Below are 118,044 nucleotides of genomic sequence, written 5' to 3'. Positions count from 1 at the left end.
AGGACTAGGAGAGGTGGCCGGCCCCCTCCTCCTCTTTTCCCCTCCGAGGAATCCTAGTTGGACTAGGATTGGAGGGGGAATCCTACTCCCAGAGGGAGTAGGACTCTCCTGCGCCTCCCCCCCTTGGCCAGCCAGCCTCCCCTCCTCTCCTCCTTTATATACGTAGGCAGGGGCACCTCTAAACACACAAGTTGACACAAGTTGATCCACGTGATCTATTCCTTAGCCGTGTGCGGTGCCCCCTGCCACCATATTCCTCGATTATACTGTAGCGGAGTTTAGGCGAAGCCCTGCTTCTGTAGTTCATCAAGATCGTCACCACGCCGTCGTGCTGACGAAACTCTTCCCCGACACTTTGCTGGATCGGAGTACGGGGATCGTCATCAAGCTGAACGTGTGCTCGAACTCGGAGGTGCCGTAGTTTCGGTACTTGATCGGTTGGATCGTGAAGACGTACGACTACTTCCTCTACGTCGTGTCATCGCTTCCGCAGTCGGTCTGCGTTGGGTACGTAGACAATACTCTCCCCTCGTTGCTATGCATCACATGATCCTGTGTGTGCGTAGGAAAATTTTTGAAATTACTACGAAACCCATCAGTGGCATCCGAGCCTAGGTTATTTATGTTGATGCTATATGCACGAGTAGAACACAAGTGAGTTGTGGACGATACAAGTCATACTGCCTACCAGCATGTCATACTTTGGTTCGGCGGTATTGTTGGACGAGACGACCCGGACCAACCTTACGCGTACGCTTACGCGAGACCGGTTCCCTCGACGTGCTTTGCACAGAGATGGCTTGCGGGCGACTGTCTCTCCAACTTTAGTTGAACCAAGTATGGCTACGCCCGGTCCTTGCGAAGGTTAAAACGGAGTCTATTTGACAAACTATCGTTGTGGTTTTGATGCGTAGGTGAGATTGGTTCTTACTTAAGCCCGTAGCAGCCACGTAAAACATGCAACAACAAAGTAGAGGACGTCTAACTTGTTTTTGCAGGGCATGTTGTGATGTGATATGGTCAAGGCATGATGCTGAATTTTATTGTATGAGATGATCATGTTTTGTAACCGAGTTATCGGCAACTGGCTGGAGCCATATGGTTGTCGCTTTATTGTATGCAATGCAATCGCGATGTAATGCTTTACTTTATTACTAAACGGTAGTGATAGTCGTGGAAGCATAAGATTGGCGAGACGACAATGATGCTACGATGGAGATCAAGGTGTCGCGCCGGTGACGATGGTGATCATGACGGTGCTTCGGAGATGGAGATCACAAGCACAAGATGATGATGGCCATATCATATCACTTATATTGATTGCATGTGATGTTTATCTTTTTATGCATCTTATCTTGCTTTGATTGACGGTAGCATTATAAGATGATCTCTCACTAAATTATCAAGAAGTGTTATCCCTGAGTATGCACCGTTGCCAAAGTTCGTCGTGCCCAGACACCACGTGATGATCGGGTGTGATAAGCTCTACGTCCATCTACAACGGGTGCAAGCCAGTTTTTGCACACGCAGAATACTCAGGTTAAACTTGACGAGCCTAGCATATGCAGATATGGCCTCGGAACACGGAGACCGAAAGGTCGAGCGTGAATCATATAGTAGATATGATCAACATAACGATGTTCACCATTGAAAACTACTCCATCTCACGTGATGATCGGTCATGGTTTAGTTGATTTGGATCACGTAATCACTTAGAGGATTAGAGGGATGTCTATCTAAGTGGGAGTTCTTAAGTAATATGATTAATTGAACTTAAATTTATCATGAACTTAGTACCTGATAGTATCTTGCTTGTTTATGTTGATTGTAGATAGATGGCTCGTGCTGTTGTTCCGTTGAATTTTAATGCGTTCCTTGAGAAAGCAAAATTGAAAGATGATGGTAGCAATTACACGGACTGGGTCCGTAACTTGAGGATTATCCTCATTGCTGCACAGAAGAATTACGTCCTGGAAGCACCGCTGGGTGCCAGGCCTGCTGCTGGAGCAACGCCAGATGTTATGAACGTCTGGCAGAGCAAAGCTGATGACTACTCGATAGTTCAGTGTGCCATGCTTTACGGCTTAGAATCGGGACTTCAACGACGTTTTGAACGTCATGGAGCATATGAGATGTTCCAGGAGTTGAAGTTAATATTTCAAGCAAATGCCCGGATTGAGAGATATGAAGTCTCCAATAAGTTCTATAGCTGCAAGATGGAAGAGAACAGTTCTGTCAGTGAGCATATACTCAAAATGTCTGGGTATAATAATCACTTGATTCAATTGGGAGTTAATCTTCCAGATGATTGCGTCATTGACAGAATTCTCCAATCACTGCCACAGGAGTCTCGAAATGGTCGAGACGTAAAGATTGATATATTGGAAGCCTATGTTTGGAAATCGGAAGTGTTCCGGGTGAAATCGGGATTTTACCGGGTTACCGGGAGGTTACCGGAACCCCCCGGGAGCCATATGGGCCATCATGGGCCTTAGTGGAAAGGAGAAAGGGGCAGCCCAAGGTGGCTGCGCCTCTTTCCCCTCCCCTAGTCCTATTAGGACTAGGAGAAGGTGGCCGGCCCCCCTCTCTCCCTTCCCCTCCGAGGAATCCTAGTTGGACTAGGATTGGGGGGAGGAATCCTACTCCCAGAGGGAGTAGGACTCTCCTGCGCCTCCCTCTTTGGCCGGCCAGCCTCCCCTCCTCTCCTCCTTTATATACGGAGGCAGGGGCACCTCTAAACACACAAGTTGACACAAGTTGATCCACGTGATCGATTCCTTAGCCATGTGCGGTGCCCCCTGCCACCATATTCCTCGATAATACTGTAGCGGAGTTTAGGCGAAGCCCTGCTGCTGTAGTTCATCAAGATCGTCACCACGCCGTCGTGCTGACGAAACTCTTCCCCGACACTTTGCTGGATCGGAGTCCGGGGATCGTCATCGAGCTGAACGTGTGCTCGAACTCGGAGGTGCCGTAGTTTCGGTGCTTGATCGGTTGGATCGTGAAGACGTACGACTACTTCCTCTACGTCGTGTCATTGCTTCCGCAGTCGGTCTGCGTTGGGTACGTAGACAACACTCTCCTCTCGTTGCTATGCATCACATGATCCTGTGTGCGCGTAGGAAAATTTTTGAAATTACTACGAAACCCAACAGTGGCATCCGAGCCTAGGTTAATGATGTTGATGTTATATGCACGAGTAGAACACAAGTAAGTTGTGGACGATACAAGTCATACTGCCTACCAGCATGTCATATTTTGGTTCAGCGGTATTGTTGGACGAGACGACCCGGACCAACCTTACGCGTACGCTTACGCGAGACCGGTTCCCTCGACGTGCTTTGCACAGAGATGGCTTGCGGGCGACTGCCTCTCCAACTTTAGTTGAACCAAGTATGGCTACGCCCGGTCCTTGCGAAGGTTAAAACGGAGTCTATTTGACAAACTATCGTTGTGGTTTTGATGCGTAGGTGAGATTGGTTCTTACTTAAGCCCGTAGCAGCCACGTAAAACATGCAACAACAAAGTAGAGGACGTCTAACTTGTTTTTGCAGGGCATGTTGTGATGTGATATGGTCAAGGCATGATGCTGAATTTTATTGTATGAGATGATCATGTTTTGTAACCAAGTTATCGGCAACTGGCAGGAGCCATATGGTTGTCGCTTTATTGTATGCAATGCAATCGCGATGTAATGCTTTACTTTATTACTAAACGGTAGTGATAGTCGTGAAAGCATAAGATTGGCGAGACGACAACGATGCTATGATGGAGATCAAGGTGTCGCGCCGGTGACGATGGTGATCATGATGGTGCTTCGGAGATGGAGATCACAAGCACGAGATGATGATGGCCATATCATATCACTTATATAGATTGCATGTGATGTTTATCTTTTTATGCATCTTATCTTGCTTTGATTGACGGTAGCATTATAAGATGATCTCTCACTAAATTATCAAGAAGTGTTCTCCCTGAGTATGCACCGTTGCCAAAGTTCGTCGTGCCCAGACACCACGTGATGATCGGGTGTGATAAGCTCTACGTCCATCTACAACGGGTGCAAGCCAGTTTTGCACACGCAGAATACTCAGGTTAAACTTGACGAGCCTAGCATATGCAGATATGGCCTCGGAACACGGAGACCGAAAGGTCGAGCGTGAATCATATAGTAGATATGATCAACATAACGATGTTCACCATTGAAAACTACTCCATCTCACGTGATGATCGGTCATGGTTTAGTTGATTTGGATCACGTAATCACTTAGAGGATTAGAGGGATGTCTATCTAAGTGGGAGTTCTTATATAATATGATTAATTGAACTTAAATTTATCATGAACTTAGTACCTGATAGTATCTTGCTTGTTTATGTTGATTGTAGATAGATGGCTCGTGCTGTTGTTCCGTTGAATTTTAATGCGTTCCTTGAGAAAGCAAAGTTGAAAGATGATGGTAGCAATTACACGGACTGGGTCCGTAACTTGAGGATTATCCTCATTGCTGCACAGAAAAATTACGTCCTGGAAGCACCGCTGGGTGCCAGGCCTGCTGCTGGAGCAACACCAGATGTTATGAACGTCTGGCAGAGCAAAGCTGATGACTACTCGATAGCTCAGTGTGCCATGCTTTACGGCTTAGAATCGGGACTTCAACGACGTTTTGAACGTCATGGAGCATATGAGATGTTCCAGGAGTTGAAGTTAATATTTCAAGCAAATGCCCGAATTGAGAGATATGAAGTCTCCAATAAGTTCTATAGCTGCAAGATGGAGGAGAACAGTTCTGTCAGTGAGCATATACTCAAAATGTCTGGGTATAATAATCACTTGATTCAATTGGGAGTTAATCTTCCGGATGATTGCGTCATTGACAGAATTCTCCAATCACTGCCACCAAGCTACAAGAGCTTCGTGATGAACTATAATATGCAAGGGATGAACAAGACTATTCCCGAGCTCTTCGCAATGCTGAAAGCTGCGGAGGTAGAAATCAAGAAGGAGCATCAAGTGTTGATGGTTAACAAGACCACTAGTTTCAAGAAAAAGGGCAAAGGGAAGAAAAAGGGGAACTTCAAGAAGAACGGCAAGCAAGTTGCTGCTCAAGAGAAGAAACCCAAGTCTGGACCTAAGCCTGAAACTGAGTGCTTCTACTGCAAGCAAACTGGTCACTGGAAGTGGAACTGCCCCAAGTATTTGGCGGATAAGAAGGATGGCAAGGTGAACAAAGGTATATGTGATATACATGTTATTGATGTGTACCTTACTAGAGCTCGCAGTAGCACCTGGGTATTTGATACTGGTTCTGTTGCTAATATTTGCAACTCGAAACAGGGACTACAGAATAAGCGGGCACTGGCAAAGGACGAGGTGACGATGCGCGTGGGAAACGGTTCCAAAGTCGATGTGATCGCGGTCGGCACGCTACCTCTACATCTACCTTCGGGATTAATATTAGACCTAAGTAATTGTTATTTGGTGCCAGCGTTGAGCATGAACATTATATCTGGATCTTGTTTAATGCGAGACGGTTATTCATTTAAATCAGAGAATAATGGTTGTTCTATTTATATGAGTAATATCTTTTATGGTCATGCACCCTTGAAGAGTGGTCTATTCTTATTGAATCTCGATAGTAGTAATACACATATTCATAATGTTGAAGCCAAAAGATGCAGAGTTGATAATGAAAGTGCAACTTATTTGTGGCACTGTCGTTTAGGTCATATCGGTATAAAGCGCATGAAGAAACTCCATGCCGATGGACTTTTGGAACCACTTGATTATGAATCACTTGGTACTTGCGAACCGTGCCTCATGGGCAAAATGACTAAAACACCGTTCTCCGGTACTATGGAGAGAGCAACAGATTTGTTGGAAATCATACATACCGATGTATGTGGCCCGATGAATATTGAGGCTCGTGGCGGATATCGTTATTTTCTCACCTTCACAGATGATTTAAGCAGATATGGGTATATCTACTTAATGAAACATAAGTCTGAAACATTTGAAAAGTTCAAAGAATTTCAGAGTGAAGTTGAAAATCATTGTAACAAGAAAATAAAGTTTCTACGATCTGATCGTGGAGGAGAATATTTGAGTTACGGGTTTGGTGTACATTTGAAAAACTATGGAATAGTTTCACAACTCACGCCACCCGGAACACCACAGCGTAATGGTGTGTCCGAACGTCGTAATCGTACTTTACTAGATATGGTGCGATCTATGATGTCTCTTACTGATTTACCGCTATCATTTTGGGGATATGCTTTAGAGACGGCCGCATTCACGTTAAATAGGGCACCATCAAAATCCGTTGAGACGACGCCTTATGAACTGTGGTTTGGCAAGAAACCAAAGTTGTCGTTTCTTAAAGTTTGGGGCTGCGATGCTTATGTGAAAAAGCTTCAACCTGATAAGCTCGAACCCAAATCGGAGAAATGTGTCTTCATAGGATACCCAAAGGAAACTGTTGGGTACACCTTCTATCACAGATCCGAAGGCAAGACATTCGTTGCTAAGAATGGATCATTTCTAGAGAAGGAGTTTCTCTCGAAAGAAGTGAGTGGGAGGAAAGTAGAACTTGACGAGGTAACTGTACCTGCTCCCTTACTGGAAAGTAGTTCATCACAGAAAACTGTTTCAGTGACACCTACACCAGTTAGTGAGGAAGCCAATGATAATGATCATGAAACTTCAGATCAAGATACTACTGAACCTCGTAGATCAACCAGAGTAAGATCCGCGCCAGAGTGGTACGGTAATCCTTTTCTGGAAGTCATGCTACTAGATCATGATGAACCTACGAACTATGAAGAAGCAATGGTGAGCCCAGATTCCGCAAAGTGGCTTGAAGCCATGAAATCTGAGATGGGATCCATGTATGAGAACAAAGTATGGACTTTGGTTGACTTGCCCGATGATCGGCAAGCAATTGAGAATAAATGGATCTTTAAGAAGAAGACCGACGCTGATGGTAATGTTACTGTCTACAAAGCTCGACTTGTCGCAAAAGGTTTTCGGCAAGTTCAAGGGATTGACTACGATGAGACCTTCTCACCCGTAGCGATGCTTAAGTCCGTCCGAATCATGTTAGCGATTGCTGCATTTTATGATTATGAAATTTGGCAGATGGATGTCAAAACTGCATTCCTGAATGGATTTCTGGAAGAAGAGTTGTATATGATGCAACCGGAAGGTTTTGTCGATCCAAAGGGAGCTAACAAAGTGTGCAAGCTCCAGCGATCCATTTATGGACTGGTGCAAGCCTCTCGGAGTTGGAATAGACGTTTTGATAGTGTGATCAAAGCATTTGGTTTTATACAGACTTTCGGAGAAGCCTGTATTTACAAGAAAGTGAGTGGGAGCTCTGTAGCATTTCTGATATTATATGTGGATGACATATTACTGATTGGAAATGATATAGAATTTCTGGATAGCATAAAGGGATACTTGAATAAAAGTTTTTCAATGAAAGACCTCGGTGAAGCTGCTTACATATTAGGCATTAAGATCTATAGAGATAGATCAAAACGCTTAATTGGACTTTCACAAAGCACATACCTTGACAAAATTTTGAAGAAGTTCAAAATGGATCAAGCAAAGAAATGGTTCTTGCCTGTGTTACAAGGTGTGAAATTGAGTAAGACTCAATGCCCGACCACTGCAGAAAATAGAGAGAATATGAAAGATGTTCCCTATGCATCAGCCATAGGATCTATCATGTATGCAATGCTGTGTACCAGACCTGATGTATGCCTTGCTATAAGTTTAGCAGGGAGGTACCAAAGTAATCCAGGAGTGGATCACTGGACAGCGGTCAAGAACATCCTGAAATACCTGAAAAGGACTAAGGATATGTTTCTCATATATGGAGGTGACAAAGAGCTCATCGTAAAAGGTTACGTTGATGCAAGCTTTGACACTGATCCGGACGATTCTAAATCGCAAACCGGATACGTGTTTACATTAAACGGTGGAGCTGTCAGTTGGTGCAGTTCTAAACAAAGCGTCGTAGCGGGATCTACATGTGAAGCGGAATACATAGCTGCTTCGGAAGCAGCAAATGAAGGAGTCTGGATGAAGGAATTCATATCCGATCTAGGTGTCATACCTAGTGCATCGGGTCCAATGAAAATCTTTTGTGACAATACTGGTGCAATTGCCTTGGCAAAGGAATCCAGATTTCACAAAAGGACCAAACACATCAAGAGACGCTTCAACTCCATCCGGGATCTAGTCCAGGTGGGAGACATAGAGATTTGCAAGATACATACGGATCTGAATGTTGCAGACCCATTGACTAAGCCTCTTCCACGAGCAAAACATGATCAGCACCAAGGCTCCATGGGTGTTAGAATCATTACAGTGTAATCTAGATTATTGACTCTAGTGCAAGTGGGAGACTGAAGGAAATATGCCCTAGAGGCAATAATAAAGTTATTATTTATTTCCTTATAATCATGATAAATGTTTATTATTCATGCTAGAAGTGTATTTACCGGAAACATAATACATGTGTGAATATATAGACAAACAAAGTGTCACTAGTATGCCTCTACTTGACTAGCTCGTTGATCAAAGATGGTTATGTTTCCTAACCATGAACAATGAGTTGTTATTTGATTAACGAGGACACATCATTAGCAGAATGATCTGATTGACATGACCCATTCCATTAGCTTAGCACCCGATCGTTTAGTATGTTGCTATTGCTTTCTTCATGACTTATACATGTTCCTATGACTATGAGATTATGCAACTCCCGTTTACCGGAGGAACACTTTGGGTACTACCAAACGTCACAACGTAAATGGGTGACTATAAAGGAGTACTACAGGTGTCTCCAATGGTCGATGTTGGGTTGGCGTATTTCGACATTAGGATTTGTCACTCCGATTGTCGGAGAGGTATCTCTGGGCCCTCTCGGTAATACACATCACATAAGCCTTGCAAGCATTACAACTAATATGTTAGTTGTGAGATGATGTATTACGGAACGAGTAAAGAGACTTGCCGGTAACGAGATTGAACTAGGTATTGGATACCGACGATCGAATCTCGGGCAAGTAACATACCGGTGACAAAGGGAATAACGTATGTTGTTATGCGGTCTGACCGATAAAGATCTTCGTAGAATATGTAGGAGCCAATATGGGCATCCAGGTCCCGCTATTGGTTATTGACCGGAGACGTGTCTCGGTCATGTCTACATTGTTCTCGAACCCGTAGGGTCCGCACGCTTAAGGTTACGATGACAGTTATATTATGAGTTTATGCATTTTGATGTACCGAAGGTTGTTCGGAGTCCTGGATGTGATCACGGACATGACGAGGAGTCTCGAAATGGTCGAGACGTAAAGATTGATATATTGGAAGCCTATGTTTGGACATCGGAAGTGTTCCGGGTGAAATCGGGATTTTACCGGAATACCGAGAGGGTTACCGGAACCCCCCGGGAGCTATTTGGGCCATAGTGGGCCTTAGTGGAAAAGAGAAGGGGCTGCCCTAGATGGGCTGCGTGCCCCCCCCCCTTCCCCTAGTCCTATTAGGACTAGGAGAGGTGGCCGGCCCCCTCCTCCTCTTTTCCCCTCCGAGGAATCCTAGTTGGACTAGGATTGGAGGGGGAATCCTACTCCCAGAGGGAGTAGGACTCTCCTGCGCCTCCCCCCTTGGCCGGCCAGCCTCCCCTCCTCTCCTCCTTTATATACGGAGGCAGGGGCACCTCTAAACACACAAGTTGACACAAGTTGATCCACGTGATCTATTCCTTAGCCGTGTGCGGTGCCCCCTGCCACCATATTCCTCGATTATACTGTAGCGGAGTTTAGGCGAAGCCCTGCTGCTGTAGTTCATCAAGATCCTCACCACGCCGTCATGCTGACGAAACTCTTCCCCGACACTTTGCTGGATCGGAGTCCGGGGATCGTCATCGAGCTGAACGTGTGCTCGAACTCGGAGGTGCCGTAGTTTCGGTACTTGATCGGTTGGATCGTGAAGACGTACGACTACTTCCTCTACGTCGTGTCATCGCTTCCGCAGTCGGTCTGCGTTGGGTACGTAGACAATACTCTCCCCTCGTTGCTATGCATCACATGATCCTGTGTGTGCGTAGGAAATTTTTTGAAATTACTACGAAACCCATCAGTACATCCACATCAATCAGTTTCCACGTGCTTTTGTTACCATGCATTTTCAAGCATTTCAACGGGATGCAATTCCAATCTGTGCACTCTTGTACGGAAAAAATTACTTAAGCACTCTCAAGCTCCATATTTAGCTTATATTAGGTGGGAAAGAAGTTGATCTATACTTTTTTTCTTATTTCAACTCTGTTCAAGCCGTCCACTTGCACTGTTCACCATCTTCTTTCTTGGTTTCAGTACTATTCCACTCTAAGTGAGGTTTCAACACTCTTTGATTGTCTTGTTTCTCTATCCGATTTCCTTGTGTGCAATTAATTTCTTTTACCTGATGTGAACTCATCAATTCATCTTGTTATGTCGCTTTGCAAGTTCATGTCATCGTTTTCCCATTAAAAATTGCTACACTCTTTGTGCCAATTTTTTATGTTCCTAAGATACATGATGTCGTGTCTCAAATATCCACTCTTTGATTCAACAATTCCATCCTTGTACAACCAAACCTCAATTTCTAGACTGAAAGTGCTAGTTATCGACTAGAGGGGGGGTGAATAGACGATTTTTATGAAAGTCTTCAAAACACGGGGGCTTTGAAGATAGGCAGTAGAAATGAACCTATTGATATGCAGCGGAAGGTAGACTACACTAGACAAGCCATAGTCAAATAAGCAATGAAGTGAAAGCACGAGGACTATCAGCAGCTAGGCAGTATGGATCAGGATGGAAGATAGTATAAAGTCAAACAACAACAGTCTTCACACAGTGAAGTCAATTAGATCATGCAAGCAGGCAATGACTTCACGAAGACAAACTGTATGTAAAGAGAGGTAAAGGATGGAACCAGTTGCTTGGTGAGGACAAGGATTTCTTGGACCAGTTCCAGCTACTGTGAAAACTGTACGTCTGGTTAGGGAGGCTGAAATTCAACTCGGAAGACCGCGTCTTCACCTTATTCCCCTTGAGCTAAGGACACACAGTCCTCGCCCAATCACTCTGGTAAGTCTTCAAGGTAGACTTCCAAACCTTCACAGACTTCGTTCACCGGCAATCCACAATGACTGTTGGATGCTCAGAACACAATGCCTAACCGGCTGGAGGATTCACAGTCCTCAAGTGTAATAAGTCTTCAGATCACGCAGACAGAAAGACTTCAGTGATGCCTAACACTCTTTGGCTCTGGGTGTTTAGGGCTTTGTCCTCGCAAGGATCTCTCTCTCAAATGCTTCGGAGGTGGGTTGCTCTCAAACGACAAAATCCGTGCACTAACTCTGAGCAGCCACCAATTTATGGTGTAGGGGGTTGGATATTTATAGCCAGGAGACAACCCGACCTAATTTGTCTAAATGACCCTGGGTCACTAAGGAACTGACACGTGTCCAACAGTCAGATTTCAAACACACGCGGCAGCTTGACTTGGGCTACAAGTAAAGCTGGCTCATCCAGCTCTGGATAAGTTTTGCTCTCATTGTCTTCGCTCGAAGATATAGGATTTGGTTGAGCATCACTTCAGTCACTCTGACTTTGTTCACTTGGACCCCACTTAACAGTACGGTGGTTCCTATGACTCAACAAAGAAGAAAAGGAAACTACGAAACAACTATGTCTTCACAATCCATAGTCTTCATGCGATGTCTTCTCATGTCATAGTCTTCAATGTGAATATCTTCACAAACCACCATTGTCTTCAATGTCTTCACACATTTTTAGGGGTCATCTCTGGTAGGTAAACCGAATCAATGAGTGACTACTACCTGCGTTATCCTACAATTATCACAAACACATTAGTCCCTCAACCAAGTTTGTCGTCAATACTCCAAAACCAACTAGGGGTGGCACTAGATGCACTTACATGGACGGATTTGGATGGTTTCCTTCTGATTTTTTTCATACCAGCTATCATTACGATTTTGTGCTTCCAACCGCAATGATTTTCGTACCACTTGATTTAATTTTCACTTCTAAGATTTTAGTTCTTATTCTAATAAGTTACATACTATGAAACTTAGTTTTTGTTTCCTCGTGATCTTATCTCGTCACTTAAGTTCTATCCCTCGGAACTTGCATCCGCCCGGTTCTCTAGAACTTATCAAGGCATGACTGTCTTCGTCAATTTCGTAAATCTCCTTAAATTTCTAATATTTTACTCCTGCGTGCATCCAAGAGGTGGTCACCCGAGTTACTACCTAACATTTATTTTCGCGGTGCGTAGTCCGCAGACACATCAACTTCTTTCTCCCCGTTCTTTCCCCTCGTCTTCTTCCTTTCTATTATCATCTTGTAGATCTGCTCTCTTCTGACACCTACCGGACATTGCTATCATAGGTTGTTGGAAGTTTACGGTCCCAACCATCGATACTGACTACAGGTACTCCTAGTGATCGTCTGCATTGCCCTTCCAACTTGCCCCACGCAAGATCTCAACAATCCTCAATGCAGTTCATGAAATGGAGGTAAATTACCATGTATCCCTTAATATCGTCCAAATCATGTCCAAATGCTTATTTTCCACTAAATTGACTATTGGTACTTTTCCAGTGCTCAATTTGTTATGACTCTAGAGGATTGTGTGGCGGTGACAATTTTGTGAAGACAAGTGCTTCTTGCTCTTTTTTCCACAAGACTGCAAAGAAAGAACGCCAAGTTTGAAATAATTATTGATATCTTGTTCATGAGATATTTGATTAACTTGTTAGTTCGCTATAGATTATTCACAACTATGTGGGCCCTTGTTGACTGAACAAGATGTGGATCCAACTTATGTCCAATTCATTTCATATGAAACATTCAATCAAGTGCTTTTCATTAGTTGCTCAAGATTGCAGAATTATCCCAATTAGTCCAACACACATTTCCTTTAACATATACTCATCTCATATATATTTGAAGCTACCACTCGTACCAGTATTTTACTATTGTCGCATCAGTACCTAACGATGCATAAATTTTGTTCTGCATACCAATTTCATTATCATATCTACCTATATGTAATTTTCACCTTTTGTAACATCACACTTCTTCCATTTCAAAATTAAGGCTACATATGCTTATCGCAAATACACTCTCTAAGCAAAATAATCACACCAAAATATTAAGTCAATGCTATCTCATTGAGAAAGTTCATTAGCAAGTCTTCGAAAGAGTGAGATTATCCAGCTTAAAGAGTGACATTATGTTTCACTGAAATATTAAGTCATTGACTTAATATTTCAAAACGTGTTATAAGAACATTGACTTAATATTTCTTTGTGAGAACACTTCTTTATTTGCTTTCATTTTTTCAGGTCATCCCTTATTTTGCAAGAAATGATTTCTTAAGATGATCAACACTACAAAGTGAGACATAACTCAAGTTACAATTGTGCTTGAGACAAAAGAAGGGTTCACTTTCGTTGTGAAAGTCGGCAATAAACAAGAAAAAACCTATTTCACTAGCAAGTCTTGGAAAAAGTTCTTGAAACTGTATCACGTGTGAGTAGATAAGGAAACACACCTCTCTTTAGCTGTTGATCCTGATCGCTCCATATCTTTCCAGCTACCCAATGTTCTACCTTTTTAACCATAATTTTATCTAATTTTCGTCCCTATTACATCCATCTTTGTATGTGTAACCGTTACTTACTATTTGTATTGATTCAACATTCATTATTACTTGACCTGAACTTGCACCTTACCATGTGACTAACTTTCCTTATGTACATGTCATAGCTAATTTCAAACTAGATAAAACACACTAGGAAATTGCGAGGAGGATTGATACTATATGGGACAACTAAAAATTCGGAAGACATTGTTGTGCAATTAAGTTTATTAAGCGTATTTAATGGTTTCTAAAAAACACAAACTAGATACCCTGATCATCCGTAGGTTCTATTGAAGGAAATATGCCCTAGAGGCAATAATAAAGTTGTTACTTATATTTCCTTATATCATGCTAAATGTTTATTATTCATGCTAGAATTGTATTAACCAGAAAACTTAGTACATGTGTGAATACATAGACAAACAGAATGTCACTATTATGCCTCTACTTGACTAGCTCGTTAATCAAAGATGGTTAAGTTTCCTAGCCATAGACATGAGTTGTCATTTGATGAACGGGATCACATCATTAGAGAATGATGTGATTGACATGACCCATCCATTGGCTTAGCACTTTGATCATTTAGTTTATTGCTATTGCTTTCTTCATGACTTATACATGTTCCTATGACCATGAGATTATGCAACTCCCGAATACCGGAAGAACACTTAGTGTGCTATCAAAAGTCACAACGTAACTAGGTGATTATAAAGATGCTCTACAGGTGTCTCCGATGGTGTTTATTGAGTTGGCATAGATCGAGATTAGGATTTGTCACTCCGATTGTCGGAGAGGTGTCTCTAGGCCCTTTGAGTAATGCACATCACTATAAGCCTTGCAACCAATGTGACTAATGAGTTAGTTGCAGGATGATACATTACAGAACGAGTAAAGAGACTTGCCGGTAACCAGATTGAACTAGGTATGATGATACCGACGATCGAATCTCGGGCAAGTAACATATCGATGACAAAGGGAACAATGTATGTTGTTATGCAGTTTGACCGATAAAGGTCTTCGTAGAATATGTAGGAACCAATATGAGCATCTAGGTTCCGCTATTGGTTATTGACCGGAGATGAGTCTCAGTCATGTCTACATAGTTTGAGAACCCGTAGGGTCCGCATGCATAACGTCTGATGACAATATGTATTGTGAGTTATGTGATTTGATGTACCGAAGGTTGTTCGGAGTCCCGGATGTGATCAGGGACATGACGAGGAGTCTCAAAATGGTCGAGACATAAAGATTGATATATTGGAAGGTTATGTTTGGACACCGGAAAGGTTTTGGATAGGTTCGGGCATTTTCCGGAGTACCGGGGGGTTACCGGAACCCCTCAGGGGGTTAATGGGCCTTCATGGGCCTTAGTGGAAGAGAAGAGGAGGCGTCCAGGTGGAGGCGCCCCCCCCCCCCCAATCCCAATCCGAATTGGGGGGGCTTTCCTTCTCTCCCTCTTCCTCTTTCCTTCCCCTCCTAGTTAGACTAGGAAAGGGGGAACCTACTCCTAGTAGGAGTAGGATTCCCCCCCTTAAGGCGCGCCCCATGAGGCCGGCCGGCCCCCTTCTCCCATCCTTTATATATGGGTGAGGGGTGTAGGATCGAAAGTATGCCTAGAGGGGGGGTGATTAGACTACTTGACCAAATAAAAGCTTATCCTTTTCCCAATTTTAGTCTTTGGCAGATTTTAAGCTATCTTAGCACAAGTCAAGCAATCTTAACACAATTCAAGCAAGCATGCAAAGAGTATATGAGCAGCGAAAAGTAAAGCATGCAACTTGCAGGAATGTAAAGGGAAGGGTTTGGAGGATTCAAACGCAATTGGAGACACAGATGTTTTTGTGTGGTTCCGATAGGTGGTGCTATCGTACATCCACGTTGATGGAGACTTCAACCCACGAAGGGTAACGGTTGCGCGAGTCCACGGAGGGCTCCACCCACGAAGGGTCCACGAAGAAGCAACCTTGTCTATCCCACCATGGCCATCGCCCATGAAGGACTTGCCTCACTAGCGATAGATCTTCAGGAAGTAGGCGATCTCCTTGCCCTTACAAACTCCTTGGTTCAACTCCACAATCTTGTCGGAGGCTCCCAAGTGACACCTAGCCAATCTAGGAGACACCACTCTCCAAGAAGTAACAAATGGTGTGTTGATGATGAACTCCTTGCTCTTGTGCTTCAAATGATAGTCTCCCCAACACGCAACTCTCTCTCACAGGATTTGGATTTGGTGGAAAGAGGATTTGAGTGGAAAGCAGCTTGGGGAAGGCTAGAGATCAAGATTCATATGGTAGGAATGGAATATCTTGGCATCAACACATGAGTAGGTGGTTCTCTCTCAGAAACAGCAAGTTGGAATTGTAGGTTTGTTCTGATGGCTCTCTCCACGAATGAAGAGGAGGTGGAGGGGTATATATAGCCTCCACACAAAATCTAACCGTTACACACAACTTGCCTAACTCGGTGGGACCGAATTTGTAAACTCGGTCGGACTGATTTAGCAAATCTAGTGACCGTTAGGATTTTCGGTGGGACCGACATGCAACTCGGTAGGACCGATATGGTTAGGGTTAGGGCATAACGTAATCTCGGTGAGAACGATTACACAAACTCAGTGAGACCGATTTTGGTAATAAGCTAACCAGAGACTTGGTCAGGTAAACTCGGTGGGACCAGTTCGCTCATTTCGGTGGGACCGAAATATTACGAAAAGGAAACAGGGAGTTTACATTGCAATCTCGGTGGGACTGATCGCTCATCTCGGTAGTACCGAAACGTTATGCAGGGCAACAGAGAGATTACAATCTCATCTCGGTGAGACCGAGATCCCTATCGGTGAGACCAATTTGCCTAGGGTTTGTGGCAGTGGCTATGACATCTGAACTCGGTGGCGCCGGGTAGAAAGAATCGGTAGGGCCGAGTTTGACTTTTGGTTTGGGTCATATGTGGATGTGAGAAAGTAGTTGAGGGTTTTGGAGCATATCACTAAGCACTGTGGAGCAAGAAACTCATTAAGCAACACCTCATCCCTCCTTGATAGTATTGGCTTTTCCTATAGATTCAATGTGATCTTGGATCACTAAAATATAAAATGTAGAGTCTTGAGCTTTTGAGCTTGAGCCAATCCTTTTATCCTTAGCATTTTGAGGGATCCACTTTTCTCATCCATGCCATGCCATTCATTGAGCTTTTCTTGAAATGTTCATCTTGGAATGATGTTAGCTCAATGAGCTATATGTTGTTAGGAATTACCAAAACCACCTAGGGATAGTTGCACTTTCAATCTCCCCCTTTTTGGTAATTGATGATAACATATAGATCAAAGCTTCGACAAATGATAATAAGAGTGAAAAACATTGTCGCTTTGAGAAGTATGTGATAAGCAAGAGCTCCCCTTAAATTTGTGCATAGTTTAAGATTTGCTTTGGACTGCAAATGCACAAAGAGTTAGGCTCATGGGTTACTCTTCCATGTCACATACATCTTGGTGGAGCGCTCAAAATAATAATTGAATACATGCACTCATCACCAAGCAAAGTGAATGATCATATAGAGATAAAAGGATAATGTCATCCAACAAGCATAAATGTAGCATATGATTAAACACATGATCATCCAGGTATCACACAGACATAAAGTATTTCGAACAAGCAAATAAAGTTTAAACACCAAAGCAAGAGAGAACAAAAAGCAACACTCTCTCTCGAAGCCTATGATCTATACATTTTTCTCCCCCTTTGGCAACAAGTTACCAAAAAGTTTATAGAAAATGCATAGCACTAGATCAACTCTCAGGCTTGATCTTCATGTGGCGGTGTAGAGATGGCTCCTTGGACGAAGACTTCAGTTGATGTGGATGGAGCTGGAGGTGTAGGTGCTGGAGCTGGTTGCACTAGAGCTGTAGGAGATGTAGCTGGTGCAAATGAAGTGGCTCTGGTGTCTGTCACTGGCATTGCAGCTGATCTCTGAGCTCTAGGCATTCTGGCAAATGCATCAGTGGTTGTCTTGCCCTTCCTCTCCTGCATATCATCTTGAAGCATCTCAGTTACCTTCACATCCAAGTCATAGAACTTCTGCTCCATGATCCTCTCCAGACTCTCCTGGTTTTGAGTCAAGGTGGCCAGCCCCTTCTCAATCCTCAGAGTGGATGCAATCAAGTAGCCTAGATGATCTTGTTTGCTCTTCAGAAAGTACTGAGATGCCTCTTCCATTGTTGGCATCTTGGTAGCCTTCTCTGTCCTTGCCTTCTCCTTCTTTGCTTGAGCATGCACAGAAGATGGTTCATCTTCATCCATAACCACTTGGTTATCCTCAAAGTCTAGATAGATAGGCGTGTGGTCCTTGTCCAACAAGTATGTGCATGTGCCTATCTTGGAGTTAATCAGCTCCTGGATCTGTAGGGCATACCCACAACTTCTCTTCTGGTTAGCTGATGTCCTCTTGAAAGTCTCAACTATGAGGCTCATGACCTTGAACTTCTGTGGCACATCAAATAAGTGTAGCAAGTTTATTGCATGGCCTCTGATCATATTGTGGTCACCTGACTTGGGCAAGAGAGTATGCCTGAGGATCCAGTTGATGGTTGGCAGTCCTGACAGAAGATAATGTACAGATCCAAACTTATGTGTCTCAACTGTAGCATCTGGGATCTCCTTGTACATATGTGCCATAGTGTTCTGATCCATCTTCTTCTTGGCATAGACATGCAAGTCATCTTCTTTCTCCTTAGGTGCATTGATCAGATTTTCCCATTCTTCAATTGTTGATTGGTACCTTGTACCTTCAGACATCCATACTATCCTGCCATCTGGATAGAAGTGTGTTGTGGAGTAGAATTGCATTATGAGCTCATCAATTCACTTTGTGAGCTTCTGCCCAACAAAGTCTGCAACTCCACAAGCACTAAAACTGTCATACACACCAGGATAGTGTTCCTCATTCTCCTTCATGTAGGTCCAGTCCACCCACCTCATGTCACAAACTATAGGCTTCTTGTCCAGCAGCACTGTCTCATAGAAATCCTGTTGTTCCTTAGTATGGAACATGTAGTCAACAGCAGTCCTTCTCCTAATAGCATAAGGATCAGACAACCTCCACTGTCTGAGGCCTGCATCCTTTCTCAGCTTTATGTTCTCAGCCACAGGATGAGCATCATTGTGGTCTGGAATCTTTGGCTTCAACTTTCTCAAGACATGGTCTTCATCTTCTTCTTTTTCGGCAGCAGTTTCAGGCACTGGGGCCTTGTTCTTCTCAGCAGCAGATATGTTTCTGGTATTCCTCTTTGGTGCAATCTTGGGCTTGGAGGCAGCTTTGGGTGCTTCTTTGGGCTTTGATGATGCAGCCCCTGACCTAATAGCATCACCCATAAGCTTCTGAGCCTTGGGTGTTGGTGCAGCAACCTCTTCTTCCTCTTCCTCTTCCATCATGGAAGGCTTTCCAACAACTCTGGCCATGGTCTTCTTGACCCTTTCCTTCCTCTTCTTCCCTTCTGCAGCAGCCTCTTTGGGTTGAGATTCCAAAGGTACTTGAGTAGAGGCTCTGGCTTTAGACATGGGAGTTCTCTTTGTAGGTACTTTGGTCTTCATACCAGGCTTAATGGCAGCAGTTGTGCCATACTCCTTTTTGAGCACTTTCTTCTTGGAAGTGGCCTCATCCTCAACTGCCACATAGTCTTCATCCTCAGATTCTGAGGTTTTCTTCTTTCTGGCCCTGGTGGCAGCTTTGGGCAAGTTGCTTGGGGTGCTCCTGCTACCATCATCAGAGGTGCTTGAGGGACTAGTGCCCTCACTCATCTGAATCTGCTCCTCTTCCCTGTTCTGGCTGTCACTTTGATCAGACATGTTGCAAACACTGATGCAGACCCTGTGAATAGATATAGATGAGATAGAGTGGATGAGCATCACAAAATACAGAGGTTTTTGCAAAAGAATGAGTTAAAAACTTTGTTTTAGTTTTCCACAGAAAGCAATTCGGATCAACCGATTTGCAAACTCGGTGATACCGAAGCAGCTTTTGGAACCTAAAGTAGTGAACTGGTCAGACCGAGTCACAGTTCGGTGGCACCAAGACTGCTAGGGTTTCACAAAGTCCTGAACTCGGTCACACCGATTTGCAATTCTCGGTCAGACCGAGAATCACTTGTGCAATGGCCTTAGCCGAATCGGTGGAACCGAGTTCTACAACTCGGTGGGTCCGAGATGGTTTCGGCGGAAACCTAACCCTAAATTTTAAATTCACCTCTAATCTATGGATTGTTTTGACTGGATAGAATAGTTTCATCGTGGCAAGAATCATGATGAACACAATGTGCTAGGAATCGGACGGGGATAGCACTATGATCGAGTCCATACCCTAGTTCGATGATGACTCGCTACGGCGGCAACGGCGGGGATGATTTCTGTTGACGGCGGCGGAGACCAGCGACTGGAGGCGGCTGGCGACGAGGAGGACGATCTGGAGACCCTGGAGGCGGAGCGAGCTATGCGTGGGCGAAAGAGTTCGGAGAAAGTTTCCAAATTTTTGCTCGTGTGTATATATAGCCCGACCCTGTCGGTGTGACCGAGTGGAACAACTCGGTGGCACCGAGATGCATAACTGTTGACAGTTACAGCAACTCGGTGTGACCGAAAAGTTCAAATCGGTTGCACCGAGATTGAAAACCCAGATCGACTTAGTGATCTCGGTATGACCGAAATGGAAGAATCGGTCAGACCAAAACGCACAAAGAAGTTTTGGAAGTTTAAGTCTATGACGAATCGGGGACTTCGAGTGCTCCTCACATAGAGTGGTTCGAATCTGACTTGATCAAATTTTGTGATGTAGCATGAATAGAGTTTGAGACAAGAAAAGCATAGATAGCTAGAGAAGGTTCTTAGGCATTCTTGTCCATCCACTTGGCAAAAGAAAAAGAAACCAATCAATCAAAACAATAAGTGGATGTCCTCGAATGAGTAAAATATGCAACCAACATGCTCACGCAATAAAATGGCAAATGAAATATGTGGCAAAGCATGCACAACCAATTCTAGCACCTATCTAACAATTGGCGATGACTAGGTCATCTATATATGAGTATATTGACTTAGGAGTCAAATGAGAACATTTGATCATAGGTCATACTCATCTTTTAAGCTCAAGTGGGGTTACCACTTTTACATAATGCATTGATGTGTTCACACCAGAGTTGCTTTGACTCAATTCTTAGAGTTAAGATCCCCCTGGATGTGAGATCCCCCCTTAGAGGGATGAACTAACCTTGGGTTTTGTCGATGATGACTTCATGTAGGTGTTGGAGATGTGGATGCTCAATGTTGATGTACATCATTTGGAGCAATCCTTTGGAGTGAGTTGCACTTTCAGTACCTACACGGGTTAGTCCCACAAGGAACAAGCAAGGATATCCATAGACATAGAGTGATGCACACACAAGATGATGTCTATGAAAGCATTAGGTTACCTTGTCCCTTGTCTTACCAACAAGAGGGTTTGTGATTCCTTAAACTAGTGTAAGATGTGGAAGTTGATTGCACTTATTTTTGCCAAAATGATATGAGTGAAATATGTTGGCAGAGTCACCCTCAAGAACTATCTAGTTCTTCTTCTTTGGGATCCACATCATCTTGATGGGAATCCTTGGAGTTGTAGTCGTACTTGATGAAGTAGAACTTGACGTAGTCTTGGAAACCCACTTGACCAAGGCCTTAGGAGCTTCTTCAAATGCATCAATCTCCTCTTGAAGCTTGTCCTTGCCTTTTTGCTTGTGGTCTTGTGGTGGAAGATCATCTTGAGCTTGTGTTCCCTTAAAGGAAGTAGGATCATACTTCTCTTGTTGAGGAACAAACTTCGTCTTGGGGTATTGATCTTCTTCCCACTCAACTCCATTGGCATTGAACTTTCGTTCAAAACCAACACCTTGGTTCTTCCGGTGCCTTCCTTGCTTGCGTACAATTTCCTCAAATTGCTTACTCCCGGCAAGGCTCTTGTAAACACCTTTCTCTATAATTCCCTTCAATAAGCTATTTTCTTGCTCAAGTGTAACTTGGCTAAGAGAATCATTAGTGGAATCAAGAGAACTACTAGAAGCAACAATGTTGGATTTAGCATGATTATTGTTACTACTAGAGGAAGAATCCTTCTTGTTCTTGTTAATGGACTTGACTTGAGGCATGTAAGTAGATAAGAGTAAACGCTTGGCAATGTAAGAAGAACTTTTCTTACGGAGATCATCATTGATTGCCTTTAAGAACTCATGCTCTTGCTCAAGGTTAAGCTTTTCAAAGCGTAACTTCTCATGAGTCCTTAAAAGTTCTCGATGATCTTCTAAGATAGTTTCATGAGCTAACTTAAGAGTGTTTAGTTCTTTAGTTAGAAGCCCAATCTTCTCCTTATCATTGTCATTCGTTTTATCTTGATTAGCATGATTAATTGACGTTTCATCATAGTATTCATCACTAGAGTTGTCAACAAGTAAATCATCATCACCTATCAAGTCATCTTCATCACTATTGAAATCAACATACTCGGCGTGTGTTACCTTTGGGCCTTTGGCCATGAAGCATCTTCCAAGTCCTTCATTTAGTGAATCAAATATGTCGTAGGAGTTGGTTGACACAAGTGCTAGACTGGAAACACCTTCATCTTGAGTATATTCGGAGTCGGAGTGATAGCTTCTCTCGGAGTGATTGTCAGGACCCCGACTCGATGTCACATCGATCTAGCTGGTAACACTTCATATCACTTTGCGGCCTCACGCACGGTATCCCCACGGGTGTCGTCTTACCTTTTCCCGGGACCGTTTGCGCCTTTTGGCTCACGTATATGATAGTGTCGCTAGCATCCATATGATAAAGAGCCCGGGCTGACATGACTAGTCGTAAACCCAAAGTGGCACAGACTTACAGGGACAGGCATCCATGACCCAGCTTCGAACGTGTCGGTCATCAGCAAGTGGGTCCGGGCTGTAGCACTGGGCTAGCAGGACTCCGGTAAACCGGGCTGTAGCGGGCTAACAGGACTCCGGTACTCAAAGCGTGACATTTCCCCGAAGGGACAGACACAGGAACGAAGAAGGACACATGCCGGCCAGCCTAAGTGTTCCAGAGCAGTAGCAAGCTACCATGGCTCAGCGGTAGCACTAGGAGACATTTCCCGGTAAGAGAGGCTACTAAAGATAAACAACTAGATAGTCAGATCCCACAGATACCAAGCATTTCAATCATACACACAATATGCTCGATATGTGCAAATACAACGAAGCATCACAACATGACTCTATGACACAAGTACTTTATTTAAGGCTCAGTGAGCCATACATAACATACACAAAGGTACGGGTCTCACGACCCCACATACAAGTCATACAGTCATACAAACCAGCAGCGGAAGTAACTTGTCTGAGTACAGACAACTAGTAAAACAAAAGAGGCTTGGAAAGCCTCTATACTACGTGGTCCTTTACAAGCTCAGGGTCACCACCTGGGTCCTTAGCCTACTCGTTGATGTCAACGTCTACATAGAACCCATCAGAAGGGGTTGCAGCGTCTTCTGTAAAAATGTAGATTATAGCAACATGAGTACAAAGGTACTCAGCAAGACTTACATCAGATCCTACATACATGCATAGTATCAAGAAGGGTTGGTGGAGTTATTGCAGCAAGCCAGCTTTGACTCTTGGCTAGGCTATCCTACGATACTCCAACTGAAATGATTTTGCGCACACGAGTCCACTACTCACCAATTCAATACACTACCGAGGATCCGCCTCCGTCTTCCTACGGAAGAGCCATCCTCGGCACTCACACTTATCTTGAGGCTTTTAGTAGTTTCCATTTACTTGTCTATGAACTGTATAAGCAACCAAGTAGTCCTTTACCGCGGACGCGGCTATTCGAATAGATCATGTTAACCCTGCAGGGGTGTACTTCTTCATACACGCTCTCACCACTTACCGTCGTTTACACGACATGTACTCGGCAACCTTCAAGCGGAAGCCCAACGTGGGTGTCGGCCACGACCTACCTAATCACCTAAGCCTCCAGTCCAGGTTTATCGCCTATCCAGGTTCCATCCGCAGGGAGTCCGGCCGAGGTTTCCCATACGGCCCCGAACGATGTGAACAGGGTTCCCGAGATACCTAACGGGTATTCGGTACACCGTGCCACGTACCTACCGCATCACAGCCCACCCCTACGGTCAGCGCTGTCCACGGCCTCCAGTAGGCTACAAACACCAGAAACTACTTGCAACTCCTGAACGGAGAACTAGGGTGAATAAGAAGCCGAGAGGGTCCATTGGTTTCAGGCCCAATGCATGGTAGTAGCTGATTCTTAAATCACACATACAGATCTCAGTGCTTAAGGTCGGCTTCAATGAAACAACCCACCATGTACTCCTACATGGCCTCTCATCGATACCTTTACCAAATCGTGTTCACCACACCACTCTCATTACTGACATAAACATTTCACTCTAGCCCATCACCCAGATGAACCAGACCTGACACGACTCTAAGCATAGCAGGCATAGCAAGGTAGGAACAACACATACATATGGCTCAATCAACTCCTACACATGCTAGTGGGTTTCATCTAGTTACTGTGGCAATGACAGGTTATGCAGAGGAAATGGGTTCAACTACCGTAGCACACAGCAGTTTGAAACGTGTTGTCTTAATGCAGTAAAAGAGAGCAGGAGCGAGAACATGGGATTGTATCGATATGATCAAATGGTTGGTTGCTTGCCTGAGGGTTCGATGCACTGATACGGTTCTTCGTTAGGGTAATCACGGTACTCCTCGGAGGCAGAACCTGTCGCAAGGACACCGATACACAACCATCACCAAACAATGTGCAACAATATGATGCATGCATGAAACATGGCAATATGAGTGTGTTGGGCTAATGCAACTAAAACCAGAGGGGTTTGAGCAAATTTGAATCAAAGATTCAAATTTTCAAACTCAAACATGGCCCTTTAAGGTGCTTTTCCTTGTTCTGTTTAAAACATCAATTTAACTTGTTTGATCATGCATGAGAATAGTACAGATGGATAGATTGGATTTTTCTGATCATTTTTCATATATAATTTGTCCAATTTGGAGTTACAGAATAAAAGTTATGAATTTTTGAAGTTTAAATAATATTCTGGAATTTCCTGATTTAAATTAAATCCAGAAAATCAATTACTGCGTCAGCCTGACGTCAGTGTGACGTCAGCAGGTCAACGGAACTGGTCCAGGTCAAACCTGACAGTGGGTCCCGCATGTCAGGGTGATTATTTTAATTAAAACTTAATTAAAACTAATCCTGTTTAATTAACAGGGCTGGGCCCCACCTGTCATTGACTCAGGGGAGTCAACCAGGGCCCACCCGTGGTCAAACCCGAGTCGGCTGCACCGGCGTTTAGCCGCCGGCGAGCCCGACGCGGCGGCGGAAGTGGTTTTGGTCATTTCGGCCACCAAACGGACTGCGGAGACCACTGGAGTGGAGCTGAGGCCAACCCGCAGCTCTTGGCGGAGCCCGTTGGGGTCGGGGTGGCCGGAGTCGACGGCGGCGAGCTCGGCTGCGGCCGCCGGGGTTCGGTCGTGCACGGGAACGGTGCTGGAGCTCGAAGTCGAGCAAAGCGAGGCGCTAGGGATGCTCTACGGGGTCTTGCGAACTTGTTGGACTCGCCGGGGTGACCAAATGGTCACCGGAGCTGCGTCGACGGCGAGCTCGGCGACGGTGGAGGTTCGGCCGTGGTGGGGAGGTGGCTACGGTGAGGGAACGAGGGGAAGGAGAGGGGGAAACGGTGGCGTAGCTCACCGCGGTTGCAGTGGGCGTCGAAGCGGGCTCGGGGACGCGCTGGAGACGGCGAATTCGACGGCGACGGTGGTCGGAGCCCGAAGAGGGGAACGGCGACGTGGCGGCGATGCAGGGCTTCCGGGGAGCTGTGGAGCGGTGGGGAGGAAGAGGGAGTCGAGGCGGAGCTCCTGAGCTAGTCGGGGGAGCGAGGGGTGGTCGGAGACGGTGGCTATGGCGAACGGCGGCGACGGTGGTGTTCGGCCGTGTGAGAGGGGGAGCGAGAGAGAGGAGAGGAGAGCCGGGGGAGAGTGAGAGAGAGCAGGGGGGAGGGCGTGGCGTCGTCCAGGGCGTCGAGCGAGGAGGGGAGGCCAGGCAAGCAGGCGAGCAGGTGGCGTGGCGCGGTGGCGCGCGCGCGCCGGCCACACTCCCCTCCCTCTGTCTGGACGAAGACGACAGAGGAGGGAGGTGGGCTGGGCCGGCTGCCGGCTGGGCCAGCCAGCTGGCTGGGCCGCACAGTGGAGGAGCCCAGGTAAGCTCCTCCTGTTATATATTTTTCTGTTTTTTAATTTCTGACATTTGTTTTGATTTAAATAATATATTAAATCATTTATTTAACTTATGCCAATTTTTGCAGGAGCTATTTATATTATTCCAGAGCTCTTTTATAATTGGCATAATATTTGGGCATATATTAATATATATAATTAATATATTTCCAATGCAAATATTTATGCATTAATTCCAAATGCCCAAAATAAATGTCCATGAGCCACTAAAAATATTGGTTTGATTTTTATCTCTGTCCAATATTTTCAGAGAGCAACATGAGCATTTTCTTGGACCCTTTTGGAGAAATTTTTTATTTGGGTCATTTTCAAAATGGTTCTGAGGGTTTCACAGATCCCCATTTCAAGTTTCTGATGAAAGAGTAAACATGATGCAACACTCTAATGCATGACTAGCTAGGGTGTGACAACTCACCCCCACTCAAAAGAATCTCGTCCCGAGATTTGGGTTCCTCCGGGAAGAAGGCGGATACTCGAGTCGAAGACGATCCTCCCTTTCCCAGGTTGCTTCATCCTCAGAATGGTGCGACCATTGAACCTTGAGAAACTTGATATTATGACATCGAGTGGTACGCTCGGCCTGATCGAGGATACGAACGGGGTACTCTCGATATGTAAGATTATCTTGGAGATCAAGCGTTTCGTGGTCCACTCCACGGATAGGATCCGAGAAGCAACGCCTGAGTTGAGAAATGTGGAAGACGTCGTGAACTCTGGAGAGGTGCGGAGGTAGTTCCAACTGGTAGGCAACTTCTCCTCGTTTGGCAAGAATGCGAAAAGGTCCAATGTAACGAGGAGCCAATTTGCCTTTGATACCGAAACGATGGGTTCCCTTCAGAGGGGTGACCCGAAGATAAGCCTTCTCGTCAACCTCGAAAGTCATAGCCTTATGTTTTCGGTCATATTGACTCTTTTGACGAGATTGGGCTGTTTTCAACTTTTCACGAACGATACGAACTTGCTCTTCTGCTTCCTGAATCATATCCGGGCCAAAGAATTGTCTTTCCCCGGTCTCTGACCAGTTAAGGGGTGTTCGACATCGTCGTCCATAGAGAACTTCAAAAGGGGCTTTACCCAAGCTAGATTGATAGCTGTTGTTGTAAGCGAATTCGGCAAATGGAAGGCACTTCTCCCAGTCCATTCCGAATGAGATAACAGAGGCTCGAAGCATGTCTTCTAGAATTTGGTTGACGCGTTCCACTTGACCACTTGACTGAGGGTGGAAAGCGGTGCTAAAGGAGAGACGGGTTCCCATAGCATTTTGGAAACTTTCCCAAAATCGAGAGGTGAAAAGACTTCCTCGATCCGAGTTAATTTCCAAAGGGACACCATGGAGGGACACTATTCGGGAGATATATAAGTCTGCCAGTTGACTAGCGGTTATACTCTCTCGAACAGGTAGGAAATGGGCTACTTTGGAAAGACGATCGACCACGACGAAAATAGCATTATTCCCTCTCTTGGTCCTGGGAAAACCGGTAATGAAATCCATACCAATTTTATCCCATTTCCATTCAGGAATAGCTAAGGGTTGAAGGGTGCCAGCAGGCCGTTGGTGCTCTGCTTTTACACGACGACAGACGTCGCAGTTAGCAATATACTGAGCAATTTCTCTCTTCATCCTAGTCCACCAGAACCTCTGGCGTAGGTCCTGATACATCTTAGTACTACCGGGATGAATAGTGAGAGGAGATTCATGAGCTTCCTTAAGGATTAATCGCCTTAGGTTGCGCACTTTGGGAACTACTAGTCGATTCCCGAAGTATACGACTCCTTGATCATTAATGGAGAAACAATTCGCAATTCCTTTCTGAATGTTCCTCTTGATGCGGGAGATTCCCGGATCTACCTTCTGTGCTTTGATAATTTGATCCGTAAGGGTAGGTTTTGCCAAAAAGGTGGAGAGAAAACCTTGAGGAACAATGTGAAGGTTAAGCTTCCGAAATTCCTCATGGAGAAGCGGTTGACTTTGTTGTAATATCAGGTTGTTACAATAAGATTTACGACTTAGCGCATCAGCCATGACGTTGGCTTTCCCTGGGGTGTAGGTTATTCCTAAGTCGAAGTCGGTGATCAATTCAACCCAACGTCTCTGCCTGAGATTCAAATCCGGTTGGGTGAAAATATACTTCAGACTTTGGTGATCAGTGAATATTTCGCAACGATTACTGAGGAGGTAATGTCGCCAGGTCTTAAGTGCATAGACTACGGCTGCAAGCTCTAGATCATGAGTAGGATAATTCTCCTCATGTGGGTGCAATTGCCGTGAAGCGTAGGCAATTACGTGTCGATCTTGCATGAGAATGCAACCTAGTCCTTGTCGCGAGGCGTCGCAGTAGATAACAAAGTCCTTGGAGAAGTCTGGCGGTACCAGCACGGGAGCAGAAGTCAGGCGTCTTTTCAGTTCCTGAAAGCTGTGCTCACATTGTGGAGTCCATTCGAACTTCTTATCTTTCTTGAGGAGTTCGGTTAAAGGTTTAGCAACTTTGGAGAAGTTTTCGACAAAGCGACGGCAATAGCTCGCTAAGCCTAGAAAACTCCGGACTTGCTTGACCGATTCAGGTGGAGTCCAGTTAAGGACGGCTTGAACTCGCTCAGGGTTAACAGCAATACCTTTACCAGATATTACATGACCCAGATAGGTCACTTCTGATAACCAGAATTCACATTTAGAAAATTTGGCATAAAGGCGATGCTCTCGAAGTTTCTGCAACACTAGCCTTAGATGTTCGGCATGTTCTTCCTCATTCTTGGAGTAGATGAGTATATCATCGAGGTAAACCACGACGAATTTATCCAAATACTCCATGAAGATCGAGTTCATTAACCGAGAAAAGGTGGCTGGAGCGTTGGTTAATCCGAAGGACATGACGGTGTACTCGTATTGGCCGTAACGAGTAACAAAGGCCGTTTTAGGAATGTCCCCGTTTCTGATTTTGATTTGATGGTAGCCCAACCTCAAATCCATTTTGGAGAAGACTGAGGATCCAGCGAGCTGATCATACAGGTCGTTGATCCTGGGAAGCGGGTATTTGTTCTTGATTCTGACCAAATTGACAGGTCGGTAATCTACAACCATCCGGTCCGTACCATCCTTCTTCTTGACGAATAGGACGGGGCAAGCCCACGGAGATGAACTAGGGCGGATGAAACCCTTTTTCAAGGACTCATCGAGTTGTTTCTTAAGCTCGGCTAGTTCTAGGGGTGCCATCTTATAAGGTCTTCTAGCGATCGGAACGGTTCCTGGAATGAGGTCTATTACGAACTCAACATCCCTGTCAGGTGGAACACCTGGCAATTCCTCTGGAAAGACATCCGGGAAGTCACGGACTACCGGAACGTCCTCAAGGTCTGGCAAAGGGCTGGCGTTAAGAGAATATAATTGTCGCTTGGCTATTCGGGTCAAGACATTGACTATCTCTCCCGAAGGATGGGTGAGTTGAACAGTCCTAGAGAAGCAATCGATTTGGGCATGATGAGCCGACATCCAGTCCATACCCAGAATGATATTAATATCTGAAGATTTAAGGGCTATCAAAGATGCAAGGAAAACAAGTCTGTCGACTTGGATTTCATTTCCATAGCTTACCCTAGAGGTCTGCCATCTAGAACCAGGGGTAGAGATTTCCATAGTGGATGGCATGTCACAGAATGCAACGTTATGCAATCGAGCATAACTTTCGGATATAAAAGAATGAGAGGCTCCTGTATCGAAAAGAACAGATGCCAGGTGGCAGTTAACAAGAAGCGTACCGAGAACGACGTTGGGATCCTCTTGAGCTTCTTCGGCAGAGACACAGTTGACATGGCCACGTGAAGCGGTGACCGGCTTGGCGTGGAATACTTTTCCTGTCGGCTTGCCACGGCCAACAGCTTTAGCAGATTGATTGGGGTTGGTCTGGGGGCATTCACGCATATAGTGACCAGATTCCCCGCACTTGAAACAAGTCACGGAACTGGTACGTGGAGGAGCATTGTTAGTTGGACCCCCATAGGGCTTGGCTGGAGCAGACTGTTGAACGGGGCGAGGCGCCTGGAAGGATGGCCTCGATGTAAACCTGGGTGGCAGGGCGGTGTTGGGTACCCACACGCGGCGCTTCTGAGGACCAGCACCGGATGAGGAACCCATGTCACGGCCATGCTTGCGTGTTGCGTCATAGTCAGTCTGACCAGTTTCGGCACTGATGGCTTTGTTGACAAGTTTCGAAAAAGATGTGCACTCATGCAGACGGAGGTCGCGGCGAAGCTCAGGACTAAGGCCCTTACGGAACCTTGCTTGCTTCTTGGCGTCAGTAGACACTTCCTCAGTTGCATATCGGGCGAGATTACCAAACTCTCTGCTGTAAGCATCCACAGAAAGTCGGCCTTGGGTGAAACTGCAAAATTCTTCACGTTTACGGTCCATGAGACCCTCCGGAATGTGATGTTCACGGAAAGCCTCACTGAACTCAACCCAAGTAGTGACATGGCCCGCTGGGCGCATAGCTCCATAATTCTCCCACCACAGACTGGCGGGGCCTTCAAGATGATATGCAGCAAAGGTGACCTTGTCAGCCTCCGCTACCAGCGCGGAACGCAGTTTGTGAGAGATACTGCGAAGCCAGTCATCAGCGTCGAGGGGCTCGACGGAGTGGTGGAACGTGGGTGGATGCAATTTGATAAAATCACTGAGTGACACCACGTTAGCCCTCTGATGGTGTGTTGTATTCTGTTCAATACGCTCCAACAAACAGTTTGTCTCCCGCTTGTTTCTCTCAGCTTCCATCATCACCTCGGCTAGTGAAGGAGGATGAGGCAGATTCTCATTCCTGGCTTCACTGCCTTCGGCCTGCTCTTGGGAAGCAGGGTTAGCGCGCGTGTTGACCATCCTAGGTAAACCAGACAATGATTTAATCAGGATGGTAAAATTCCGACATAGGATTCATAATGTAAGAAATAACTCGAAATGCAAGATGATCATCCGTATGACATGGTAGATACAGAAACTGCTTCTTTTATTCCATCGTCATACACACCATACAGGGTTTAGTACAAGACCAAACAAAGTACTATTACGGTGAAAGAGGATTACATCTCATCGGAGGCATTCCAAGCTCCTATACATTATTTCTCTACACCTCCGGAAAGAGTACAAACTAGGTCATAACCCACGAGTCACGCGGGACGATAGAAGACACAGCTAGTGCGAACTAGGGATACTACTGCTAACTCAGACCGATCCGTAGTAGTCCTCGTAGAAGTCGCCTCCATAGCCTGGAAGTTCAACATGATCATCCGGAAACAGACGGTCTCGCGGAGCTTGTGGACCATAGGGGCTAGGATGAGGCCTTGGACCAACAAACGGTGGCCTGCGGGGACCGCGAGGTGGGGTGATGCCTCCTACATCACGCCAAACCATCACGTCTGGCAGAGCAGATCTCACAGGATAGAGATCGCGCATATCTGAATATCCAGCTTGCACCGCCGGTGCGAACCGAGTCAAAGTGGCCCAGTGGTCAGCACGGGTGTTGAAGAGCTCTAGCCTTAAGGCCCGATTTTCACGGTCCTTATCCTCGAGCATCTCAGCAGTGGTGCGAGTCCGTGAATCCTCCTGAGTGGAGTCAGCATAGATAGCCTGGAGATACCCTTGTGCTCCCGGAAGTGATCCTGGCATATACCGGAAATCAGAGTCCCGAAATAACCCAGATCTGACTCGCATAATGGTCATCATAGAGTAGGCGGCGTCCTGCACAGCCATCTCAATAGTAACCCCGAGTCCATAGGAGCAGTGAAGAGGCTCGGTGGATCCAGGATAAGATGGAAATATCCTGATAGTGCAGAGATACTGGCTTTGATTAAAATCTCGGAATTGCTCTTCGACCGTGTACTCGGGATACCAGCGGTATCCAGCCTCAGTCATTACCCTGACCAACTTAGCAGTATGGCCGGGTACATCTAGGCATCGAGTCAGGCAAACCACTTGATTGAGGTCGCGAGTGGCCATCTGAAAGCACAATCATAATGCAAGGGCATTAGAATTTCTAGCAAAATTTCGGCAGCATGACAGCTGTAAATGCTCAAAAAGGATTTGAGACATTTGACAAAGGATTTCGTACACACTCATCATCATCATCAAAGTTCTGAAACCATTCTGGCAACATAATGTGGTAGTAGAACTGAACTAGGCTGGTAACCATCAAACTTATAAGGTACTACTGATTAGTAACTCGTGATCCTGATAGAGAGAACATATCCTAATTCCTTAACCCCCGGTGGAAGAATGGACTGACTCAGATCAGAAAGTCATAAGGTATAAGAAGTAAAAGAGCCTTACGTTCCAACCCACAAACAATTCCCCTACATATAACTAAAGAATTTCTAGACTCAACATCGACCAGTTTGGCTTGGAGAACCTACAGGCAGTCCGGCTCTGATGCCAACGCTGTCAGGACCCCGACTCGATGTCACATCGATCTAGCTGGTAACACCTCATATCACTTTGCGGCCTCACGCACGGTATTCCCACGGGTGTCGCCTTACCTTTTCCCGGGACCGTTTGCGCCTTTTGGCTCACGTATATGATAGTGTCGCTAGCATCCATATGATAAAGAGCCCGGGCTGACATGACTAGTCGTAAACCCAAAGTGGCACAGACTTACAGGGACAGGCATCCATGACCCAGCTTCGAACGTGTCGGTCATCAGCAAGTGGGTCCGGGCTGTAGCACTGGGGTAGCAGGACTCCGGTAAACCGGGCTGTAGCGGGCTAACAGGACTCCGGTACTCAAAGCGTGACATTTCCCCGAAGGGACAGACACAGGAACGAAGAAGGACACATGCCGGCCAGCCTAAGTGTTCCAGAGCAGTAGCAAGCTACCATGGCTCAGCGGTAACACTAGGAGACATTTCCCGGTAAGAGAGGCTACTAAAGATAAACAACTAGATAGTCAGAACCCACACATACCAAGCATTTCAATCATACACACAATATGCTCGATATGTGCAAATACAACGAAGCATCACAACATGACTCTATGACACAAGTACTTTATTTAAGGCTCAGTGAGCCATACATAACATACACAAAGGTACGGGTCTCACGACCCCACATACAAGTCATACAGTCATACAAACCAGCAGCGGAAGTAACTTGTCTGAGTACAGACAACTAGTAAAACAAAAGAGGCTTGGAAAGCCTCTATACTACGTGGTCCTTTACAAGCTCAGGGTCACCACCTGGGTCCTTAGCCTACTCGTTGATGTCAACGTCTACATAGAACCCATCAGAAGGGGTTGCAGCGTCTTCTGTAAAAATGTAGATTATAGCAACATGAGTACAAAGGTACTCAGCAAGACTTACATCAGATCCTACATACATGCATAGTATCAAGAAGGGTTGGTGGAGTTATTGCAGCAAGCCAGCTTTGACTCTTGGCTAGGCTATCCTACGATACTCCAACTTGAAATGGTTTTGCGCACACGAGTCCACTACTCACCAATTCAATACACTACCGAGGATCCGCCTCCGTCTTCCTACGGAAGAGCCATCCTCGGCACTCACACTTATCTTGAGGCTTTTAATAGTTTCCATTTACTTGTCTATGAACTGTATAGGCAACCAAGTAGTCCTTTACCGCGGACGCGGCTATTCGAATAGATCATGTTAACCCTGCAGGGGGTACTTCTTCATACACGCTCTCACCACTTACCGTCGTTTACACGACATGTACTCGGCAACCTTCAAGCGAAAGCCCAACGTGGGTGTCGGCCACGACCTACCTAATCACCTAAGCCTCCAGTCCAGGTTTATCGCCTATTCAGGTTCCATCCGCAGGGAGTCCGGCCGAGGTTTCCCATACGGCCCCGAACGATGTGAACAGGGTTCCCGAGATACCTAACGGGTATTCGGTACACCCGGCCACGTACCTACCGCATCACAGCCCACCCCTACGGTCAGCGCTGTCCACGGCCTCCAGTAGGCTACAAACACCAGAAACTACTTGCAACTCCTGGACGGAGAACTAGGGTGAATAAGAAGCCGAGAGGGTCCATTGGTTTCGGGCCCAATGCATGGTAGTAGCTGATTCTTAAATCACACATACAGATCTCAGTGCTTAAGGTCGGCTTCAATGAAACAACCCACCATGTACTCCTACATGGCCTCTCATCGATACCTTTACCAAATCGTGTTCACCACACCACTCTCATTACCGGCATAAACATTTCACTCCAGCCCATCACCCAGATGAACCAGACCTGACACGACTCTAAGCATAGCAGGCATAGCAAGGTAGGAACAACACATACATATGGCTCAAGCAACTCCTACACATGCTAGTGGGTTTCATCTAGTTACTGTGGCAATGACAGGTCATGCAGAGGAAATGGGTTCAACTACCATAGCACACAGCAGTTTGAATCGCGTTGTCTTAATGCAGTAAAAGAGAGCAGGAGCGAGAACATGGGATTGTATCGATATGATCAAATGGTTGGTTGCTTGCCTGATGGTTCGATGCACTGATACGGTTCTTCGTTAGGGTAATCACGGTACTCCTCGGGGACAGAACCTGCCGCAGAGAGCACCGATACACAAACATCACCAAACAATGTGCAACAATATGATGCATGCATGAAACATGGCAATATGAGTGTATTGGGCTAATGCAACTAAAACCAGAAGGGTTTGAACAAATTTGAATCAAGGATTCAAATTTTAAATTCAAATATGGCCTTTTAAAGTGCTTTTCCTTGTTCTGCTTAAAACATCAATTTAACTTGTTTGATCATGCATGAAAATAGTACAGATGGATAGATTGGATTTTTCTGATCATTTTTCATATATAATTTGTCCAATTTGGAGTTACAGAATAAAAGTTATGAATTTTTGAAGTTTAAATAATATTCTGGAATTTCCTGATTTAATTTAAATTCAGAAAACCAATTACTGCGTCAGCCTGACGTCAGTGTGACGTCAGCAGGTCAACGGAACTGGTCCAGGTCAAACCTGACAGTGGGTCCCGCATGTCAGGGTGATTATTTTAATTAAAATTTAATTAAAACTAATCCTGTTTAATTAACAGGGCTGGGCCCCACCTGTCACTGACTCAGGGGAGTCAACCAGGGCCCACCCGTGGTCAAAGTCAAAGTCGGCTGCCGGCGTTTAGCCGCCGGCGAGCCCGACGCGGCGGCGGGAGTGGTTTTGGCCATTTCGGCCACCAGAGGGGCCGCGGAGACCACCGGAGTGGAGCTGAGGACAAACCGCAGCTCTTGGCGGAGTCCGTTGGGGTCGGGGTGGCCGGAGTCGACGGCGGCGAGCTCGGCTGCGGCCGCCGGGGTTCGGTCGTGCACGGGAACGGGGTTGGAGCTCGAAGTCGAGCGAGGCGAGGCGCTAGGGATGCTCTACGGGGTCTTGCGAACTCGTTGGACTCGCCGGGGTGACCAAATGGTCACCGGAGCTGCGTCGACGACGAGCTCGGCGACGGTGGAGGTTCGGCCGTGGTGGGGAGGAGGCTATGGTGGGAAAACGAGGGGGGAGAGGGGGAAACGGTGGCGTAGCTCACCGCGGTTGCAGTGGGCGTCGAAGTGGGCTCGGGGACGCGCTGGAGACGGCGAATCGACGGCGACGGTGGTCGGAGCCCGAAGAGGGGAACGGCGACGTGGCGGCGATGCAGGCTTCCGAGGAGCTGTGGAGCGGTAGGGAGGAAGAGGGAGTCGAGGCGGAGCTCCTGAGCTAGTCGGGGGAGCGAGGGGTGGTCGGAGATGGCTGCTATGGCGAACGGCGGCGAGTGTGGTGTTCGGCCGTGTGAGAGAGAGAGCGAGGGAGAGGAGAGGAGAGCCGGGGGAGAGTGAGAGAGAGCAGGGGGAGAGGCGTGGCGTCGTCCAGGGCATCGAGCGAGGAGGGAAGGGCAGGCAAGCAGGCGAGCAGGTGGCGTGGCGCGGTGGCGCGCGCGCGCGCCGGCCACACTCCCCTCCCTCTGTCGGGACGAAGACGACAGAGGAGGGAGGTGGGCTGGGCCGGCTGCCGGCTGGGCCAGCCAGCTGGCTGGGCCGCACAGTGGAGGAGCCCAGGTAAGCTCCTCCTGTTATATATTTTCTGTTTTTTAATTTCTGACATTTGTTTTGATTTAAAAAATATATTAAATCATTTATTTAACTTATGCCAATTTTTGCAGGAGCTATTTATATTATTCCAGAGCTCTTTTATAATTGGCATAATATTTGGGCATATATTAATATATATAATTAATATATTTCCAATGCAAATATTTATGCATTAATTCCAAATGCCCAAAATAAATGTCCATGAGCCACTAAAAATATTGGTTTGATTTTTATCTCTGTCCAATATTTTCAGAGAGCAACATGAGCATTTTCTTGGACCCTTTTGGAGAAATTTTTTATTTGGGTCATTTTCAAAATGGTTCTGAGGGTTTCACAGATCCCCATTTCAAGTTTCTGATGAAAGAGTAAACATGATGCAACACTCTAATGCATGACTAGCTAGGGTGTGACAGTGATTGTCGGAGTCGGAGCCGGATACCCATTCTTTTTACTTTTTTTTCACCAACATGAGCTTGATGTCTTCGTTTTGTGTAGCTCCTTGATGACTTGTCCTTCCTTTCTGAATCCTTGCTTTTCCGGGGTGTTCTTCGTTCATAATGATCATCTTTACTCTTCCTCTTTCTTGGTGGTGATTCTTCTCTTCCACTTCTCCTCTTGGGTGATTCTTCTCTTCTTTTGTGGGGTGTCATACACTCATTGAAATAGTGTCCGGGTCTCCCACAATTGTAGCAATTGCGCTCTCGACTAGAAGATCTTTTGTTATTGTAGGACCTTGACTTGGAGCTTCTCTCTTTGTTTCTACTCTTGTAGAATTTGTTGAAGTTCTTCACCATTAGGCTCAATTCTTCATTGAAGGTTTGTTTCTCACTTGATGATGTGGGGGCTTCACATGAGGCTTTGTAAGCACCACTTGACTTGTTGTGAAGTTCCTCCTTATCCTTGAGTGGCATCTCATGAGCAACAATTCTTCCAATGACTTCCGTTGGCTTGAGATCTTTGTAATTGGGCATCATTTGGATCAATGTGCACACAGTATCATATTTTCCGTCCAACGCTCTTAGGATATTCTTGATGATGAATTTGTCGGTCATCTCTTCACTTCCTAAGCCGACAATCTCATTTGTGATAAGAGCAAGCCTAGAGTACATTTCAGCGACATCTTCACCATCCTTCATTTTGAACTTGTCAAGTTGACATTAGAGCACATCCAACTTGGATTCCTTGACGGAGTCGGTACCTTCATGCATATCAATCAAAGTATCCCAAATTTCCTTTGTATTCTCAAGATGGCTGATTTTGTTGAATTCTTCGGGGCACAATCTGTTGAAGAGGATATCACAAGCTTGAGCATTGTATTGCAGCATCTTCAACTCTTCTGCGCTAGCTTCACGATTCGGTTCTCTCCCATCAAAGAATTCACCTTGCAAGCCAATACACACAATAGCCCAAACGACGGGGTTATGTCCAAGAATATGCATTTTCATCTTATGCTTCCAACTAGCAAAATTAGTACCATCAAAGTAAGGACCTCTACGATGATAATTTCCCTCACTAGACGCCATACTCTTCTAGGTTGTGAAACCAAGGTTATGACCACCAAAAGCTATGGGAATCAAAGCAAATGGAGACCAAAGCTCTGATACCACTTATAGGATCGAAAGTATGTCTAGAGGGGGGGTGATTAGACTACTTGTCCAAACAAAAGCTTATCATTTTCCCAATTTTAGTCTTTGGTAGATTTTAAGCTATCTTAGCACAAGTCAAGCAATCTTAACACAATTCAAGCAAGCATGCAAAGAGTATATGAGCAGCGAAAAGTAAAGCATGCAACTTGCAAGAATATAAAGGGAAGGGTTTGGAGGATTCAAACGCAATTGGAGACATGGATGTTTTTGTCGTGGTTCCGATAGGTGGTGCTAGCGTACATCCACGTTGATGGAGACTTCAACCCATGAAGGGTAACGGTTGCGCGAGTCCATGAAGGGCTCCACCCATGAAGGGTCCACGAAGAAGCAACCTTGTCTATCCCACCATGGCCGTCGCCCACGAAGGACTTGCCTCACTAGCGGTAGATCTTCACGAAGTAGGCGATCTCCTTGCCCTTACAAACTCCTTGGTTCAACTCCACAATCTTGTCGGAGGCTCCCAAGTGACACCTAGCCAATCTAGGAGACACCATTCTCCAAGAAGTAACAAATGGTGTGTTGATGGTGAACTCCTTGCTCTTGTGCTTCAAATGATAGTCTCCCCAACACTAAACTCTCTCTCACAGGATTTGGATTTGGTGGAAAGAGGATTTGAGTGGAAAGCAGCTTGGGGAAGGCTAGAGATCAAGATTCATATGGTAGGAATGGAATATCTTGGCCTCAACACATGAGTAGGTGGTTCTCTCTCAGAAACCGCAAGTTGGAAGTGTAGGTTTGTTCTGATGGCTCTCTCCACGAATGAAAAGGAGGTGGAGGGGTATATATAGCCTCCACACAAAATCTAACCGTTACACACAACTTACCAAACTCGGTGGGACCGAATTGGTAAACTCGGTCGGACTGATTTAGCAAATCTAGTGACGTTAGGATTTTCGATGGGACCGACATGCAACTCGGTAGGACCGATATGGTTAGGGTTAGGGCATAACGTAATCTCGGTGACACCGATTACACAAACTCGGTGAGACCGATTTTGGTAATAAGCTAACCAAAGAGTTGGTTAGGTAAACTCGGTGGGACCGGTTCACTCATTTCGGTGGGACCGAAATGTTATGAAAAGGAAACAGGGAGTTTACATTGCAATCTCGGTGGGACCGATCTCTCATCTCGGTAGTACCGAAACGTTACGAAGGAAAACAAAGAGATTACAATCCCATCTCAGTGAGACCGAGATCCCTATCGGTGAGACCGATTTGCCTAGGGTTTGTGGCAGTGTCTATGACATCTGAACTCGGTGGCGCCGGGTAGAAAGAATCGTAGGGCCGAGTTTGACTTTTGGTTTAGGTCATATGTGGATGTGAGAAAGTAGTTGAGGGTTTTGGAGCATATCACTAAGAACTGTGGAGCAAGAAACTCATTAAGCAACACCTCATCCCTCCTTGATAGTATTGGCTTTTCTTATAGACTCAATGTGATCTTGGATCACTAAAATATAAAATGTAGAGTCTTGAGCTTTTGAGCTTGAGCCAATCCTTTTATCCTTAGCATTTTGAGGGATCCACTTTTCTCATCCATGCCATGCCATTCATTGAGCTTTTCCTGAAATGTTCATCTTGGAATGATGTTAGCTCAATGAGCTATATGTTATTAGGAATTACCAAAACCACCTAGGGATAGTTGCAATTTCAAGGGGCATCCCATAGACACACAAGTTGATTTCTTAGCCGTGTGTGGTGCCCCCCCCCCTCCACAGATTTCCACCCCGGTCATATTGTCGTAGTGCTTTGGCGAAGCCCTGCGTCGTTAACTTCATCATCACCGTCACCACGCCGTCGTGCTGACGAAACTCTCCCTCGGCCCCAGCTGGATCTAGAGTTCGAGGGACGTCACTGAGCTGAGCGTGTGCAGATCGCGGAGGTGACGTGCGTTTGGTACTTGATCGGTTGGATCGCGGAGACGTTCGACTACATCAACCGCGTTACTAAACGCTTCCGCTTTCAGTCTATGAGGGTACGTGGACACACTCTCACTGCTCATTGTTATGCTTCTCCTAGATAGATCTTGCGTGATCGTAGGTTTTTTTTTGAAAATACTACGTTCCCCAACATCTACTCCTTCATAGCTTGACGAAGTCTAACATTAAGAACAAACTTCTTGCAAGATTTCTATTTAATATTATGTTTTTATCACATTTGCCTTACAATATATATGATTGTTGCTTTCTTACACTACTTTAATTGTAACAGAAACTGCCGAAACATGCCATGCCTAACCTGATAGATGAAGTAGGTTTGGTCGGGATAATTCTGCATCCCACTACCAGCTTCCTATGTACATGCATGTCTTCTGTAGATGATCACATAATCATCAATGTCGGGCCACAAGTACTGAATAAGACCAAATTTAATTACAAATTACAAATACATCAATTACGAATCCTCAAATCCATACAAGTATAGGCAATGTGAACCTAATCTTGAACAAAGCTCGCCCGGCTCTGCCGTGTCCATGTACGGTAGTCGGTTGCGCCCCTCTGAGTATTGGTGTTGTCACCGGCGAGCTAGAGTAGGACATGGGACACACATTGGCTCACGGGACTCGAGGCGTCGTCGTCCCGCCTTCTCCCATGCCCTACTCTTTCTCATTGGAGCCGGTGGCCTGCACATCGTCGGTCGATGTGAGGTTGACAATGGATCCATCATGGTTGGAGCCCGGCACGTCCACCATGACATGGTTGCGGCGCAAGAGGATAGCGGCCACCTGTACCGGTGCTAGGGAATGCAGTTCTGCCTCGCCGACGTCTACCGCGAGGGTTGTCGCGGCCTCCCGCCCCTCTTCCTCGCACGGCGGGCATGCCGCGTCATAGCCTCAGCGAACGGGTCAGTGAGGGCCTCTAAGTCGGCGTGCCAACGAAGGGGCTTCGTGTTCGCCACATCGTTCTGACGCCAGACGAACCACATCACCCATGCGAGGCAGCGGTGATGCGCCTCACGCCATTTCCAAGTGCCATTTGAGCGGATGCTATGGATTCCCGTCGGATTGAGTTCGGCCGCTGTTGGGCATTTTCCTCGATGGCGCGGCGGATCGCAATGCAGATGGCCACCTCGGCACCTCCGGCCAGGGATGAGGTCCCAATTACTAAATCAGGTAACAGAGAACTCGGATCCACTGCTCGTGATGCCGAAGAGGCCCAGAGATCGCCGAAAGGGAGCTTGGGGGCGGAGCGAAGTGGAGTGGAATGGTTAGGGTTTGATCCGGGGTGTGAACAGGAACAAATATATGTGGGATCAGGATGAATCAGCATGGGCTGGATCCGATGTGGCGGACGCGCCCGACCTCCCCTTATTTGCCCTGGATTTGAGCTGCATATAAGGGCCGCCATTGATGATTATGAGCCTGTCTGGGTCACAACTTTTTAATCGGGCCGTACCTTGGAGCGTATAGAAAACGTTTGAGGAGTCGGACTATAAATATTCTTACGAAAACACTAACGCCCACACGTGTGGGCGTCTGGCAACTCGCCCACATGCATGGATTCTCGTTCAACCAATTCTGCACGAATCTTGGGGCGTTATAGCAGTTTTTGTGTGCCACGTAGGACTAAGCTGGTGTGTGGGCATTCATCCGGTCGTCCACACGTCCTTTTTCACCACACGGGGGGCTGGTGTGTGGGAATTTAGCAATTCGCCCACACACCAGTTTTCACGCACGCAGAGGGGGCTAGTGTGTGGGTGTTTATCACTTCGCCCACACGCCCGTCTCCTCGCGCACACCCAAAGCGGCAGTTGCCATGTGTTTCTGCAGGGTACATGGCAACTGCCCTAGCTTTGCTTGTAAGCAGATGGCAACTCTCTTTTACCCGAGTTGCCATGTGTTTTTGCATGGTACATGGCAACTGCCCTAGCGTGCACGTAAGCAGATGGCAACACTTTCTTTTTACATGGCAACGGCCCTAGCGTGCTTGTGAGCACATGGCAACTATCTCTTTTACCCGAACATGTATTTTTGCCATGCCTTTTTGTAGTGCTATATGGCAACTGCCTAGTGTTAGTGGGTGGCAACTCCTAAAGTTTTGAAATCATGGCAACTGCAGTAGACCAGACCATACATGGCAACTGCAGTTGAGTAACCATGGCAACTGTAGTTGTCCGACATAGCAATCGAAGTTCAGCGACATGGCAACTACAGTTAAATGAACATGGACGAGGGTCTGAACCATGGCAACTGCGGGATGCGCGGTGACTGTCACGCGGGACATGCGGACGCATGAGGTACGAGGCCTGACATACGGGGCGTGTGGGCGTTATCTATTTCGCTCACACACGCGTGTGAGAGGGATCGAGAGGGAAAAAAAGAAGTGTGTGGGCATTACTTGTTTTGCCCACACGTAGATGTGTGGGTTGTTCCTCTTATACACCACACAAAATGTGTGGACAGATCCCCTAACTCCCACACGTGTGGCACTTATCGACGTCCATATTCTTAAATTTAGAGAAAGCAGCAACACTGCAGGGCTCGTGTGTCCAGCTATCGTCATAGGCAAAGGAGCGAGATTAGGGATTCCGGAGTACTGAAACGATTAACGATTCAGCTCGTGGCTCATGTGTGCATGCATATGCCTTAGCTAAGCCAAAAAGGGCATGCACTTTAATTATCATAGTGATCGTTGCCACACACGTCCATATATGCGTTCACAAATACTAGATCAGACTAGTGCTCCATCGTTGGATTGATGTCTGAACGTTTGATTGGAGACGTGGCCATGTGGGCCTAGGTAGGAGAAGGGCGGTTGGTCGGTCGGTCGAGGAAGGAAGGAGGAGCCAAAACGGTCTCCAGACACCGACTCGTTTACTGCCAAGAAAAGAAAGAGGCAGGGCCACGGGGAAAAGGAGGCCGAGTCAAGGAGGCAAGTCGCGACCAAAAGACGAACTCATCCCACTCCATATATATATCTCCCCACCCTATCGACCGACTCGATCGATCTGCTCTTCTCCCCGCAAGACGGTCGACGACGCCCAGAGAAAAACGCCAGCTCCGTCCGCCGTCTCTGCTCGCAGATGGCGTCTGGATCCGCTTCTTCCGGCGGCTCCGTTCCACTTGGGTCCTTGTCTGGATCCACTTCTTCCGGCGACTCTAGCTCTCGGAGGGGGCTCATCTCGTGCTTGCACAGCCTCAACTGCCGCCACGAGTATGCGCCTCTTCCCCACGACAACGATTTGTGCCAAGCCACGCGCAAGCTCATCGTCGGTCACTACGACGAGGCGTTCCGCCGGCTCCGGCTGCCCTGCAAGGCCATGCCCGACCTTTACGGCCTCCTCAGCACCGACAGCCTCTGCATCGGCCCCCTCGACCCCGTCTCCAACATCATCCTCAACACCCTCGCCCTCCTCCCCACCACCCTCGTCGAAGTCGAGGCCAAGACAGAGTCCGATGAGGCGGAGTCCGACGATGAGAGCATGAGGTCCAAGAGAAAGAGACACGGACCCGGTTTCGACCCCTGGCACGAGGTTGCATGCAGGTCCGCCCAGAGTCTCATGGCTTTCCTTGTGGCATACTTCGGATGCATCAACGAGGCACAGGCCTTCCGCTACCTCTACAGGGCCGGCGCCAATCTCCTCCTCGCCGTCATGCTCGTCCAGCACGACCTCTACCATACCAAGGAGGAGGCACTGGACCCTGAATCCGACAGGACCAAGGCCGCCCTCAAGTTGGCGGCCACCAGCGCAGGCCACTGTTCGCCCGCCATCTTTGCTCAGGTCATGGCAATCCGGCTCAAACAGGGCGACCTCGACCTCTTCAACCAGCATCTGTTTTCGGCCAATGACCCTCTCACGGCTGAGGATGCCCAGGAAATCCACCGTGGGTTGCACATGATGATGACCCCGATGTGTGTTGCCAACATTAGCAACAGCAAAGATGGGCTGGTTGTCCATGCCCGTCACAACCTCGACGACGGCGCTATCTGGTCCGAGACAAAGCCCCTTGTCTCTTCTAGTGCAGCAGCTCACACCAGGATCACCTCCACCACCTTCCGCTGCGATGGGACCGCCATCTCGTCTCTGCAGTCCGGACTGCCTAGCAAGCTGCAAGATTGCCTGACGATAGCAGATTTCCAGAAACACATTCTCATCGCCTCGTGCGGTGGCGACAACTGCGATTACCTGCGGTCTCTCAAGATGTACCTCTATGGCATGATTCACAACCTGTACGTCCAGGCCTTCAAGATGTTGCGCGCACCCTCGGGCTCCACCATGCGCAGCATCCTCATGGCCGGCCATTGCTATGGCCCCTGTGACCCTCTCTCCAACATCATCATTAACTCAGTCTGGCATGAGACGTGTGGCTCCGTTCTCCCGGCTTCTGACCGCATGATGTTGAAAGAGTACAATGACATCCTGGACCCCCTATCTCTGCTCCGCCTAGTTGTCCGTTCCCTCGAGGGGCTTGCAAACCTTGCCTTGTCCGTCGACCCCCAATCCTCAATTGCTCGTGCTCTGGAGAAACTCTGCAGTGCAAGATGCGACCTTGTTGACATGTTATCGTCTGCACCAAAGATTGATGAAATCCCCTTCCACGAGGCGGCCATGGCTGCTAGACAGCCGCTGCCCCTTCAGCTAGGTGAATTTCACCGGATGCTGCTGCTCAATCCTGAAGCCCGAAAACTCCTGGTCTCACATATAACCAAGGCGCAAACCAGCGGTGTTGTGTTGTTCTATGATAAAATCAGAGAAGATGTTGTTGCGCTGTGGCGTGTTTACAAAGCAGCACCCTGGTATCAACCCCCCGTGCAAGCTCCTGCTCCTGAACTTAGTGTAGAGGCCTTGAGGCGGGTATCAGACATGAGATCACAGTATGAGTATTGGAGGAGCTGGCTGCGTTCGAAGATTGAACAGGTGCTCAAGGATTACACGGACCATCATTTTTGGGTAGGCATTGGACTTCCTCTGTTTTCAATCATTAGCTGCTACTTACGTACGTATATATTAGCTTTAACTTGATTTGACCAACAAACACTCTTGCTTCTTAATTTCTTGCTTGCTGTAGGGACCAAAGTATGAACTTGATTTTATAATTGGTGCGGATCAAAGACAGGAAGGCTATGCCCCTTCACTGATACGTGCTACCTAGTGAACTTCATGGCAACTTGTGATGAGAATGTTCCGAGGACCCTATTTTACGCCGAGTTGTGGTGCGTAACACTCAAGCCAAGGACAGCAGCATTCTGCTGCCCTCTGCCCTATGCATATGCGGGTAAGTCATCTACTTCTCTGCCGTGGCACGGCTGATTAGCAAGTGATAGCATTTGATTAGTACTTTGAGTCACGGCGATCTGCTTCTCACGATGCTTGAATGCACTACTCATCATAAATCTGAATTGGCTTATTATCATCTTACTGATCCGGGTTTTACTTTGTTAATAGGACGTTGCTACTACGACATGATTTGCGCAAGGAAGATTGTGTATCCAGATGACGCCAAGTACATTGACGATGATATCACCCATAAGGGAACCCGCAGCGTGGATTTCATGCTAGAGATGGACCTCGTGCACTTCAGTTCCGAGTTGGACGTGGAGCTCGCGCGGAATTTGAACATGCCGGATTCACAGGATGAGCCGAATGAGCCCAGTTCAGATTCTTCATGGGCGCCGGATGAGAGCAGTCCAGATTCAGATTCAGAGGATGAGTCTGTGCCTCTGGATGAGTGAGTCTTCTCTCCTCCGTGGCCACTGCTAGATACGAGTGTGTGATGCTATCAGCTGTGAAGTGAGACCATATATGATGCTTCCTGCTGTGTGTGTTATGATGTCCTAATTAAGTAGCGAGCATTCTGCCATCAGCAAGTGGATGACACTGCGCTGTGACATTCTGTGTACTGAAGCACGTTTGGTTTCCATAAACTAGCTAGCTGCTACTACTGTTATGCGTCGCTGCCTTAATTTGTTCACTGCTTGGCCTTGTTAAATGCGCTATTCTTCAGTCGTTGGATTCACATTTCCCCCTTCTGTTGACATATTTCCCCCTTGGTGCTGGGATTTTGTTGGGCTGGGGGCTTTTTAGAGTGGGTGGCCAGCTGCAGCGCCGCGTCCACCGCCGGGATCAGGTGGCCGTGGTGCATCAGCGGGACGAACACGAAGTGCGGCGTCGTGGTGGCCTTGGCGGCAACGTCGTTAGAGCTTGCTCCCTGGCGTGGCACGCCATCCTACTACTAGAGCGTGACATCCTACTCCTAGAGCGCGACGGTGTGCCCTCGTGCTAAAAGATGGCCGGGTCTGGGGTTGGGTTGCCACAGATGCAGATACCTGCAGGCGGCAGCCATACTATGATCCTAACCTTCCTGGCATGGTATGGCAAGTGTGTTCCCTCTAGTGTTATATGGCCCTGAAATGTACTAAGACTGACCAGGTCTTGCCTTTGGATGATAGTATATGCTTGTCCACTGTCCAGGCCAGGCTATCAACGATGATGAGGAGTACCTCCATTTCAGTCAGATTCGTTGCTGCATCATTGTCCACCACTGTCTCGGTCTCAGATGAGCCGTATGCATCTTTCTGATGCAGAGGCTGGGGTACACCCCCTTTTCGAGAAAAAAAGATGTCCTGCACACCAGAACAAGTTACAGAACTTATGAACAAGCTCAATAATCAATCAGTCAGTCAGTTCTAAAATACAAATAAATAAACAGAGAACACAAAGGCATGCAGATCCAACAATTCCATTGCATCAGAGAACCATACACACCATCTCCAGCCTTCCTTGGTGATGCAGTGCCTCGGACATCCCGAGGAGGTTCAGGTCCTAAATTGCACTTCTCCCTGTATCTCTGGCACACAAGAGCAAGCCAAGTGCGTTGAGACCCCGCACCGCAGAACGAAAACCCTCAAAGTATCTATGAAGAGCTGCAAGAGGGCAGGAGGTACCTGGAGGTGGCTTTTTATGTTCCAGATTGTGAGGCCTGTGACTCCCATAGCTTCCATTTTCTCCTTCACCGCAGTTGGCTTCACCTCTAAGGAGTTGCGACGGTTGAGTAGCACAGCATCAGTTCCATCGAGAAGTTTCAGATCCAAGTAACAGAGAATGAATTGTTTGACATCGTATGCTCAAAGTTCAAGAAACCAAACCATAGGGGCCTCCTTGATACTCTACAGCTTCCAGGAAGATCTTATGGAGATCACCGGTCCAGCGAAGTAAACTACTTGTCGGCTGCATTGCCCTGAGAAAGCAACAGACCGGTATGCTCGACATGTAAGAAGAGTCACTGTTATATGTCGGCTTGCCGTTGGACATCAGTCAGCAAATCAAGCTCACACCTGTCAAAGATCAAGGAAATCAGAAAGCTTGAGACACCTTTTAAAACCAAGGCAATGCAAACCAGCAAAACGACAATACAGCAGCTCGTGTGTACTACAAGAGACAGAATCCATCAAAATTTGTTTATTTTTTAAACGTGCACATATGCCCATATAGATACAGAAAAATATTTTCAAATACAAATTGGAGATCAAGCAGGCAAATCAATGCTCTGGCCATCCTACATTAGAAAAAAGAATGCACAAAAATACCAAAAAAGAAACTAAAATCATTAACATGCGCATACCGGTATGTGCGAGGAAGCAAAAGGAACTGGGAATGTATGTCATATCTTTTAGCGAGAAGAGAGAGTGATAGTCTCCTTCTCTATCAAGCCAGTCCCTTTATACAGTTCTTGTAAGAGACTAGAGATACTGCACTATCTTTGTGTAGCCAGCCATATTCTATCACACTAACATAACACGTCACAACTCACAGTTGGTTTGTATGGGTGGAATGGTTTGCAGAGAAATAAAGCCTTCTGAATGGCAACAAAGCAACAAGAGTTGATGTTGCGATAGCACGAGCAGACTCTGCCAAATCCACGAATGGTGCACATCACATTAACTTATCAGGAATGTGACAGAGAAGTAAATAACCAGAATGATAATTTAGGTGCAGTAGTAAGTGTTGAGGTTGACTTATCAGGCAATCTGGATGTGTGAGATGTGATCAAAGTCCTACCCTATGCTGCCAAACACCAAGCAGCAAGGTAGCAGCATGAGTGCATGACCATGTCTTGTCATTGCAATGCCATCTGCATGCCTTTCAATGAAGAGGAAAAAAAAGTTGTACAAACACAATAAATCTATCATAGGAGCTTAATTGCACGACGAACTTGTCCCAACAGATAAGTTAGGCAAGACTACACAAGTTATAGGAAGTAACAAGGAAAAATGGTTTTCAGCCTTAATGTGTAGGTGCATAGATGTATCATGGGCTCCTCTTGCATTGAAAATGCAACATGCAACTAGATCATAAGGTCCATAAATAATCCAGATGAACTGTAATTTGATGAGGTGTAATCAAATTACATGTATTGTATATATGAGGGGTACATTGCTGTGTTCTCAAGATGCCCTCAGTGATACATCCTATTTTTACAGGAAAAGAATGGGCTTCTAAAATATGATAACAAGAATATCCCTAGGTTTCTTCTGGGTTGGAAGATGGCAGTAAGAAAACTAATCCTCGGCAACATACTTGTTCCTACGAGCACCAAAAGCAATTCTCTGCAAATAAAATCAGGAAGAATGATCATTACAGTAAATTTGACATTGGTTGGGGATGTCCAAGATTAATAAAAGACCCTCCCCAGGTTTCAGAGAGTTCTTACTGAAAATATTCTGGAGTAGGCTTTCAAGCCTGTGAGAAAGCGAATGTAAGTCGGCTTCATGGATTGCTTGGTAGGGATTTCTCTGATGTTTGGAACAAGGTAATCCGCAACCTGTTTTAATAGTCAACATTGATTATTATATTACCATATTACCAAACAGATAATATGATTAAAAAGTGTACTGTACAAAGAAAACGTGCCTGTCTGTAAGATTTTTAAGCAAAGTTATAAGCTTCGAAAGCCAACTTTGTCAGTTTATATTAGATCAACTATTTATTTTTTGTTCAGGACTTCAGATCGACACATTTGATAACACATGTCTGCCTTGCGACATCATATGAAGAACTTCAAGTTGCCATTTTTTTTAACTTTGTTAAAGCAAGCACAAAAGGTTAACAGCCCTTCGACAATGACCAAATCACAAATTTTAGGAACGTATAAACAAGTCTGGAGACCACGTTCAAGCTAAGTGGTCGGACGGTTCTACACGCCAAATGGACACAGGCCTAAAGCAGCTAAAAATTATTACTACTGCTGCCAAACATAAGCTTTAGAGTTTAGAAGAAGAGTCAACATTGTTCTGGAGGAAAAGGACCAATGGCCCTGTAAAAAAAAGGAACAATGGCGTAGCTCTCACCACATCAGGAGTTTCAGCTAATATATTGATGAAAAACTTTGCCTGCCATCAGTAAAATTTACAATTTAGTAACCATGAATTATCTTATCAACAATGGCAAAAAGAAAAAGAATGTCAGAAAGAGATTGTGCTTATCCCTTACTTGCTTTGCGGTAGCACCAGACATAAGAAGATCAGTCGTAACCATGCCAGGCTGCACAAATTAGTTATGTACTTACTGTTAGTGTGTGACTATCCTTTTCAGAGTTATAAACAGAACTTAGAAACAAAAGGCGATCATTTACTTATACGGATATTCCATGGACCAATGCTTAGAACCTTACACAAACTAGTTAGTTAAACCACACCAACTTCTAATTATCTTTATGCGAGAGAATAGTTAGGAACTCTAGAATATAAAAGATAACTAAAGAAAGGGTGGAGCTGTGATAGCTAAGCGCCCCTCCTCTCGGGCTCTCGCGACTGCGTCGCCCCCGCGGGCGACCGGCCGCGCCCCGATCTCCTTCTCCAGCGACCCACCCTCCTCCTTCCCTCCCTGCCGCCGTCGTCGGCGCTCGCCGCCGGGCCTGGCCCGGGCGACGCTGGCGGCGGCGGCCCCCGCGCTTTTCCCCTCTCAGCTTCCTCTGGCGCGGGACGGAGCGGGCTGGGGGGTGTCCCTAGGCGGCGGCGGTCCGGTGTGGCGGCGGGGTCCTAGCACTGCACGGGCGGACGGCTGGACGGCGGCGTCGCCGTTGGTGGCGGGGTAGCGCGGCGGCGCGTCCTGGCGGCGCCCGCTCGGCCCAGATCTGGGCCCTTCGAGCCCCATCTGGGCCCGGGCGGGCCGGCGGCGGGGTGAGCCTGCGGCGCGACCTCCAGGAGGCCGGGGCGTGGCGGCGAGCGGCGGCGGGCTGGCGACGCGGATCCGAATTGCTGCAGCGTGGACGGCGGGGCTTTGCGGGCCCGTTTGGGTCCGGCCGGGCCAGGGGTGGCCTGGTGTGCCCTGCTGCCGCGTCCGGCCGGCGACCGCGACGGTGATGGGGTGCACGTTGGCGGGGGAGGTGGGTCCCTCCTGCTCGGTTGCGGTGCCGCTGCTTCCGTCGTTTGGCGTTTCTCTTCGGGTCTCTTGGCCTCGTGGTGGCGTTCGCAGTGAGGCGGCATGGGTGGTGGCGCAACCGTGGTGGCGCAAGGTGGTGGACGGCGAACTGGTTGGTTGGCTTCGATCCGGTTGGGCGGTGGGGTTTGGAGTTGGGAGAAATCCTTGCCGGATCTTCCGGCTCCGGTGCGGTGACGCCTGCGGGTGCCACCATTCCTCCCTGGAGGGTGCCGGTGGTCTTCATTCCCCTCTACCCTCCGTGTGCCGGGGGAAACCCTAGGATACGTCCAGGCAGCAGCGTCGTCGGCGTCGTTTCCTTCCTGGAGGTGCTGCTTGGTACTCGGAGGATCGGAACCTAGGGTAGATTTCGGAGGGCGCAGCGGTTGTAGGTCATCCGCGTCTGTCGAGCTGCCGGTGTTGGCATTGTTTCCTTTTCTTTGTCTTTGGCTTGTTGTGCTGCTCGCCCCAGCGTCTGCTCTGTATCGGTGTTGGTGCTTTGGAATACAAAGCGGGGGGAAACCCTTTTTCGGTAAAGGGTGGAGCTGTATACCGATTAATTATGCACCACGACATTATTCACTTCATTCATCTGCAACTCAGCCTGCAATAAGAATCATGTTATCTTCTCCACATAGTTTCTAATAAAGCTGCAAAGCTGTGACCTGCACCAGTATACTTTACTGCCTTGATTTATTTTGCTTGTTTGCACTTTCTGTCTTCTCTTTTGGGTTCTCACAGTTTTTGTGGGGTTTCATCTCTAGCCTGCCCCAATGTGCTTGGGACAAAAGGCTCTGTTGTTTTTCTGGAAATAAATGTAAACTTAATAAAAATTTGTGCCAGTGAACCAAGTTCAAGCACATAGCAATAAATCGCCTATTATTTTCTCTATGGATGATTACAGCTTTACGATGTCCTAAATATGAGTTTGTGGGAGCAACTACTTGGGAATTTAACATGACTCTAAATATTGATAAAACAGTAGTTATCTCATTGTACTGTTGAATGTTTGTGCTTCGGGTCTATCGACAATTTCATGAGGTTACAATACAGCAAAGAGTTCGTTATTTCAAAATGCTTCATTGGAACTGCTCAAACAGAAACTAATCATTTCAGGTTAAATCGTCACACATGTTACCTTTACCTGTAGAGACTTTGTAAGGTGCACCACACTTCTCTTCGTTGCACCATAAGCTGCAAACCTGGTGATTATAATAATGATTACCTAGAATTCAAGACTAATACTCCCTCCATAAACAAATATAAGAGCATTTATATCACTAGTTTAGTCATCTAAACGCTCTTATATTTCTTTACAGAGGGAGTAGTTACCAAAAGATGATTGAGTTTGTCTCCTTAGTATTTCGTTTTGTGCACAACTTTCATTTAATACAAATAATTGCCATATGGCCATGCAAATTCAGTATGCCAAGTACAATGCACACATGTGGAGAAGAACGAAAGAAGATACTTATATCAGCGTCAAAAGAACAGGATATATCAAACTATGTTCAATTCCACAGATTCAAACTATATGAGCAGTTAAACGAAATCATGTGACAGCACACTCAGCTGAGTATCCAGAATTACTACATATGAGAACAAATGGAAATGGTACCTTGGGGTTGGCCTTCCATCATCAATGTTAAATATGTGACGACCTCGAGGTTGGTTCCACATCATATTTATTGCCTAAGATAGCAAGACGATGAGTGTTGGAATTCTTCAGCAGTCACCATGCTATACGACAAATATCTAATATTGAGTGGAAAGCAATACCTCACGACAACATAGCATCAATCCAAGAGTGTTAGTGGTGATCACCTCACTGTTAAATCAAAGAAAAAAGTCAATGAACTATTGGCACTCGAAAGTACGACTCAATGAAGGTGTGCATGTTCAAGCCTTGCCAATATAGAGATAGAGAATTACATTAGAGCCTCATCAGAGGTTTCCACCAATGGTTTGTAACTATAATACTATATGCATTTGATCCGGCATTGTTGATCTGCATCAATAGAAATAACTCAGAAGAAATTCCAATTTCATTTTTATGACATAACAGAGCCCATCAATTTAATGCATGAACTTTAAACAGTTAAGGTAAGCTAACTATCAATTTCCAAGCACAACAATGTGGATTGCACAGCACAATTCATACATCAAACACCGAACTATCAAATATTTCATAGCGAGTGGTTGTCATAGTTGTACATAAAAAAGGAAGGAACAGGAATAAAAGTGCATGTGCAATGCAAGTGCTTGGTGAGGGAGGGGTGACTATGTACCCAAATATCAATATACTCCAGCTTGTCTCGCGCAAAATCCACAAGCGCCTTCTCTAACATCACAGACAGTCCCATGGGCTCCCTCCGCGGCGGTCCGCCGGCACCGCCGGGAAGAGCCTCCGCCCGGAACCACCCCACCGATCCCCAGGGCCGGCCCCTCGCCGCCAGCCCGCGCTGCCACGGGCGGCCGGGGAAGAAGGCTGCGTCGGAGGGTGGTGCGCGGGACGGCGGCGGCCCGGAGCGGGAGAGAGGCGGCGACGGTGGCCATCCGGGATTCCGGAGGAGACGGAGGAGGCGCCCGGACGAGCGAGCGGGCGGGCGGGCGACGCGTGTGCGCGCTGCGGTGCTCTGCTCGCCGAGATAACGAGCCGGGGAGAGAGTGGCGTGCCCGACGGCGCGATGGCCCGCACGTCAGCGTCGGCGAGCGGTCCGTCTAAACCTGTGAATAGTTTGCTAATTTTTTTAAAATAATACATTTTTTATTAATTTTCATAATTATTACGCCGGATAAAAAAAATTCAAAAATAATACACCGTCGGCACGCTGCAGGCCGACTGGGCCTAGTCGGCCCACAACAGGACGATTGGATTCCAGTCGGCCTACAGCTGGCCGACTGGCCCCTGTCGGCCCACTGTGGGCTGACTGCGTCCTGTCGGCCCTCTGTCGGCCGACTGGAGCTAATTAGCATAAAAAATATATGTTTAAAAAAAAGTTAATCATGTAATTAAAAAATGTTAAACGTGTATAGAAAATGTTCCTGATGTATATAAAAAATGTACAATATATATGCAAAAATGTTGACATAAAAAATATGTTTTCAAAAGTGTTAAGCATGTATTTAAAAATTGTTAAATGTGTGTATAAAATATGTTCCTTATTTATACAAAAAATCTAGAATGTGTATGAAAAAAAGTTGATACCAAAAAATTATGTTTGAAAAATATGTTTGAAAAGTTGACATTTTTTCAAATGCATGATTAAAAATTATTAAATGTATGTATAAAAAATGTTCCTTATCTACAAAAACAATATAGAATGTGTATGAAAAAAATTTGACACCAAAAAAATATGTTTGAAAAAATGTTCCAGTTCCATACAAAAAGAGCAACCAATCATATTTTTTTTCACAACCTTGATTTATTTTTTGTCACCAACTCACCAACATAATTTTTTGGTGTCAACTTTTTTTCATACACATTCTATATTTTTTGTATAAACAGGAACATTTTTTATACACATATTTAACAATTTTTAAATACATGATTAACACTTTTTAAAACATACATTTTATGTCAATATTTTTGCATATATATTGTACATTTTTTTATACATCAAGAACATTTTTTTATACACGATTAACATTTTTAATTACATGATTAACATTTTTTAAACATATATTTTTAATGCCTATTTTTTTGCAACAACAATTAGCCCACAGCGGGCCAATTAGCTTCAGTCAGCCCACAGTGGGCCGACAGGACCCAATCAGCCCACAGTGGGCCGACAGGGGCCAGTCGGCCAGCTGTAGGCCGACTGGAATCCAATCGGCCTGCTGTGGGCCGACTAGGCCCAGTCGGCCTGCAGCGGAACGACGGTGTATTATTTTTGAAATTTTTTTACCCAGCGTAATATTTATGAAAATTAATAAACAAAATGTATTATTTACAAAAATTAGCTAATTTTTTTAATAATACATTTTATTTATTAATTTTCATAAATATTACGCTGGGAAATTTTTTTCAAAAATAATACACCGTCGGCCCTCTGCAGGCCGACTGGGCCTAGTCGGCCCACAGCAAGCCAATTGGATTCCAGTCGGCCTACAGCTGGCCGACTGGCCCCTGTCAGCCCACTGTGGGCTGATTGGGTCCTGTCGGCCCACTGTGGGCCGACTGAAGCTAATTGCCCCGCTATGGGCTAATTGTTTTGCAAAAAAATAGGCATAAAAATATATATTTAAAAAAATGTTATCATGTAATTAAAAAATGTTAAAGATGTATAAAAAATGTTCCTGATGTACACAAAAATGTACAATATATATGCAAAAATGTTGACATAAAATGTATGTTTTAAAAAGTGTCAATCATGTATTTAAAAATTGTTAAATGTGTGTATAAAAAATGTTCCTTATTTATACAAAAATATAGAATGTGTATGAAAAAAAGTTGACACCAAAAAATTATGTTGGTGAGTTGGTGACAAAAAATAAATCAAGGTTGTGAAAAAAATATGGTTGGTTGCTCTTTTTGTATGGAACTGGAACATTTTTTTCAAACATATTTTTTTGGTGTCAACTTTTTTTCATACACATCCTATATTTTTTTTAATAGATAAGGAACATTTTTTATACACACATTTAACAATTTTTAATCATGTATTTGAAAAAATGTCAACTTTTCAAACATAATTTTTTGGTGCCAACTTTTTTTCATACACATTCTATATTTTTTGTATAAATAAGGAACATTTTATACACATATTTAACAATTTTTAAATACATGCTTAACACTTTTGAAAACATATTTTTTACGTCAACATTTTGGCATATATATTGTACATTTTTTGTATACATCAGAAACATTTTTTTATACACGTTTAACATTTTTTAATTACATGATTAACATTTTTTAAACATATAATTTTTATGCCTAGTTTTTTTGCAAAAAAAATTAGCCTACAGCGAGCCAATTAGCTCCAGTTGGCCCACAGTGGGCCGATAGGATGCAATCAGCCCACGGTGGGCCGACAGGGGCCAGTCGGCCAGCTGTAGGCTGACTGGAATTCAATCGGCCTGCTGTGGGCCGATTAGGCCCAGTCGGCCTGCAGCGGGCCGACGGTGTATTATTTTAAAAAAAAATTATTCAGCGTAATATTTATGAAAATTAATTAAAAAAATGTATTATTTAAAAAAAATTAGCGATATTTTTCATCTACTCCCTCCGTCCGAAAATACTTGTTCTAAAAATGGATGAAAATGAATGCGTTTAGAACAAAAATACGTCTAGATACATCTATCTCTTCGATGAGTATTTCCGAACGGATGAAGTAGAATCTAAATCAAACCAAACTATACATGCTTTCCGTCCAACATAGTCTAAACCATTTCCAACTTTTGGATTGAACACACAGGTTCAAACCATGGACAGATTCATGACAGGGCACACCATGATAACCTAGTCAAACTATAGTTAAAGCTCGTGACAGCAGACGGGCTCCGGCCGGCAAAAATTGACAAATTTGACCTATGAACAAAATCAAATCACAGAATGAACTGCCCGTGAAACTATTTCATGTGACTGATCTTTTTGTGTGACGCCCGACACGAAGGCGTCACACTACACTGTGCAACGCCTCACAGATAGACGCTACACGCCTGGCCAGTGTCGCACACGTGTGATCCGAAAATTACTAAGTCAGTGTGCAGCGCCTGAGAGCTAGGCGCCACACTATACAGTCTAGCGTCTAGCTTCTAGGCATTGCACTAGTGGTTGCTTCATTTTGTAGTGCAACCACTAGTGCAGCGCTTGAGAGCTAGGCGCCACACTATACAGTGCAGCGCCTAGCTCTTAGGCTCTGCACACTGACTTAGAAATTTTTAGACAGTCTGGAATGCAACGTTGGCCAGGCGTGTAGCGCCTATCTGTAAGGCGTTGCACAGTGTAGTGTGACGCCTTCGTGTCGGGCGTTACACAAAAAGGTCAGCCGTGTAAAATAGTTTCACGGACAGTTCATTTTGTGATTTGATTTCATCCACATGTCAAATTTATCAAATTTGCCGCTCCGGCCAGTAGCGGCGGCTGTTGGATTTGAAACACTAGTAGCTTGGATCCTAGAGAGAGCAAACACGTACGAGTGCAAAGCTAGCCCAAGGAGACTAGCACACAGGCAGGTTGATCGATTTTGTCGCCACACTGCACGCCCTCGCCGCGTAGAATACATACATACGTGAACTGTCTTGCAGTGCGTGTGGCCGTGTGGGCAGCAGCAGCAAAGTTCGATCGCGTCTCGAAAGTTTGGCTGGAGGTGGATGCGGCGCGCGGCTCAGACTAATCGCTTGATTTGGTCTCAAACCATGGTTTGCACTTGTTTTGGACTAAAAAATCTGAATCCAAGCCAAACCTATCCAGTCCGTTTTCAAGCACAACCCAAACCAAACCGAACTGGTTTCCATCTCAATCCAATAGAGACCAAACATATAGAAACCAAATCAAAAGCCAATCCAGAAACTAAGTTTCAGTCCAAACTATTCCCAAGCTTACCCGCAGGCTCCAAATGGACCATCTTCATGTCCTTGCACGTATGCAGGCTTCGATCCCTGTCTCTGGTCGCGTCGTTTGAATCAGTGCTCAACTGAAAATTGTTTATCTTCGCCATTACTTTTTTTTTGAAACAATCTTCGCCATTACTTGTTGCAGGGAGGACGATGTAGTCTCTACCTAATAATAAAGCATGTAGGGTTTCTGTCTTTCCGTCGCACCGTTTTGTAAAAAAGCTCCTGCGTTTTCATGAAATCAATCCGCAGTCTGGATTTAAGTCACACCGAACCGTTATTTTTACAGTTTTTCGAAAACCCCCTTGACTTTTTAGGTATTCCAGCCGTGGATCATATTTAAGTCAAACAAATGCTTTTCTAAACCATCCATATCTTTTAAACCGTAGCTCCGATTTAAACATGTTATATATGAAATTTGATTAAAAAATATGTAGAATATGAATATAAGATTATTTTAACCTGTTAAGTACTTATAAATATTATTTTGGAAGATATTTAAATCAAACAAATGGTTTTCTAAATTATACGTATCTTTTAAACCGTAACTCCGATTTTAACATGTTATATATGAAATTTGATTAGAAAAATGTGTGAAATCTGAATATAATGTTTATTTTACCAGTTAAATATTTTTTAGATATTGTTTTGGAAGCAAACTTATAACTATAGCGCACGATCCATTTTTCATTCGTACAGGCGACGATCCGGTTTGCAAATAAACAACCACTATAGTCATATAGGAAAAAGAAAACATCGCGAACTACACATGCATACCTCTGAATACATTGCAGGGGAAAATAACAGATTTCTCATCGCGAGTGTGGGAGAAAGCGAGAGAGAGGGGGGAGAGGGAGGAGAGAGAGAGAGAGAGACGTCTTAGGATTAACCACATTCAAACACGTTTTGGTTTGTGTGAACACTAAGACCGTCGCCGGCGAGGGTGAGAAGAAGGATAAGCGACAACACAAATATGATGCGCCGCTAAAATAAAGGAGATGGACCTATTATGGTCTTGAGTGATGGTTGTTTGATCAAGAGTGTGTGTTGTGTTTTTTCTCCCGTTGCAACGCACTGACTCTTTTACTAGTTACATATACCGAGTTACCTACGCGCTGCGCGCCCCAATTGACTGTACAGCTAGCTAGCTCAGCGTCGATCGATGGCAACGGCTCCACGGCGCCTTCCCATGCTTCTCCTCGCCGTTGTCTTGTCCTCCTCTTACGTCGACGTCTCTGTAGCACAGGGGCTGATAACCTCGCAGTTTAGTTCTTACTGCTCGACCACGGGCAACTACACATGGGATAGCCAGTACGGGCGGAATCTTCGTGCCCTCGTGATCGACCTCCCGGCACGTGCCCTCGACAACCGTGGCTACTACAATGGCACGGCCGGCGAATTGCCGGACCAGGTGTTCGGCCTTATCTCGTACTATGCCGGCAGCAGGCCGAGCGAGTGTTACAACTGCCTCTACGCCGCAGTCGCCGGGATAGAGGACACGTGCCCATTCAGCCGGCAGATGAAGGGCGCCTACTTCTCGTGCGTCGTCCACTACTCTAACGAGTCCTTCGTCTCTGTCGCCGACCTCAGGCCAACTCCATCGCGCGACCCCAAACGGACGTCCGTTTTGTCCGGATTCTGTCCGTTTGGATAGGGGATGGGGTCGTGGCCGGGTAGTTTTCGGGATGCGGTGGTCATGCGCCCAGCGCGCGGACGCATCCCGGCCGCATCTTGTCCATGTGCACTTTTCTTTGCAAATCCTTAAACCTTTTTTCATCATTCATTTTTGATACATGACAATACATCATCACATTTTGACTAGTAAAGCAAGGCCAAAGAAAACAAAAACCACAAAAATACATTTGTGAAGATACCCAACTTTCATAACTGCTTTCTTGAATTGGGTTATGGCCTTCTCGATGCACTCATTGTTGATCTATGGAGGAGGCTCGACGTTGCATCCTCCTTTCTTCTTCAGGCAAAAAGTCGACGTTGCTTCCTCACACGTAGTATCGTGCCTAGCCTCTAATCTAGCAACAAGTGCACTTGTCTCATCTACAGCCTCTAGGCTAGCTAAAAGTGCACGAACATGTACTAGATTTTGCTCTATCAATATATCGATGTACTCTTCTTCCCAATACCAAAATTTGCATCCATTCTACACAATAAAACTTAAAATTAGCACAACTAATCTAATCCAAGAGCACGAACCGAAGCTAAAAAGAGCACGTACCCCATCGTTTAAGCACTTGATGAACATCCATCCGGGATGCTCCGGTGTTGTAGACACGCGGCGCACGACCATCCTTGGGCAGTGGTCCCACTTGATGAGGGGCAACGGTGCGCCGACGAGCTTTTGGGCAAGCACCGAGCCCGCCCGGCCGCCATTCGCGTATCAGCCGGCGGACCACCGACGGTGCAGATCCGAGCGGCTAGAGGACGAGCCACTGCCTGCATGTGGCCTTGCGGCCCTGCCAGGGCCTTCCCGTGAGGTGCCCAGCAAGTCCATGGCGCGGCCCAGCCTCCCATAGCCGGGCGAGCTCAAGACCGACCGGATCCGCCCCAAATCCGGCCGGCAGGCATGCAAACCAGGTGGTCGTGGTTGGGTAGCTCGACGGCGACGAGGGGAAGGGGTTGGGCGAGCGCGCGTCTGTGTTGCACGGCCGCAATGGTAGCGGCGGCGGGCGGCGGGCGGCGAGGGGAAGGTATGGAAGAGTGAAGAAGAGTGGAGTGGGATGCGGTCGGGGGGAGGAAGGGGGCGGATAGAAAAAGGCCCGTCCTGTGCCACCGACGGACAGGCCAGGGGAGGGTCAGGAGAGGACACGCGCAGACGGCCGGTGCGTCCGCATGGTGTCCGTTTCACCCGAAAAGCTGCGCAAACTTGGGCCGCGGATGGGTCAAAAGCGGACAGAAAACGGACAAAAATCCGTTTGCTCCCACGTGCTGGGCCACCCGGTTTGTCCGTTTTACCCCAAACGGACAGGCCCGGACAGGATGGGGTCGCGCGGTGGAGTTGGCCTCAGTGTCGGCTTCTACACGTGGTACAACACCCAGGTGGACGATCCGGACAACATGAACAACACGAGGTGGGATCTGCTCACCAGGCTAGTGGCGGAGGCCGCGCGTTTGCCGCTGCCCGCTGCGGCTGGCGAACGGGAGCGTGCTGTACAGGGCCAGCTTGCGGTGGCCGTTGACCATGCACGGTCTGGTGCAGTGCACGAGGGACCTGAACGCGAGCGAGTGCAGCAGGTGCCTTACCAAGTTCGTGGCCAACCTCTCGAGCAAGTTCCCTAACAACACCTTTGCTGGCATCAAGGGCTATAGCTGCTACGCCATATACTGCATCGGCGACTGCGAGGAGCTCCAGCTTCGTATCACCGCTCATCCACCGCCGTCCAATCTCCCGCCAGGTGCACAGCCACCCCGGTCCAATCTCCCACCAGGAGCCGGAGGTTAGTAACTTCATAGTATTTGCTTCCTCCTCCGAATTATTTTACTGGCTCTCTCACCCCAATTGCGAAAGATATGTCGTTGATCGTAATGTGGTGTTTTTTCATTCAGAAGCTCCGCCACTTGCCGACGTCAGGACTAGCAGCAGGAGGCCCCTGGTGGCCGGGGTGTCAGGCGGTGTCATTGTCATGTTTGTTATCTCATCAAGTCTCTTGGTTTGTTTCCTTTTGTGTCGTCGGAGGCGAAATCGCATGGCGAGACAAGTGGATACTTTTGACAATGATCCATTGGAAGAGGACTTCGAAAAAGGGACCGGGCCCAAGCGGTTTCGTTATAGCAATCTTGTCGTCGCCACGAGCAACTTCTCCGACTAGATGAAGCTGGGTGAAGGTGGTCTCGGTTCCGTGTACAAAGGATTATTGCAAGAGCTTAAAGTTGAGGTGGCTATAAAAAGAGTGTCCAAGACCTCCAAGCAGGTGAGGAAGGAGTACATCTCAGAGGTGAAGATCATAAGTCGGTTGAGACATCGAAACATCGTACAACTAATAGGCTGGTGCCATGGTGGCGGCGAGCTCTTGCTTGTGTATGGTCTTATGCCCCATGGCAGCCTAGATACTCATCTTTACAGTCCAAAGGCCACATTATTGTGGCCATTCAGGTGCGTATGTTATTGACTATCTCCGGCCTCTAGCTTGTCCTTTTGGACTAATATGTTTTAGGTTATTTTGTTTGGTGCTGCTTCTAGGTATGAGATTGTGTTGGGGCTAGGGTCGGCACTTTCGTACCTGCATCAAGACTGGGAGCAATGTGTTCTGCATCGTGACATCAAGCCAAGCAACATCATGTTAGACGCGTCCTTCTGTGCCAAACTTGGTGATTTTGGGCTCGCCCGGCTTGTCGACCACGGCCGAGGACCATACACAACAGGTCTTGTAGGAACTATGGCTACATGGATCCTGAGTGCGTGGTCACTGGAAGGACCAACGTCGAGTCTGATGTCTACAGCTTTGGCGTCGTAATGCTCGAGATCGCCTGTGGCAAGGGGCCCGCGGTTGCTCGGGGGCAAGAAGACATCATTCATCTGGTGCAATGGGTCTGGGATTCATGGGAAAGTAGAAGCACCCTTGAAGCGGCCGATGCACAGCTCAACCTGGAGTTTGACGAATGGGAGGTGGAGTGTGTGATGGTGGTCGGGCTCTGGTGCGCGCACCCTGACAGGACCCTAAGGCTGTTGGAGAACGTTGCAGAAAATAAAAAATTTCTACGTTTCACCAAGATCAGTCTATGAGTTCATCTAGCAACGAGAGAGAGGAGTGCATCTACATACCCTTGTAGATCGTGAGCGGAAGCGTTCAAGAGAACGGGGTTGAGGGAGTCGTACTCGTCGTGATCCAAATCACCGATGATCCTAGTGCTAAACGGACAGCACCTCCGTGTTCAACACACGTACGGTTGGGGAAGACGTCTCCTCCTTCTTGATCCAGCAAGGGGAAGGAGAGGTTGATGGAGATCCAGCAGCACGACGGTGTGGTGGTGGATGCAGCAGCGATCTCGGCAGGGCTTCGCCGAGCTTCTACGAGAGGGAGAGGTGTAGCCAGGGGAGAGGGAGGCGCCAAGAGCATGGGTGCGGCTGCCCTTCCTTACCCCCTCTTTATATAGGCCCCCTGGGGGCGCCGGCCCTAGGAGATGGGATCTCCAAGGGGGGGCGGCGGCCAAGGGGGTGGCTTGCCCCCCAAGGCAAGTGGAGGCGCCCCCACCCCTAGGGTTTCCAACCCTAGTGTAGGACCTTGAACTATGTCTAGAGGGGGGGGGTGATTAGACTACTTGACCAATTAAAACTTAACTTTTTCCCAATTTTAGAGTTTGGCAGATTTTAGCTATTCTAGGACAAGTCAAGCAATCATCACACAATACAAGCAAGCATGCAAAGAGTGTATAGGCAGCGGAAATTAAAGCATGCAACTTGCAAAGAAAGTAAAGGAAAGAGTTTGGAGGATTCAAACGCAATTGGAGACACAAATGTTTTTGGCGTGGTTCCGATAGGTGGTGCTATCGTACATCCACGTTGATGGAGACTTCAACCCACGAAGGGTAACGGCTGCGCGAGTCCACGGAGGGATCCACCCACGAAGGGTCCACGAAGTAGCAACCTTGTCTATCCCACCATGGCCGTCGCCCACGAAGGACTTGCCTCACTAGCTGTAGATCTTCACGAAGTAGGCGATCTCCTTGCCCTTACAAACTCCTTGGTTCAACTCCACAATCTTGTCGGAGGCTCCCAAGTGACACCTAGACAATCTAGGAGACACCACTCTCCAAGAAGTAACAAATGGTGCGTTGATGATGAACTCCTTGCTCTTGTGCTTCAAATGATAGTCTCCCCAACACTCAACTCTCTCTCATAGGATTTGGATCTGGTGGAAAGAGGTTTTAAGTGGAAAGCAACTTAGGGAAGGCTAGAGATCAAGATTCATATGGTAGGAATGGAATATCTTGGCCTCAACACATGAGTAGGTGGTTCTCTCTCAGAATGGTAAGTTGGAAGTGTAGGTTTAGTCTGATGGCTCTCTCCACGAATGAAGAGGAGGTGGAGGGGTATATATAGCCTCCACACCAAATCTAACCGTTACACACAATTTACCAAACTCGGTGGGACCGAATAGTTAAACTCGGTCGGACCGATTTAGTAAACCTAGTGACCGTTAGTGATTTTCAGTGGGACCGACATGCATTTCGGTGAGACCGATTTGGTTAGGGTTAGGGCATAATGTAATCTCGGTAAGACCGATTACACAAACTCGGTAAGACCGATTTTGGTAATAAGCTTTTCAGAGAGTTGGTCAGGCAAACTCGGTGGGACCGATTTGCTCTTTTCGGTGAGACCGAAATGTTACAAAAAGGAAACATAGAGTTTACATTGCAATCTCGGTGGGACCGATCGCTCACTTCGGTTAGACCGAAACGTTACGAAGGGAAACAGAGAGATTACGATCCCATCTCGGTGAGACCGAGATCCCTATCGGTAAGACCGATTTGCTTAGGGTTTGTGGCAGTGGCTATGACTTTTGGAATCGGTGGCGCCGGATTGAAAGAATCGGTGTGACCGATTTTGGCTTAAGGTTTAGGTCATTTGTGGATGTGGGAAAGTAGTTGAGGGTTTTGGAGCATATCACTAAGCACATGAAGCAAGAGGCTCATTAAGCAACACCTCATCCCTTCTTGATAGTATTGGCTTTCCCTATAGACTCAATGTGATCTTGGATCACTAAAATGTAAAATGAAGAGTCTTGAGCTTTAGAGATTGAGCCAATCCTTTGTCCTTAGTATTTTGAGGGATCCACTTTCATCATCCATGCCATGCCATTCATTGAGCTTTCCTGAAATAATAGTCTTGGAATAGCATTAGCTCAATGAGCTATATGTTGTTATGAATTACCAAAACCACCTAGGGATAGTTGCACTTTCAGTCTCCCCCTTTTTGGTAATTGATGACAACATATAGATCAAAGCTTCACAAATGATAATAAAATTTAAATAACATCGTCGCTTTGAGAAGTATGTGATAAGCAAGAGCTCCCCCTAAATTTGTGCATAATTTTAGATTTGCTTTGGACTGCAAATGCACAATGAATTAGGCTCATGGGTTACTCTCCCATGTCATATACATCTTGGTGGAGCGCTCAAAATAATAAACAATGAATACATGCACTCATCACCAAGCATAGTGAGTGATCACATATGATAGATAAGATAATATCAAGCATGCATAAGTGTAGCTTATGATCAAACACATGATCATCAATGTCTCACAAGCATAGTATCTCAACCAAAAAGCAAACAAAGATAAACACACCAAAAGCAAGAGAGAACAAAAGCAACACTCTCTCTCTCTCGAAGCCTATGATCTATACATTTTTCTCCCCCTTTGGCAACAAGTTACCAAAAAGTTCATAGAAAATGCATAGTGCTAGATCGACTCTCAGGCTTGATCTTCTGGTGGTGGTGTCCTGATGACTCCTTGGACGAAGGCTTCAGTTGATGTAGAGGGTGCTGGAGTTGATGCTGAAGCTGGTTGCAATGGAGCTGAAGGGGCAGTAGCTGGTGCTGAAGTTGTTGCTCTAGTGTCTGTCACTGGCACTGCAACTGACCTCTGGGCTCTGGGCACTCTAGCAAACACATTGGTGGTTGTCTTGCCCTTCCTCTCCTGCATGTCATCCTGCAGCTGCTCCACAACTGACAGAATCTCAGTTACCTTGACATCTAGATTATAGAATTTTTGTTCCATGATTCTTTCCAGGCTCTCCTGGTTTTGAGTTAGGGTGGCCAACCCCTTCTCAATCCTCAGAGATGATGCTATTAAGTAACCAAGCTGCTCCTGTTTGGTTTTCAAGAAATATTCAGATGCCTCCTCTTGAGTTGGCATCTTGGCAGCCTTCTCCTTCCTTGCCTTTTCTTTCTTCTCCCGAGCTTGAACTGATGATGGATCATCTTCATTCATGACAACCTCATTGTCCTCAAAGTCTGGATAAAGTGGAAAGTGTTCCTTATCCAACTGATATTTGCCAATTCCCATCTTTGAGTTGATCAATTCCTGAATCTGAGGTGCATATCCACAGCTCCTCTTCTGATCTGCTGCAGTCCTCTTGATAGTTTCAACTATAAGGCTCATGACTTTGAATTTTTGTGGCACATCAAATAAATGTATCATGTTGATGGCATGCCCTCTGATCATGTTATGGTCACCTGACTTGGGCAACAAAGTGTGCCTCAGAATCCAATTGATAGTAGCCAGCCCTGACAGCAGAAATTGGACTGATCCAAAAGAGAAAGTCTCTAGGGCTTTGTCTGGGATCTCCTTGTACATGTGAGCCATGGAATTGTGTCCCATCTTCTTCTTTGCATAAATGTCCAGATCATCATCATTTTCCTTTGGGGCATTGATCAGACTTGCCCATTCTTCAACAGTGGATTGGTACCTTGTACCTTCAGACATCCAAACAATTCTCCCATCTGGGTAAAAATGTGTTGTGGAGTAGAATTGCATGATAAGTTCATCATTTTAATTTGTGAGCTTTTGCCCAACAAAATCTGCAACTCCACAACCAATAAAGCTGTCTTGCACTCCAGGATAGTGCTGTTCATTCTCCTTGATGTATTTCCAGTCAACCCACCTCATGTCACAAACTATGGGCTTCTTGTCCAACAAGATTGTCTCATAGAAGTCCTGTTGTTTCTTTGTATGGAACCTGTAATCAACAACAGTTCTTCTCCTTGTGGCATATGGATCTGCCATTCTCCACAGTCTCAGCCCTGAATCCTTCCTGATTTTCATGTCCTCAGCCACATGATGGGCATCATTGTGGTCTGGTATCTTGGGCTTGAGTTTTCTTAGAACCTGTCCTTCTTCATCTTCCTCCTCAGCAACATTGGGCACTGGGGCCTTGTTCTTCTCAGCAGCTAGAATACTCCTGGTATTCCTCTTTGGTGCAGACTTGGCCTTGGGGGCAGCTTTGGGTGCTTCCTTGGGCTTAGATGTTGCAGCCCCTGATCTGATTGCATCACCCATAAGCTTAGGTGCCTTTGGTGCTGGTGCAGTAAACTCTTCCTATTCCATCATGGAAGGTTGCCCAACAACTCTGGCCATGATCTTCTTGATCCTTTCCTTCCTCTTCTTGCTTTCTTCAGCTGGCTCTTTGGGATCAGGATTTTTAGGCAGTTGAGTTGATGCTCTGGCCTTGGGCATAGGTTGCCTTCTTGCAGGCCTTTTAATCTTCATGCCTGGCTTTATATCCTTTGTTGAGCCATATTCCTTCTTGAGCACCACTTTCTTGGAGGTAGCCTCATCTTCCTCAGCCTTGTAGTCTTCATCCTCTGAATCTGAAGTTCTTTTCCTCCTTTGCCTAGTTGCAGCCTTAGGCAAATTGCTTGGAGTACTTCTGCTCCCTTCATCTGAAGTACTAGAGGGACTAGTGCCCTCACTCAAGTCCATCTGCTCTTCTAGCCTGTTCTGGCTGTCACTTTGATCAGACATACTGCAAAAGCTGACTGCTGACCCTGTGAAGAGTTATAGATGAGATAGAAAAGATGAGCATCACAAAATGCAGAGGTTTTTGCAAAAGAATGACTCAAAAGTTCAGTTTTAGTTTTCCACAGAAAGCATTTCGGATCCACCTATTTTCAAACTCGGTGATACCGAAGCAGTTTTGAAACCTAAACTGATGATCTCGGTTGGACCAAGTTTCAGTTCGGTGGTACCGAGACTGCTAGGGTTTCACAGAATTCTCAAATCGGTTGCACCGATTAGTAATTCTCAGTCAAACCGAGAGTCACTAGTGCAATGGCATAAGCCAAATCGGTGAGACCGAGTTTTTCAACTCGGTGGGTCCGAGATGGTTTCGGCGGAAACCTAAACCTAAAAATTTGAATCACATCTAATCTATGAACTACTTTACCTGGATAGAAGAGTTTCAATCGTGGCAAGAATCAATATGAAAGCAATGTGCTAGGAATCAGACGTGGATAGCATAAAGATCAAGTCCATACCCTAACTTGGCGGTGGACTTGCTATGGCGGCAACGGCGGGGACGAAATCCATTGACGGCGGTGAAGACCAGCGACAGGAGGCTGCTGGCAACGAGGAGACGATCCGGAGACCACGATGGCAGAGCGAGCTGTTGCGCGGGTGAAGGGTTTCGGAGAAATTTCCAAAATTTTCCCCGTGGCTATATATAGCCCGACCCTGTCAGTGTGACCGAGTGGAACAACTCGGTGGCACCGAGATGCATAACTGTGTTCAGTTACAGCAAATCGGTGAGACCGAAAAGTTCAAATCGGTTGCACCGAGATTGAAAACTCGGATCAACTTGATGATCTCGGTAGGACCGAAGTGGAAGGATCGATCAGACCGAGAATCACTAAGAGGTTTTGGAAGTTTAAGTCTATGACGAATCAAAGACTCCGAGTGCTCCTCACGCAGACTGGTTCGAATCTAACTTGATCAAATTTTGTGATGTAGCATGAATAGAGTTTGAGACGAGAAAAGCATAGATAGCTAAAGAAGGTTCTTAGGCATTCTTGTCCATCCACTTGGCACAAAGAAAGGAACCAAACAATCAAAACAACAAGTGGATGTCCTTGAATGAGTAAAATATGCACCAACATGCTCACACAATAAGATGGCAATTGAAATATGTGGCAAAGCATGCACAACCAATTCTAGCATCTATCAAACAATTGGCGATGACTAGGTCATCTATATATGAGTATATTGACTTAGAAGTCAAATGAGAACATTTGGTCATAGGTCATACTCATCGTTTAAGCTCAAGTGGGGTTACCACTTTTACATAATGCATTAATGTGTTCACACCATTAGAGTTGCTTTGACTCAGTTCTTTGAGTTAAGCTCCCCCTAGATGTGAGATCCCCCCTTAGAGGGATGAACTAACCTTGGGTTTTGTCGATGATGACTTCATGTAGGTGTTGAAGATGTAGATGCTCAGTGTTGATGTAGATCATTTGGAGCAATCCTTTGGAGTGAGTTGCACTTTCAACTTACCTACATGGGTTAGTCCCACAAGGAAAAAACAAGAATATCCATAGACATAGAGTGATGCACACACAATATGATGTCCATGAAAACATTAGGTTACCTTGTCCCTTGCCTTACCAACATGAGGGTTTGTGACTCCTTGAACTAGTGCAAGATGTGAAGGTTGATTGCACTTGTTCTTGCCAAAATGATATGAGTGAAGAATGTTGGCGGAGTCACCCTCAAGAACTCTCTAGTTCTTCTTCTTCGGGATCCACATCATATTGATGGGAATCCTTGGAGTTGTAGTTGTACTTGATGAAGTAGAACTTGACGTAGTCTTGGGGACCCACTTGAACGAGGCTTTAGGTGCTTCTTCAAATGCATCAATCTCCTCTTGAAGCTTGTCCTTGCCTTTGTTCTTGTGGTCTTGTGGTGGAAGATCATCTTGAGCTTGTGTCCCCTTGAAGGAAGTAGGATCATACTTCTCTTATTGTGGAACAAACCTTGTCTTGGGGTATTGATCTTCTTCCCACTCAACTCCATTGGCGTTGAACTTTCGTTCAAAACCAACACCTTGATTCTTCCGGTGCCTTCCTTGCTTGCGTACAATTTCCTCGAATTTCTTACTCCCGGCAAGGCTCTTGTAAACACCTTTCTCTATAATGTTGGAAATATGCCCTAGAGGCAATAATAAAAGGATTATAATTATATTTCTTTGTTCATGATAGTTGTCTTTTATTCATGCTATAATTGTATTATCCGGAAATCGTAATACACATGTGCATACTTAGACCACAACATGTCCCTAGTGAGCCTCTAGTTGACTAACTCGTTGATCAACAGATAGTCATGGTTTCCTGACTATGGACATTGGATGTCGTTGATAACGGGATCACATCATTAGGAGAATGATGTGATGGACAAGACCCAATCTTAAGCATAGCATAAGATCGTGTAGTTCGTTTTTCTAGAGCTTTTTCTATGTCAAGTATCTCTTCCTTAAACCATGAGATCGTGTAACTCCCGGATACCGTAGGAGTGCTTTGGGTGTACCAAACGTCACAACGTAACTGGGTGACTATAAAGGTGCACTACAGGTATCTCCGAAAGTGTCTGTTGGGTTGACACGGATCGAGACTGGGATTTGTAACTCCGTATAACGGAGAGGTATCACTGGGCCCACTCGGTAGTGCATTATCATAATGAGCTCAAAGTGACCAAGTGTCTGGTCACGGGATCATGCATTACGGTATGAGTAAAGTGACTTGCCGGCAACGAGATTGAACGAGGTATTGGGATACCGACGATCGAATCTCGGGCAAGTAACATACCGTCTGACAAAGGGAATAGTATACGGGGTTGCTTGAATCCTCGACATCGTGGTTCATCCAATGAGATCATCGAGGAGTATGTGGGAGCCAACATGGGTATCCAGATCCCGCTGTTGGTTATTGACCGGAGAGCCGTCTCGGTCATGTCTGCATGTCTCCTGAACCCGTAGGGTCTACACACTTAAGGTTCGGTGACGCTAGGGTTGTATAAATATGAGTATGCAGCAAACCGAATGTTGTTCGGAGTCCCGGATGAGATCCCGGACGTCACGAGGAGTTCCGGAATGGTCCGGAGGTAAAGAATTATATATAGGAAGTGTTGTTTCGGCCATCGGGAAAGTTTCGGGGTCACCCAGTATTGTACCGGGACCACCGGAAGGGTCCCGGGGGTCCATCGGGTGGGGCCACCTATCCCGGAGGGCCCCGTGGGCTGAAGTGGGAGGGGAACCAGCCCCTAGTGGGCTGGTGCGCCCCCTCCCTTGGGCCCCCCTGTGCCTAGGGTTGGAAACCCTAGGGTAGGGGGGGGCGCACCACTTGCCTTGGGGGGCACTCCACCCCCCTGGCCGCCGCCCCCCTTGGGAGATTGCATCTCCAGGGCTGGCGCCCCCCCTGGGGGCCTATATAAAGGAGGGGGAGGGAGGGTAGCCGCACCCTGAGTCTTGGCGCCTCCCTCCCCCTGCTAGACCTCTTCCTCCTCCTCTAGTTGCTTGGCGAAGCCCTGCCGGAGTCGTGCTGCATCCACCACCACGCCGTTGTGCTGCTGGATCTTCATCAACCTATCCTTCCCCCTTGCTGGATCAAGACGGAGGAGACATCATGCTGACCGTACGTGTGTTGAACACGGAGGTGCCGTCCATTCGGCGCTAGGATCTCTGGTGATAGGATCACGACGAGAACGACTACCTCAACCCCGTTCTCTTGAACGCTTCCGCACGCGATCTACAAGTGGTATGTAGATGCATCTCTCTCCTATCACTCGTTTCTTAGATGAACTCATAGATGGATCTTGGTGAAACCGTAGGAAAAATTTTATTTTCTGCAACGTTCCCCAACAGTGGCATCATGAGCTAGGTCTATGCGTAGTTCTCTATTGCACGAGTAGAACACAAATCTGTTGTGGGCGTAGATCTTGTCAACTTGCTTGCCACTGCTAGTCTTTTCTTGCTTCAGCGGTATTGTGGGATGAAGCGGCCCGGACCGACCTTACACGTACGCTTACGTGAGACAGGTTCCACCGACTGACATGCACTAGTTGCATAAGGTGGCTAGCGGGCGTCTGTCTCTCCTACTTTAGTTGGAGCGGATTTGATGAAAAGGGTCCTTATGAAGGGTAAATAGAAGTTGACAAAAATCACGTTGTGGTTATTCGTAGGTAAGAAAACGTTCTTGCTAGAACCCAATTGCAGCCACGTAAAAGATGCAACAACAATTAGAGGACGTCTAACTTGTTTTTGCAGCAATTGTCATGTGATGTGATATGGCCAGAAGTTGTGATGAATGATGAATGATATTGTGATGTATGAGATCATGTTCATGTAATAGGAATCACGACTTTCATGTGATGAGTATGACAACCGGCAGGAGCCATAGGAGTTGTCTTAATTATTGTATGACCTGCGTGTCAATGAATTAACGCCATGTAATTACTTTACTTTATTGCTAAACCTTTAGCTATAGTAGTAGAAGTAATAGTTGGCGAGCAACTTCATGGAGGCACGATGATGGAGATCATGATGATGGAGATCATGGTGTCATGCCGGTGACGAAGATGATCATGGAGCCCCGAAGATGGAGATCGAAGGAGCTATATGATATTGGCCATATCATGTCACTACTTTATATAATTGCATGTGATGTTTATTATGTTTTATGCATCTTGTTTACTTAGAACAGCGGTAGTAAATAAGATGATCCCTTATAATAATTTCAAGAAAGTATTCCCCCTAACTGTGCACCGTTGCTAAAGTTCGTCATTTCGAAGCACCACGTGATGGTCGGGTGTGATAGATCCTTATGTTTACATACAACGGGTGTAAGACAGTTTTACACATGCATAAACACTTAGGGTTAAGTTGACGAGCCTAGCATGTACAGACATGGCCTCGGAACACAAGAGACCGAAAGGTCGAACATGAGTCGTATGGAAGATACGATCAACATGGAGATGTTCACCGATGATGACTAGTCCGTCTCACGTGATGATCGGACATGGCCTAGTCGACTCGGATCATGTAACACTTAGATGACTAGAGGGATGTCAATCTGAGTGGGAGTTCATTAAATAATTTGATTAGATGAACTTAATTATCATGAACTTAGTCTAAAATCTTTGCAAAATATGTCTTGTAGATCAAATGGCCAACGCTCATGTCAACATGAACTTCAACGCGTTCCTAGAGAAAACCGAGCTGAAAGATGATGGCAGCAACTATTTGGACTCGGTCCGGAACCTGAGGATCATCCTCATAGCAGCCAAGAAAGCATATGTCCTAGAAGGACCGCTAGGTGAAGCACCCATCCCAGAGAACCAAGACGTTATGAACGGTTGGCAGTCACGTGCTGATGATTACTCCCTCGTTCAGTGCGACATGCTTTACAACTTAGAACCGGGGCTCCAAAAGCGTTTTGAGCGACATGGAGCATATGAGATGTTCGAGGAGCTGAAATTGGTTTTCCAAGCTCATGCCCGGGTCGAGAGATATGAAGTCTCCGACAAGTTCTATAGTTGTAAAATGGAGGAAAATAGTTCTGTCAGTGAGCACATACTCAAAATGTCTGGGTTGCACAACCGCCTGTCCCAGCTGGAGATCAACCTCCCGGACGAGGCGGTCATTGACAGAATCCTTCAGTCGCTCCCACCGAGCTACAAGAGCTTTGTGCTGAACTACAATATGCAGGGGATGGTGAAGACCATTCCTGAAGTATTTTCAATGCTGAAGTCAGCAGAGGTTTAAATCAAGAAAGAACATCAAGTGTTGATGGTCAATAAGACCACTAAGTTCAAGAAGGGCAAGGGTAAGAAGAACTTCAAGAAGGACGGCAAAGATGTTGCCGCGCCCGGTAAGCCAGTTGCCGGGAAGAAGTCAAAGAATGGACCCAAGCCTGAGACTGAGTGCTTTTATTGCAAAGGGAAGGGTCACTGGAAGCAGAACTGCCCCAAATACTTAGCGGACAAGAAGGCCGGCAACACTAAAGGTATATGTGATATACATGCATTTGATGTGTACCTTACCAGTACTCGTAGTAACTCCTGGGTATTTGATACCGGTGCCGTTGCTCATATTTGTAACTCACAGCAGGAGCTGCGGAATAAGCGGAGACTGGCAAAGGACGAGGTGACGATGCGCGTCGGGAATGGTTCCAAGGTCGATGTGATCGCCGTCGGCACGCTACCTCTACATTTACCCACGGGATTAGTTATGAACCTCAATAATTGTTATTTAGTGCCAAGTTTGAGCATGAACATTGTATCTGGATCTCGTTTAATACGAGATGGCTACTCATTTAAATCCGAGAATAATGGTTGTTCTATTTATATGAGAGATATGTTTTATGGTCATGCCCCGATGGTCAATGGTTTGTTCTTAATGAATCTCGAACATAATGTTACACATATTCATAGTGTGAATACCAAAAGATGTAAAGTTGATAACGATAGTCCCACATACTTGTGGCACTGCCGCCTGGGTCACATTGGTGTCAAGCGCATGAAGAAGCTCCATGCTGATGGACTTTTAGAGTCTCTAGATTATGAATCATTTGACACATGCGAACCATGCCTCATGGGCAAAATGACGAAGACTCCGTTCTCCGGAACAATGGAGCGAGCAACCAACTTATTGGAAATCATACATACTGATGTGTGCGGTCCAATGAGTGTTGAGGCTCGCGGAGGATATCGTTATGTTCTCACTCTCACTGACGACTTGAGTAGATATGTGTATGTCTACTTGATGAAACACAAGTCTGAGACCTTTGAAAAGTTCAAGGAATTTCAGAATGAGGTAGAGAATCAACGTGACCGAAAGATAAAGTTCTTACGATCAGATCATGGAGGAGAATATTTAAGTCATGAATTTGGTACGCACTTAAGGAAATGTGGAATCGTTTCACAACTCACGCCGCCTGGAACACCTCAGCGTAATGGTGTGTCCGAACGTCGTAATCGCACTTTATTGGATATGGTGCGATCTATGATGTCTCTTACCGATTTACCGCTATCATTTTGGGGATACGCTCTAGAGACATCTACATTCACTTTAAATAGGGCACCGTCTAAATCCGTTGAGACGACACCGTATGAATTATGGTTTGGGAAGAAACCTAAGCTGTCGTTTCTAAAAGTTTGGGGATGCGATGCTTATGTCAAGAAACTTCAACCTGAAAAGCTCGAACCCAAGTCGGAAAAATGCGTCTTCATAGGATACCCTAAGGAAACCATTGGGTATACCTTCTACCTTAGATCCGAAGGCAAGATCTTTGTTGCCAAGAACGGATCCTTTCTGGAAAAAGAGTTTCTCTCGAAAGGAGTAAGTGGGAGGAAAGTAGAACTCGATGAAGTACTACCTCTTGAACCGGAAAGTAGTGCAGCTCAGGAAAATGTTCCTGTGGTGCCTACACCGACTGGAGAGGAAATTAATGATGATGATCAAGGTACTTCGGATCAAGTTGCTACTGAACTTCGTAGGTCCACAAGGACACGTTCCACACCAGAGTGGTATGGCAACCCTGTCCTGGAAATCATGTTGTTAGACAATGGTGAACCTTCGAACTATGAAGAAGCGATGGCGGGCCCAGATTCCAACAAATGGCTAGAAGCCATGCAATCCGAGATAGAATCCATGTATGAAAACAAAGTATGGACTTTGACTGACTTGCCCGATGATTGGCGAGCGATAGAAAACAAATGGATCTTTAAGAAGAAGACGGACGCGGATGGTAATGTCACCATCTATAAAGCTCGACTTGTTGCTAAGGGTTATCGACAAGTTCAAGGGGTTGACTATGATGAGACCTTCTCTCCCGTAGCGAAGCTTAAGTCCGTCCGAATCATGTTAGCAATTGCCGCATACTATGATTATGAGATATGGCAGATGGACGTCAAAACGGCATTCCTTAACGGTTATCTTAAGGAAGAGCTGTATATGATGCAACCGGAAGGTTTTGTCAATCTTAAGAATGCTAACAAAGTATGCAAGCTCCAGCGATCCATTTATGGGCTGGTCCAAGCATCTCGGAGTTGGAACATTCGCTTTGATGAAATGATCAAAGCGTTTGGGTTTATGCAGACTTATGGAGAAGCCTGCGTTTACAAGAAAGTGAGTGGGAGCTCTGTAGCATTTCTCATATTATATGTAGATGACATACTTTTGATGGGAAATGATATAGAATTCTTGGACAACATTAAGGCCTACTTGAATAAGTGTTTTTCAATGAAGGACCTTGGAGAAGCTGCTTACATATTAGGCATCAAAATCTATAGGGATAGATCGAGACGCCTCATAGGTCTTTCACAAAAGCACATACCTTGATAAGATTTTGAAGAAGTTCAAAATGGATCAGTCCAAGAAAGGGTTCTTGCCTGTATTGCAAGGTGTGAGATTGAGCTCGGCTCAATGCCCGACCACAGCAAAAGATAAAGAAGAGATGAGTGTCATCCCCTATGCCTCATCCATAGGATTTATTATGTATGCCATGCTGTGTACCAGACCTGATGTAAACCTTGCCGTAAGTTTGGTAGGAAGGTACCAAAGTAATCCCGGAAAGGAACACTGGACAGCGGTCAAGAATATCCTGAAGTACCTGAAAAGGACAAAGGACATGTTTCTCGTTTATGGAGGTGACGAAGAGCTCGTCGTAAAGGGTTACATCGACGCTAGCTTTGACACAGATCTGGATGACTCTAAGTCACAAACCGGATATGTGTATATGTTGAATGATGGGGCAGTAAGCTGGTGCAGCTGCAAGCAGAGCGTCGTGGCGGGATCTACATGTGAAGCGGAATACATGGCAGCCTCGGAGGCAGCGCATGAAGCAATTTGGGTGAAGGAGTTCATCACCGACCTAGGAGTCATACCCAATGCATCGGGGCCGATCAAACTCTTCTGTGACAACACTGGAGCTATTGCACTTGCCAAGGAGCCCAGGTTTCACAAAAGGACCAGGCACATCAAGCGTCGCTTCAACTCCATTCGTGAAAATGTTCAAGATGGAGATATAGAAATTTGCAAAGTACACAAGGATCTGAATGTCGCAGATCCGTTGACTAAACCTCTTCCGCGAGCAAAACATGATCAACACCAGAACTCTATGGGTGTTCGATTCATCACAATGTAACTAGATTATTGACTCTAGTGCAAGTGGGAGACTGTTGGAAATATGCCCTAGAGGCAATAATAAAAGGATTATTATTATATTTCTTTGTTCATGATAGTTGTCTTTTATTCATGCTATAATTGTATTATCTGGAAATCGTAATACACGTGTGAATACTTAGACCACAACATGTCCCTAGTGAGCCTCTAGTTGACTAGCTCGTTGATCAACAGATAGTCATGATTTCCTGACTATGGACATTGGATGTCTTTGATAACGGGATCACATCATTAGGAGAATGATGTGATGGACAAGACCCAATCCTAAGCATAGCACAAGATCGTGTAGTTCGTTTTGCTAGAGCTTTTTCTATGTCAAGTATCTTTTCCTTAGACCATGAGATCGTGTAACTCCCGGATACCGTAGGAGTGCTTTGGGTGTACCAAACGTCACAACGTAACTGGGTGACTATAAAGGTGCACTACAGGTATCTCCGAAAGTGTCTGTTGGGTTGACACGGATCGAGACTGGGATTTGTCACTCCGTATAACGGAGAGGTATCACTGGGCCCACTCGGTAGTGCATCATCATAATGAGCTCAAAGTGACCAAGTGTCTGGTCACGGGATCATGCATTACGGTATGAGTAAAGTAACTTGCCGGCAACGAGATTGAACGAGGTATTGGGATACCGACGATCGAATCTCGGCAAGTAACATATCGTCTGACAAAGGGAATAGTATATGGGGTTGCTTGAATCCTCGACATCGTGGTTCATCCGATGAGATCATCGAGGAGTATGTGGGAGCCAACATGGGTATCCAGATCCCGCTGTTGGTTATTGACCGGAGAGCCGTCTCGGTCATGTCTGCATGTCTCCCGAACCCGTAGGGTCTACACACTTAAGGTTCGGTGACGCTAGGGTTGTATGAATATGAGTATGCAGCAAACCGAATGTTGTTCGGAGACCCGGATGAGATCCCGGATGTCACGAGGAGTTCCAGAATGGTCCGGAGGTAAAGAATTATATATAGGAAGTGCTGTTTCGGCCATCGGGAAAGTTTCGGGGTCACCCGGTATTGTACCGGGACCACCGAAAGGGTCCCGGGGGTCCACCGGGTGGGGCCACCTATCCCGGAGGGCCCCATGGGCTGAAGTGGGAGGGGAACCAGCCCCTAGTGGGCTGGTGCGCCCCCCCCCCTTGGGCCCCCCTAAGCCTAGGGTTGGAAACCCTAGGGTGGGGGGCGCACCACTTACCTTGGGGGGCACTCCACCCCCCTGGCCGCCGCCCCTGTCGGTGTCAAAACCGGCGGATCTCGGGTAGGGGGTCCCGAACTGTGCGTCTAGGCGGATGGTAACAGGAGACAAGGGACACGATGTTTTACCCAGGTTCGGGCCCTCTTGGTGGAGGTAAAACCCTACGTCCTGCTTGATTAATATTGATGATGTGTGTTACAAGAGTGGATCTACCACGAGATCAAGGAGGCTAGACCCTAGAAGCTAGCCTATGGTATGATTGTTGTTCGTCCTATGGACTAAAGCCATCCGGTTTATATAGACACCGGAGAGGGCTAGGGTTACACGAAGTCGGTTACAATGGTAGGAGATCTACATATCCGTATCGCCAAGCTTGCCTTCCATGCCAAGGAAAGTCCCATCCGGACACGGGACAAAGTCTTCAATCTTCTATCTTCATAGTCTTGGAGTCCGGCCCATGATGATAGTTCGGCTATCCGGACACCCCCTAGTCCGGAACTCCCTCAGTAGCCCCCGAACCAGGCTTCAGCGACGACGAGTCCGGCGCGTATATTGTCTTCGGCGTTGCAAGGCGGGTTCTCCTTCAAACTTCATGTTCCTGTCGAATAGTGCCCGGCTTCCTTATAAATGTTGCGCTCCTTGGCTTCTACGCCCAATAATGGCCTTCTTCCACGTGTCATATGAATGCGAAAAGCTAGGGTATTTTTACATTTTACCCCCTAGCCGTGCGAACGAGCCGCCTATAAGAGAGGCGAGGATCTAGATCCAGCTCACACCATCCTCCATCCGCAAGTTCTCATCAAAGCGCTTCTGACAAAAATCCATTCTATCATGGATAGTCGACGCGGCTCCTCCTCTCGCGCTCCCAGTCCTAAGCCAGGAGATTGGGGGAGATGCTCAGTTCCCCACAGCGAGCTAGTGGCGCTCCAAACCGAGGGATATCTTCCCCCAGCTTTCATGGTTCCGGTTCGAGCCGGACTGGCCACCTTCAGGGATGGAAAGCAGGCGGAGAGCGTCCCCAACCCTTCCAAAGGAGAGCGGGTATGCTTCGTCCCTTATCTAATAAGGGGACTCGGATTTCCCATACATCTGTTTCTCCGGGGGCTCCTGGAGTTCTACGGACTCCAGCTTCACCACCTCACACCTGCCTCCATTTTGCACATCGCGGGCTTTGTAGCTCTTTGCGAGATGTTCCTGGGCATCGAGCCCCATTTTGCGCTGTGGAAGAGATTGTTTTGCCTCGTACCCCGTTCTTACGAGGGGTCGATATATCAAGTGGGCGGAGCCAAAATATGGTGCATCGCCGGGACCGGATATCTATCCGGCACCCCGAAGAAGGCGTCCAAAGACTGGCCTTCGGAATGGTTCTACATGGAGGACGCCCCTCTGCCGGACCCAGTTCGGATCGGCCTCCCAGAGTTCAGCAATGCTCCCTTGAAGAAACGCCTGAGTTGGCGCCCGCGGAGCCCTCAACGGGAGGATGATGGGAGCGTCCATTATCTGATGGGCCGGATTAGGTTACTGGCCCATTCCGGATTGACCATGATTGGAATCATGGCCACCTGCATTATGCGAGGGGTGCAGCCACTCCAATATAGGGGCCACCCTATGTGGGATTTCAACGGGGAAGATGACACCACCCGTCATGGCCGCAGAGGGCCGGGCTCGGCAGCCGATCTGGCAAAGATCCTGTCCGTCTTATACAAGGGGGAGGAGGAGGACTTCCTCCGCACGAATCCATTGAAGGGATTCTCCATGAATAACCCTCGGAGCTGGGTAAGCGAACGTTTATCTACCCGATCCATACTTCCAAAGTCAAGTATCCTACTTCGTGATTTCGATGCAGGAGCTGCGCCGGGACGTGGAGGGCATACAAAGCCTAACTCCACAGCCCGAGGATCCAGAACGATCCCTTGATCCGGCCTCCAAAGAGGATCCGGACATAAAGGTGGAGCTGATCGACGGGGTGTTCCACCAACTTAGCGTGGACAATGCCCTAGTCGCCATTACGGCTGACTACCCCGGTTTGTTTCCGGCCTCCCAGGTGACTACGACCGAGGTCTTGACACCATCATTTGATCCATGCTCAATTCTGACCATCCTATACTGATGGTGCATCACAGGAGGTGCCTTTGAGGCGGGAAGCCGAACCTGCGGCGGCTGACCAGCAAGGGTCAGTTCGGCCCAGCAGGCGGAAGAGGAGTGCGACGCAAATAGAAACGTCGCCGCAACGGTACGGCGCACCGCTGTTTTTAAGGGAAGGATCCCTAGGAGGTATATTAATGCTCATAACTTTTTCCAGGAGAAAGAGCGCTCGCCGGACAATGTCCGGAGAGGTTGCCAATCAAGCCTCCGCCAGCCATGCTCCATCGCGTGGTCCGGAAGTGGAGGCGAACTCAAGGCAAGAGCCGGATGCTCCTCCGACGGAGGATGCCGACAGGCTGTCCGCCACCCGGTCTGAGGTGGAGAGCGCCATGAATCACAGGCGTCGCCGTACAGTTCTTCGTGACGCGTGTTTCTCCCCGGAGGCGTTGAATGCCTTTGATGCGGGAAACGCGCACCTCCGTGCTGCTCAAGATGGTTTAACCAGAGCCACGGAGCAGTATGTGAAGGACATACGGGTAAGTAATTTTAATAGTTATATATGCTAGTAGCCCCCGAGACTTAAAATAGTTAAAATAACTGATTTAAGGATCATTTATTATGCAGGATCTTACGGAGAAGAATACCCACCTGTCCCAGGAGCTCCAAGAGTGCAAGGCCCAACTTGAGGCCGCACTGGCCGCCACAGGGGGAGCCACAGAGACCCCCGTTGTTAATACGTACTTCGAAAAGATAAGTAGTTAGCAAAGTGCGGCGTGTGCATAAATCTGACAATAATATTGCAGAGGGCGCCGGACTAGATCCGGACAAGCAACAGCTACTGCGTCAGCTAAAGGCCGGCGAGAGGGTGCTTATGAAGGTGCAGCAGGAGAGGAACAAGCTCCAAGATGCCCACACCCAGCTAGGAGAAGAGCTGAAAGGTGTTCGGGCCCAGCTGTCCGGCTCCGTGAAGGAGAATCAGCGGCTTCATCGCGGCATTTATAGTAAGTGCTTGAGCAAATTCCTTTGAAAAGAAGAATTCAGCGAGGAAGTCGATTGACAGAAATGTGTCTTTAGGTGTGCTCACAGGTCGCCCTACGGAGGAAATGCCCGGTTCAACGGGTGACCAACTTCCCGAGCTGGTGCAACTGCTCGAACGTGTTCGGCAGGCGATGAGTGGCGTCGTTCAGGCCTTATGGCCTTCCGTCTCCCTACCTGAGGGCCTTGGGGGGCTTGCTGAGAAGCTTCAGGGAGTACGGCGACGTCTCCGTCTGTGGAAGGTATCGGCCTGCTGTCAAGGCACCGGGGAGGCCTGGGCCATGGTGAAGACGCGTTACCCGAAGGCTGACCCAAACCACATGGCCGAGGTCGGACCTGTGGGGCCTGATGGGAAGGAGATCCCTGTGAGCTTGATGTACGACCAAGTAGAGCTGGCCGCGAAATATTCCCAACAGGACTGTAAATTAGATAGCCTGTTAGATGGGATTGAAGAGGAGTACAATCAGTCAGTTTGACGATGTAATTTAAAATGACATGTAAAATGCCTTCTAGCCGGATTGTAGATCGTTTGTCTTTGCGGACCTTTTTGCTTCAACCTCGGGACCCAACAGCCCGGAGTGTGTCCGAATACCCTTACGGTTATAAAAGAACCGGGGCATGCATGGAGACAAGGCGTCGGGGTCATAATTGCTTTATCATACAAGTGCCCAACTAGCTATGTTATATTACATGGTTAGTAAGAAACATCTTCCGGGGAGAATAGTTCCGTTAAGGGTTCCTTTCCCTGGGAGGCATGACCTAAAGTGCATGTCCAGACTGCGAAAATAGCAGAAAAAGCATCTGGGGGCAGATAAATAATTAAGTAATAAATCATCTTTCCAGTCACTCACCGAATATTCTCTTAAGAACGCTAGCTTTCGGCTTCACCCAGTCTGAGGTACACATCCGGCTGACCCGGTAGTAACAATCGCAGAGGTGCTCCCTTTACCTCCTAGCTGAACAATCGGGAACGTAGGGGTAAGCACAGGAGCCAGGCAATCCAACTTGGCCAAAACTTAAGTCATATCGATGCATATAATGGTGAATAAAAGGTACATGCGGAAGTATGAAACATGTGTTGGGCATGAAGCCCGTATAAATAAGCTTCTGTTAAAGAAGCCCCCAGGTATAATGAGTGCTAGGAGCACATCAAGTGTGTGCGAACCATGCACAAATTAGCCTATCAAAGGTATTGAAAAAAAGTGGGAAGAAGGAGGGGGACAAGAGACAGTGAAAATGTAAAAAGGTGGACGGAGGAGTGAGACGAACTCTGAGTCCGGTGTTAGGCGTAGAATCTTCGGAGACGGGCTGCGTTCCATGGGTTCGGCTCGAGTCGGTTGTCAGATGCATTGCGTAGACGGTATGCTCCACCGGTCAGGACTTGGTCGATGATGAAGGGACCTTCCCACTTGGGCTTAAGTTTGTCATTTTTCTTGTTCGGCAGGCGTAGAACAAGTTCGCCAGCGTTGTAAGTTTTGGCCCGTACTTCTCTGCTTTGATATCTTCGAGCCTGCTGCTGATAAAATGCGAAACGAGCTTTTGCCACATCCCGCTCCTCCTGTAAGGCGTCCAAACTGTCCTGCCGATCCAACTCAGCTTCTCTTTCTTTGTACATGCACACGCGAGGTGAGTCATGAATTATATCGCAGGGCAGAACTGCCTCTACGCCGTACACCATGAAAAATGGTGTGAATCCGGTAGTTCGGTTTGGCGTGGTCCACAGCCCCTAGAGTACGGAGTCGAGCTCCTCTACCCAGTGCGTGTTAGATTCCTTGAGGGACCGCACTAGTCTGGGTTTGATGCCGCTCATGATTAGACCATTTGCTCGCTCGACTTGACCGTTAGTTTGGGGGTGATAGACTGAAGCGTAATCGAGCTTGATGCCCATGTTTTTGCACCAGAGTTTAACCTCATCGGCCGTGAAATTCGTGCCGTTATCGGTGATGATGCTGTGGGGGACGCCAAAACGGTGTACTACCCCGGATATGAAGTCTATCACAGGTCCGGATTCTGCCGTTTTAACCGGCTTGGCCTCAATCCATTTGGTGAATGTGTCCACCATGACCAATAAGTATTTGTGCTTGTGGGTTCCCCCTTTAAGGGGTCCAACCATGTCAAGCCCCCAGACCGTGAACGGCCAGGTGATGGGTATAGTTTTGAGGGCGGTGGGTGGCATGTGGCTCTGATTGGCAAAGAGCTGGCAACCAACGCATCGTTAAACTAAGTCCTGAGCATCTGCCCGGGCTGTCGGCCAATAAAATCTTGTACGGAAGGCCTTGCCTACAAGGGCCCGGGCTGCAGCGTGGTGCCCGCCGAGTCCAGCGTGAATTTCAGCCAGGAGATTTCGCCCTTCCTCTTCGGAGATACACCTTTGAAGGACTCCGGTTGTGCTTTTTTTATAAAGTTCTCCCTCATGGACCTTGTAGGCTTTAGATCGCCGAACTATGCAGCGAGCATCATTTTGGTCTTCGGGAAGTTCATGCCTGATTAAGTAGGCTAGGAATGGTTCCGTCCACGGGGCAATTACTGCCATTATTTTGTGGGCTGAAGGTGTTATTTCATTGTCTGAGCCGTCGATTGTGTCAGAGTGGTCTGAGTTGGGTGAGACAGCTGGCTCCGGATTGTTATTTCCGGACTCCTCTTCCCATAATAAGGATGGCTTAAAGAGTCGTTCCAGGAAGATGTTTGGAGGGACGGCGTCTCGTTTTGCGCCGTTGCGTGCCAACACGTCTGCTGCCTGGTTATTATCCCGGGCTACATGGTGGAATTTGAGTCCTTCGAACCGAGCTGACATTTTTAGGACGGCGTTGCGGTAAGCTGCCATTTTCGGATCTTTGGCGTCAAAGTCTCCATTTACTTGGGATATTGCAAGGTTTGAATCCCCGCGCACCTCTAGGCGTTGAATGCCCATGGAGATTGCCATCCGGAGGCCGTGTAGAAGGGCCTCATATTCGGCTGCGTTGTTGGAGTCCATGTACATTATTTGAAGTACGTACTGGACTGTGTCTCCAGTTGGGGACGTCAAGACGACGCCAGCCCCCAAGCCAGCCAACATTTTGGATCCATCGAAATGCATGATCCAATTGGAGTACGCGCCATACTCTTTAGGGAGTTCGGCTTCGGTCCATTCGGCGATGAAGTCAGCCAGAACTTGCGACTTTATAGCTCGCCGTGGTTTGTAGGTTATGTCAAATGGTAAGAGCTCAATGGCCCATTTTGCAATCCTGCCCGTTGCGTCGCGATTGTTTATAATATCGTTGAGAGGTACTTTGGAGGCCACCATTATGGAACACTCTTGAAAGTAGTGTCGCAGCTTCCGGGATGCCATGAACACCGCATACGCTATCTTTTGATAATGTGGGTACCGGGACTTGCATGGAGTTAAGACAGTGGATACGTAGTACACTGGTTTTTGAAGAGGGAATCTGTGCCCTTCTGTTTCTCGTTCGATGACGAGTATCGCGCTGACAACTTGATGTGTTGCTGCGATATATAATAACATAGGTTCGCCCAGGTTGGGCGCGGCCAGGACCGGATTTGTTGCCAGTATGGCCTTTATTTCTTCGAGTCCGGCCATGGCAGCATCCGTCCATTCGAAGTGTTCGGTGCGCCGGAGGAGGCGATAGAGGGGCAGAGCCTTTTCTCCCAAACGGGATATGAAGCGACTTAGAGCCGCTACGCATCAAGTTAGTTTTTGTATTTGCTTGAGGTCTTTTGGAATATCCAATTGTGACAGAGCTCGGATCTTGGCTGGGTTTGCTTCAATTCCTCTACTGGATACAATGAAGCCCAAGAGCTTTCCGGCTGGTACTCCGAAGACACATTTTTCTGGGTTGAGCTTAATATCGTATGCTCGGAGGTTGTCGAATGTCACCCTCACGTCGTCTACTAGAGTTTCGACATGTTTGGTCTTGACGACCACATCGTCTACGTATGCCTCCACTGTTTTGCCTATCTGGGTAGCCAGACATGTCTGAATCATGCGCTGATATGTTGCGCCGGTGTTTTTGAGTCCGAAGGGCATTGTGTTGAAGCAGAATGGCCCATATGGAGTAATGAATGTCGTTGCGGCTTGGTCTTTTTCCGCCATCTTGATTTGATGGTATCCGGAGTATGCATCGAGGAAGCACAATGAATCATGCCCTGCGGTAGCATCGATGATTTGGTCGATGCGAGGGAGATAGAAAGGGTCCTTTGGACAGGCCTTGTTAAGGTCTTTGAAATAGACGCAGAGGCGCCAGGATTTGTCCTTTTTTGGTACCATTACTAGATTGGCTAGCCAGTCCAGATGTTTTATATCTCTGATGAATCCGGCTTCTAAGAGTTTGGCTAGCTCCTCTCCCATTGCCTGTCTTTTGGGTTCGGAAAATCGCCGAAGAGCTTGTTTGACTGGCTTGAATCCTTTTAGGATATTTAGGCTATGCTTTGCCAGCCTGCGTGGGATTCCTGGCATGTCTGAAGGGTGCCAGGCAAAAATGTCCCAATTTTCCCGGAGGAATTCTCGTAGTGCGGCTTCTACATCAGGATTTAATTATGCCCCAATGGAGGCCGTCTTTGTGGGGTCTGTTGGATGGACCTGAAATTTGACTATTTCGTCTGCTGGTTTAAAAGAGGTGGACTTGGGCCTCTTATCGAGTATCACATCGTCCCTATCCACCGTGGAGCGCAGCGCAGTTAGTTCCTTTGCCGCTAGGGCTTCGGATAATGCCTCTAGGGCCAGTGCGGCTGTCTTATTTTCAGCGCGGAGTGCTGTATCTGGATCACTGGCAAGAGTGATTATTCCATTGGGTCCTGGCATTTTGAGCTTCATGTACCCGTAATGGGGTATAGCTTGGAAGATTGTGAATGCCTCTCGCCCTAACAAAGCCTGATATCCGCTGCCAAATGGGGCCACTTGGAACGTGACCTCTTCGGACCTGTAATTGTCCGGCGAGCCGAACACTACATCTAGTGTGATTTTTCCTGTGCAGCGTACTTCTTGACTAGGGATTATTCCCCTGAAGGTTGTGCTGCTTCGCTCAATGCGGCTCCAGTCAATTTCCATTTTTTAAGGGTTTCCTCGTAGATGAGGTTTAATCCACTGCCGCCATTCATGAGTACTTTGGTAAGACGAAAGCCGTCCACTATCGGACTGAGGACCAATGCGGCTGGTGCTCTAGCTGTTCGGAATTTAGGTTCGTCGCTGGCATTGAAGGTGATAGCCGTGTTGCTCCATGGATTTGTTGTTGCTACTTGGTAGACTTCGGCGAGGCTGCGGATTGTTCGTTTCCGCATGTTATTTGATGCGAAAGTCTCGAAGACTGTTAATACCGTACTGGTACTGCTGGGTTGGTTGCCCGGGGCTAAAAAGCCTTCGCCACTTTTGGCCACCTGCCGTAGTATCCAACATGCTCGAAGGCTATGTGTTGGAGTGGCGCCCTCCGTACTGTGGATTTTGCAGGGTCCATTGAGCCAGCCCTCCAGTACGGTTCCGTACCCTTTACGGGGGTTTTGCTTTTTGGTTTTTAACCCAGGTGCTTGAGTATGACGCACCCTTTTATTTCGGACTGGGGTTGTATTCAGGGCCGGATTGTCCCAAAACCTAGTTTCGGTTTTCCAGGCACTCTCCATCGCGCAGTATTTTTGTACAATGGTTGCTAGGTCGGCGAAGCGTGTAACTTCGCGACGACTGATGGCGTTTATGATTCCCTTGTCCGTGCAATTGTTGCAAAAGATTGAAATCGCGCTTCCTTCACGCCAGTCCTTTATCCTGTTCATGACTAGGAGGAATCTGGCCCAGTAATGATGTACTGTTTCATCGGGCTCTTGCCGTATTTGAGATAGATCGCTTATGTTTGGGTGGGCGGGTGGAATTAAGTTCGGAACCCCGCCCGATCTGAGGCTCAAAGGCCAAGAAGCTTCCGGATTTCGAAGCTTGGTTTGCTGGACGCTTTCCAACAAATCTGGTCCGATGCCTGACTTTAGGTTCAGTATTTGATTAGCGTCCGTCCCTCCGCGGGAATCCGGCATGGAGGGATCGGGAATCCGGACATAGTTGGTTTTTAACATAGAAGAAGAGTCGCCGCATTGTTCCTCTACCACAACAACGTGGTGGGTAACCTGGGGAGAGTTAATTTCTCTCAGATCGGTTTTAAGCCCAATCTGATCGTAGTCGGTAGCGACTCCCAGGGCGGCGATGCGATCCAAGAGCTCGTTTGCGGAGGAGAGCTCAATCGGATCTAGCTGCTCGGCGAATTCTGAGCTGACGTGAAGATCGCTTTTAATGACCTGAGAGGTCATTGCCGGAGCGATGGCCGAACAGGCGGTCATAAGAAAACCGCCTAGCCGGGTAGTTTGGCCGGCGGCCAAAGCTCCCTTGACGACGGTGCCGTCTTTAAAGACGGGAAAAGGCATCCTTCCTGATGGTGACGGCACAGAGGAACTCTCAATGAAAGCACCAATGTCGGTGTCAAAACCGGCGGATCTCGGGTAGGGGGTCCCGAACTGTGCATCTAGGCGGATGGTAACAGGAGACAAGGGACACGATGTTTTACCCAGGTTCGGGCCCTCTTGATGGAGGTAAAACCCTACGTCCTGCTTGATTAATATTGATGATGTGTGTTACAAGAGTGGATCTACCACGAGATCAAGGAGGCTAGACCCTAGAAGCTAGCCTATGGTATGATTGTTGTTCGTCCTATGGACTAAAGCCATCCGGTTTATATAGACACCGGAGAGGGCTAGGGTTACACAAAGTCGGTTACAATGGTAGGAGATCTACATATCCGTATCGCCAAGCTTGCCTTCCACGCCAAGGAAAGTCCCATCCGGACACGGGACGAAGTCTTCATTATTCTATCTTCATAGTCTTGGAGTCCGGCCGATGATGATAGTTCGGCTATCCGGACACCCCCTAGTCCGGAACTCCCTCAGCCCCCCTTGGGAGATTGCATCTCCAGGGCAGGCGCCCCCCCTGGGGGCCTATATAAAGGAGGGTGGGAGGGAGGGCAGCTGCACCCTGAGTCTTGGCGCCTCCCCCCCCCCCTGCTACACCTCTTCCTCCTCCCGCAGTTGCTTGGCGACGCCCTGCCGGAGTCCTGCTGCATCCACCACCACGCCGTTGTGCTGCTGGATCTTCATCAACCTCTCCTTCCCCCTTGCTGGATCAAGATGGAGGAGACGTCACGCTGACCGTACGTGTGTTGAACGCGGAGGTGCCGTCCATTCGACGCTAGGATCTCTGGTGATAGGATCACGACGAGAACGACTACCTCAACCCCGTTCTCTTGAATGCTTCCGCACGCGATCTACAAGTGGTATGTAGATGCATCTCTCTCCTATCAATAGTTGCTTAGATGAACTCATAGATGGATCTTGGTGAAACCGTAGGAAATTTTTTATTTTCTGCAACGTTCCCCAACATATAATTCCCTTCAATAAACTATTTTCTTGCTCAAGTGTAACTTGGCTAAGAGAATCATTAGTGGAATCAAGAGAACTACTAGAAGCAACAATATTGGATTCAACATTATTATTTTTACTACTAGAGGAAGTATCTTTCTTGTACTTGTTACTAGACTTGACTTGAGGCATGTAAGTAGATAAGAGTAAACGCTTGGCAATGTAAGAAGAACTTTTCTTGCGGAGATCATCATTGATTGCCTTTAAGAACTCATGCTCTTGCTCAAGATTGAGCTTTTCAATGTGTAACTTCTCATGAGCCCTTAAAAGTTCTAGATGATCTTCGAAGATAGTTTCATGAGCCAACTTAAGAGTGTTTAGTTCTTTAGTTAGAAGCTCAATTTTCTCCTTATCATTGTCGTTTCATCATAGTATTCATCACTAGAGTTGTCAACAAGTAAATCATCATCCACAAGCAAGTCATCTTCATCACTATTAAAATCAACATACTCGAGATGTGTTACCTTTGGACCTTTGGCCATGAAGCATCTTCCAATTCCTTCATTTGGTGAATCAAATAGGTCATAGGAGTTGGTTGACACAAGTGCTAGACCGGCAACACCTTCATCTTGAGTATATTCGGAGTCGGAGTGATAGCTTCTCTCAGAGTGTTTGTCGGAGTCGGAGCCGGAAACCCATTCACCAACATGAGCTTGATGTCTTCGTTTCGTGTAGCTCCTTGACGACTTGTCCTTCCTTTCCGAATCCTTGCTTCTCCGTGAGGGTCTTCGTTCATAATGATCATCTCTACTCCTCCTCTCTCTTGGTGGTGATTCTTCTCTTTTGCTCCTTCTTCTTGGAGAATCTTCTCTTCTTTTGTAGGGTGTCGTACACTCATTGGAGTAGTGTCCAGGCCTCCCACAATTGTAGCAATTGCGCTCTCGACTAGAAGATCTCTTGTCATTGTAAGACCTTGACTTGGAGCTTCTTTCTTTGCTTCTACTCTTGTAGAATTTGTTGAAGTTCTTCACCATTAAGCTCAATTCTTCATTGAAGGTTTGTTTCTCACTTGATGATGTGGGGACTTCACTTGAGGCTTTGTAAGCACCACTTGACTTGTTGTGAAGTTCCTCCTTATCCTTGAGTGACATCTCATGAGCAACAATCCTTCCAATGACTTCCGTTGGCTTGAGATCTTTGTAGTTTGGCATCATTTGGATCAATGTGCACACGGTATCATACTTTCCATCCAATGCCCTTAGGATTTTCTTGATGATGAATTTGTCGGTCATCTCTTCACTCCCTAAGCCGGCAATCTCATTTGTGATAAGAGCAAGCCTAGAATACATTTCAGCGACACCTTCACCATCCTTCATTTTGAACTTGTCAAGCTGACTTTGGAGCACATCCAACTTGGATTCCTTGACGGACTCGGTACCTTCGTGCATATCAATCAAAGTATCCCAAATTTCCTTTGCATTCTCAAGACGGCTGATTTTGTTAAATTCTTCGGGGCACAATCCGTTGAAGATGATGTCACATGCTTGAGCATTGTATTGCAGCATCTTCAATTCTTCCGCATTAGCTTCACGGTTCGGTTCTCTCCCATTGAGGAATTCACCTTGCAAGCCAATACAAATAATTGCCCAAACGGCGGGGTTATGTCCAAGAATATGCATTTTCATCTTATGCTTCCAACTAGCAAAATTAGTACCATCAAAGTAAGGACCTCTACGGTGATAATTTCCCTCGCTAGACGCCATACTCTCCTAGGTTGTGAAACCAAGGCTATGACCACCAAAAGCTATGGAAATCAAAGCAAATGGAGACCAAGGCTCTGATACCACTTGTAGGACCTTGAAGTATGTCTAGAGGGGGGGTGATTAGACTAGTTGACCAATAAAAACTTAACCTTTTCCCAATTTTAGAGTTTGGCAGATTTTAGCTATTCTAAGGCAAGTCAAGTAATCATCACACAATACAAGCAAGCATGCAAAGAGTGTATAGGCAGCTGAAATTAAAGCATGCAACTTGCAAGAAAGTAAAGGGAAGGGTTTGGAGGATTCAAACGCAATTGGAGACACGGATGTTTTTGGCGTGGTTCCGATAGGTGGTGCTATCGTACATCCACGTTGATGGAGACTTCAACCCACGAAGGGTAACGGCCGCGCGAGTCCATGGAGGGCTCCACCCACGAAGGGTCCACGAAGTAGCAACCTTGTCTATCCCACCATGGTCGTCGCCCATGAAGGACTTGCCTCACTAGCGGTAGATCTTCACAAAGTAGGCGATCTCCTTGCCCTTACAAACTCCTTGGTTCAACTCCACAATCTTGTCGGAGGCTCCCAAGTGACACCTAGCCAATCTAGGAGACACCACTCTCCAAGAAGTAACAAATGGTGCGTTGATGATGAACTCCTTGCTCTTGTGATTCAAATGATAGTCTCCCCAACACTCAACTCTCTCTCATAGGATTTGGATCTGGTGGAAAGAGGGTTTAAGTGGAAAGAAACTTGGGGAAGGCTAGAGATCAAGATTCATATGGTAGGAATGGAATATCTTGGCCTCAACACATGAGTAGGTGGTTCTCTCTCAGAAATGGTAAGTTGGAAGTGTAGGTTTAGTCTGATGGCTCTCTCCATGAATGAAGAGGAGGTGGAGGGGTATATATAGCCTCCACACAAAATCTAACCGTTACACACAATTTACCAAACTCGGTGGGACCGAATAGTTAAACTCGGTTGGACCGATTTAGTAAACCTAGTGACCGTTAGTGATTTTCGGTGGGACCGACATGCATTTCGGTGAGACCGATTCGGTTAGGGTTAGGGCATAACGTAATCTCGGTAAGACCGATTACACAAACTCGGTAAGACCAATTTTGGTAATAAGCTTTCCAGAGAGTTGGTCAGGCAAACTCGGTGGGACCGATTTGCTCTTTTCGGTGAGACCGAAATGTTACAAAAAGGAAACAGAGAGTTTACATTGCAATCTTGGTGGGACCGATCACTCACTTCGGTTAGACCGAAACGTTACGAAGGGAAACAGAGATATTACAATCCCATCTCGGTGAGACCGAGATCCCTATCGGTAAGACCGATTTGCTTAGGGTTTGTGGCAGTGGCTATGACTTTTGGAATCGGTGGCGCCGGATTGAAAGAATCGGTGTGACCGATTTTGGCTTAAGGTTTAGGTCATTTGTGGATGTGGGAAAGTAGTTGAGGGTTTTGGAGCATATCACTAAGCACATGAAGCAAGAGGCTCATTAAGCAACACCTCATCCCTTCTTGATAGTATTGGCTTTTCCTATAGACTCAATGTGATCTTGGATCACTAAAATGTAAAATGAAGAGTCTTGAGCTTTAGAGATTGAGCCAATCCTTTGTCCTTAGTATTTTAAGGGATCCACTTTCATCATCCATGCCATGCCATTCATTGAGCTTTCCTGAAATAATAGTCTTGGAATAGCATTAGCTCAATGAGCTATATGTTGTTATGAATTACCAAAACCACCTAGGGATAGTTGCACTTTCACCTAGGCGCAGGGGGGGGCAAGGGGGGGCGCACTAGCCCACCAGGGGCTGGTTCCCCTCCCACTTCAGCCCATGGGGCCCTCCGGGATAGGTGGCCCCACCCGGTGGAACCCCGGGACCCTTCCGGTGGTCCCGATACAATACCGGTGACCCCCGAAACTTTCCCGATGGCCGAAACTGCACTTCCTATATATAATTCTTCACCTCCGAACCATTCAGGAACTCCTCGTGACGTCCGGGATCTCATCCGGGACTCCGAACAACTTTCGGGTTACTGCATACTCATATCTCTACAACCCTAGCGTCACCGAACCTTAAGTGTGTAGACCCTACGGGTTCGGGAGACATGCAGACATGACCGAGACGCCTCTTCGGTCAATAACCAACAGCGGGATCTGGATACCCATGTTGGCTCTCACATGCTCCTCGATGATCTCATCGGATGAACCACGATGTCGAGGATTCAATCAATCCCGTATACAATTCCCTTTGTCAATTGGTATGTTACTTGCCCGAGACTCGATCGTCGGTATCCCAATACCTCGTTTAATCTCGTTACCGGCAAGTCACTTTACTCGTTCCGTAATGCATGATCATGTGACCAGACACTTGGTCACATTGAGCTCATTATGATGATGCATTACCGAGTGGGCCTAGAGATACCTCTCTGTCATACGGAGTGACAAATCCCAGTCTCGATTCGTGCCAACCCAACAGACACTTTCGGAGATACCCATAGTGCACCTTTATAGTCACCCAGTTACGTTGTGACGTTTGGCACACCCAAAGCACTCCTACGGTATCCGGGAGTTGCACAATCTCATGGTCTAAGGAAATGATACTTGACATTTGGAAAAGCTCTAGCAAAATGAACTACATGATCTTTGAGCTATGCTTAGGATTGGGTCTTGTCCATCACATCATTCTCCTAATGATGTGATCCCGTTATCAATGACATCCAATGCCCATAGTCAGGAAACCATGACTATCTGTTGATCAACGAGCTAGTCAACTAGAGGCTTACTAGGGACATGTTGTGGTCTATGTATTCACACGTGTATTACGATTTCCGGATAACACAATTATAGCATGAATAACAGACAATTATCATGAACAAAGAAATATAATAATAACCATTTTATTATTGCCTCTAGGGCATATTTCCAACAGTCTCCCACTTGCACTAGAGTCAATATTCTAGTTACATTGTGATGAATCGAACACCCATAGAGTTCTGGTGTTGATCATGTTTTGCCCTAGGGAGAGGTTTAGTCAACGGATCTGCTACATTCAGGTCCGTATGTACTTTACAAATATCTATGTCTCCATATTGAACATTTTCACGTATGGAGTTGAAGCGACGCTTGATGTGCCTGGTCTTCTTGTGAAACCTGGGCTCCTTGGCAAGTGCAATAGCTCCAGTGTTGTTACAGAAGAGTGTGATCGGCCCCGACGCATTGGGTATGACTCCTAGGTCGGTGATGAACTCCTTCACCTAGATTGCTTCATGTGCTGTCTCCGAGGCTGCCATGTACTCTGCTTCACATGTAGATCCCTCCACGACGCTTTGCTTGCAACTGCACCAGCTTACTGCCCCACCATTCAAAATATACACGTATCCGGTTTGTGACTTAGAGTCATCCAGATCTGTGTCGAAGCTAGCGTCGACGTAACCCTTTACGACGAGCTCTTCATCAGTTACTTTAGGATGTTCTTGACCGCTGTCCAGTGTTCCATGCCGGGATTACTTTGGTACCTTCCCACCAAACTTACGGCAAGGTTTACATCAGGTATGGTACACAGCATGGCAGGTACACAGCATCTGCCGTGGTCGGGCATTGAGCTGAGCTCAATTTCACACCTTGCAACACAGGCAAGAACCCCTTCTTGGACTGATCCATATTGAACTTCTTCAATATCTTATCAAGGTATGTGCTTTGTGAAAGACCTATGAGGCGTCTCGATGTATCCCTATAGATTTTGATGCCTAATATGTAAGCAGCTTCTCCAAGGTCCTTCATTGAAAAACACTTATTCAATTAGGCCTTAATGATGTCCAAAAGTTCTATATCATTTCCCATCAAAAGTATGTCATCTACATATAATATGAGAAATGCTACAGACCTCCCACTCACTTTCTTGTAAACGCAGGCTTCTCCATAAGTCTGCAGAAACCCAAATGCTTTGATCATCTCATCAAAGTGAATGTTCCAACTCGGAGATGCTTGCACCAGCCCTAAATGGATCGCTGGAGCTTGCATACCTTGTTAGCATTCTCAGGGTCGACAAAACCTTCCGGCTGCATCATATACAGTTCTTCCTTAAGATGACCGTTAAGGAATGTCGTTTTGACGTCCATTTGCCATATCTCATAATCATAGTATGCGGCAATTGCTAACATGATTCGGATGGACTTTAGCTTCGCTGCGGGAGAGAATGTCTCATCGTAGTTAACCCCTTGAACTTGTCAATAACCCTTAGCGACAAGTTGAGCTTTATAGATGGTAACATTACCATCTGCGTCCGTCTTCTTCTTAAAGATCCATTTGTTTTCTATCGCTCGCCGATCATCGGGCAAGTCTGTCAAAGTCCATACTTCGTTTTCATACATATATCCTATCTCGGATTGCATGGCTTCAAGCCATTTGTTGGAATCTGGGCCCGCCATCGCTTCTTCATAGTTTGAAGGTTCACCATTGTCTAACAACATGATTTCCAAGACAGGGTTGCCATACCACTCTAGTGTGGAACGTGTCCTCGTGGACCTACGAAGTTCAGTAGTAACTTGATCCAAAGTACCTTGATCATCATCATTAACTTCCTCTTTAGTTGGTGCTGGCACCACAGGAACATCTTCCTGAGCTGCGCTACTCACCGGTTCAAGAGGTAGCACATCATCAAGTTCCACTTTCCTCCCACTTACTTCTCTCAAGAGAAACTCTTTCTCCAGAAAGGACCCGTTCTTGGCAACAAAGATCTTGCCTTCGGATCTAAGGTAGAAGGTATACCCAATGGTTTCCTTAGGGTATCCTATGAAGACGCATTTTTCCGACTTGGGTTTGAGCTTTTCTGGTTGAAGTTTCTTGACATAAGCATCACATCCCCAAACTTTTAGAAACGACAACTTAGGTTTCTTCCCAAACCATAATTCATACGGTGTCGTCTCAACGGATTTAGACGGTGCCCTATTTAAAGTGAATGTAGATGTCTCTAGAGCATATCCCCAAAATGATAGCGGTAAATCGGTAAGAGACATCATAGATCGCACCATATCCAATAAAGTGCGATTACGACGTTCGGACACACCATTACGCTGAGGTGTTCCAGGCGGCGTGAGTTGTGAAACGATTCCACATTTCCTTAAGTGCGTACCAAATTCATGACTTAAATATTCTCCTCCATGATCTGATCGTAAGAACTTTATCTTTCGGTCACGTTGATTCTCTACCTCATTCTGAAATTCCTTGAACTTTTCAAAGGTCTCAGACTTGTGTTTCATCAAGTAGACATACACATATCTACTCAAGTCGTCAGTGAGAGTGAGAACATAAAGATATCCTCCGCGAGCCTCAACACTCATTGGACCGCACACATCAGTATGTATGATTTCCAATAAGTTGGTTGCTCGCTCCATTGTTCCGGAGAACGGAGTCTTCGTCATTTTGCCCATGAGGCATGGTTCGCATGTGTCAAATGATTCATAATCTAGAGACTCTAAAAGTCCATCAGCATGGAGCTTCTTCATGCGCTTGACACCAATGTGACCCAGGCGGCAGTGCCACAAGTATGTGGGACTATCGTTATCAACTTTACATCTTTTGGTATTCACACTATGAATATGTGTAACATTACGCTCGAGATTCATTAAGAATAAACCATTCACCAGCGGGGCATGACCATAAAACATATCTCTCATATAAATAGAACAACCATTATTCTCGGATTTAAATGAGTAGCCATCTCGAATTAAATGAGATCCTGATACAATGTTCATGCTCAAAGCTGGCACTAAATAACAATTATTGAGGTTTAAAACTAATCCCATAGGTAAATGTAGAGGTAGCGTGCCGACGGCGATCACATCGACCTTGGAACCATTCCCGACGCGCATCGTCACCTCGTCCTTCGCCAGTCTCCGCTTATTCTGCAGCTCCTGCTTTGAGTTACAAATATGAGCAACCGCACCGGTATCAAATACCCAGGAGCTACTACGATCACTAGTAAGGTACACATCAATTACATGTATATCACATATACCTTTGGTTTTGCCGGCCTTCTTGTCCGCTAAGTACTTGGGGCAGTTCCGCTTCCAGTGACCACTTCCCTTGCAATAAAAGCACTCAGTCTCAGGCTTGGGTCCATTGTTTGACATCTTCCCGGCAACTGGCTTACCGGGCGCGGCAACTCCCTTGCCGTCCTTCTTGAAGTTCTTCCTACCCTTGCCTTTCTTGAACTTAGTGGTTTTATTCACCATCAACACTTGATGTTCCTTTTTGATCTCTACCTCCGCTGATTTCAGCATTGAATATACCTCAGGAATGGTCTTTTCCATCCCCTGCATATTGAAGTTCATCACAAAGCTCTTGTAGCTCGGTGGAAGCGACTGAAGGATTCTGTCAATAACTGTGTCATCCGGGAGATTAACTCCCAGCTGAGTCAAGCGATTGTGCAACCCAGACATTCTGAGTATGTGCTCACTGACAGAACTATTTTCCTCCATCTTACAACTGAAGAACTTGTCGGAGACTTCATATCTCTCGACCCGGGCATGAGCTTGGAAAACCATTTTCAGCTCTTCGAACATCTCATATGCTTCGTGTTGCTCAGAACTCTTTTGGAGCCCCGGTTCTAAGCTATAAAGCATGCTGCACTAAGCGAGGGAGTAATCATCAGCACGAGACTGCCAAGCATTCATAACGTCTTGGTTCTCTGGGATGGGTGCTTCACCTAGCGGTGCTTCTAGGACATAATCTTTCTTGGCAGCTATGAGGATGATCCTCAGGTTCCGGACCCAATCCGTATAGTTGCTGCCATCATCTTTCAGCTTGGTTTTCTCTAGGAACGCATTGAAGTTGAGGGTAACATGGGCCATTTGATCTACAAGACATGTTGTAAAGATTTTAGACTAAGTTCATGATAATTAAGTTCATCTAATCAAATTATTCAATGAACTCCCACTCAGACAGACATCCCTCTAGTCATCTAAGTGAAACATGATCCGAGTCAACTAGGCCGTGTCCGATCATCACGTGAGACGGACTAGTCGACATCGGTGAACATCTCCATGTTGATCGTATCTTCTATACGACTCATGCTCGACCTTTCGGTCCTCCGTGTTCCGAGGCCATGTCTGTACATGCTAGGCTCGTCAGGTCAACCTAAGTGTATTGCATGTGTAAATATGGCTTACACCCGTTGTATTCGAACATTAGGATCTATCACACCCGATCATCACGTGGTGCTTCGAAACAACGAACCTTCGCAACGGTGCACAGTTAGGGGCAACACTTTCTTGAAATTATTGCAAGGGATCATCTTATTTAAGCTACCGTCGTTCTAAGCAAATAAGATGTAAAACATGATAAACATCACATGCAATCAAATAGTGACATGATATGGCCAATATCATATAGCTCCTTTGATCTCCATCTTCGGGGCTCCATGATCATCTTCGTCACCGGCATGACACCATGATCTCCATCATCATGATCTCCATCATCATGTCTCCATGAAGTTGCTCGCCAACTATTACTTCTACTACTATGGCTCATGGTTTAGCAATAAAGTAAAGTAATTACATGGCGTTTAATCATTGACACGCGGGTCATACAATAATTAAGACAACTCCTATGGCTCCTGCCGGTTGTCATACTCATCGACATGCAAGTCGTGATTCCTATTACAAGAACATGATCTCATACATCACATATATATCATTCATCACAACTTTTGGCCATATCACATCACAAGGCATATGCTGCAAAAACAAGTTAGACGTCCTCTAATTGTTGTTGCATGTTTTTATGTGGCTGCAATAGGGTTCTAGCAAGAACATTTTCTTACCTATGTGAAAGCCACAACGTGATATGCCAACTTCTATTTACCCTTCATAAGGACCCTTTTCATCGAATCCGCTCCAATTAAAGTGGGAGAGACAGACACCCACTAGCCACCTTATGCAACTAGTGCATGTCAGTCGGTGGAACCTGTCTCACGTAAGCGTACGTGTAAGGTCGGTCCGGGCCGCTTCATCCCACGATGCCACCGAAGCAAAATAAGACTAGTAGTGGCAAGAAAATTGACAACATCTACGCCCACAACAAATTGTGGTGCAAAGAGAACTACGCATAGACCTAGCTCATGATGCCACTGTTGGAGAACGTTGCAGAAAATAAAAAAATTCTATGTTTCACCAAGATCAATCTATGAGTTCATCTAGCAACGAGAGAGAGGAGTGCATCTACATACCCTTGTAGATCGTGAGCGGAAGCGTTCAAGAGAACGGGATTGAGGGAGTCGTACTCGTCGTGATCCAGGAGAGAGGGAGGCGCCAAGAGCATGGGTGCGGCTACCCTCCCTTCCCCCTCTTTATATAGGCCCCCTGGGGGGCGGCCCTAGGAGATGGGATCTCCAAGGGGGGGCGGTGACCAAGGGGGTGGCTTGCCCCCCGAGGCAAGTGGAGGAGCCCCCACTCCTAGGGTTTCCAGCCCTAGGCGCAGGGGGGCCCAAGGGGGGGCGCACCATCCCACCAGGGGCTGGTTCCCCTCCCACTTCAGCCCATGGGGCCCTCCGGGATAGGTGGCCCCACCCGGTGGACCCCCGGGACCCTTCCGGTGGTCCCGGTAGAATACCGGTGACCCCCGAAACTTTCCCGATGGCCAAAACTGCACTTCCTATATATAATTCTTCACCTTCGGACCATTCCGGAACTCCTCGTGACATCTGGGATCTCATCCAGGACTCCGAACAACTTTCGGGTTACTGCATACTCATATCTCTACAACCCTAGCGTCACCGAACCTTAAGTGTGTAGACCCTACGGGTTCGGGAGACATGCAGACATGACCGAGATGCCTCTCCGGTCAATAACCAACAGCGGGATCTGGATACCCATGTTGGCTCCCACATGCTCCTCGATGATCTCATCGGATGAACCACGATGTCGAGGATTCAATCAATCATGTATACAATTCCCTTTGTCAATCGGTACGTTACTTGCCCGAGACTCGATCCTCGGTATCCCAATACCTCATTTAATCTCGTTACCGGCAAGTCACTTTACTCATTCCGTAATGCATGATCCCGTGACCAGACACTTGGTCACATTGAGCTCATTATGATGATGCATTACCGAGTGGGCCCAGAGATACCTCTCCGTCATACGGAGTGACAAATCCCAGTCTCGATTCGTGCCAACCCAACAGACACTTTCGGAGATACCCGTAGTGCACCTTTATAGTCACCCAGTTATGTTGTGACGTTTGGCACACCCAAAGCACTCCTACGGTATCCGGGAGTTGCACAATCTCATGGTCTAAGGAAATGACACTTGACATTTGGAAAAGCTCTAGCAAAACGAACTACACGATCTTTGAGCTATGCTTAGGATTGGGTCTTGTCCATCACATCATTCTCCTAATGATGTGATCCCGTTATCAATGACATCCAATGCCCATAGTCAGGAAACCATGACTATCTGTTGATCAACGAGCTAGTCAGCTAGAGGCTTACTAGGGACATGTTGTGGTCTATGTAGTCACACGTGTATTACGATTTCCGGATAACACAATTATAGCATGAATAACAGACAATTATCATGAACAAAGAAATATAATAATAACCATTTTATTATTGCCTCTGGGGCATATTTCTAACAAAGGCCGTCCATCAAGCAAGCGGTCAACGTGCTATAATTTGAGGCGCCACTGCCAAGACTTCCAGTGCAGATGCCTGTCGTGACATTCACGGCGGCAATAGATTCTTCATTAGTTTCTGCATCTCAGCTTACAGGCGGCAAATGACAGATTATGCTTGATTGTTTGGAAAGAGTAAGACATGCACATAGGCACAGTAGCTCGCAGGCGCGACTATCTAAATTTTTTCTTTTGAAAACTTCGATCTAATCATTTTTCATGACACTATAAAATCACCAGTCAAAAAATGCATCCAGCACCTAACAACGACTACAAGCATTGTCGTGAGTCGAATCTGTGTTGTTGTCATCGCCCCTCCTTCGCTAAGCTGAGCAAAGCTTGTTGTAGTGGACAGTCGGGAAGTCATCATGCTAAGGTCCCACGGGATTAACACACTGGAACAACAACCGCCGCCAATTAAGAGAAGTATAGATCAGAAGGATCCAACCTGTAGACCCGTGAGCAAATCCTGGATAAAGGGGATTCTTCGAAGACCAATACCGACCAGTTCATGTGAGGTGCGCTGGCGACACACCTCCACACGCCCTTTGACGACGCTAGACGCACCACCGAGACAAGAGGGTTAGGCAGGAAAAATCTTATTTCATCTTCAGGAAGCTGCTACCACGCCTTTCTAAGCGGTACATAAACCCTTATCGAACTCAAGAAACGCTAAAAATGAAGTAGGACCCTCCCCACTCCCCCTTCCCCCGCGTTCCTAAGGCCACCAGAGACGAGGCAGACCGCCGGCGACTCCGATATAGTGGTGTTATGTTATGATCCAAATTTATATATAAAGATAAAGGCTAACTTCTAACGAGCGAAGAAGAGCTCTGGCCCGTCGCTGTGAGGCTTGGGCGGCTAACTCTCGTATAGAACACTGGAAGGTTGTTGAGTGGATTTTCAGGTACCTTCGTGACACTTCCAATGCTTGTTTGAAATTTGGCAGGACTGTTGAGGGACAGGCTGGCTATGTGGATTCAGATTTTGCTTTCAACGATTTGGACAAGCGGAGGTCCCTTACAGGTTATGGGTTCACTGTTTATGGTTGTGTCGTGAGTTGGAGGGCAACGTTGCAATCAATAGTTGCTTAATCTACCACTAAAACAGAATACATGGCTATTGCAGAAGCATGTAAAGATTCAGTTTCGCTAAAAGGTTCGTATGCTGAGTTTTGTGAAGATAATTCTTGCATTGATCTATTCTATGACAATCAGAGTGTCATATAGCTTACTAAGGATCAGATGTTTCATGAGAGAGAAATGCACATTGATGTCAACTACCGTTATATCCGAGACATTGTTGAGTAAGGTAAGCTGAAGGTATGCAAGATTAGTACTCATGATAATCCTGCTGATATGTTGACAAAGCCAGTTCCTGTTGCTAAGTTTGAATTTTTTGCTTAGATTAGTTGCTAAAACTCATTAGCCCTAGCGGTTGTTTGGCGCCGATAATGTTTTCTTTATTGTTAGGGAGAAGTTTCTCACTTATGCTACAAGATGAAATTTTCTCAAGGTGAAGTTTGTTATGTTATGATCCAAATTCATATATCAAGATAAAGGCTAACATCCGACGAGTGGAGCGTAGCTCCGGCCCAGGCTTGGGCCGGAGTGGAGTGGATCAGTATTAAACTGGGTCACCTCTACTATATATATATCCATTATAAGTCATCACATGGAATAAGTTGATCAGTTGTAAATCCCCGGCGTTTGTAACCTCTCCTGATATAGTGAAGTTAGTTGGCTGGCGCACGTGATTTTCCCCCCTTCGTGCTGGAGAGATTTTCCACGTTAAAATCTTGTGTCTCCCTATGTTGATTTCATTCTTCGTCATCAATGGCGGTGCCAGGAATTCTCTCAAGTGTAGTCAATTCCAAGTTGTGTAGTCACATATTATGAATTCTAATACATTATTTCTACTGGTTGAATTTCTTTTTTCTGCCAAAAAGTTGTGTTGTCAAATGACTAGCTCATGCATGGCTTCGCCACTATTCGTTGTTTGATTTGCATGTCGTATCTCTAACACGGGGTGCAGATGAAACCCTAGCCACATGTTCACCTTTCTTTTCTTCCACAGCAAGAAATAAAATACGCATCTATTTGTTGTGAATCATGGTGTGATGCTAAAAATGCATGCAAAGAGTAGTGCAATCAATTGCATGCAATAAGCAGAGCAATTAGATGCATAGGTAAAATCATAAAAATGCTAAGGCACGCAAAAAGGAGATGAAATCGATGACATCATTTCAAATCTTTGATAGTGTGACGATGACAAAATCACAGACGGCTTGGACGAGTTCTTTTGCTAGCTTTTTTGGGCTTCCAGAATAAGCTGCCCCCTACCCAGTTTATTTTAGAAGCCCAACCAATTTTTTTTAAGTCTACTAGTCAAGTCTTAACTACTAAGCTTCTAAAAAAATAAATTTAATTGGGCTTCTAGAATAAGCTGGATAGGGCCCAGCCCAGAACACCAGCGAACGCACACGTCATGTCACGACGTGCCACAGTAAAAAACAATCATTTCTTTGACAGAAAGAGCCGGCAGTGTCCGGCGGTTCTCTGTGACCAGTCTAGACTACAAAGTGCACACATTGAATCGTTCGGCCATATCTAAGTATCTGATTGGATTTATGGAGACGTGGTGTTATCTATACGTGGCAAGGAAATGCTCCGGCAGGCTCCACATGGAGCATCTTCATGTCCTCACACTTATGTAGGCTTCGTATCCCTGTCTCTGGTCACATCGTTTGAATCAGTGTTCAACTGAAATGGTTTATCTCCGCAATTATTTGTTTCAGGATGACGATGTAGTTACATTATACATATACCTACGCGTCGCGCCCTCATTGTACAGCTAGCGCTTAGTGTCGATCGATGGCAACTGCTCCACGGCGCCTTCTCCTGCCTCTCCTCGCCGTTGTATTGTCCGCATCTTGCGTCGGCGTCGCTGTAGCAGAGGGACAGACATACTGGCCGCTTCATCCTTACTGCTCGACCACGGGCAACTACACAATGGATAGCCGGTATCGGCTAAATCTTCTGGCTCTCGTGGCCGACCTCCCGGCGCGTGCCCTCGACAACAGTTTCTACTACAACGGCACGGCCGGCGAATCGCCGGACGAGGTGTTCGGCCTCATCTCGTGCTATGCCGACCGCAACTGGACCCAATGCCACGACTGCCTCTACGCCGCGGCTGCCGGGATACAGCAGTCGTGCCCATTCAGCCGGCAGATGAAGGGAGCCTACGACTCGTGCGTTCTCCGCTACTCCAACGAGTCTTTCGTCTCCGTCGCCGACCTCAGCGTCGCGTTCTACACGTGGAACTACAGCAGAGAAGACTACCCGGCCAGCATGAACAATACGAGGTGGGATCTGCTCACCCGGCTAGCGGCGGAGGCTGCGCGTTCGCCGCTGCGGTTCGCGAACGGGAGCGTGCCGTACGCGGACAGATGCAGTCGCCGACGACCATGCACGGTCTGGTGCAGTGCACGAGGGACCTGAACTCGAGCGAGTGCAGCAGGTGCCTTACCGAATTCGTGTCAAACCTCTCGAGTGTGTTCCCTAGCAACACCGGTGGTTGCATCAAGGGCTACAGCTGCTACGCCTTATACAACATCGGCGACGATGACTTCCTCCGTGTCACTATTCCGCCGCCACTTGCACAGCCACCGCCGTCCAAGCTCCCGCCAGGAGCCGGAGGTTAGTAACTTAGTACTATTGCTTCCTTGTCCGAATTTTTTATTGGCTCTCCCACCCCAATTGCCGAAGATATGCCGTTGATAGTAATGTGGTGTTTTTTCATTCAGAAGCTCCGCCACTTGCCGCCGTCAGGACTAGCAGCAGGACGCAGCTGGTGGCCAGGGTGTTTGCCGGTGTCGTCATCATGTTGGTCATCTCATCGAGTCTCTTGGTTTGTTTCCTTTTAGGCCGTCGGAGGCGGAATCGCATGGCGAGACAAGTAGATACTTTTGACGATGATCCATTGGAAGAGGACTTCGAGAAAGGGACCGGGCCCAAGCGGTTTCGCTATAGCGATCTTGCCGTCGCCACCAGCAACTTCTCCGACCAGATGAAGCTGGGTGAAGGTGGTTTCGGTTCGGTGTACAAAGGATTCTTGAAGGAGCTTAAAGTTGAGGTGGCTATAAAAAGAATATCCAAGACCTCCAAGCAGGGCAGGAAGGAGTACATCTCAGAGGTGAAGATCATAAGCCGGCTAAGACATCGAAACCTCGTGCAACTCATTGGCTGGTGCCATGGCGGCGGCGAGCTCTTACTTGTCTATGATCTTATGCCCCACGGCAGCCTAGACACTCATCTTTACAGTTCAAACACCATATTATCGTGGCCACTCCGGTGCGGATATATAATGACTTTTATATCTCCAGCGTCTAGCTTATCTCTCTAACCTAATATGTTTTCGCTTATTTTGTTTGGTGTTGTTTTTAGGTATGAGATTGTGCTGGGGTTAGGGTCTGCACTTCTGTACCTGCACCAGGACCGGGAGCAATGTGTTCTGCACCGTGAAATCAAGCCAAGCAACATCATGTTGGACATGTCGTTCTGTGCCAAACTTGGTGACTTTGGGCTTGCGCGGCTTGTCGACCACGACCGAGGACCATACACGACTGGTATTGCAGGAACAATGGGCTACATGGACCCTGAGTGCATGGTCACGGGAAGGACAAGCGCCGAGTCTGATGTCTACAGCTTCGGTGTAGTCATGCTCGAGATCGCCTGCGGCAAGCGACCCGCTGTTTCTCGGGGGCGAGAAGACATCATTCATCTGGTGCAATGGGTCTGGGATTCATGGGAATGCGGAAGGACCCTTGCCGCGGCCGATGCACAGCTCAACCTGGAGTTCGACGACCAGGAGATGGAGTGCATGATGGCGGTCGGGCTCTGGTGCGCGCACCCTGACAGGACCCTCAGACCATCCATCAAGCAAGCGGTTAGCGTGCTACGATTTGAGGCACCTCCGCCAAGCCTTCCAGCAAAGATGCCCGTCGCCACATTTACGGCGACGGTTGATTCTTCATTTGTTTCTGCATCTCAGGTTACAGGCGGTAGATGACAGATTATGCTTAATTTTTTGGAAAGAGTAAGACATGCACATACGCACAGTAGCTCGCAGGTGCGACTGTCTAATTTTTTTCTTTTGAAAACTTCCGATCTAGTAATCATTTTTCATGACACTATAAAAACACCAGTAATAAAAAATGCATCCAGCACCTAACAACGACTACAAGCACTGGAGTGAGCCGAATCTGTGTCATTGTCATCGCCTCTCCTTCGCTAAGCGCGTGTTTGGTTGCCCGCATTAGGCCCAGCCTGGCCCGCGCGGGAAGAATTTGGCCCGTTTGGTTTCCTGCGTTCACTGTGCGGCCCGTATCGCACGAAACTTAAAGCACGTCCAGGCCAGGCCCAGGGGAAATGCACGAATCGGCAGTAGCTCGTGAGCCTGGCTCTGGCGAGGCAGGGGAGGGCGACGCGCTTCTCCCCTCGTGCGAGCAGGGGAGATGGCGTGAGCTCGCCCGCGTCGCTGAAAAATCGGCGGGAGGATTTCGGCTCACCTCCCGCCGAGTCCACCCCTATTTAGCCCCTCCCTCACCGCCCCAACTCCCGCCACCATTCTTCCTTCGTTCGAGCTTCCCTCCGACGCGCATTGGCACCGACGAGCAGGTAAGCGGCGCATCTTCATCGGCCGGCGGTCCACGGCATCGGCGCTCCTTCACCGGCCGGCGTTCATCTTCCACGACCGTCCCCCCTCGTCCTCAAGCTGCAGCCATGGCCTCTGTGGGTTCAATCCCCCTTTCTCGCTGTTCCTTCTATCTAGATCTGAGCTGCAACTAGGGTTTGATCTAGATGCATGGTTGATTAGTGGTTTGATCTGTGAGCTGATATGGTTGGTTGCTATGCTGCGGTTGCAATTTGTGGTAGGGCTAGATGTTCAAGCATGTGGTAGGCTAGATTAGTAGTAGAGTTTGAAGTTGAACCTTGTGCTTGTGTTGAATCATGCTTAGATCTGTGATTTGTAGCTATTGGTGGTCCATTTATAGCATGCCGTTTGTTGTAGATGTATGTTCCTGCTCATAGATTGTCTGTTATGCTTAGTATGATAGTGATGAAGCATGTGCTTGCTATGATACTGATGTACATGTATGCTCCTGCTTTCATGGATTGTCCGGTGTGTTGTGTGCTATGCTCACTGTCAATGCATGCTACGATTGTAGGACATGACCACGCAGACGCAAGATCTTAGTCAGGCTCTTGTCGTGTCCGACAGCCAGTTTGCTCCATCGTTTGTCGAGGACTCGCAGCCTATGTCCGAGATGGCACCTGATTCAGAGGTGTTCAAGTCTGATTCCCTCTATGTGCCAGTAGTGCTCGTTGAGCCAACTCCTGCTGCTGTTGCTGTTGCCGCTACAATCAAGCTAGCAGCAGCAAAGGCAAAGAAGGATGGTAGGTCGAACAACATGAAGTGGCAGCCATTCATGTCCACGTTCGTGTTGAACAAGATGTGTGAGCTCATCTCTAGTGGAGTTAGGACTGACAAGGGCTTAAAGGAGGTGCACTTGAACACCGTTGCGAAGCAGGTGTTCGAGTTCTGTGGGCAAGAGGTGTCTGCCACCCAGGTTTACAACCACCTGAGGAAGTGGAGAAGTCGATGGATCCAAGTGTCCAAGATGAGAGACCTTAGTGGCGCCTCATGGGATGAGACCACTTGCTCCATAGTTCTGGAGGCAGAGCACTACGTCGGCCATGTCGCGGTTAGCTCACAACCATCTTCCTTTTCATACTGTCCACCATTGCCTACTCCTAATCGCAACTAACAACACTTGTGTTTCATTCTGAGGACCACACAAGGGACGCTGAGTTCCTCAACACACCCATCCAGAACTACAGCCATATGCAGCACATCTTCTCCTTCGGGCTGGCAACTGGGAAGCATGCCATGGGCTCGGGTGAGCCTCTTGATTCTCCCATGCCAGACTTCCCTGGGACACCGGACGTCGAGGTCCTTGATGGCCCGGACAAGCCCGCTGTGAAGCCCTTCGACAAGCCATTTGACCCCGTCCATGATAGGAAGAGGAAGAGAGGAGGCCTGATGGAGGAGGAGATCAATGTCTTTTGCAGCATAACTGAGGCGGTGAAGGAGGTGGCAACAACCATAAGGGAGTGCAAGCCCCTCAACGTCCACCCTGACCTGTATGGCGCTATCATGACCCAGGATGGCTTCAGTGACAAGGCTCTCATGGCAGCTCTCAGCCACCGGCTTGACAAAAAGGCCCAGGGTGTTGGGTTCGTTGCCATGGCCGACGCTCACAGGGTGTTGTGGCTCAGGAGCTGGTTGGGCAAGCACTACTACTAGAGTAGTGCTGCCTGTGAGCGTGCATAATCCCGGACAGCGATGGCGGTGGCGACGACGAGATGATGACGATGACGATGACGACGTACATTTTGTGTAGCTAGGGCTCAAAAACTATTTGATGGTCTGTATATTTTGGTGAGGTGGTATATACTAACCCCTCACGCTGATGGTGAACTTGCGGTGGTAGGACGACACCCTCTTTTGGATGTGGTGGTAGGTTAACACCAAGGTAGTGCTAGGTTGAACTTGCTATGCCGTATGATCATGCATGCTTTACTTCTCTTCTGCTCCATTGTTGTTTGTGTGCTACTTTGCTTGCTACTTCTGCTCCATTGATTTGCTGCTTCAACTCTTGCTCTTCTGCATTGCTAGGGCAAGTGGTATGTCCGTGTTCATCAGTGAGGTTCCAGGGGTTTATAGTTCATGGGAAGAAGCCAATGCACAAGTGGCATCGTATAGCAACATCAACTATAGAGGGTTCAAGACTAGGCAGGCAGCAGAACAAGCTTACTCCGCCTGGGTGCGAAAGCGCGAAGGCAGCAGTGTTGACAGTGCCAACGTTGGAGCTGTCAAAGTGGAACCTGCTAAGGTGGGTCGTCAGTTTGGCCTGAAGCTAAAGAACTTCATCATCTTCGCCCAGTTCGTCATCATTGTTGTGTTGTGGCGTTGGTGTGCTAGGTATGATCATTGTGGGTAAGCTCACCAACTAGGGTACAAGGTATGCACAACATGTATGCCATATACCCTATACATCTCTTATATCTCGACTTTTCTCCATACAACTAGTGAAGAAGTTGTAGAAGACCAAACCAGCAAGCACTTGACTAAACTCAAAGTTTCAAGGAGCCCACATGAGAACCTAAAATTGATGAACGCACTATGGTCGAGGGCACACGCACACCCCTTGCAAGGGTTGCTTCATCACTGTACTCCCTTTGGTCTATTTTACTCTGCATATAAGAATTGTCTGAAGTTAAACTTCAGAAAGTTTGACCATATTTATATGGAAAAAAATCAACATCTATCATGCTAAAGTTATACAATTGAAAAATATGAAAATTTAAGTCATGGCGCATCTACTGATATTGATTTCATATTATGAGTGTTTGTATATTTTTTTCTATAAAGTTGGTCAAACTTTACAAGACTTTTTTTTAGAGGGCGGAGGGACTTTACTATGCGAATTAAAAAGGACCAGAGTGAGTATAAAAGAACGAACCAACATACCTAGTGACAAGAGCATGCTTGAAAACACTCGCAGCCAAGATAGGCCTAAGCGCCAGACAATAATCCACAAGAACGAGAGCCGAAGCGCCAGATAACAACCCACAAGAACGAGAGACATTGATCCGCGGGATCAAACACCACATGCTCATCCTCGGTGTAGGTTGCATCGGCTACGACGGCCACATCAAGACAAGGATAGAACCGTGGGACATTTATTAGATACGATACGACGCTGCCTCCACCGTCGAGACTTTGCCACCAAAGACACAAAAACAATAGATGGAAAAAAAAAGTCAAACAAGACTCCAAGCATCTTTCACACAAAATTCGCGCAAGGATGACCACGAAAACCGAACCATCGCCTCCTCACAAGCACATCAGTCCGCATGAAAACTCTTTCGTTAACTTCAGGTCTACACGGAAGATCATAACATGGCTCAGTCACAAGCAGGGTGCACGCAGAGAGCATCACATCCAGAGCCAGAACGGCCGGTTTTTTCCTTATACAGATCACGATACGGTGCGCTCCTACATGAATGCTACAACAACAACATAGCTTATGCCTGATTGGTCTGGGGTGTGCTTCTAAAAGAATCGGGTATACAGGTCGATCACCGAGGCGACAGGTTTTACCTCATCGACTCAGCTGCTCGGCCGGGGCATTGCGTTCGGCGGTCTTACTGCAGGGGCGCCATATCCGGGCGGCAATCTGTTCCCAGCTGCACCCTGCTGGTTCGGCCTAGATGGCAGTGCGCCCATGCGAGCTGCGATTATTGCGTTCCGCTCCATCAGAAGCTTCTTTCTGGTCTTTTCGGTGTATTCTCTCGTGCGCAGGGCCACATGCTCCACATCTGCAAATAGTGACATCTTCGCCTCCGTCTTCTGCAGCTGCATGAATGAAAATATATATAATTTGCAGTCTTTACTGGCACAGTATAATTTGTAGTTTTTACTGGCACAGAACACAGGAGGGATCATTTGGAGATCAAAGCACCAACTATACCAGTTTCTCGACCACCAGTGCAGCTAGCCGTCGAATTTGATCTTCTTCCTGCTCAGCAAGGAGCTTAGCCTTCGCAGCAGCTGCTGAAACAGCAGTAGCTGCGGCTCGTTTTAGCCTAGTTAAGGAATCATTATGCTCGGCGGTCACTCTTGAGACCATCTCTCCATCGGCAGGTACGTTTTCAGCACTGTTAGGTTCTGCAAGATAGGGATACCACAGGGGAGGATATCAGCTGGTGAAAAATTGAACCACCAAGAGAATTGACCTATGAAGCTAAATCTGTTTTGGTGCTACTTACCTGGTCTCATATATAAAATGGGGCCGGGGGGCTAAAAAATCCCCCTTTTCTCTAAAAAAAACCCTATGAAGCTAAATCTATTTTCTAAATTCTGCCCCTCTAATGACTGCCTTTTTCTAATTCATACGACTCTGTTTACTTCATCGTGGTCAGATATCACAAAGCTGTCATCGGGCCATCCTTACAGGAGAGAGCTGGTATATATTCTCCAATATTTGGGGGATACAGATGTCAGAGAATGATTATGTTTGGGAACTAAAAGATCAAGAAGGAAAACGAGAAATTAGAAATAAATGCACTCATCATCCTACTGAAGAATAAAAAGGAGAATAAAAAGGAAAACAAAACTAACTACATGTATGTTTAACTAATTAAGTTGTTAAAGCGCACAAATAGAACGGTTCAAGCAACTAAAGCATTTAGAATTCTCCTTCTCACTTCCACATCCATATTTTGCTACAAGTTGATCTGTTATGGCAGCACAGGAAAAGCAAACCACATATTCCATGGCTACAATACTATGTTTGTAAGTCAGATCTAAAATTCTGGATTTAGCAGGTCCTGTTCAGAAACAGCTCAATCTGATGGCGTGTTAAGAAATTATGAAGAATATATGGGAATTTGAATAATCTTACCCAGCATGACTAGACCAGCATAACTGCTTAAATGTGCAGTTGAGGCAAGTCAATGTTGCAACGAAGTCTTCTGGACTAGTGAATAATTATAAGTGTTAACTACTGAGAATGCGTTAATTGAACTTTGCATGCTTATTCTTCTCTTGTTTCATTACGTATAAGCTGAATGTAGATGAAGTACCTTCCAGCCTGCCATTCCTCAATGTATGGGTTTTCTCATCTTCTTGTACAGCAGTTGGGGCAGCAACTGCATCTTCAGTCTTGTTAAGCTCGATCTTGCATTGTGAAGGTGAATCATCATCTGGCTCCACTTCAGAACTTGGTTTGTCCTTTAACAGCTCAGGATTAGTTGCACATGTAGTACTTCCTGCAACAACCTCTTGAGAAGCTGACAAACCACATCCATTTGCATTATTTTCTGGAGCAACTGAATCTTTGGTAGAACTTGACGGAACTTTTGTGTCGTTGGACGCACTCTTATCCACCAGAGGAATTGGATCATCAGTCTCCTTAGCTTTATTGGATTTAGGCTCCACTGTGGGTGCTTCATCATCGCAAGATACATTCTTAGTATCTGATTCTTTGTGGTCTTTTGGTGAAATGGATGGACTGTTTTGCTTTTCCACAGACACAGTATTATCTTCCTTAACATTGATGTCCTTTTTCTCATTACCAGTTGAATCTATAACCATATCCTCATCTTTTGCTTGATCCTCACCTTTTGCTTGATCCTCATCTTTATTTGTATTACTGAAAATTCCATTGACCCCATCAGCACAATACATTGCAACAGAATTTTACACAGGTGCAAACACTGCTTACCTTACAGTGACAAAAATGTCTTTCAGATCACTCGGTGGATCTTCAAGAATATAACAGTGCCTACTTGCCAATTGTAGTGCAGGAGAATCCTCTGAGATAGCTTTTAGTGAACTACAGCAAGAAGTGGTAGCACTGTCATCTTCCACAAGACCAGCCAAAAATGCTGCCTGCACAAGACATTTGACATACCTCATTGTAGAAAATACTGTATAATTAGTAAAGATGGCCAAGGGTATATGACACTATGGCAGTTCTTACCAGTGCCATAACAGGATTCCCTGCATCAGCAAATGAACCTTCATGTCCAGGGAAGTTACCAGCAGCCTCGAATGCAGATTTCAGGATATCAATAGCATCATTTGATGCATTTTCACCAGAAATATCAATAGCATCATCTGGCACATTTTTCTCAGAAGTATCAAGATTAACAGAATTTTCCTTTGCTAGGTCAGTATCAGAAGATGGTTTTGGCTCATCAACGTTTGGTATTGTGACTGAATCTGCACCACCTGAATTTTTGGCATCTTTATTTTCAACAACACTTCCTTCTTCTGTTTTTTCTTCTGTGTGATTGCCTTCCGTTTTCTCTGAAGGCTTCTCATCCTTGGTATCTTTTCCTTCAACTTTCTCTTCAGTTTCCATTTTCTCAGGTACTTCAGGGGTGCCTTTTTCCACCAAGGCTTGCTCTGTGCTTTCATGGATATTTTGGTGAATATCATCACCATCATGGAAGCGATCCTCAATTTGCATTTGCAGAAAGTGTAACATACACTGTGTTTTTGTTTTTGTAGCAACATGTTCGGCAATCTCAGTCCATTTTCCACCAAAAATTTCCAGAGCTTCTAAGAGAAGCAATGTCTCCTCATCAGTCCAGCTAGTACCACGAGCACCAGAAACTTCTGTGGAATCCATGAGGATAAAATCTGTTTTGGACATGCCTGCATCGAATTTTGCTTCGTTGTAGCAGTTAGAACACAGGTCAAAATCTGCCTGCAGCAATAAAACAAAAATCAATGCTACCATCCACAAATTGAATCACAAGGTACACTATATCAGAATGATTCTAATGGGTGATATAACATATGGTGATATAGCAATAATCCGAGCAGGGATGTGGCACTAAAAAAATGCTTACCTGGGTCCGGCAATGATAGCGCTTGCCTGAGCAATCAACTGAACAAGAGTTGCAATGGTACTCAACGGAAGGCTCAGCTGCTGCAATTACATCTTCCACTAGAACAGGATCAGGAAGCAAGGTAGGCAGAGGCACTGGAATTTCCCCCTCCCCTTTATTTGGTAAAGGAATCATGTATGACTGAACCGGTTCAAATTTAAACAGCTTCTCAATGAGAGAAGCTTTCTCCTCATTGTGAGAATCGCTTTGGCTCTCCTCTGGCTTACTCTCTTCTAGACCAGCAGGTGGAAAAGGGTGGAAATTGATCAGGCCCCAGTGATCCAAGAAATCAAACACTTCCTGTCGAGCATCGACCTCCCCAACTGATAGCTCAGCCAAATCTTTGGGCTCCAGCTGCAGCTGAGGATTGGCATGGAATTTCATCATGATAGAATTTCTAATCCCCGAGTATATCTCCGGTGTCCGCTTCTCAGATTTGCCATTAAAAAATGAAGGCAAGGTTTGCTTCTCAACTTGGTGGATTTCCTTCCATGAAAACCATCCTGTAGAAGAAAATGATTTGTTGTTGTGCACTTTTTAATTTCGAAAGAAAATTGATTTCAGAAAATGAATAAAAAAGGAAAGCATGTCATCATAATTAAGACAATTAGGGTGGAAACTTGAAAGGCAGCATCAAACAATAAAATATACCTTCTGCTAAATAGTATTTACAATATTTTAGTTCAAGAAAATGGGCTTGCATGCTTTGAAGTTTGAACAGACAAAAACCATACATTACAAGAAAATAAGAGACTACGCAAAGATCAATCACATAGAATCATAAGGTGGTTGCTAGTATGGCCTTCAACAGACAAAAGCAGTATTAGCATATTACATGAATGAAGTGGTTATGCCAGTATTAGTCATGGTTGCACATGGTTACTGGATTACAGCAATTATCAAGATCTGCCATGGTGCTTTCCCTTTCATGGTGAGGTAACTGTTTACTGTGTTATCAAGATTTACCAAGGTTGCAATTGCTCTTATATATGGTAATGTCAGAAAGCTGATCTATGGTTAAAATACTTACAAGGAGAAGATATCTCTCAAAAGAAAACAAGTCATGCTCCAAGCACATGGAAGAAAGCAAAATGATGAGCACTCAACTCTTCATTTGCACAAGGCAACAGCAAAGAGGAAGGCAAATATACATTAATAGCTGTTTACCACCACACACTAGAAGTAATAAAGGCAATGATTTGTAGTAAATTCCTATATCAAGCAGTTAAATCTGAAATCAACAGAATGAGCATGCACTCAAGTTTAGCTAAATCTATCGATGAAAACTACAATTAGCACATCATTGTGCAACTTACAAGTATTAATTCAGGTTACTTAACTGCAGCAACAATGCTAAACATCGAACTACACTCCTCTGCTACATGCTACTGGTCCATTCCGGTAAAGCATTTAAATAGCAGGAAGGATGCAGTGAGTGAACCAGTGGTAATTTACCGAACGCTTCTACTCGGAAAGCCCTAGCAAAACGCGGACTCCTCACGACCACCCTCGTTCCAGCAATTCACCACCCCAAACGAGAGATCAAGCGACTGTACAGGGGTGAGGGCTCACCGGCGAAGGTGGGGACCACATGGACGCCGGCGCCGCGGGATCGAACGGCCTCGAACCCCTCGTCCACCAGCGGCGTTTCCTCGGCGGGCGTCTGCACCTCGTCGGGCCGAATCGCGGCGCCCTCGCCCGGGCCCGATCCCCCGGGCACGGACGCCGCGGGGGCCGCATCCGCCGGGGCGGTCGAGAGCTTGTGCGGCGACTGGCGCGCGGCGCGCGTGAGCGGCCCGCTGTGCAGCATGTGCGAGGGCGCGTGGAAGGCGGCGTTCCGCTCCTTGGCGTGCCGCTTGGACGGCGTGAACGACGACCCCGACGCCTTGCGCTTGCCTCCGCCGCCGCGGCGGCGGGGGGCCTCGGCCGGCGCCCCGTCGCCGTGGGCCGCGGGCTGGGGCTTGGGCTCCATGGGGGCCGCCGCGGGAGCTCTCGGATTCTCTCACCACTCCGGCGCCGAGGACCAGCCCGCCGCCTGCCCTGCCCCTGTGAGTGCTCTCTCTGTCGGCTCTCCCTTCCCCTCTCCTCCGGGTTGAGACCTTGGGGGTTCGTCGTTGGGTTCCCCTAGCGGCAATGCGGCACGGTGCTCTCTCACTGGCTGGTGGAGCCCGAGCTGCCGGTGCCTAACGCCGGGAGGGCAGGAGTTATACGTAGGATTTATTTTTCTGGCACCGAATAGCAGCCCCAGCCCCCGCCCACCCCATAGAGATCTAGGGTTCCTCCCCCGCTGTCCTCCTCCGCCGGTAGATCGCCGCCTTATGACTGAAGCAAACAATTCTTACAGCGGTAAAGCGTAAAGATGAAGTATACCGATTAAATGATAGTAGGGTACAGCTTGTAAAAAGGGATTAAAATTCCATATACTAAATACCCGATAATCCGGTACGACTATTGAAAAGGTATTAAAATTCCACGCTGCAAATTAATAGCATTGATGTTTTGATATATGTTGATGATGGCACATCTTTGACATAATTGTGCTAAAGCAACCACATTGACGTACCGATATACGCTGAGGATGGTACATCTTTGACGTAGTTGTGCTAAAGCATCCACCCCGTCGGAATCTCACCTACCAACCTTAGCTGTCATCGAGTCTCTTCTCCATGCTGCTACCTCAGACCCCTCCTCTCTCCCGTCGGGCGGTCTCGTCAGCGGCTAGAGGTGTGGGGTGCTCACCCCTTTCGTTGTTCTTAATTCTAGTAGGTATTTGTTTCTTTAGTTTTTGTTGCAATGGTGGCATCGTCGAGGTGATGGCGGTGTCGTGTTGGAATAAGGTCTCTTTAGCCTCTTGGTAATTCGACAACGTCCGTTTCGACACCGACAAAAGGGCCTCTGAGGGTAGGTGTTTTCAGATTTGTTGGCTCTCTTCAAATCTTGGCAGTTGGTGTGTCAATAAAGAGAAGCAATTGGCTGGTTCTTAAGGCAACGACTTCAACATCTTCTTTCATTTCATTACGCGGCATGGCCTGGTTTTACAAACCCTCTGGATTGGTGGTGAAGGATTGCAAGTTCGCGTCGTGTGGTATGATGCCCCAACCAATATTCCTTCAGGTTACTAGACATCTTTTTTTCACGACGAGTGGCTATTGCGGTGTTCAAAGCTTGATGGTGATGGTGTTTTCAGGTGACTCTTTCCTTTACTGTTGGTTATGTGCATTTTCGAAGCTAAGGCAAGCGATGTACAATTGAAGGAAGAAGAAGACCAATATGATTTCCGAAGTAAATTTAATTTTGTTGGTCGTTTGTGCATGGTTGTCTTTTCATTGTACTGGTTATCATTTTCCTTGATATTTATCATATATAGGATGCCCTTTGTGTGGCTTTTCTAAAAATGTGCTATAGTAAGTCAATATAGTCATTCTGGTAAATCTTGAACTTAGAGCCCGGCAATACCGCGGATTAGAGTTACAATAACTTACATGTAAAAATTTAATAATGCACAAGGATCCAATTTTCTACTTCCACCTCTCATGACATAAAAGGCCGCCAAGGGTTTCTCTCATGTGTGTTGTTGATGACGGTTTTCCTCGCCTCACAAAGCCTTCCAATATTGATGAGGGGATAAACCCTGGTATGGGGTTAGCCGTGTTGCTTGGGTCACCCTAGCACTGTTTAGGGATCATTCTAGGTGCCCTACAGGCGATGGCGAGGTGATTTTGTCATCGGTGACATGGAATAAGGTCTCCACATCTTGTCCTCATTCTAGCGGTGCTGGTTGGTATTGATGGAAGGCATGTGGAGCTTCGGTCTAGGGCAGTTTTGGGGTCATAGTTTTGTCTTCACTTCTTGTAGGTGGTCTTTGACGATGTCGTTCGGTGGTATGGACGATGACAACTCGTGATTTCCATATGGTGGCTTCTTCTTCCTTTAGCGAAGCATGGCAAACTTTGGCCACGTCGGGAAGCTAGCGAGGTATGGACAGATCTATGGTGTTTGTCCAGCTTTCTATGCCACATTCTTCTCCAAGACGGTGATGCGAGCCTGCATTCACTGTCGGTGGCGGAGGTAGGAATAAATTTCAGGTGTGGCGATATTTACGAAAAAAAATCATGTGTAATGCAACTATGCAAGATCTTACTAGAATACTACCCCCTCCATTCTTAAATATAAAACCTTTTAGATATTTCAATACGGACAACATAAGAAGCAAAATGAATGAATCTATACTGTAAAATATGTTTACATATATCCGTATGTAGTCGTATTGAAATCTCTAAAAGGGTACATATTTAGAAACGGAGGGAGTAGATATTATATATTACAAATACAACCGGGAAGCCCAAAACTCAAGTATTGGCACTCAAAATCCCCGGCGGTTTTGAACTAGGAAGCTGTTGCGACTCGCGGCCGTGAGTTGGCCGGTTATATATGTATTCTCTTTTTCATCGAACGGTTCAGATCCTTTACGTGCATTTGTATTTTAGCGTTGCATGCACGCTGGTCAGCAACGTGCCCAACACGTAGGCAATATAGTGCAGTATATATACGAGGTACTTGTAGGCTACATCAGCCCCACCAACATGAAATACGTAGGCGTACTGGTATATGTACTACTAGGTACTTGCGGCAGATTTAGGTGTGGCGTCGAACCAACAGGTGGTTGGATGGTTAAAGCATCTCCAGCCGTTGGCCCCCCAGGGGACGCGTAAAATCGCCGCTTGTGGGCGAGTCGGTGCTAAAAATCGGCGTGGGGGCGAGTGGGTTCCCAGCCGCCGACCCCAGGGCCGCCCCTCAGACACCGTTTATGTTAAAAAAAGGGTATTCGGCAAAGTTCGGCAAATTGGACAAATTATTCAGTTAAAGTTCGGCAAACTGGGCATATATTCGACATGTTCGACCTTACATAGCAAAGTTATTTAAAAGAAGGCCGCAACTACAACTATTTAAGGGCCGAAGAAGTCGCTGAGCACGGCAAAGTCGCGGACATCGCTGCCATCCTCGTCGGCGGCGGCGGCGACCTTCTCCTCCTTGACGCGGCCGCCTCGAACAAGAGGTAGGCCTCCCACTCGTGGAGCGACGCTGCCTCGCCGGGGAATCGCACGACCATCGGATGGGCTTGGGAGAGAGTGGAGGGAAGAAACGTCGGCGGGCGGCTGCGCACGGGGAGAGAGGCAGAGCTCGGCAGCGGTAGGCGGACAGTTGTGGGCTGGTGTGGCCAGAGGCGAGGGGGAGGCACTGGTTTTATAGCCCCGCGTCGTGTGTATGCGTGGCGGGAGGGGAGGCGTCGCAGCGCCGCCTGTGACGCGCCGCCCGTGATGAGGAATCAATGGCAAGGCTGACCAGCGGCAGACTTGCCATTAATTCCACGCGGGAAACCAAGGCATTTCGAGGACAACTAGGCGCGCGTCGCTGACTCGGCGAGCCCGCGGCTCGTTCACGCCAAAATCGCTCGCCCCGGCGCCCCCAGACGCCCCCCAGCGTGCCAGGTTCGGCCTGGGTCCACTGGCGCTAATTTCGGCCCAAACCGGCGAAAAACGGGCTCCTGGCGCGACTGGACCGTTTTTTCGGCGCCGGCGCGAAAAAATCGCCTTAGGGGCCGTGTTGGGGGCCCGGCTGGAGATACTCTTAGAGGGACTGTGGTATCCCCAGCCCATCAGGGTTCAAATCATGGTGTTCGCATTTAATCTTGAATTTGTTTCAGGATTTCCAGCGATGCGCATTCAGTGGGAGGAGACATTCCTGTCGACAATGAGGCGCCTACGGTGACTTCGTAAATCTCAAGATGATATGCCGGTTCAGTCTTTCAGAGGTGCTCATAGGGGTAGGATGTGCGTGTGTGCGTTCATAGGGGTAAGTGTATGCGTGGGTATATGAGCGCTTATGTCTGTACTGATGTTCAAAAAAAGATTTAGGTGTGGCGGGAAGCCTTGCCAGATAGCTGGCTACTCACCGGCAACTTCTGGCTCCGAGCGGCCACTTCCCGATAGCTACGTCAACAATGTTGCCCTATCTTCGAGGGTGCTCCGGAGAACCACAGGTGGTATCGAGCTTTGTTCACACCGCGCTGCCGCTGAGCGTGAGGAAGACAACGTCGATATACCCCAAAGGAGCTGGTGTTATTTTCTTTTTTGTTATTGTAAGGATGGTTTTACTCTAATTGAACGACTTTAATATATATTACCTTAGGAAATCTCCAATGCCGACCCTCAAAACAGATACACTATTTGTTTGCAGACTAGTCCAGACTCGCCCGCGGACATGGATACCGGAGCCGGCCATCCAACCCTATCCCGTAAACATCTGTCTATGTTTTATTTTTCTGAAGTCCGCAACACTCAAAATAATCACATACAGTAGCACATTTCATCCATAAATAGCATGCAAATATCCCTAGTACAACAATACTACAAATGTAAATATTACATCCGACATAACCCGGATGTTCAATAAGTTTTTTGTATTCATCGATTCCAAATTCAACAATACTCGAGTCAGAATCCGCATATGTTTTCTCACCCACTATGCCCCTTGAGTTTCATCCAACGATGTATGAACATAAATGGCCTACCCTCGGTCATGTGGTACAATATGGCAGAGAGTTCGGGCTACACAATGTGATGATTATCAAATTTTAACATTGAGTGAATCAATGAATTGACCAACATGTAGAACAAGAAGAAGCAAACTTAGGATATCAATGGTTTGTGAGCCCCGTGACCACCTTACCTCCACTTGTGCAATCACACCGCAAAACTTCATGATGGGTTCGGGGATGGTGTACCACCGATGTGCTAGCGACTTAACATTATGTTCACGGATCACGTGCATGTCGGTAGGTCGCGGAGTGCTTTTGCTCATGAAACAAAGCATGCATGTAATGCCAAAAGGTCGAGCCCCCCTTGCCTCATGCCTACAAAGTCCATATGTATGATCTTCCATGCATTGCACACCAACTCATTCTCCACCACGGAGTA

At 46.8% G+C, this 118,044-nt stretch overlaps 1 protein-coding gene and 3 pseudogenes across 1 annotated transcript; 2 read left to right on the top strand and 2 right to left on the bottom strand.

Annotated features, from left to right (window-relative positions):
* Window positions 1–48,079: 48,079 nt before the first annotated feature.
* Window positions 48,080–52,784, bottom strand: LOC119294871 (annotated as a pseudogene).
* Window positions 52,785–57,870: 5,086 nt separating this feature from the next.
* On the top strand, window positions 57,871–98,648 carry LOC119294424 (annotated as a pseudogene).
* A 2,765-nt stretch (window positions 98,649–101,413) lies between these two features.
* On the top strand, window positions 101,414–103,610 carry LOC119294870 (annotated as a pseudogene).
* Window positions 103,611–107,512: 3,902 nt separating this feature from the next.
* On the bottom strand, window positions 107,513–113,212 carry LOC119294869 (SWI/SNF complex subunit SWI3D-like). Its single transcript, XM_037573148.1, has 7 exons — window positions 112,640–113,212; window positions 111,029–111,570; window positions 110,152–110,883; window positions 109,894–110,060; window positions 109,253–109,821; window positions 108,139–108,335; window positions 107,513–108,023 (listed from the first exon to the last, which is right to left on the bottom strand). The coding sequence occupies exons 1-7, from the start codon at window positions 113,037–113,039 to the stop codon at window positions 107,778–107,780; spliced, it is 2,853 nt and encodes a 950-aa protein (XP_037429045.1). The 5' UTR covers window positions 113,040–113,212; the 3' UTR covers window positions 107,513–107,777.
* Between the last annotated feature and the right edge of the window lie 4,832 nt (window positions 113,213–118,044).

The sequence above is a fragment of the Triticum dicoccoides genome, chromosome 4B (genome assembly GCF_002162155.2).
Source record: "Triticum dicoccoides isolate Atlit2015 ecotype Zavitan chromosome 4B, WEW_v2.0, whole genome shotgun sequence".
In the NCBI taxonomy this organism is placed as follows: Eukaryota; Viridiplantae; Streptophyta; class Magnoliopsida; order Poales; family Poaceae; genus Triticum; species Triticum dicoccoides.
The sequence above is the reverse complement of the archived record's forward strand: the minus strand, read 5'-3'. Positions and strand labels throughout refer to the sequence as shown.

Coding starts and splice junctions, on each gene's coding strand:
- LOC119294869 (XM_037573148.1), bottom strand. CDS start 113,039: ATGGAGCCCAAGCCCCAGCCCGCGGCCCACGGCGACGGGGCGCCGGCC. Junction 110,884..111,028: donor GCTATCATTGCCGGACCCAG/GTAAGCATTTTT, acceptor TTATTGCTGCAG/GCAGATTTTGACCTGTGTTC. Junction 110,061..110,151: donor GGAATCCTGTTATGGCACTG/GTAAGAACTGCC, acceptor TGTCTTGTGCAG/GCAGCATTTTTGGCTGGTCT.